At 42.4% G+C, this 144,179-nt stretch overlaps 2 protein-coding genes across 3 annotated transcripts; one reads left to right on the top strand and one right to left on the bottom strand.

Moving 5' to 3' along the window:
• Window positions 1-4,992: 4,992 nt before the first annotated feature.
• On the top strand, window positions 4,993-88,074 carry GAS2 (growth arrest specific 2). 2 transcript variants are annotated; one of them, XM_054171663.1, is made up of 8 exons: window positions 4,993-5,346; window positions 13,410-13,571; window positions 22,610-22,734; window positions 44,114-44,255; window positions 50,419-50,482; window positions 53,781-53,925; window positions 57,220-57,327; window positions 86,739-88,074. In XM_054171663.1, exons 2-8 carry the CDS (start codon window positions 13,430-13,432, stop codon window positions 86,955-86,957), a joined length of 945 nt encoding a protein of 314 aa, XP_054027638.1. In that variant the 5' UTR covers window positions 4,993-5,346; window positions 13,410-13,429; the 3' UTR covers window positions 86,958-88,074. The 2 variants fall into 2 exon arrangements, with proteins under 2 accessions (XP_054027638.1, XP_054027637.1); XM_054171662.1 differs by having other exon boundaries at window positions 4,993-5,312.
• Window positions 88,075-93,826: 5,752 nt separating this feature from the next.
• SVIP (small VCP interacting protein) lies at window positions 93,827-99,554 on the bottom strand. Its single transcript, XM_054171664.1, has 4 exons — window positions 99,426-99,554; window positions 98,342-98,392; window positions 96,022-96,135; window positions 93,827-95,248 (listed from the first exon to the last, which is right to left on the bottom strand). The coding sequence occupies exons 1-4, from the start codon at window positions 99,486-99,488 to the stop codon at window positions 95,234-95,236; spliced, it is 243 nt and encodes an 80-aa protein (XP_054027639.1). The 5' UTR covers window positions 99,489-99,554; the 3' UTR covers window positions 93,827-95,233.
• Between the last annotated feature and the right edge of the window lie 44,625 nt (window positions 99,555-144,179).

Consider the following 144,179-nt stretch of genomic DNA (forward strand, 5'->3'; position numbering starts at 1 on the left):
ACACACTTTGTGAGCGTGCATCACTTCAAATGGGGTAGAACTAATTATCTGCCATTTTTTACTTTACAGACACAGCAATGTGGGAAAAGTAGAACTAAACTTGTGAGACAGCAAAGAATCTGCTGCCTTATAGAGTTTCCATATGGAAATAAGGTCCTAAACTGGACTGCAGAACTGGTTCCAGTGACTGTGCTAGAGTAGCTCTATGAAATTGCTGTATCTGTAGTCATCTACAGCTCTCTCAGATTTGAAGTAACTACTGGTAATTTAGCTCTCATAAACTAGGTTCAAAACCAGAAGCCTCACAGAATTCTATTGACACATTTTAACCAGGATTTGTACATTATATTCCAGCTGCTTAGGAATAAAAATGTAAAATTAAGAGGTATTTGGCATGCAATGTATCCCACTGGGTTCCACAAGAATATATTTATTGATCACAGGCCTGCTACTGCCTACTCAGCCTTTTATAAAAGCCAAGGAAGATGTGGAATATTCCCCCCACCCCCGCAAAGTCAGTACTATAATGTTGGGACAATGCTAGGTCATTTGCAAAACATGTTCTGCACTCATTGTGGCTGCTCATATTCTAGCAAGCTGACTCAAGTATCAGGAGTTCTTAGTCACCTCTGACTCCACATCTTTTGAAATGTAGCTGTTGTGGCATATAGTGAAAGAAAGAACAGAGTAACTTCAGCCTCCTCTCTGCACTTCTCCACTCATGCTCCCTTTTCTTCCATTTAGCAACTCCCTCTTCAGCTCCCTGTGCATTGATAACCCTTTGGTATAGGTGATTTACTGTCACCACCTGTAAGTGACCTCCAAGGCACCTTATTAAGAAAGTCCTGATAACACCACAGAAAGGTAACACCTGGAGGTCACTGGAGATGGTGATTATAAAACAGTTTTACAATAGGGCTGTGGAATATCACAGGTTAAAATGGGCCATTGTGATCATCCTTACTGACCTCAGGCTCCAGAATTTCAGCTCTAATTATCCATACATCGAGATTTATGATGTGCAACCAAGTTAGAGGAAATCCTTCAGAATCTTTAATAGTGGTTTTTTGTGCCAAATCATGGAACATTTATGGCATCTTTTGACAGAATTTGCTGCATGTCAGCCAACTCCACACATCTTCTATCTCTTTTGAGAGCTAATATTCCCTTCCTGCTTTTAAAATTATCTTGGTGACAATGTGTAGAAGCATTTTGTCCTAGTCATGGCAATGATTTTGCTCAGGCTTCCTACATGTACATATGGCTTCCAAACAAGCTTTACCTTCATCAGTCACTGTAAATTCTCCCTCCCTCTCTCTTCTCTTTTCTGTGTCTGTCTACAAATCATTATCTATTCATATTCCCACTCATCCTCTTATCTGTTTGGAAGAAGGCTGTGTCAAAAATATTATTGGAATATGTGGATGCTGGAAATTGGAAGTGTGGGATGCTAAGATTGTTTATGTAGAGGGATAGTGAACTAATTATTGCATTTCACAAAGAAACTTTGTATCTTTCCTTTACAAAGGTTGGCAAGGATGTTACTGAAATAACCTTATGTAGAAAATGTTTTTTTTTTTTAGTTACTGTGTCAAAACTGAAAGCCAAATTCTAATGCTTAAGTGTGAAAGAGAAGAGTTACAGTCCTGCTCGATGTGTGAATCCCAGCATAGTCATAACTGCGGTGTCACTACTGAAACTTCCATAGCATCCAGCTGGAGGCCAGTCACTAGTGGAGTCCCCCAGGGATCAGTGCTGGGCCCCATCCTGTTCAATATCTTCATTGATGATCTGGATGAGGGGATCGAGTCAGTCATCAGTAAATTTGTGGATAACACCAAGTTGGGAGCAGATGTTAATCAGTTAGAAGGTAGAAGGGTTCTCCAGAGGGACCTTAACTGGCTGGACAGATGGGCAGACTCCAACATGATGACATTCAACAAATCCAAGTGCCGGGTGCTGCACTTTGGTCACAACAACCCCATGCAGTACTACAGGCTGGGGTCAGAGTGGTTGGAGAGCATCCAGGCAGAAAGGGACCTGGGGGTACTGACTGACAGCTGGCTGAACATGAGCCAGCAGTGTGCCCAGGTGGCCAAGAAGGCCAATGGCTTCCTGGCCTGCATCAAGAATAGTGTGGCCAGCAGGAGCAGGGAGGTCATTCTGCCCCTGTACTCAGCACTGGTTAGGCCACACCCTGAATACTGTGTCCAGTTCTGGGCCCCTCAATTTAAGAAGGACATTGACACTCTTGAATGTGTCCAGAGAAGGGCACTGAGGCTGGGGAGAGGCCTCGAGCACAAGCCCTACGAGGAGAGGCTGAGGGAGCTGGGATTGTTTAGCCTGGAGAAGAGGAGGCTCAGGGGAGACTTCATTGATGTCTACAACTACCTGAAGGGAGGTTGTAACCAGGTGAGGGTTGGTCTCTTCTCCCAGGCAACCAGCAGCAGAACAAGAGGACACAGTCTCAAGCTGTGCCAGGGGAAGTTTAGGCTGGAGGTGAGAAGAAAGTTCTTCCCAGAGAGATTCGTTAGGCATTGGAATGCGTTGCCCAGGGAGGTGGTGGAGTCACTGTCCCTGGAGGTGTTCAAGAGGGGATTGGATGTGGCACTTGGTGCCATGGTTTAGTAGTCATGAGGTGTAGGGTGACAGATTGGACTTGATGGTCTTTGAGGTCTCTTTCAACTTTATTGATTCTATGATAAATACTCATCTCAGATCCTACTTGGCATTGGGTTCCCCTCAGTCTTGCTTCTATAAGACTGGATCTAACCTTCAGGGGTTTTGTTTTTCTTTACTGTTGTACTGAGTGCTGCATGTTGGGTTGGATGCGATGATCTTGAAGGTCTCTTCCAACCTGGTTTATTCTATGTATTCTATGTATTCTATATTGCTTGTCTGTTTTCAGCTCTTTATAGAGCAGTAGTAAGAAACTTATGATTGATATAATAAAAGGCAGAAAAAGATCCATGGATGGTGGATCTAGCAGTGCATGCTGGTTTATTATTTCTGCTGATATTAGATTAGTTTTTGGTACAAACTGACTGTGTCAAGGAGTCTACAACCAGCACTGGCTCCAGCTGCTTTTTCAGCCCTTCCTTCTGGTTCATAAGCAAGAGCACATACAAGATTTATTGTGTGACGTTCAGAAAAGCCTCAGCTTAACTCCCTCTGCAGAACTGCTGCTAAACTTAGCAGGAATCTTGTCACTTCAAGAGCACACGTGAAGCTTGAAAAGCTTTTACTGGACAAGTAAGTGCTGCTTAGAGGAGTGTTTTCCAACTTCTCTATAAAGTGGCAGGACTTTTAAGTATAGAGCCTTAACAGAATTGGTCTTCTCATCTCAAGCGGAGGTTTATATTGAGGTGACACATAAATTGGATTTAAATTGCTGCTCATTATTATTAAAAAATCTTTCTGAAGGTCAGATAATTAAGTTCATACAGGAATCTGCTTATCAGCTCAACATCCAGTCCACCTTACCTCCCCCCCCCTCTCTTTTTTATTTCTTCTAAGCAAGAAATTGGATGAGCCAAAGAAAATTGCCATGCCCAGAGGCATCCAAATTTTGCTAACCACAACTAAACTAGGAGCGTATTTAATTCTGGACTGTTACTGACATAGTACATGGCTAGAGCTCATCATGGTTAAATACATCAGCATGCTGATGAAATGCTCTCATTTACGTAGCACTCATCACAGCGTTTAATAGCCCATCAGAGCAGCAAAATATGAGTGAGGAATACAATAAATAACAAAAGATGTGTGTATCCTCATTGGCTAGATGGGAACATCTGCTTGGAGAACAGGAATTTGCTTACAGTGCAATTATTGAGAAATAGTCCAGCATTAATTGTGCAAATCAAGTTTTCCCAGCAGATCAGAGTACAAAGAAATGAATGTAAATAAAAAACAAGGGTTGGCTTGATGTGATTTTCAGCAACCGGGTTAAACCAATTCCTTCAGCGTAATTACACGTAATGTGCTTTGGCTAGAACAATTTAACCAAGTGGGTAGACACCGTGAAAGAGAAAAAAATGTGTGCTGTTTGACTGGAGCACTCTTCTGGAAAGTGATAACATGATATCGTTAGGAAACTCAACAAGACAATCTACATCCCTGCACTGAGAGAGGCAGAAGTCTGAACATCTGTTTCCCACTATTGAATTCACGAAAGGGGCTTCTCTGGGCCGGGACTACATGAATAAACACCAGTTGGAGAAGGTTATCTTTGACATTTAAGAAAATGTTGAAATGTCACAAAAATGAGGGAAGGTGAGAATGAAATGCCTGAAACAAAGGTGTGCTAGGAATTAGCTTGGCAAACAAAGCACAAGAACAAGCAAAAATTCAGACCATTACTCTTCTAAAAGTGTCATGCAAGAATAATTGATTTAAGAGCAGCATACTTTAGTGTTCAGTCACAGCAGACTGCAAGGTGGCATGATGTTGTTTTGGAGAAATATACGATGCCATTCCCCAAAATGTTCCTTTAGCCAGGAAAAAAAAAACCAACCAACAAACCAACCAACCAAAAAAAAAAAGACAAAAGAGATGCTGTTAAGTGGTAAAAAAATCCCAGAGACAATCAGTCAAATTAGAAGAGAGTTTTATCTTGCATATGACATTTTCCTTTCTCCTTTATGTATTTTTTTGTTTGTTTTTCCACAATCAAGAGTCTTGGAAAGGGAGTAACAATAGAAAAAGAGAAATGGTCCAAAGCACCAACTGGCTGCCAAGGGCTGTAATACAATATCTCAGCATTGCAAGGGTAAATCAGTGTGAACTGCGTTTGCCGTCCCTCTGAAAAAAAGTAAGGATTTCACTTCCGTTCAGGCTGCGCGGACTGCTGAAATATAGGAAATCGGTTCAAAGGGAAAAAAAAAAAAAAAAAAAAAAAGGGTTTCCCAAAGAGAGCACCGAGCGGAGCGGGCAGAAGTATGAGGAGCGGCAGCGCGGCTGCTGCTGGTCTGTTCAGCTCAGCTCAGCTCGGGGGGACGAAGGCGGCTGCTGGAGGCGGGGGGGTTCAGCGGAGTGCGGCCACGGGAGTCCTGCTTGTCCTCCTGCCCTTCCGGAGAGGGGAACCCCGCCGAGCCCTCCTGTCTACTCCGGCGGCGGCGGCGGCAGCCGAGTCCTGCCTGCCCTCCCGCCTGCCCCGGCGGCGGGGGGGAGCCCTGTCCGCCCCAGCGGGGCTTGTTGCGGGCCCCACGGCGGAGCCTGCAGCCCGGTCTCCTTTGAGTTGAGGGCGTTTTGTGGCTCTCGCCGGCTGCCTTCGAGTTTAAAGAGAAAGGGCCCGGGAGCGAAGCGGGAAGGTGAGCTTCGCGGTGGCTCGTCGCTGCAGAGAAGGTGCTTTTGTTTTGTACATCCCGTGTCCCGGGGCGGCTGCAGGGGACCCGCCGGGGAAGCGGCAGGGCTCGGGGACAACTGCGGCTGCCTGCGCGCTGGGCAGCGGGGCACTTCGTTCTGGTTGTGGGGTTCTGTAGTTTAGTTGTGGTTTGCTGATGTTCTGGGGCGCTTTTTTTTTTTTTTTTTTTTTTTTTTTTTTTTTTTTTTCCCCTCTTAATGGTGCGTGTGTGTGTTCTTGGTTGTTTTGTTTTGCTTTCTTTTTCTTTCTTTCTTTCTTTTTTTTTTTTTTTCCTCCTTCGCTTTTTGGCTGTCCGCAGTTTGAAAGCAGCGCGGAGGCGGACCGAGAGCGTGAGTGGGTGTGCGGTGAGATGCAAGAGTCGTTCCCCGATGATGTCCGCGGCGAGCCCGGGGCTTGCTGGCGGACAGCCCCGGGCATCCCGCGGAGGTCTGGGGGCCGCGGCGAGTTTGCTTGGTCCTGCCCCCGTGGGGGCAGAGCTCGAAGCAGCGCTTCCAGCACTCATGGCAAAGCCATTAGCTTAGGCTTAGTGTGGAGGGGCCCCGAGGAGGACGAACGCCTCCCCGCGCAGCGCAGAGCCCGTCTCGGCGGCGGGTGAGAGCTAGGGGGGAGTGGGGGCTGCCGGCCGCTCGGAGAGGGTGTGTGGGAGGGGGGATTCCCCCTGTGAGGCAGCGTGCGCGGCTCCAGTCCGTCTTTCCTGTAGCCTCTACCCGCTGTGAGGTCCCTCCCCCCGCCCCAGTCTCTGCCTTATCTCGGGCCGCCCCGCGTAGCCTTGGGCTTTTGGCGGCGCAGGGAGCGAGAGGGGAGAACGGGAGGAGCGGGCGCCTGCCTCGGAGGCTGCGGCAAGTGGTGGGCGGAGGCGGCTGAGCGCTGCCGCGGTGCGGGTGGCTTCTGGCCTGTCTCTTCCGCAGCCCCGAAGGGCAGGCGGGATGAAACCATTCTCATGCCCATCCTTCCTGGTCCTTGCTTTCCTCTCTAAGCGCAGATCCAAATCTCCGGAGAGTAGAGTTTGACTTTAAGAGGGCTTTGTTTCTTCAAATGTAAGAATTGAAGGTTGCCGTCTTCCTGATCTGGGACTGCTGTCAGCATCCTGCTGCAGCGCGGGGGCAGCTGAGCCTGCTGGTTCCACTGGCTTTGCTGCTGCTTGGAGAGAAGGGCTCCTGGGCTATCAGGAGGATGCATCGCGGGCTCCCCTGTGCAGTTTCAGCACTCTTCTGATACGATTTTGAAATTAAAAATGAACAAAAAACCCCTATTCTTCCTTTTCCATGTCCATGAAATTATGAATGGTTTCTTCAGTGTGGGGTAGATGCTCTGCCAAGTGTAATGGTTTTGTGATGTGGATTGTGATTTAATAGGAAATTAGCAGACATTCCTTACTTCATTTCACATGGTACCATAGAACATCTGAACAGTATTACACTGTGGTACCCTAGTTGGAACCACCACCAAACCTAGATGGAGGTGGTGAGGTGAGGATGAGGCAGTACTGTCCTCAAGTTTCTAACTCTTATTGGCTTCAGGCTACCTACTTATTTGGTCACTTTCTTTATTTTACCCACAGTTCTATTTAAATTGGCAGACGTACTGTCCAAAGTACCTCTTCAACTTCACTTTACACCTCTCAGCTAAGCTTCACACGAATTTCAGGACAGGATTTAGGAATGGAACTTCATAATTAAAAGCCAAGTTGCTGATTTGGAGTCAGCTTGTAATGCTGTCTGCATAGTGTGCCTGCAGCAAGATACGCTTTTGCTCCTTGTAAGATGTATGTCAGTTTAAGTATGTATTTCTTTTTCTAGTTGTTGGAGGTTGAAACTTCATTTGTACTATTTTTTAATGGCTATTTTGCTTAGACAAGCAGAAAAACCATACAGTAAGTGCCAGGCAAAGACAAGTCAACAGTTTTTGGACTGTGTTAGGAACTGGGCTCAGTTTCCAAAAGTTATAATTGTATGAGCAAGTGGATATTGAACATTCCTCAAGTTTAGGTTTGGTCTGTGTGAGAAGGGCTTTTTGCTTTCCTTTTGGTAGGGGAGACATTATCAAGGCAATAAAACTCTTTCTACTAGGCATAGTCCTGAAAATGTCTAGGCTTCCAATGATTAGCTCAGATTTTTAAGTGCAGTTAACTTCGTTTTGGTCTAGAGTATCGGTGAGCTATCGTGCCAGGTTTGCTATCCTCTGCTCAAAGCACTGCACACATTTGCAACATGTATATTCATAATGTAAAGGACAAAGGCTTCTTGTGATTAAAGTTTACTTTATCAGTGTAGATCACATTTTGATGTAAGCCCTTAAAAATTCTAATTGATTAATGACTTTCAGATGGTGGTTCCCCTCCAGTGCCCCTCCCCCTGCTCCTAACGTGTACAGTATGCTCCAAGTTAATCTGGGAAAGCTCCAGAAACCTTGGGCTAAATTGGTTGTGGTATAGTTTATAAGGATAATAAAGTAACTAGAAAAATTGAATTTCCTTGCAAAAATATGCTTGCTGCATTCATGAGCTTATGTTTTATCTGCTTGTTTATAGTAGTGAGAAAATTAATCTTACAGATGTATGTGTTTAGGATGATGCAAGCAAGAATGACCTCTTCTTTCTTGCAGACGGGAAAGCTCTGCAATAGCCCTAGGAGAGCTGTAGTAGGAGAATCACTTCAAAAGTGATTGTGTTTGGTTTTTACATCTGTCTAAGGGTAACATCAGAGTGATTACTGTTCTGCAGTAAACTGGAAATAGCAGGTGGTAAAGCTTGACTGAGTAGCATCTGATAGTGACTGACAGGTCTCTTCCCCCCACCCCCCTACTGCTTTTCATCCATTTCAAGGATTTCAAGTGTGGGAGCTTTTGTGGTTTCACTTGGGGAAGTTATTCCACTGTCTAGCATATCTCATCATAGGGAACAGTTTCCTGATGGTAAAAATACCACTTGCTGAAGTTGTAAGTTACTTCTGTGGCTCTCAAAGGAAGACATTAATATGGCAAATATACATGCATGTATATGTATATTTGCCAATTTTCTGCATATATGTGTGTATACACATGTATGTATGTGGGTGAGGGGATGGAAAAGTAAGAGCAGCCTTTAGCCTGTGAACTAATGATACACTCTCCAAATTTGGAACGTATGCCAAGACTGAGGTAGGAAAACTGAAATCAGTTTTCAAGTGTGGTTGTATTTATGCTTGGACATGCTATGTGTATAAAAATGGCACTTGATTATGTGGAAGTGATGATTCCAAGTAGGGCTCCCAAATTGTGGGAAGCCTCATTTCTGCTTGCACAAATGTTACCTTGTTGCTGCATTTTAATCTGTTCTTGAACATTGGATCTTTTATTTAATTAAGCTTCTTTTTGCAACCAACTTGCAGTTACAGTGAGTGCTTCACACTTACACTCCAGTAAAGTTTCAAGAGTTCTGTTCCTTTCCATCTGCTTGGGGTGATTAGAACTAGCAGGGAGATCCAGCAGAGACCTTTGCCAGACACTCATGAGCTCTGTTCTGGCTTTTGATCCTCTGTCTCCTCTCTTTCCAGGGTGGCTGCTTTCCAATAGCATTACCTTCTCTCTAAGACAGCAGGAGATTGTCTGCAGTTATAGCCGATACCCTTCTGTCAAAGCCAATGTGCAGTCTGGTGCTCAAGTTCCAGTTCCTTCAGAGAAAACTATTGCTGCTCTTGTCTAAGTTGCTGGTTGCTTTCTACCACTGACAGTAGAGCTATTGCACAGTTCTGTGCATGATATGCTGTTTCTTGTACAACCAATAGCTAATGTATTTCCTCAGTCATATTACAAGAGACCTCATTTCACAAACTTAAAGCTTAATTCTTTGAAGATAATATGAAGCAGTCTTTGAACCCCATGTGCAAGGTGGAGTTATGCCCTCTTCTGTTCGAGTTGTTCTACCTCTATAGAGCAACTGGGCCATTGATTTGGCTTATGTGCAAATCTCCAGTCCTGGATAGTTCTGGTTTATCTGCCAGCTGAACAGAGCCAGTCAATGAGATTGTCTGCTAGGCAATAGTACTTGGAAGGACCAAGAATGGATGCACAGTGTCATGGACAGGCTGGTATGGAGCAAACAGGACCTTTACTTTAAACAGAGTTCTGCATTTGGTTCATGACTTACTTCTTTCCCCTCCATAGACACATCCTTTTATTCTTTTCTAACTCTATACAAATACAAAGAAAACTGTTTCACTGGATACTTCATTTCTATGCTAATTCTTAAGCCAAGTCATACAGAGCAAGTGACTCAGCAAGACTTCTTCATCCCTGACCTAGAAGGATTCTATCTAGGAGCAAGTTGAAAGGAGTGGTTCAAACCTCCTTTTGTTGGAGAACAGATGCACATGTTGTAATTAGGAGTAAAAGTGAAGTGACAATGAAACTTGCCTAGTAGAGAGAGCTCTGCATAGCCAGCAGCTACTCAGAACAAGCCCTTATGTGTGTATCCTGGAACTGCATGGGCAATTTGGAGTGACAACTTACTGGTTTGTATGATTAACTCACAGGTATATTTTCTCTGTATGTATATCTATGCATACACTCACACTTTCATACATACATTTTTACTACACTGAATAAATGTTTCCCTCCCAATTATACTTGATTTTAGTTGAAAAGTATTACCACAGTTTTGCAGGTAAGGAAGGTGCTTGGAATAGGAGATGGAATTGAATGCAGGGATCTGCAACGCTGAGTGCCTAATTGTGCAGGCAATTTAACTTTCTAGGTTAAAGAATCTTTGCCTCCCTTGTGTGTATCATTCCCAAATCCTTTTGTTCTACCAGTTAACCCTGACAAAAGCCAATGGACCTACAGAAGATCACTTGTTTGATTCTCATTGCTTTCACCTGATGATCACTGACAACAGTCAGCAGGTAGTGTAAATTACACTGCTGGCAAAATACAAACACTGAGCAACAATACACAGAAAAGTAAATGCACTACTGTAAAGCAAAATAAAAACTTCACTGTTTGGTAAAAGAAAGCAGAGGGAAATATAATCTTTTAGTGTGTTGAATCTGTTACTTGTCACTGGGTCTGCTGTAAACTATCCCACACTGATTTCTTCAGCTAGACAAAAAGTCTAAGAATTTGAGATGTCATCCTCTTATTGAGAGGTGGAAAAAAAAAGGTGTGCTGCATAAATATGACCTGTAACAAAACAGAGTGAGAAGTAGTTAAAGACCTTTCCTTGTCTGCATTCAGAATAGTAGAGGGAAGAGGTTGCTTTTTGAGGAAGAAAGCATTTAGAGGTAAGTTTTGAAAATGCTTCTGCCTAGCATGTCAGCCTCAACAGTTTGTAGAGAGGTGTAACATTCTAGAAAATGTTCTATGTGTTTGTGTTGGCCAGTTTTAAAGAGCTGTGTATATGACGATTTGATGTTGCTGTTAGAGAGAGGGAGATTAGGAAAACCAATATTTTTTTGGCTACTTTGTTCATACCTTATGTCTGCCAAAAGTAAAGAATGAAATAGTTGTGGGAGCCAAAGAAACTTGCCTCTGCTGCGGGGATGTATCCTAGAATGCTACTGTCTGTCTCTGTGGCAAGTTAGTCTGTTTCTCTGACCAAATTCCTCACTGCTAAATTGTCAGTAAACTTCTCCCCAGCTCACCACAAATTAAATATATTCAGACATTTCAAGGAGAGGAGTTGACAGTATCTGAGTGAAGAATCAAGAGCCTGCCCTTGACTGCAGGTAGAATCCTCAAAGGGGTCTTGAAGGAATTCAGGATCCAACTACTGTCACCTTCACCTAACTCAATTCAGCTTCTTTATACATCCCAGCTAGAGTGTGAGAAGTTTTAGTGGTTTATTTATGGACTATTACACTTGATAATGTAGATGAATATTTTAATGAAGCTTTGGGACTTCAGCACTGAAATATTGTGGAGGCTTGAGTTGAACTTAGAAGTTTGGTAGTGATCAGTCTTTCCATAAAGAATAATGAAGAGTTTGACAGTTTTTAATCATAGAATCATAGAATCAGTCAGGGTTGGAAGGGACCACAAGGATCATCTAGTTCCAACCCCCCTGCCATGGGCAGGGACACCTCACACTAGATCAGGCTGGCCAGAGCCAATCCTATTTGATGCTTGCTGTTTGATAACTATTCCACAGTCTCACTTGCAGCATTTGTGACAGGAGCTATGGATAACAAACTGTGCTCCGCTCTTTGAAGGCTGATTTTACTTTTCATTTTTATTGTATTTGATATGTATATTTATATGTATTTTATATTTATTTTAAAAATGCAAGGTAGGAGTTTTGTTGCTTTGGTCCTAACAAAGGATTTCACTGAAGTGTAGGACAGGTTTTCAGGGAAGTAGCAGGGAGGGGAAAAAAAATGTCTTTAGGAATGAAACTAAAGGAAACTTACACAGAGGTAAGGTTGGATTGTGTGGAAGTCATCTGTGCTTCCCCAGGATTCTTCTCAGTGGAGACTCTTCATCAGCATTACTTTTCTCATTCCACAATCCTCACTTTGCACATTTGCTTCATAGATTGACCTAAACATTATTATTAGTTCAGGGATGCCATTTCAAGCAGACCTATTCACAGTGTGGAGATGTCTGATTTATTTCCAACTTCTAGAGGCTTTTGTTGCCTGCCTATCTTTCTTTCCTCCTTTGCTCTGCATCTTTACAGAGATCAGCCTAAGTTGTTTCACAGACTGCTGGAGAAACCCAGACTGTCTCCATGTAGCTGCTCCAGAAGCCTTCCCTCTTTTTTCTCTAGTCTTAAAAAAAAATAGCATTTCATATATGTGGAAATACTGGTTACAGCACAGTTTTATGGAAAGGCAATTGATTTTTAACATTCTGCAAGCATTTTCTTCTTTTTTTCTTTCCCCCCCCCCCTTTTTGGCAGAGGAATTGTTTTTAGTATTCTTGTTTTTCCAGGCCACAGTGGAATAGTAAAACAAGTTGTAGGGTTGGGTTTTTTTTTTGGTGGTTTTAGAAATCAGTGTTACCTCTTACCTGACTTGAAAGGTATGTAAAGGAAATAAGCAAGCAGGGTTTGGAGAGTATCATAAGTTGAAGCCTTCTGACAAGTGTGACCACAGTTAAATGTGGATCAGCCAGTTAACAACAGGCAAAGAACTATTCAGCTCTTCACTTAAATGTCTGTCTGGTATGTAAGACCTTGTGTCTGCTAGTTGGTATTGACTGGGCTTTCAGCAGGCTACAGCCTACCAAGCAAGAAAGTATCTCAGCTCATTGCTACAGGTGTTTGGGGCCAGGTCTGTTTCTTTTCAGAGAGCAAAAGAACCTTTCCTTAGCTGCAGGTGGGGGAGTTATGCCCTCAGGAGCAAAGATATAGGTCCAGCAGGCTTGAAGTCTCTGACTGCTGCAGGACTCACACTGCTTCACTGATATTTAACAGATGACATATTGTCTTACCTGAAGCTAATGTTTTAGCAAGTTGTCACCGAAGCAGAAGAATATTTGTGTAAAAGGTGGAAGTAGGAGGTGTGGCTGACCAGCACTAGCTGTTGTGCAGCTTTCTGAAGATATAGTGCTATTCAGTGGGAGTTTTTACCTCAGGTATTCTGAAGCTGTAGAATAGACTGGTTCCATTTGGTAACAGCACTTGTTAATTGCCAGTAGTTTGCTGTAGTGGCATAACTCAGGTGTTCCCATGCTTTTCCTGGGCTTGATCCAAAAAAATCTCTGAAGCTTTCCATTATTTTGAATGGGTCAGGCATCATATTGAGTTGTTAGCTTTGAGTAAAATGTTTGTTTTGGTTTGATTTTAATCATTCCTTGCAGAATATTTGGTTATGTGTTGACAACATGTATAGTGTGGTGAGTACAAATGAAGCTGACATTTATCTCTATGATTTAGTCACTGGCAACCTGATCAGTTAGCAAAACAAACCTTCCCTCATCAATGTGTTATATCCACATCTGTTTATCTGAGAGCTGACTTATTATAATCACCGTTAGTGTTCATATCTTCTGAATCTGTGAAACTTTATTTGGTGCAACCTAGTAATTATTTTCTTTTTCTATTTTTTTTCTGTATATAACAACACAGGTACAAGAAGCAGATAAGCAATGTGCACTGCTCTGAGCCCAAAGGCACGTGGGCCTGGCCTCTCTGATATGCATCAATACAGTCAATGGCTTGCAAGCAGACATGAGGCCAACCTGTTGCCAATGAAAGAGGATTTAGCCCTGTGGCTCACGAACCTACTGGGTAAGATGCAATAAGATCAAATGCAGTTACTGGACAGGAAGTAATTTCTACTCTTAGTTGGGATTTCAGTCCTTCAGACCTTTGCATTTCAAAAATAAAGGTAATCTTGAGTAGGTAGCTACCTCCACATAGTACAGCAGAGTCAGAAGAGCTAATAAGTAATTTGCCTTCACAGTGTTGCCATGAGTAGCCTAGTTGAACTTTATTATTAATTTCATGTTTGTTTTTCCTCAGTTCTTTGTTTTTAAGTGTTCTTTTGCATGTGTTTTCTGTTTGAATGCCATTAAACTGGATGGTGCTAATTACTGCCGTCACCCACATTTTCCATTTGTATTGGTAGGCTTCCTAAAGGCTATGGCTGCGCTGACTGTCTTGAATGGAAGGAGCCATTAAAAAGTCCTGTGCTGCCCAAGTGGTAGTGATTGATAGTTGCCTCTCATAGCTAAGGCTTGTGGGAGCTTGTGCAGAGAAGGGTCAGACTTAGTGGCTTCAGCTGGGACCTGGAGGTTTACCAGTTGCAGCTGTATGTCTTGGTATGTGAAGCCAAAACATGTTGATGAAAGGATGCAAACCAAGAGCCAACTACAAAATGAGGTACACATGACTAGGAGCTAATGAGAGTATGTCCCTGGCAGCAAGGAGAGAGACAGTTCTGTGGGATATGCGACTCATTCAAGAAGGTGGAATTTAGGAGCTATGAGCCAGGAAATAGTATGTTGTTTGTTGAGAACAGTCAGGGGAAAATGGCTTTTGTGTGATCTCTGTAAGTCCAAAGGATTCTACGAAAGAAATGCATGACTTAGGCAATACCTCATCCTGAGGGAAGCGTGCCAGCAGTTCCTCTCATCAAACAAAGAGGAGGAAATATTGCAGAGGAGGTGGTGTTTACATGAAGCTTCCATGGATGTTCTCTTGGAGGATACTTTGCCTGATCATTGTAAAGTCTGGTGTGTTTTAGGGTGGGATTTTTTGGGTGATTTTTTTTGTTTGTCTATTTGGGTTTTTTCAGTTCCCCCCCCGAAAGTCTGTTTTAGAATACATAGAATACATAGAATACATAGAATACATAGAATAAACCAGGTTGGAAGAGACCTTCAAGATCATCGCGTCCAACCCATCAACCAATCCAACTCCGCCCAAGCAACTAACCCACAGCACCAAGTACCCCGTCAAGTCTTCTCCTAAAAACCTCCAGTGATGGTGACTCCACCACCTCCCCAGGCAGCCCATTCCAATGTGCAATCACTCTTTCTGTATAGAACTTTTTTCTAACATCCAGCCTGTATCTCCCCTGGCGCAGCCTGAGACTGTGTCCTCTTGTTCTGGTACTGCTTGCCTGGGAGAAGAGACCAACATCCGTCTGTCTACAACCTCCCTTCAGGTAGTTGTAGAGAGTAATAAGGTCACCCCTCAGTCTCCTCTTCTCCAGGCTAAGCAACCCCAGCTCCCTCAGCCTCTCCTCGTAGGGCTTATGTTCCAAACCCCTCACCAACTTTGTTGCTCTTCTCTGGACTCGTTCCAGCAAGTCAACATCCTTCCTAAACTGAGGGGCCCAGAACTGGACACAGTACTCGAGGTGCGGCCTAACCAGTGCAGTGTACAGGGGCAGAATGACCTCCCTGCTCCTGCTGGCCACACTGTTCCTGATGCAGGCCAGGATGCCATTGGCCCTCTTAGCTGCCTGGGCACACTGCAGGCTCATGTTCAGTCTACCGTCGACCAGCACCCCCAGGTCCCTCTCAGCCTGACTGCTTTCCAGCCACTCTGACCCCAGCCTGTAGCTCTGCATGGGGTTGCTGTGGCCAATGTGCAGAACCCGGCACTTGGATGTGTTAAATCTCATGCCATTGGACTCTGCCCATCTGCCCAGCCTGTCGAGGTCCCTCTGCAGAGCCTCTCTACCCTCCAGCAGATCAACTCCTGCCCCCAGCTTGGTGTCGTCAGCAAATTTACTGATGATGGACTCGATGCCCTCGTCCAGATCATCAATAAAGATGTTAAAGAGCAAGGGGCCCAGTACTGATCCCTGGGGCACACCACTGGTGACTGGCTGCCAGCTGGATGTGGCACCATTCACTACCACTCTCTGGGCTCGGCCCTCCAGCCAGTTCCTAACCCATCTCAGTGTGCTCCCATCCAAGCCATGGGCTGACAGCTTGGCCAGGAGTTTGCTATGGGGAACGGTGTCAAAGGCCTTGCTGAGGTCCAGGTAGACTACATCCACAGGCCTCCCCACATCCACCAGGCGGGTCACCTGATCATAGAAGGAGATCAGTGTCTTGGCAAACTGTAGCTGAACCATCTCAGTGATATCATACAGGAACAGAATATATCTAGTGCCTTTTATCTGCACATTCTACATTGCTGTATTTCCTTTTTCTTCTTCTGTTTTTGTTGTTTTTTTTCCCTAAGAGGAAGGGAAGTGTCATGATGTTATGAGTGGTGTAGTCACTAAGTAGTGTCAGCAGCATGCAACACAGTATTTTGCAGGTAAGCAATGCCCATTTTAGAGCTGGAATAGTGCTGAATCCACAACTGCAAAAGTGGCACTTGTTTTAAATTACATGTTTGTGTGGTAATTCCATTTAAACTAATGAGTTTAGAATATAAAATTGTCTAGACAATACCAGAACAAAATCCAGAAGTCCTGACTTTTCATGCCAATTACCACAAGAGAGCAGTCCAAAGGGCTGGTTTTTGAATCAGAAGCAGCACATTCCATTAAAGATTTAATATATTGTTTAAATATTTTAAACAATGAAGCCACTCTAAAACAAATAGAAGCTTGTTTGCCATTCATAACAGAGTTCTCACAGTGACAAGTTTAGGAATGAGGTCACTTTTTTTAGCAAGAAAGTAGCAAACAGCAGGAGGTTCTGAAGTGCCAAGTATAATTAAAAATCTGATTTTTCATATGGACACCAAATTCTGTGCTGCAGAACTAAATGGGCACAACTTGCTTTTAATTAAGCAGGATACACAGTTCATTTGCTTAATGTGTTCCCCCCACACCTTCTCATCCCAAGCTGATCTGTTCTCAGAGTTTGTCCTGAAAAACTGGAAATATTTGTTAAACTGCTTGGAATTCCTGTGTAGATGCAGTTATTCAAATTGATAATGAAGTTAAAATTCACATGCAAACTAAATTAGGTGTAACAGAATTGAAGTAATTAATAATAATGTAAATATCCTAACTCAGAATTAAAAATGTGGTTTAATTGCTCTGTAATTGAAGTTAACTTTAATGAGAAGAGTGACTGAGCATGCTGCTGTAAGAAAAATAAGTAGGAATTTCTAGCATGCTGTTATCTTGTAAAAAACTCTTTGTATTGTCTCACTTTCCAGCATCATAAGGATAGAAGGATATGCAAGCCTTCTTGGTTTTGTCATGAGGGATGTTTTTTTCCCTCCATAGGAGTAATAAAACCCTTTGCATTAATGGTCAGTGCATCTTCACAGACATGGATGTGCAGATAACATTCTGTGTATCCACAGTTTGCTGTGTGCGATAACTTGGGTGGCCTCATTGTAAGTGCCTTTAATGCCAGGTTTAATGCAGTAGAATGTCTCAGTTTATACAGAAAAATGAATGTGCATTTCAATTAGTTATCATGCTGGTTCATATTTTGTTTCATCTGTATTTTGGTCATTCATCTGGAGTACGATTCAACAAGGACAGAATCATTTCAAATGTAAGTTTGTTTGTGGTTGGGGGTTTTTTTGTGTGTTTTGTTTTAATACAAAGTAAGTATTTTAGGCAAGCTTTATTGGGGTGAACCTCCCTGAAGTAGTTTGAGTTTTGGTGGAAAGATAAATACGTTCTGCTTGGTGGTACTGGAAGTTGCAATGGTGACAGTTTTGGGGCAGCAAAGCCTGGTGTGGGCTTGAAATGACAAACTGGAAAACATCAGAAGGCTGTTGCACTTCCTAACATGAATGAGGGCTTTTGATATTAGATGGAAATTAGGCATAGCTAGAATTTGGCTTTACCCAAGTGATAAATTGGAAGACAGATACATGGTGCAGCTGGAAAATACCACTGAAGAATTTTCACCCTAAGCCTTTGGGAATTGTATTCTAATTTAGCATGGACATTGTTTTGGGGGTGTTTTTAGTAATCACTAGCACTCTTGCACACATTTTGCTAATTATTTTTGGAACCATGTCAGAGAAACTTGGAGCTTCTGAGAGGACAGTTTGTCATTACAGCTTCATTGCTGAATAGATTTTAGCTGCCTGTATTCTGGGGGCTGGAAAAAAGGCCATTGCAGATGAAATCGATGTGTCAGATGGGATTAACTCATAGAGCGTTGTACATTATATCCTTCTCAAAATGGGGCACATCAGCATTGCAGAGGTTTGGGGTTGCATGCTGTAGTGGAAGATTTGAGCTATGGATGTTGTCTCTTCCCTCTGCAGAGCTCTGGTGCCTAAGTTGAGAGATCCTTGCAGTAGCTAAGTTAAGGAGATGTGTTGACCCAGCTGTCTGGCAAATGATGATCATCTCTCAGCCCTGTTTTTAGAATGTATAGGGCCAATGGAGCACTCAGCAATGCTTCCACTGCTGACACACTCCAAATTTGGTAGCTTGTGCCCTGAGCTGGAGATCGCCTCTGGAATTAAAGGTGTCTTGAAGAATAAAGTTTAGGGGATGAAGAGTGAGAGGGCTTCTGCAAGAAGCTCTCTGTATTTGATGCTGAAGTAAAGCACAACCTGCTTCAGCTCAGTGTTCATCTTGTTAAGAAGATTCTGTCACAGTATCTTTATTTTGTCTTGGCAGGCGCAGTTCGAGGCACTGGGAAATACAGGTTTTAAATGTCTGAGTATCAATAAAGTCATGCTGATGATGCATCTAGTGATCCTGCTAGCACTGAGTCAGTTTCTTAGTTAGGCGAGTGGCTTTATAATTTTCTTCACTATCAGCATGCCTTTGAGATTGTTTACATGCCCCTTTTCAAGTAAGTGAAAATGTCTCAATGCTGTCAAAGCTATTTCTCTTGCTGTCAACTACTGTAGGAAACAAAAGTAGCCTTGTCAGAAAAGAGCCAGTTTTACATGGCTGTAAAATCATTGGCCTTTGTTTTCTCTATTTTGATTGTGTTTTGTTATCTTGGGTTTAAATGCCACGCAATTTGAGAAGGTCAGGAGGAGCTGTTCTGCTGGTGCATCAGGATTGTAGAAGCTCATCTGTCTACCAGTGTGTTTCAGAGATGCACCTGAGCGAAATGTTTGTAATGTAGTAGCTTTGTGTTACCACTGAGGAATACAATTACAATAGGTGATCTGCTGGGTGTGAGGCTGGAGTCAACACTGTGCATTGTAGTGAAGGACTCAGTGCAGTAATAGAGGAACCAAGTAGATTTTGGTACTTTGTTTTAGTCTTTGAGCTCCTCTGCTGCCTTCTGGAGGCTATGGTTGTCTGTATGGTCCATGTGGAATGCTTTGTCTTTGACCTCTTGGGCACACACTCTGGGCATGGGCTTCTTTTTGGTTATTCTTTCATAGACCTCCCAGTCTGGTTGCATTAGGACCTGCAGGACTGGGTGGCCTTACAGAGAGCTGCTCACAGTGGTAGGTGTTTGTGTCCAACAATTTGTCTTTTCAAGGGTCATCTGGCGATTGTGGTAAAAGAGAGGGTAAGCAATTCTTGGAAGGTTTGAGAAAGCCTTCATTTTCCTGTTTTTTGGTGTTGTGTTTTTTCCCCATATTTTTAGTGGTGGCTTTTTTTATTATTATACTTACTGTTATTACCATTCTATAAAAACATTGCAACTGCTTTCTTGTAATTATAGGGGGAGTTATACATTTTTAATGGAGTTTAATGTTTTTTCCATACAAATATACAGAGCCCTTTTTTTTTTCCTTAGGCTATGAACATTACTCTCATTTGAATCAATACATTTCAACTGTTAAATATGTCAGAGTGTCTGTTTTAGCAAAGAAATGCCACCTTTTGGAGCCATAAAATACAGTGAATTGAAAGCTGACACCTAATATATTTTTCATTGGATACAGATGTTCAATGCAAAGCTCATTCTTTCAGCTTTCATAAAAGGAACAGAACTAAAATACTCCAGCTTAGTGTACAATATGCAGTGACCATTGCTAATGCAATTCAGCATTTAAAAGAATATAAATGTATTGTTAAGCAGCAGAAGAAGATAGGAGAATTTTTTCCATGTCTGTGAAATACCTCTGGATAGGTTTTAGGTTTTTAAATGCTTAACCAGTGAAATAATAAATCTGTACATCATAGTGCAGAGTAAATGTGTAGAATGTGGTTTTTCTTGTACCTTATGCTTTCCAAAATAAAAGAAGAATCTTGAGTAGGCTAAAAATATGTGAAATGAGTTTGGTTGTTTATTTTTAAGAAGAAAGTCTCTTATAAAATGTAATACTCTCTTAAAGCAGTTCCTATAACAATGACAGTTTTTTTAATGCCTTTACACCTTCTGCCAAAACCTCTGATAGGGCAAGTGGGAAAATACATAGACTGGAGTGGTGATGAAGGCTTTTGAGGTGCTGAGATCTTCCATTCTTGTATCTGTGGGCTATTGTAGTTTCAGCTGAGCTGGAAGCACTGCTAAGACAGTTAGTCATGCACAAGCTACCACTGAATGTCTGCAGTGCTGCTACTGCTCTTTTGCCTGGAGAAGTCATTTAGGTGTACAGGAGCTATAACGTGGGGTGTATGGCAAGAGAGTTAAGGGGGGGATAAAATTCACATTAAATAGATATTTCTGGAATAGAAGTGTGTTGGAAGAAGCCAGTTTAACTTCCACTAAAAATCTTTACCATTGTATCTGAAGGTGATTTGGTGCAAGAATCTTAGTTACTGATTTTTAGCTGAACAAACTGAAAAGACTTCTGTTTGTTTGTTTTCTTTTTTTTTTCCTCCAAAGCATGCTGAAACAGCCAACAGTTTTCAGGCAAGGACCTAGAAAAGTTAGAATAGAATAGAATAAACCGGGTTGGAAGAGACCTTCAAGATCATCATGTCCAACCCATCAACCAATCCACCCCACCTAAACAACTAACCCATGGCACCAAGCACCCCATCAAGTCTTCTCCTGAAAACCTCCAATGACGACGCCTCCACCACCTAAGTCGACTTGACTTCAGCATTTTTGTTATCATATTGCTTTATAATACTGTTCTGTTCAGTGTTATAAATCACATTGACTATCAGATTACAATGTACCAGCCATATATTGCAGAAGTGCAATAAGATTTTTTTTTTTATTAGCTGCTTCTGCTGTTAGTTTTCCCCTCTGAAGAAGTGCAACAGTAATCTTTGATTATCTACTACTGCTGTTAGTTTCCCCCCTCTCTTCCAAGTGAAAAGGAATACATAAACTTTCCTTCCTTTGTTTTTTTTTTGGATGTACTTTTCCTGGGGCATTTTGACAAAGAAATATTGTGGACCTGCTCTAAACAGATGAATGTTTTCAGTTTCCAGATATCTCATGGAAAATCAGTTTTCCCAAGTTAACTAGAGAGAGGAAAGCCAAACAATAGAATAGAATAAAATAGAATAGAATAGAATAGAATAGACCAGACCAAGTTGGAAGAGACCTTCAAGATCGTGTCCAACCCATCAACCAATCCAACCCACCAAACCAAACTCAAACAAAACCAAACAGAAACCCCCAGACCCCAACAACAACCCCCCCCTAAAAACCCAAGCAAACAACACCTGGTTTACTCAGGCAGCTGCTTGCTGAACAAAAATGTGTGGAAAATACGACCTGAAGAGTGGTGGTTGGACATTTTGAATGTCAGGAGTAGGTGTGGATGGGATGAGAAACCGCTCTTACTTCTAGTTGTATTTTTAAAGTTTGTCATTATTTTGGCAAGGCAGACCATCTGGCAGGGCAGACCATTACTGCTGAGTGCTGTGTAACAGATTATGAAAAATGAGTTGATAGTGTTATTCCTGATCCCAAATGACACACGTAATTGTCACCCCCCCTGCTTCCCCTCCCCCCTCAAGTATATCCTGTCTTAATAGGAAGAGCAAGAATAAGTCCTTGATGCTGTCTTGGTGTTAGTAAAATGAAAAGCTGCACAATACAGCTGCTGGTCAAGAAATGTCCAAAAAGAAGACAATTTTCCCAGGAGAAATTTGAAAATGGAAAACCTTCCATAGGAAATGTAAGATCCTCTGAGTTTAGTCTGGGGTGGTAAATGATTCCCTTCTCATCTAGACTGCACAGGCTGGCCAGAATACACATGTCGTCATGAGACTCATGATCGCCTCCGGTAGGAGGATGTAATCACAGTGTAATGGAAGGTTATCTGTTCTGCTGTAGCCAGGGAGGATATTCTGTGGCAGCTGAAGGATAGCGTCATCTAGCTTAAGAGCTGATGTATTTTGAAATGGGAGTATTTTGGCTTTGTTCTTTGGGTGAAAATCCTAATATGTGTGGCAAGCAGATATATAACAACCTCCTCCCTACTTTTGAATGTAGCTGACTTCTGAACAAGCTCTTTCAGAGGAGCATTGCAGTCACTGTGGTATCTTATCAGCTTCATGCAGGATCAAATCTTAAGTCTTTTTTCAAAAGTACAGTTCTTCCCTCCTTGAACGTTGGTTTGTTGTTGTTGTGGGTTTTCCCCCCCCCTCTCTTCTGTTTCAAAGTAAACTGCAAGGTTGGTAACAACTCTTAGACTACAGTACCCATGCTTACTGGTATAAAGCATTTGCCTGCTGTATGCTGTCTTTTAAAACTCTATGTTGAAAGCACTGGAACCTCAAAAGTAAAATTGAGACCTATGGAGTCTGATATGCAAGAGTTACTTTCCAAATGACACATGCCTTCCCAAAGAAAGCATGCTGCTTTGGAATAATATGCTGTATGTCTACCAGTAAAGCACCAGTGAGGTTATTCACCAAATATTCCAAGCAATGGCAGTATATTAGTTTAAAGCTTATTTCCAGTTGTTGTCAAGATTTCTACTGGTTTCTCATCTTGCACAAATTGTAGTCTATACTATTGCATGCTTTCTGCCATGTTAACTTTCTGTTTGCTGTTCAGGTAGAGAAATAACAGCAGAAACCTTTATGGAGAAATTGGATAATGGTGCCTTGCTTTGTCGGTTAGCTGAGACCCTGCAGGAGAAATTTAAAGAAAACAGCTTTGATGCAAACAAGCCTGGCAAAGTAAGTGCTGGTTAATGTTCTAGCATGTATTATCAGTATCTGAGCTATCTGAACTTTTTTGCCCAGTTAAGAAATTTTATCTGTGGAGGCTCTGCAAATGAGCAGGGAGATAATTGCTTTGCATAGAAAAATTGCCATATCAAGTTAGAGGAACTAATACTTCTTGGGTAATTAAGGTAACTATAAGAGGCAGTCAAAATGTGACTTGTAATGTGCAGAATAAGACTTAGACCAAGATCTGGCAGTGTGATGTGGTAGCCAATAGAGAAAATGCAATCCTTGTATTTATTTGCCAGGGGAATATTAAGGAGCTGTGGGAGGTGCCTTTTCCTTCATAAACAGGTCTAGGGAGACCAGTAATGAAATTCTGTTGTTAGTTTTGGTGCCTTGGGTTTAAAGGTTCTGTTTGTGTACTGGAAGGGACTCAATAGAGAATTGCAGGGGTGATGTGGAAAATTGGAACCTTCAGCAGATACTGAAGAGCTTTGCAGAGATCAGGTTAAGATCTTGCTTGACTGGAGCCTCTCTTGAATTTAAATGATTTTTCCTAGGGCAACCTTATTGGGAGCAATTCAGGAGTACAGCAAGTTTCTTTCTGGGAGAAGTTGAATTAAATGAATGCATTTGGTGTGAAACTTTTTCTTGTTAAATTCGGGTACACCTTCCTTGAAAGCTAAAACAGGCAAATAGAGGGCAGCTAAAAAGGAGCAGGAATCACATAATGCATCTTCTGGTTTTGATGTTTTCATAACTAGCCTGGAGCAGAAATAAGGGCGCAGCATAAATTTTATCAGGAGTTCTGGAAACTGACAATCTCGTGTCAGCTGCAGCTGTGCAAGTTGTTTTTCTTGGTTTCAAGCTCATAATTGTTGTTGCAGAAGAAATCATCTGGACTAAGGCAGGACTTATTTAATCATTTTTATGCTGCTGTGGGTTGTGGAGGTGCAGGAGGACAGTGTTTGCTTGTTTTGGTTTTCTTCTTTTATTTTTCTTAAAGAAGAAGGAAGAGAGAGCTGGGAAGAAAGATGAAGTATAGGAGGAAGGAAGCTTGCTTCCATGAAGAGGAGAAGACAGCTGGAACTCATACTTTGTATTTCAAATTAAAATCAGAATTTGGTTAATAGAAGCACTGAATGATTTCTGAGTTAGTCTTTGTATTATAGTACAGCTTGTCTTCACTTAAGTGGCAGCCTGTCATGGTAGCTGCCATGCTGAGAAAACACTTAAGGCAGTCTCTTTGATGGAGCCTAGAAACCAGCTAGCAGAAAGTAGGAATACTTGTTGGTTTTTGGGGTTTTTGTTTGTTGTTCCCCTCCCACCCTCCCCACCCTTAACAAACAAAATGTACCATCCTTGATTAAAAACTACTAGCAGCTTCAGGGAATACCCAAAAGGTGAACTTGGCTACATAGTTCTGAAACATTCCTTTTTCCTATCTTGCCCAGCAAGCTGCTAGAAAAATCAATTAAATCACAAAGTGTAAAGCATTTGTGTACAGACTGACATTGCAGAAAGCTGTGTCTGTTGAAAAATAATAGTAATAAATGCCACTACAAGCTTCTAGTGACTATTCAGTAGCTCTAACTGTTGGATATCTAACTGCTGCTATTTGCTGGGTTTGTTGGGGCTTTTTTTTTGTGTTGTTCCATGGTGGCTTATTTGGAGAGAACTACTATTTGGAAAGATAACCTGGAAATGTAACCATGTTTGGTACTTCTGTGTTTTGCTACTGAAAAGAGGTAGATGTCCTCCTAATTAACTTCCTCAGCAGAAACTGTGCCCTTCCTTCCTTCAATTAGCTGATCCTCTTTTTTTTGCTTTGTTTAAACCTAAGTTACATTAGAAGCCAATCAGACATTTTTAATCCTGTGTGTTGTAATTACTTGATTTGTTGGCCTTGTATTTATCAAACTGGTGGAACAGGCAATGCAATTAAAGGGGAAAAAAAATCTGCTCCACCGCCTGTTTTCTCAATGTATATTGTTTCATACTTAATACGGTAAGAATTCAAAGAAATGGCAGAGTAATTGATTTGTGTTATTGTAGACTATTAGGGAGCTATTAATCCTTTCAGATTTTAATTCCCTGTGTAGCAGTCCTAGGCAAGAGGACTGGTCTACAGATTGGAAAGTCTGACTTGTCATGCCAAGGAAATTTATAAGAAGATTATGCTGTAGAAATTTAGCATAGTAAGAATTCCACAGTCCTTCCCTGAATCACTATTGAGCACTCTGTTAATAACACATAGGGAATTTTGAAGCCCTATGGCCATTTCTCTGTGCACAGGAAAATGGAAACATGGTGGACTTTCACCCAGGTGCCCTGGTGACTTCATTGGCAGCTGGAAGAAGCTGCTGGTTGCTGTAGAGTCCAGCCTCTATCAAAATAGACAATGTGCTCTTCTAGTCAGATATGCAGCTTTCTTTTTTCATTAGATAGAAGCAGACTGATGAAAAATGAGTGGCTCCCAGAAGGATCAGCTTGCAGGCAGCACTAGGTTGCAGCTGAGTAAGGGAGACAGGATAAGGCTGTAGATAATGAGGCATCCCTCCACAAGCTCAAAGATTTGATCCGTTTTCCTAAGTAAAGCTTTTCCTTCTATGTGAGCTACTTCCGAGATGGCAAAGCTCCTTAACAGGCAACCAGTGACAGAACAAGAGGACACAGTCTCAAGCTGTGCCAGGGGAGGTTTAGGCTGGATGTTAGAAATTCTTCACAGAAAGAGTGATTTGCCATTGGAATTGGCTGTCCAAGGAGGTGGTGGAGTCACCATCACTGGAAGTGTTTAAAAAGAGACTGGATGAGGTGCTTGAGGTGCCATGGTTTAGTTGATTGGATGGTGTTGGGTGATAGGTTGGACTCGATGATCTTGGAGATCTTTTCCAACCTGGTGTATTCTGTAACATATTTTGGGTTGGTATATCCTGTTGTGTTTGATATGTACTACTGATCTTGTATTCGTGTGTGTAGCTCCTTGGGGTTGGCTGGCCAATTTAGCAGTGATGGCAACACACGTAAGAACACATTAAAAACTTACATTGACTGCAGTGGCCCATCAGTTTCTTCCCATAATTCCTTATGTTCATGTGCAATGGTGTACAGAGTGGCAGAGGTTAAACCTTACTCTGACCCTGTCAGTTTGCAGTTTGTTTCTTAACAGAACTATATCATTCCCTTGCTGGACTTTCTTCGGCTTTCAGGGACCCCTTAGATCAGCATCAGCCTTTTTGAGTGTGGAGTACACCAGGAAAACTAAAACAGTTGTGCCTCCCAAGTTATAGTGCTTTCCAAATCTGGAAGGAAGGTGATGGTGTTGATATGAACACTTCCTTTCTATGTCCTGTGGAGACACTTGTGGGTGCTGAGGACATTTTCACAAAAGTTAGGAAACCATTTGTGATATGACTTAGGAATACAGCTTTAAGAAACTGAAAAGGAGTTTAAAAGGTGCATGGTGCACAAGTAAAGCTTACTTTATTTTAAGAATCAGAACAAGGCAATGCAGTAGTAACTTTTTATGAGTGAAGGGGATCAGTGGAGTAGTTTTTTGGAGTGACAGAGTGGGTTAGGATGCTTCCTTGTGGAAAGAGGTAGCATGGGGGCACATGATTAGTCTTTTCAGTACAAAACTGTAGGACATTGAAGCTGGTAAGAGGCAAACACAAAAAAAAAGGGGAGTCCTTATTTACAAACTGGTTGACAATTTCTTTCCAATGTGTGTTAAAAGTTTTATCTGGGTTCAAGAAATCACTGAATAAGGTAATAGAAGGGAAAGGTCTTGGAAGGCTGAATACACAGGAACCCCATCTAGATAAGGAAGTCCCCATAGCTGGAAATGATTAGAGGTTCAGAAAGTATTGAGAGATGTAGCCTATTTGCTATGGTCTTAGCCTTCCCTGGACAGTTATGGCCGGTCTGCGTCTGGGCGAGGTAAACCTTTAGCTGTCCCAGTAGGGTCTCTTAATGTTCTGTGCCTTATTGCTTCTTGGAGCTGAATACCTTGCTGTTTGTGCAGGTGCACATGAGCAAATCTATCCTTTCACAAGGGTCAAACTTCAAAGAAATTATTTGAAGTTAAATGTGCTTTTCTGTATAGAGATGCTTCTTTAGGACCGAATCCCTGCAGCTAAAAATAGCACCTGAGTCACACTCTGCTTTGGCATTTGCTATTCAGGGGAGTAATGTGCTGTTGAAAGCACGGGAGTTTGGCAGCCTCTAGTGCCATTTATGCAGGCCCTGCTCATTGCCCTTCTGCTTGATGCCCTAACAGACACTTTTGGATGTCATAATGGGTACTCTGAATGTGTCCTCCATGAATCTAGCTCCCTAATCTTGTGGGGTTTGGTTTATTATCATTCAGTAATTAGTTATTACAAACATTGCCATTTGTAAAGATGAAGCATTTAACAGTTGTTAATTTCAAAGGATGTTCCTTTTCAAATCCCACAAGACAATCATAGAATTGTTAGGGTTGGAAGGAACCTCAAGGATCATCTAGTTCCAACCCCCATGCCATGGACAGAGACCCCTCACACTAGATCAGGTTGCCTGGCCTTAAAAACCTCCAGGGATGAGGCTTCTACCACCTCCCTGGTCGACCTGTTCCAGTACCTTGCCACCCTCATGGTGAAGAACTATCTAACATCCAATCTGAATCTACCCATTTCTATTTTTGTTCCATTCCCCCCAGTTCTATCACTCCCTGACACCCTAAAAAGTCCCTCCCCAGCTTTCTTGTAGGCCCCCTTAAGATACTGGAAGGCCACAATTAGGTCTCATTTTTAAGCAGCAAAACAATGCCTCAGAAACTTGGTTCTGAAAACACTGACATTGATAAGCATTGATGATGTGTTACTGATGTTGTACCAGACAAAGCTTTGTCTGGCTCTGCTTCAGGCAGACCTTTTTGAGTTTTAAGGTAAAATGGAGATTTTAAAAGAGGTCATTATTAAACTGGTGTGCCTGTATGATATATTTTTTTTTTTTTAAGAAGTCATTTCCCCCCCCTTTTTGTTGATTTTTACAGTCATAAATGAATCTCACCATCGACAAATAAAGTGGCAAGTGGGTGGCTGATATCAGTCTTAATAAATCCTCAGGATTTCTATGCTGCTAAGTTGTTGAAAGTACCTGCGCTGCTGCTGCTAATGATCTACTGTCCAGAAACTACAGATTTATAGCAGGAGTCATTCTGTAAAAGTGATTCATATCACAGGATGCCATTTTGTCATTTTCTCCCATTGGCTTGGATTTCATCTCCATGCTCTCCTGGCAATATTTTACTTCTCCTGACAGATAGTTAATTTGAGCATTTCCCAGCTGTGCAAACAAATTCAGAGCATCAAGAGATGTTCAGTGTGCACGGAGCCCACGTTTGCTTGCGCTTGGTTTAGTAAGCCTGTTACTTAAGATTTTAAACATAAATAACTTGTGTTAATAGTTATCACCTTTTTAATAGTCAGGGCATACTAGTTTGCCCACCATCCTTGAAGCTGCCTAGATACTTATGAACAGTCTACTGAAAATGATGTTTCCATTGCAAATGAATGAAAATACGTTGCGGTAGTATCATTGTTTTTCTCCAGCTTCTCAGAGGTGAATCAGATAAATCTCAACTCAAAGCTCTCTTAGAAATACTTTGGAATAAAGAACTGGAATCTAAAATTGAACTTCATTTTCAGGAAGCTGGGATCTATATTTGATTTAGCCAATAAAAGAAATGGAATTAAGCACGAAACAAATCCTGATACTAATATTTCTTAAGTCCTACAGTATGTAATTCACATAAGCACTTAATTTTATTCTTCCAATGGGAGTTAATTTAATAAGATGAAATTGAATGTGCACTGAAATAAAACTGTTGTGTAGAAAACAGTGAGGAAAGTTTGTCCTTGGATGTGCAGGTGCATTTCTATTGCAGCTGTTCATGAAAATAGGAAAATACATACGTTCCTGTGCTTCCTAACATGAAGAGATTCTGTGCACATCTTACCAACAGTCCTAGTATCTGAAGTGTATTTTGCAGTTGTACTATATCAAAAGCTTTCATAGATGCATAGATTCCTAGAAGGGTTTAGTTTGGAAGGGACCTTAAACATCATCTAGTTTTAACCCCCCTGCCATGGGCAGGGACACCTTCCACTGGACCAGTTTGCTGAAGGCCTCATCCATCCAAAACCTCCAGGGAGGGGGCATCTATGGCCTTGCTCCTGGGAAATATACTTAGTGAATCCATGCATGCAATAGAGAGAATTGTTCCAATATGGTTTTTGTTTTTTATTTTTAATTTGGAAGTTTTTCTCTGCTATTTTTTATCTGCTTTGAAGTATCTTCCTTTGAAGTATGTGGACCATGCTTTTTTTGGACCATGGATGGCCAACTGGAAAGTCTGATCTAATCAACAGGGTGGTTTTACTTTTAGAATAGAGTTAACCAGGTTGGAAAAGACCTTCAAGGTCATCAAGTCCAACCCATCACCTAACACCATCTAATCAACTAAACCATGGCACCAAGTGCCTCAGCCAGTCTCTTCCTAAACACTTCCAGTGATGGTGACTCCACCACCTCCCTGGGCAGCACATTCCAATGGCCAATCTCTCTATGATGAACTTCTTCCTAACACCCAGCCTGTACCTCCCCTGGAGCAGCTTGAGACTGTGTCCTCTTGTTCTGGTGCTGGTTTCCTGGGAGAAGAGACCAACCTGCAACTGGCTACATCCTCCCTTCAGGTAGTTGTAGACAGCAATAAGGTCTCCTCTGAGCCTTCTCTTCTCCAGGCTAAGCAACCCCAGCTCCCTCAACCTCTCCTCATAGGGCTTGTGCTCCAAACTCCTTCCCAGCTTTGTTGCCCTTCTCTGGACACATTCCAGCAACTCAGCATCTTTCCTAAGATGTTTTGCTGCAGGCTTCAGTTTCTCAAGGTTATCTGTGTCCTGTAGCTGGGGTGAAGTCCCAGAAAATACAGCATTCTGAATGTCTGGGGCCTTGAGCCAGTGTGCCCCTGCTATAGCAGAGCCATGTTCAGGTGCTCTCCATAATTTATAAGTCTGACTCTCCAGCTGAGAATTGCATGCATGTGGTTAGGCTGTGAACAGATTCTTTGTGGTCTGGGGCAGCAATTTGCTTGTCTGCACACTAGTACTTACTGGAGACTTTTGTTTTGCAGTAAAAGTTTGCAGAGCCAATTTCTAATCATGCACAATACAGATATGGCCCTGTACAGGATTGTCTTTTTTTGTGTATTAATCTTTATAGTGGCAGACATCTGAATATGAGAGGAAAAGAATAATCTTACAAAATGACTCACAAGTGCTAATCCATCTGGAAGGAATCATTTCCATAAGACTGTAAAGCTGTTTGTTAGAGAATTCCTTGTACCATTCTCAGACATGTCAATAGCTTGCTGAGCTCATGCTCAACTGGAGTGCTACCAGGAGTCTTCCAGATTTGCCTGCAACAGGCCATGTGGATAAACTCTATATGCCTAGCACATAACTTACAGCTAAAGCTTTTCTGCTTCCATGGAAGGATGGAGTTCTGTTTCCCATCAGACCTTAAAAGGAGATTTCTAAACAAATTTAGGAAATTTAGTGGCTGGCTGTTTGGCATCTTCCAGGTGAATACATTGAAAAACTTCTTACAAGCTTTTAGGCATAAAGCCATACACTGTATCACAGTATCACGGTATAACTAAGGTTGGAAGAGACCCCAAGGATCATCGAGTCCAACCTGTCTCCACAGAAATCATGACTAGACCATGGCACCAAGTGCCACATCCAATCTCCTCTTGAACACCTCTAGGGACCGTGACTCCACCACCTCCCTGGGCAGCACATTCCAATGGCGAACGACTCGCTCAGTGAAGAACTTTCTCCTCACTTTGAGTCTAAACCTCCCCTGGCGCAGCTTGAGACTGTGTCCCCTTGTTCTGGTGCTGGTTGCCTGGGAGAAGAGACCAACCCCTTCCTGGCTACAGCCACCTTTCAGGTAGTTGTAGAGGGCAATGAGGTCACCCGTGAGCCTCCTCTTCTCCAGGCTAAACAATCCCAGCTCCCTCAGCCTCTCCTCACAGGGCTGTGCTCAAGGCCTCTCCCTCTTGTTGCCCTTCTCTGGACACGTTCAAGAGTCTTAATGTCGTTCTTAAACTGAGGGGCCCAGAACTGGACACAGGACTCAAGGTGTGACCTAACCAGTGCAGAGTACAGGGGCACAATGACTTCCCTGGCTCCTGCTAGCCACACTATTCCTAATGCAGGCCAGGATACCACCTGGCCACACTGCTGGCTCATGTTTAGGCGGCTGTCAATCAGTTCCCCCAGGTCCCTCTCTGTTTGGGAGCTCTCCAGCCACTCTGACCCCAGCCTGTGGCTCTGCATGGGGTTGCCGTGGCCAAAGTGCAGCACCTGGCACTTGGATTTGTTGAATGCCATCCCATTGAACTCTGCCCATCTGTCCAGTCGGTCGAGGTCCCTCTGCAGAGCCCTTCTACCCTCTAACTGACCAACATCTGCTGCTAACTTGCTGTCATCTGCAAACTTGCTGATGACTGACTCAACCCCCTCATCCAGATCATCAATGAAGATGTTAAAGTGGACGGGGCCCAGCACTAGTGATGGGCCTCCAGCTGAATGTGGCACCATTCACCACCACTCTCTGGGCACAGCCTTCCAGCCAGTTCCTATCCCAGCTCAGAGTGCTGCTGTCCAAGCCAGGGGCTGACAGCTTGGCCAGGAGTTTGCTGTTTGGGACAGTGTCAAAGGCCTCGCTGAGGTCCAGGTAGACTACATCCACCAGGCAGTCACCTGATCATAGAAGTAATGATCACCTGGTCATTTACCAGTAGTGAACTTAGAATAATGAGCCAAAATTTCTGAAATAGTGAGCATGGTGAATATACAGCCAGAAGTGATGACTGCCATGTAGAAAGAGAAAACAGAAGTCAGTTGGAAGCATAGACGCCAATTTATAGATCTTTTAATTATGTCTAATTTGTTTGTTTAAATCAATGCGTCTTTCTGTTTGGACTTGTATCTGTAAATTGACCTCAAATGCTTCAAGTAGAGAGTAAAGTTCTGTTCACAACTTGAGAGGCTGATTTGAGGCTGGTTTGGAAATTTGGCTGCGTAGATTAACATTCCAACATGTTTTTTGAATCATGGACATTTTTTAAGCCTACGCCAGCCCAGAATTCCCAGGGCTCCAGCAGCTTCCTCGTGGTTTCTAATTGGAAAACTCACAGAAAATCAGATTCTTTATCAGAAAGGCAAAGATGCAGTTTTTCATTAAAAGAAATGAACACAAAGGTCTGGAGAATCAGACTTACCTGGGGCAAGCTACATGTGAAATTCTTTCTCAGTGTTTTCAGCATCTGCCTAAAAATTGTCCTTGTTAAACATCTGGAAATCCTAAAAGTGAACAGATAAAGCATCTGAAAAAATGATCTCTTCCTTTAGACCTCGTAGATCTTTATCACAGTCTTCATTGACACTTGGCTCATGTGAGGTAAAGCACCATTTGGAACTAATCTTACCGGAAAGGCTGGGAACCCCACACCCTGCCTTGCCCTTTAAAAGCTTGCAAAGTGTGAAATTAGCCCTTGAGAGAAAACCAGGAGGAAAAGGCAGAAGAGGCATGACTGCAGTACAGCAGTATACCCATGTTACAGTGACATGGAAGGATTTGAGTGGCTTCTGACATTTGTTACTCAGACTGCCAGTGGAAAGTTATCCATGATCACTCTATAGAGTGATAGATCCATAGAATGGTTTAGGTTGGAATGGACCTTAAAGATCATCTAATTCCATCCCACCTGCTATGGAAAGGGACACCTTCCATTACACCAGGATGCTCAAGGCCTCTTCCAACTTGGCCTTGAACACCTCCAGGGATAGGGTGTTCATGACCTCCCCGGGCAGCCTCTTCCAGTGCCTCACCACCCTCACTGAAAAGAATTTGTTCCTGATATCCCGTCTAAACCTCTGCTCCTCAAGCTCAAAGCTGTTTCATCTTGTCCTTTCTAAGCCCTTCTAAGAAGTCCCTTCCTGGCTTTCTTGTACTTTTTTTTAGGTACTGGAAGGCTGTTATAAAGTTTATCATCTCCAGACTGAAAGCCCCAACTCTCACAGCTTGTCCCCATAGTGGAAGTGCTCCAGCCCTCTGGTCATCTTCATGGCCATCCTCTGGAAGTGCTCCATCAACTCCATGTCACTGCTGTGCTGGGGGCACCAGAACTGGTTGCAGTGCTTTAGATGGGGTCTCAGCAGGGCAGAGGGGCAGAATCCCGTCCCTGTGCTGCTGCTCTCACTGCTTTGGATGCAGTCCAGCACACAGCTGCCTTCTGGGCTGCAAGCAACTGTTGCTGGCTCACGTTGAGTTTTTCATCAGCTGACACCCCCAAGTCCTTGTCCTCCAGACTGCTCTTGAGCCACTCCTGGCCCAGCCTGTATTTGTGCCTGGGATTGCCCTGACCCAGGTGTAAGAAATATGTTGGTTATTTGAACTGTACTGCACCACGCTGTAAGGGAAAGTGTGGAAACATCTTTCCATATGAAATTTTAGAACCTATAATGTGTTTTGATGGGCTTCAGCAACTCCAACTGAAATGTTCTAAGCATTGTTCTTAGCTTGGGATTTTTCTGGAATGGGTAAGGGGAAAAAGTGATTTTTAAATTTCTGAGACGAAAATGAGTTGTTTTTGCCAAAATTTAATATTTTTCATATTCAGCTTTATTTTGAGAGAACCCTATCCCCTTAAAGAATGCAACGTTTGATAAGGCATGATTGTGGCTTTGTGAGATGCTTTCCGAAATGTGCCCTATGAAAATCCACTCAGATGTGACCAGTTTATATCTCATGGGAAAATGGCTACTTCTGCATGTAGTTGCTGTGCTCATTCTCATGTGGTGCAGTGTGACAGTGAAATAGAGTCTCAGGATCCTTTTGGTTGGAAGAGACCTTTAAGTTCATCAAGTCCAGCCGTCAACCCAGCACTGCCAAGTGGCCACGATCTTACTCAAATGCAATCCTCCTGTTTTTCTCATTAAACAACAACATAAAAGAGGGAAATTTAGAAAGTAGGATTCTTCAGCTAGCTCTGCATTAATTCAGCTCTGGCTTCTGTAGATGGAATGGGGAAAAGCTCATGGTCACATATCAAAGATAAGGTTTCATTTTTCTGTGAAAGAGTAACTGTGAGAACTGTCCTTGTACTCTGCACTGGTTAGGCCACACCTTGAGTACTGTGTTCAGTTCTGGGCCCCTCAGTTTAAGAAGGACATTGAGAGACTTGAACGTGTCCAGAGAAGGGCAATGAGGCTGGGGAGAGGCCTTGAGCACAAGCCCTATGAGGAGAGGCTGAGGGAGCTGGGGTTGCTCAGCCTGGAGAAGAGGAGGCTCAGGGAAGACCTTATTGCTGTCTACAACTACCTGAAGGGAGGTTGTAGCCAGGAAGGGGTTGGTCTCTTCTCCCAGGCAACCAGCACCAGAACAAGAGGACACAGTCTCAAACTGTGCCAGGGGAAGTTTAGGCTGGAGGTGAGGAGAAAGTTCTTCACAGAGAGAGCTGTTAGTTGTTGGAATGTGCTGCCCATGGAGGTGGTAGAGTCACCATCCCTGAAGGTGTTCCTGGGGGCATTAGATGTGGCACTTGTTGCCATGGTTTAGTAGTCATGAGGTGCTAGGTGACAGGTTGGAGCTGATGATCTTTGAGGTCACTTCCAGCTTTGGTGATTCTGTGATTCTGTTCTCAGCAGATGTTATATAAGAAATCTGTTGTGAAATGCCAGCTTTACAAATCCCTTTCTACATGTAAAGTTCTGAAAAGAAGAGATCTGAGGGCAAAGTGCAGAGTATTTGCTGAGTGAGAATGAAGTACTGAATCCCAATCTTTACCCATGGTGCTTGTTTTTAGGGACACTGCAAGGAGCACTTTGTCATGACTTACCTCAGTGTCTCTGTTAATCATAGAATCAGAGAATGGTTTGGTTTGGAAGGGACTTAAAAAGGTCATTTAGTCAAACCTCCCTCCAGTGAGCAGGGACATTCTCCACTAGATCAGTTTCTTCACAGCCTTCTCATGCCTGACCTTGAATATCTCCAGGGATGGGGCCTCAACTACCTCCCTGGGCAACCTGTTCCCATGTCCCAGCACCCTGATTGTGCAGAACTTCTTCCTAACATCTAATCTAATCTGATTTCAAACCATTACCCCTCATTCAATCACTGCAGGTCTTTGGAAATGTTCCCTCTGCAGCCTTCTTCTAGGCTCCCTTCAGGTACTGAAGGCTGTTATTAGGTCTCACCAGAGCCACCTTTTCTCCAGGCTGAACAACCCCAGCTCCCTCAAGCTGTCCTTGTAGCAGAGGTGTTAATGGACTTGTTAATCAACTTTTGATTGCAGTCTCTTTCTTGAATAATGTTTTGTAGTAATCACTCTGTTAAATGCTATTGTAACATAAGGAAAAAAAAGGCAAACAACATTTTTTTGGTGTGTGTGTTAGGCCTACTAGCATTTTCAGATTGTAGATAAATAGAAGTAATGGCTTTTAATTTGTGGTGCTGGAGTTTCTAAATTGCTGCTACAAGATCTTTGAAAGACTATTAATAGAATTTACAGAGTTAGATGTTGGACTAGACAGGGGTTGGAATATATAGAATAGAATAAACCAGGTTGGAAAAGAGCTTTGAGATAATCATGTCCAACCCAATCATCCAACACTATCTAATCAACTAAACCATGGCACCAAGCACCCCATCCAATCTCTTCCTAAACACCCCCAGTGATGGTGACTCCACCACCTCCCCAGGCAGGCTATTCCAATGGCAAATCACTCTCCCTATGAAGAATTTCTTCCTAACATCCAGCCTAAACCTCCCCTGGAGCAGCTTGAGACTGTGTCCTCTTGTTCTGGTACTGGTTGCCTGGGAGAAGAGACCAACCCCCTCCTGGCTACAACCTCCCTTCAGGTAATTGTAGAGAGCAATAAGGTCTCCCCTGAGCCTCCTCTTCTCCAGGCTGAGCAACCCCAGCTCCCTCAGTCTCTCCTCATAGGGCTTGTGCTCCAAACCCCTCCCCAGCTTTGTTGCCCTTCTCTGGACACATTCCAGTAAGTCAACATCTTTCCTAAACTGAGGGGCCCGGAACTGGACACAGGACTCAAGGTATGGCCTAACCAGTGCTCTGTACAGGGGCAGAATGACTTCCCTGCTCCTGCTGCCCACACTGTTCCTGATACAGACCAGGATGCCACCTGGGCACGCTGCTGGCTCATGTTCAGCCTACTGTCAACCAGTACTCCAGGTCCCTTTCTGCCTGGCCGCTCTTCAGCCACTCTGACCACAGCCTGTAGCGCTGCATGGGGTTGTAGTGGCCAGTGTGTAGAACCCAGAACTTAGATGTGTTACATCTCATATGGCCTCAAGGGGTCCTTTCCAACCCAGTGTGTTCTATGATTTGATGATTGTATGTTGTGAAAGTCAGTTTATAGAATTCCCCAAGTCTTTGGACTATAATAACTTAGTCCTGTCCTCCCTTACGCAAGCTGAGTTGGCAGAAACAGGGTCTGACATCTGTTTAAGTGGGTTCTTTGTTGTCAGCTTCCATTAGTTGAGCTTCACCTGATCTCCAATGGAAGGTTCTTGGTTGTTGGTCTCTGTGTATTATCCAACTGCCCAGCAGCCAGTGTCTCATAGGTGGCCTTCTGATTCTGGCAGATGTTGTGATATTGCCTCCATATGCTGAAATAGGCATGTGACTTGAGTACATTTAAATCAGTTACTAATCAAATAATCAGATGTGCATAAGCTGGTGAATGAGGCTTCTGCCTTGCCAATTTTTGACATTTTTTACTTCTGAGTATCCCAGTTGTCTGGTGCTTTGTATGTGAATTGAATCATCTCTTGTATTCCTTGGCTTTCTAACACATTGCTAGGCGTGGGAGTTGCAGTGTTTCTGCTTAATTAGATTTTCATAACTACTTATTAATGCCATCCCTTCTTTTTTGTTTTGGATGATAACCAGGGTTTTCATCTTTTGTTGGGTGACCAGTAAGTTGTGTCATGGACAGAGCACTTAGAACAACAAAGGCATGAACACAATTTAAACTTTTTTAAGCCGACATTGCTCTTATTTAAGCTTATTCTCCATCTGTGCTTACTCTTAAGAAGTTAAAACTAATGCTGTGTGGAAGAAGTGGGAGAATGTATTCCACTTTGACATTAATAGCATGACTAAACCATTCACTTTGTTCTGTGTTTATTTTAACATGGTATTCTGTGTGTTGATATAAAGCCCTGATGATGTTAATTATTTTCATTGGCATATCAGAAATTCCAAAGCGATCACAAGTCCTTGCCTAGAATCTAGCAAGTTGATAATGAGTGATTTTTGGCTTTGGAGATCTCTTCAGTGATTCTGTAGGGTACAAATCTGGCCAACACATGATCTTTAAACTTGAAATCCAACCTGCTATTCCACTAAAATGGCATCTCTCTGCAGTCCTTATGTGACAGTGCAGATGTATTTCACTGAAGGACGATGTCTTGCCAGTTGTGAAGTTGTGAATTCCCATTGTGACTTTGGGAGGGCTGAGGGAGGATTATAGGTCTATATTTAATATTTTATGAAATTTTATTATTTTCTTTATTTATTTTTAGTGAGAAATGCTTCATTTGAAATTCTGTGTGTGTGTTTTCATATTCAGACATCCTTCTGTACATTTTTGCATATGCATTTAGCACATTCTTCTGCTTGTTGGTCCAGTTACTCTTATTTGGAAAGTGTTCTCCTCCATACTAAATGAGGTAGGGGGAAAGCAAAAAAAGCAGGGCCACCTTGCCAAGGAGTCATTATTTTACCTTGTAGGTATTACAGCTTCATTTATTTAATGGCTACTTCATACTTGTCCATGCTTTATGGCCCTTTGATAAGCCTGAATTTTGGCACTGCAAAGTTAAACTTAATTTGCCTTTGCTGAAATGAGTGTCTGGGACACCACCTCTGTGCTTTGTAAATGAGAGCTGAAACATTTTAGGTTTGAGTTCCTGAAGCATTAATAGCAACTGAATAAATGATGAGGGGCTAGGGGTATTGTCACTCTGTGCTGAGGGGAATTGTAACAGTCAGTAGAAGCAAGTTCTTGTAGCAGTGAACTTCAGTTTGCTTAGGTTTAACAAAGTAATAAAAGATAAGGAGCCAAATGATGTTCCTTGAGAAGATTGTGGCAGAAATTATTTTACAGTCTCTATCCTAATAATTAATATAATATAATATAATATAATATAATATAATATAATATAATATAATACAGTACACAATATAATACATATTATATTTAATATAAATATATGCATTTTAATATACATTATATATACAGTCATAAAATATGTAATGATATTTAAAATTAAATATATATTAAACACCTATATTAAATATATAAAATATAATAGTGATAATTAGCTATTATACAACATGTATTGTTTATATTAGATATTATAATGACTACTTAATAATCTATATTATAATAATTTCTTTGTAAGAGTGAGCAGGGCGTTTTTAAGAGTCCCTGAGCAAAATGAGGGTAGAATTTAGGAAGGAACAGAATAGCTCTGTGGTCAGTAACAAGGTTAAAGACAAAATTGTGAGATGGATGCAGGTTCTGTTTGGCTGATATAATATATATATGAATGTATAGAATAGAATAGAATAGAATAAACCAGGTTGGAAGAGACCTTCGAGATCATCATGTCCAACCTATCATCCAACACCACCCAATCAACTAAACCCTGCAACCAAGCATCTTGTCAAGCCCCGCCAGTAGGCCCCACGACAGGCAGATGCTGAGGTCTGCATAGTGTAATTTCCACTGCTATTTTGATGTAGGTCATCAAGTGCCTACCTAACTGTAACCCTCCTCCATAACAAAATGGCAAATCTTTTTTCCTTTCATCCTCTTGCAAGTGACAATCATCAGTTCAAAGAGGAAAGTCTGATTGGGAATCTGGAAACTGTCTCAAGACTGCTAGCCAAAGGTGGGACTTCTAACATGCATTGGTGGACCCTCATTTTTTTTGAAGAACCAGTACAAAAAGTACATTTTTCCCTGTGATTTCAGAGCATTGGTGACTGAGAGGCTCTTTTGGGTTTCCAAGTGAACCTGACAGCATTTTTCCAGGGTTGCATCATATGTTTCACTCACACTTTCACATCCTGCATTAAACCACATGCATGCACATCAACAAGACAAGACTGTAAAAGGAGTGTGACTGGGGAATTGTTTTCATGATATTTGATAGGAGTAATTGCAGCCACTGCTGTTTCAAAGCAACTGTGGTTATACTACACTATGTCAACAAAAGTCACTTTTGCCATATGGAAACCTAATTACTTCAGAACGATCTGCTAGAAAGCACTTTTGAGATAGTCAGGCCATTTATACAAATCAGTAAAAATTATTTGTGCATTAAACCTTTCCTAAATAAGAGCTTTCGTGTGTTACAGGTTGAACATTACAGTGACGGCTTTGGAAGCATGCAAAAAGTGGCCTTTATTTAAAAGGTGGTAGAGAAATTTATTAGGTGATTAACCCCCCCAAAAAATAGAAGCATTTCTCTATGATTTCTGTGATAAAGCTGTTGGTGCTGTCCTTGAATGGTGATGAGGTATTTTGCTGTTCAGCAAGACTCTAATATTGGGGGAAATGGGCTGAAATATGAAATGCTACATTTTCGTGAGATCATGTGGAGCCAAGGATATTTATTTCTGTCGGACTTGTTCCATAAAATGACTCAAAGGTTTGTGGGGTTTGTGGGGTTTTTTTGCTTCAATAATGTAGGGTTTTTTTTCCCTTCTATAGGCCAGGGTATGCCTTGTTCTTACATTTGGATGTTTGGGCTGCCCAGGGAGGTGGTGGAGTCACCATCACTGGAGGTGTTTAGGAAGAGACTGGATGAGGCTCTTGGTGCCATGGTTTAGTTGATTAGATGGTGTTGGGTGATAGGTTGGACTTGATGTTCTCAAAGGTCTTTTCCAACCTGGTCTATTCTTCTCTTCTCTTCTCTTCTCTTCTCTTCTCTTCTCTTCTCTTCTCTTCTCTTCTCTTCTCTTCTCTTCTCTTCTCTTCTCTTCTCTTCTCTTCTCTTCTCTTCTCTTCTCTTCTCTTCTCTTCTCTCTTCTCTTCTCTCTTCTCTTCTCTCTTCTCTTCTCTCTTCTCTTCTCTTCTCTTCTCTTCTCTTCTCTTCTCTTCTCTTCTCTTCTCTTCTCTTCTCTTCTCTTCTCTTCTCTTCTCTTCTCTTCTCTTCTCTTCTCTTCTCTTCTCTTCTCTTCTCTTCTCTTCTCTTCTCTTCTCTTCTCTTCTCTTCTCTTCTCTTCTCTTCTCTTCTCTCTTCTCTTCTCTTCTCTTCTCTTCTCTTCTCTTCTTCTCTTCTCTTCTCTTCTCTTCTCTTCTCTTCTCTTCTCTTCTCTTCTCTTCTCTTCTCTTCTCTTCTCTTCTCTTCTCTTCTCTTCTCTTCTCTTCTCTTCTCTTCTCTTCTCTTCTCTTCTCTTCTCTTCTCTTCTCTTCTCTTCTCTTCTCTTCTCTTCTCTTCTCTTCTCTTCTCTTCTCTTCTCTTCTCTTCTCTTCTCTTCTCTTCTCTTCTCTTCTCTTCTCTTCTCTTCTCTTCTCTTCTCTTCTCTTCTCTTCTCTTCTCTTCTCTTCTCTTCTCTTCCAAATTGTTTAGGCCACCTGTTTAATCAAACATTTTTTCTTCCACTCTCTTAGATGCTAGTGAATATACCAAGTTTTGATTCATTAAGTGTAATAGTTCTGTACTCCTACTGATTGCTGTCAGTAACTGCTACTACCAAAGTGTGCTTTTAAAAGACATCGATGTTTATAATTGTAAAAGAAATGTTGCAAGCTCTGTGAATGTCTAAGCCTCACAGTGAAGCTAGTTTGATATGTTTAAAGTTTGTTTTAGTTGTCCAGGTGTAGCAACGTAACTTATGCATAGTCCATTACATACATGAATTTTTAGATGGTTAATTTGCTGACTCTGTTGCATGAATTTCTGACACCTAAAGCATCTGTTCTGAATGGCTTTCATTGAAATAATATCTATATTCAGTCCTTATAATCCCGTAAATCAGAAGACATATATTTAGAACCAGATTTATCTGTATGTTTTTTGTACTGGGGAGCAGCAGTGACCCAGTGGAAGACTGGAGTTTTCTGTGTTCCTGCCAGGAATTGCAATGCCTTCCCAGTATCCCCTTTAGAAAAAAGGTGGTGCAGGTTCTCCTGGCTATCTCCTTGCTTCTAGCTGCTTTTGTACTGCCAAGGGCATCTGTGACAAGGGGTGGCTCCTGTTCTTCAGGGCCAGTGCTGCAGCATTGCTCATGCCCTGTGGGCTCAGGGCCGAGTATAGCAGATTGGTTGTGCCTGCACTGAGCCCAGATCTCCTCTGAGTGCCAGATGGCAGCCACCAGCCATATAGCACAATATCTCTTTATTATTTTGGCTGGGGTTGTTTCCGGGATTATAAATAGTTTTCTTCTTGGAGAAGCCTTGCTAGTTTTCAGCAGAGGAGAACTTGAGAGCAGAGTGACATATAGGCCCTGTGGAAAATTCAGAGAGGAGAACTGATGAGTAAAACTGGGAGCTGACACAATTTGCCACTGCAGGTCTGCTTCCATATAAAAAGTAACTGTAGTTTGTCTCCTTTCCTGAAGAGCCTTGTGCACCAGCTTGCAAGTGTCAGGAGTACTGGAGCTGGCTTCTTGTCATCTTATTCCTGCCACAGTGCTGCTAATCCATTATTAGGTCATCCAGAATTTGTGCTCTAATTTAGACATAATCATTTTGAAAATTCCAGAGAGTACAGTTTTGTCAGGTGTAATTTGTTTGGCCTCCTTGCACTGACTGGTTCAACATCCATTTATCACTCCAGATGCTCTAGTCCAAGCAGAGGTATTCTGGGCAAAGAACTTCATTCTGGTTTGATTTGAACTGTGTTAAACCAATTTGTAGCTGGTTCTGTGAGAACATGACTAAGTAGCTGCTATGTACAGCTGATGTTTTATGCAATTAGATTAAGATACAATGCAATGAAATGGAACCTCTTGGATCTGCTCAAAGGCTAGAATTGACTATAAACTAGCTATTTGATTCTGAAAAGATTGATTGCATTGAGACACTAGAAGACCCAGCATAGTTGATATCAGGACCTGAGGGAACCAACAATACCATAACAGTTGTAACCAGCCCCACCTGGGACCTCAGCCTATGCTCCCTGCCCATACCTGAGGAGCACTCTTTGGAAGCACCACATTTTCTTGGGCCATGCTGTGGATTCATCTTCATCCTTGCCTCTTGCTGGCTGGGCTTTATGGCTGAAGTCTGTGTCCAGTTCTGGGCCCCTCAGTTTAAGAAGGACATTGACACTCTGGAATGTGTCCAGAGAAGGGCAGCAAGGCTGGGGAGAGGCCTTTAGCACAAACCCTATGAGGAGAGGCTGAGGGAGCTGGGATTGTTTAGCCTGGAAAAGAGGAGGCTCAGGGGAGACCTTATTGCTATCTACAACTACCTGAAGGGAGGTTATAGCCAGGAGGGTGTTGGTCTCTTCTCCCAGGCAACCAGCACCAGAACAAGAGGACATAGTCTCAAACTGTGCCAGGGGAGGTTTAGGTTGGAGGTGAGGAGAAAGTTCTTCCCAGAGAGAGTTGTTAGCCATTGGAATGGGCTGCCCAGGGAGGTGGTGGAGTCACTGTCTCTGGAGGTGTTCAAGAGGGGACTGGATGTGGCACTTGGTGCCATGGTTTAGTAATCATGAGGTGTTGGGTGATGGGTTGGACTTGATGATCTCTGAGGTGTTTTCCAACCTTATTGATTCTATGATTCTAAGTCCAGCTTCTGCTGTACCACTGCATTTAGCCTTGTCTTCTGCTGTTTCTGACTTGTCTTCCTGGGTAGACGCTAGACCTGACTTGTTGCCTCATTTTGTCGCAGGAGAGTTGGCCCAAGCTGGTATGTCTCCAGCACTGCCCTGCTCGGGTGCTGTGGGAGTGCGCCGTTGCCCATGAGGGCTACCACCACCTCTGCTGGAGTCACCCCTGGCTCCTGGCTTATCTTCCCTCATGGAGCAGCCCGATGCTGGCTGCTCCTTGGCTTTTTCCTGTCTCACTTCATGCTGCTATCAGGCAGTCAAGCATCCCTGCCCACACTTCTTGTTCCTCATCTGCCCCAGAGGAAGTAAGGTCAGGTTAGACTTTTGCTGTGGAAATTATTTTGAGGAAGGAACTTCTTGGAGGTTTTTTTGCAATGTTTTGTGTAAGGTTGCAGTAGACAATCATGAAACAAAAGGCTTGTTTTTACAGCTTTTCTCCACTTGCAGACTGGACTGGCTGACCTTCCTCCAGCTGGCTGCCAGAGAGTTTTTTGTGACTCCTTTTTTTTTAGCAGAAGCCAGTGCTCTTTTAAGACTATTAGACTTGTCCAATTAAAATCTCCAGAAAAAGAATGTAGGAAAGGGGGGGAGGTGGGGGTAGAGGTGGCCTAATGCTATGTTATTTCTTCCTGAAGGCTGTAAGCCACAGGGGGAAGCAGTCTGTAGAGGATAATGAGAATTTGCCTCAGGTTCAGATAGTCATTCTTTCTTTGAAAAAGTTAGTGTGATGTGGGAATTGTGCTAGTCTAGAAATCTGCCTAGTGCTAATAGCATTCTTGGTTGGTTGCTTGCTTTGCTTGGTTTTGGTTGGTCTGTGAGGAATATAGCTTTCCTCTTTCACAGGTTCACAGAATACATTGGGTTGGAAGGGACCCTCAAAAATCATCTTGTCCAACTGCCTTGCAATGATCAGGGACACCTCCAACTGGATCAGGCTGCCCAGTGCCACATCAAGTCTGGTCTTTAATATCTCCACCCACATCTCTGGGCAACCTGCTCCAGTATTTTACCACTCAAGTTGTGAAGAACTTTTTCCTAATGTCCAACATAATGTACCCTGCTCCAGTTTAACACTATTGCTTCATGTCCTATCACTACAAGCCCTCCTAAACACTTCTAGCCTTGCTGTAGGTCCCCTCCTCCCTCTTTCTCCAGGTTCAGATATTGATATAATTTACCAGTAGCATCTCCTTTGACCAAACACTAAAGCTCAAAATTGCAGTGCTAATATTCCTAGGCTGATGATAATACTGATTCAGCTCTGTGATCGTCACATCCTGTAGCCCATCACAACGCTTTCGAAAAGACTTTGTGGTTGACAACTTCATGCTTAATTCTTCTTTGGTTGGAATCCTTGAATGGACAAGGAAATGTGTTGGTGGCAGGTATTTTAATGTCATGAACACTTCAGCATTATGTTAGCATGTATCCATTACCTAAAGAGAGAACTTCTGTTTTTCAGACCTTACCGGTACGGAAGATTCCATGCAAAGCCAATGCTCCGTCAGGGTCTTTTTTTGCACGGGACAACACAGCAAACTTCTTATCATGGTGCAGAGATGTAGGGGTGGATGATACCTGCCTGTTTGAGTCTGAAGGTTTGGGTATGTACTTGTTTACATAATAGCTGGCAATTTTAATGACTTTGGTGTTTTGCCTTGAAAGACAGAATAGCTCTCTTTAAGAGATCCTGACTCCAAATCTGACCTGTGTCTGCCATGTTAATTCTGTCGCTTACCTGAAGCATGAACAAGGACACATCACTTAAAATTCATTTAAGTTGAATTTGAGAGGAACTTAAATGAGACAAACATCTTGCTGTGATTTCATGCATGCAGAGGATTTTGTGATTGTGGAATGCTGTTCCTTAGTTGGATGTTTAAGAAGGTGCTTTTCTCTTTCAGGAGAGTAGGATACAAGTGCATGCTCAGTTTGGCTGCAGACATTCATCTGCAGACATTCTTCATGCAGACTCAATGGGTGGCTCAGGAGGCAAGAAAATGTGTCTTCTTAATATTTTTTTTTTCTATCCTATACTGACCTCTTCTCCCTCCAGCTTATTCCTCTGTGCAGCTCTGAACAAAAATTACCTAACACTAGTGCTTCAGGATGTCCTATCAAAAGATTAAGAAATTATTGTTGTAATAGAACATACTCTTCATTATTTTTAGTCTTCTCTTTTCAAAGAGAAACTCTCACCTTGAGAGTTTGTTTGTTGTTTGTTTGCTATCTGAATTCAAATAGAAGTGTAAAGCAGTTGTGGTGATGGACAGCTTGGTTTCCATAGAAGACAAGTGAACACACTGTACTGAATCAAGAGGCTTTTTTGTTCTGTTGCTCAAGAGGTCTTGTCTGCATTGCAACTGATCTATTGTTTTACAGCCTTATTCTTCTAGCACAACTTCCCCCTCACCCCCCCCCTTTTTTTTTTTTAATTTGCTTGATCTTTTATCCTGTGGAGTCTTTTAAATTGAATTACATTGTTTTAGAACTCCAGAGGAAAATGCTTGGCAGTGAAGAAATTAGTATCACAAAGGTGACATAGTATGGTGGGTATATGTATTGTCTCCATTATGTTAATTAAATCTTCCAAATGAAACTCTTACTGGACATGGTAAATCACATGGGAGATGACCAATAAGATTTGAAGTGAAGAAGTTGGACATTGCTTAGTACAATGAAACTTGCAAACATAAGAAAGAACTGTACTAGCTCTTTGCATTTTAAAAGATATAATGCTCTCCAATTCCTCTGTTCCTGTGATGCCTTTATTTTGTAAGTTCTCCATTGTAGGTTTTAGGGCAGCAGATCCACACAGCTGTGGTAATTCAATTTATGGAAGCAGTCTAGATGGAGACTTTTATAATTATGGTGCTCAAACATGAATTGTGTAATCCTTGAAGGAAATATTTCTTGGCCAAATAGTAAGAATGATAACAGTTTGTATGATTGCTTTAGTGAAGTGAAGTTCTGAACTCTCTCGGTAACGTGGTGTTGTTGGATGATTATAGGATTTGGAACCAATGAATATTCTGCATCTCTTCTATGATAGAGTCTACTCAGCAAGAAAAGGGTTTGCCACTGAGTGTGCCAGCATGCTAATGTGTGTGTTTGTTTTGGGAGGTGTTGGATGATGTGGCTGTGTTCATGTTTTGTGCTTGTGTATTCCATACACACAAACTGTGACACGGTCTTCTTTTGATGCAACTTATTGATTGAGTTTAGTGGGCAGCTTCCCTAAAGAAAAGCACCCAGTGTTTTAATGGAAACGGTGGACTTAACCACGAGCACCTCTGATCTCTAGTCTAATATCATTTGGATTAAGACTTTTGTTAAAACAACACCACTTCAATGTTGATTGCTTAACATTTTTTGTTATGCACACAGGGCCTTTATACTCTTTATCCAATTTCATTTTATGAAATGGAAGGGCTTTCACCATTCTCTCTCAGTGACACATTTACAGCTCGGAACAGCACATTAAATTTTTCATGCAGTTGCATCAGAATAAGGCTTTGTCCTGTCTCTCACAACATTTTACTAAACAACTCATAATACTATTGAATACATCTCGGTTTGAGGACTATAGAAGCATTCTGGACACTGTTATTACTGCCTTTGGATCAGCATCTTAAATTCACGGATTCCAGTAAATTCCTAGTGTTAAGATGATCTCTATATTAATACTAGACTAATTCTTTACTATCCATAGAGTTAATGTGCTTGAAACCTTAATTGTTTTGAGGCTTCCATAAATGTTAGTGCTGAATGGGGGATGGGGGACCACAACTCCTTGATTTAAGTATGTGGTCGTGTAACTCTTTCACTCAGGAGTAAGGAAATGTTTGGGACAAGTTAAGAGTAGAAGTTGTCAGAGCAATGATTAAAAAACCCAACACACCACCAAACAAACCAAACCAACCAAATAAAATGAAAAAACTACTATAGAATCAGAAGGAAAAGTAGGAGAAAGTGAAAGATGACAGGAAGAAGGCTCAAAGGATCAACCTTTTGAAGACCTCTCTAATCAAGTATGAAGGTTTGGTGGCAATTGGGATAGTATTTTGATGTTGCTACTGAATATTTTTGGAAGAAATATCTATAGCTCCATCACATAGCTCCCATCAGGAGGATCTGTATCAGACCTTGTAATGGGATCACTAGTTGTGTTTTGTTTGATTTCATTCATACAAAGGTAGCATTTGGAAACTCAGCAGTACCCTAGAGATCAGACAGTAAGTATTTAAGACTAGCACCTAGTTAAGGGTACTTTTGTGTGTCTTATATACACACATGCCTTAATTCCATGTATAAGGTGGGGATAATAATGGACTTACTGCACAGACACGTTAGGGAAAGCTTCAGTTTTACTCATCCTTGGAATTCTTCACATCATACAGTACTCCATTCATGTGGAGTGCTAATAGCAGCCTTCAAGAACTTGAAGGGGGCCTACAAGAAGCCTGCAGAGGGACTGTTTGCAAAGGCCTGCAGTGATAGGATGAGGGGCAATGGTTTGAAAGTAGAGAAGAGGAGATTTAGGTTGGAAGTGAGGAACAAGTTCTGCAACGCGGGGGTGGTGGAACACTGGAACAGGCTGCCCAGGGAGGTGGTTGAGGCGCTATCCCTGGAGACATACAAGGTCAGGCTTGACAAGGCTCTGAGCATCCTGATCTAGTGGAGCAAGTCCCTGCTCACTGCAAGGAGGTTGTAATAGATAACCTTCATTGGTCCCTTCCAACACAACCATTCTATGATTCTGTGTTTAGAAGTGCTTCAGAAATACCAATTAACTCAAGTTCTATGAGTAAAACTAAGAAAGAAAGTGTGTGTAATGTTTCTTCTGTTTTCTGGGTGCAAAGAAAGTGTACAAGTAGGTTTTTTTTTCAAGAAGATTATTAGGCAGACTTTTGAGAGTTACTAAATACTGAGTTCTTCCACTTATTGTGGAATAGCACCAGACAAAATATTCAAACTAAGTACTTGGAAATCAGAGCACTTGAAAGTGTTAGTTGTTTGCTCAAGGTTATACTGAATGCTTGGGACCAAGATAGTTGTGGAGATGCAATCTCGTGGCCTTCACTCTGTATCCTTACCAGTCTCTCGCTGGGTGATGAAGGCCATTAAATGTCTGTATTTGGGGAAAAGAATTGAAAATCCAAATTATTTCCAGTGGGTATTGCAGTGTACAAAAGCACACTTGTTTGTCTCTGAAGTCCCTGAATACATATGCTGGTATAGTCCTCAGGAATGCTAACATTTTCTTGTTGGAAGTGCTGTGTCACCGTCTCCTTATCAGATGACCAGATGTTTGGTTTTGTGCCTGGTTATTGCCTGCACAGCTCTTCATCTTCTAACAATGATTCCACTGTGTCACGCTGTTCCATGTGAAATGCATGAAATGTGCCTAGATTATGTTGAGTCAGATTTGCTAAGGGACGTTAAACCTTGTCAGAAAAATATTTCTCCTTTCTTCATTAAATCTTCTGCCAGTTCTATTTATGGATCTTTTTGGCATAAATAAATAAAAATTAGTTGAGCTTCTATTTTTCTCCTCCCCTCCAAAGTCATTCAGATGTGAGTGTGTGTGAATTGCAGTTCAGAAATATTGGACTCCCTTTGACTATTCTAAAACTGATTTACTCCATTTAGATTTTGGGGGTGCCTTATGTCTTAAAATGAAGTTTTATTTTTAGGCATTAAGACAAAACCATCAGAATAGAGTTCTAGGCCCATGAGTATAACACTTTTTTAAAAGAGACAGATTACTAGCAAAGGTAGTTTTTGTAATTCATTAAACTATGGCCATGGTTTAGTTGATTAGATAGTGTTGGATGATGGGTTGGACTCGATGATCTCAAAGGTCTTTTCCAACCTGGTTTATTCTATCCTATCCTATCCTATCATATCCTATCCTATCCTATCCTATCCTATCCTAGAAGGCAGAGTGTCGAAGTCTGTATCTTTTATATTCCTAATAAGAGGTGGCTGAAGGATAAAAATACTTTTCCTAGTGCAGTGGCATTTAAGTCTTCATGCTCTGCAGTTTAACGTCTGGAAATATATTTGGATGAGCTTAGAGAGGAAGAATGCATACATCTCTAAGTGCTGCATGTGCACTAATAAAAGTTACTGAGATGAGCTTCCAACTCACACAACTTACTGGACATTTATTCAAGTCAGAGGAACTGGAACTTAATTTTGCAGAAGCTGAAGACCTGCTCCAGGGTGTTAATTTATTTAGAGATGTTTAAGTCTGTGGATTCCCTTTCTGTGTCTCAGACACACAGTGTAGGCCAGTGACTTTCAGAGCTTTAACTGGACATTGAAATGTCTTTTTCAGGTATGCTATTTTTTTCTTCATGCATTTGAGTTAGGTGAGTTTGTAGATAAAAAAAATGTTTATACAGTGGATGTCTTGACCTTGTTAAAACCAAATCAATTTTGTTACTGTTCTTTTCCTTTTCTTTTCCTTTTCTTTTCCTTTTCTTTTCTTTTCCTTTTCTTTTCCTTTTCTTTTCCTTTTCTTTTCCTTTTCTTTTCCTTTTCTTTTCCTTTTCTTTTCCTTTTCTTTTCCTTTTCTTTTCCTTTTCTTTTCCTTTTCTTTTCCTTTTCTTTTCCTTTTCTTTTCCTTTTCTTTTCTTTTTTTCCTTTTCCTTTCCTTTTCCTTTTCTTCTTTTTTTTTTTTTCTTTTCTATACAAATGCTCATGGAATTGTTTTTTGGTGTCAATTCAGTCTGAACAAATAATATAATTTGTTCAGATTGAATAAGTTGCAAATCTTCTGATAGTTGTGGAAATTTCTAAAGCCTGAACTTGATCCACAACATAAAGGTTTTACTGCAGTAAGAGAACACAACAATGTACTGATAATGAATTTTTTAATTTACTTTCTTATTTCTATTTCTTTTTCTCAATTTCCTTTCTTCTTTTTGGAGAGTTGATTATGCAACAGCCCCAAACCTTTCTTTATTTATTGATTTTTGGATTTTTGCTTACATATTTTGCTGGACTTCTCCAGACCATTACCTCTCTGAATGGGAGGGGAGAGGGAGGAATTATCTTGGATTATTGGCATAATTCTTAATGAGAAATTCATGCTGTGTTACAGCTGTTTCCTAAATCTTAAAACCTGTAGGTCTTGTGTGTAATCCAGGCATGGAAGTTTGCACATATGTGTGTATATACAGAAAAAAAGTGTTTTACCTGGATTCTTTTCTGTGACAAGCTGTCTTTATGTATTCTAGTTTCATGTTTGCTTTAAGAGTAGATGCATAACAAATTCAGGACCAAATTTACTGAAGCTCTTTTGTTATTTGTGTAATTTAAATGGGCTGAGAAAAATACTGATCTAGAGAATAGGAGTTCTCATACCTTATAGAGAGAAAAGAATCACTTTGGTGTTCTTTATTTTTGACATTCTACTGCTTTTAGTGTTCTGCAGAGCTTTCAGGTATTTTTCTAATAGCTACAAATTGGTTGCAGGTTACCAAATAGCCCAGGCTATTTCACAGTGGTGTAGATTTAGAATGATATTTTCCAAGGAACTAAAGGATTAACTAAATGGTAACTTCCTAAATCATCTGCAATGAGAACTGCTCAATCCCATCATTTTTATTCCAGTAAAACTCCAATGCAAGCCAAAGAAAACCAAGTCTTATCTGATTCAAGATTAACAGATGTTGATGATTAGGTTCCATTCATCACTAAGATCTTTAAAATACCTTCTCTTTATAAATGTTTTCCATCTTAATTTTGCTTTACCAGTTCTGCACAAGCAGCCAAGAGAAGTGTGCCTTTGCTTGCTGGAACTTGGAAGGATTGCAGCAAGGTAGGTGAAAATATTTGAAGAATGAAGGAATATTTACATTCTTGACAGCAGTGGCTATTGAGAGACTTACTAAATCAGCACATCTCAAGCTAACTTTAGTACTCATTAAGTTGAAGGATAACGCTTATCTTCATGGCACTCAAGATTCTCCTGTGGGTAGTTGTTAATCAGTATAATGAAATCTTTGTACCATCACCTCAGTGAAGGTATTCACTGGCTATCCCCCTATTAGGAGGAGAAAGGGTTGAGAATTTTGTTCTAAATACAGCTTTGATCTGCTTCTCCTCCTAATAGTCAGAGTTCTCTATAAAATACTGAGTTGTTATCATCTGTATTGATAACAACTTGATCCTCCTGTGACCTAAATCTAACCTAAGCAATTTCAATGAACTTCTCTTGGATTTTCACCAATAGAAGCAATAGGAGAATTGAGGTACCGGTCTGTACCAGTCAGATGGTTCTAGCTAGGCTGGGCTTCCAGCACCTTGTAGCATTATCTTGGTTGCCAAGACAACAGTGACTTCTGCTCAACATTCAAAATGACAGCAATGAATGTGATTTTTCTCTTTACACAGATTTAACCAGCATAGCACATAAGATTTGCTAAAAAAAACGAGGACAGTGGTTCTGCTGCCCAGTTTTGCATATAATATGGAGTTGTGTTCATCCATATATAGATCAAATTGGAGTGCCTTGCTACTCTGGGGGTTTCGTTAATTTCTGATTTCCAATCAGATTTCCAATCAATGTGAAGGAGACCCCTGCTTATTCCTGCTTTGAGAACTAGTGTTTTCATGTTATATTTATGTTACAGATATTCATGTTTTGCGAGTGTAACAACTAGAAGTTTGTCTCTTGATCATGTTTCAGAAAAGCCCTTGCTGTCACTGGAAGCTTGCATAGGAATAGAGTTGACCAGAAGATGTAACTCCCAGAACCCTTAATGAAAATAGCAGTGGGATTGAGCTAGCATATTCTAGTGGCCTTTATTCAAATTAGAGAGAGATGGACTGGATGAATGGACCCTGGTGTCAGTGGAAAAGTGGTGTGACCACTCAGCTCAAAAAGTGGCAGTTCAAAGCCCAGGTACTGATAAAACTAGCTTTGCCTGGGTAAACTATCCTAGATATTAGTTGTTTATGAAGACAACATTCAGAGGTCATCTGTGATATTTCAATGTCTAACCTGGGCAATTGTGTGCACCAGCAGACATCATGCAGGTAGAATGAGAACATTTATGATAAAGGGAAGTATCCTACAGGATGAAAATGAACATTGGCAGTGCACAGGGCTATTGCAGTGGATTGCACAGGTTCAACATTCTCCCCAGGTATTTTGAAGTGAGAGATTATATAATGGAAAACAGCTGAATTACTGTTGATGTTTTTTTTTTTTTGCCCTGCAGAAAGAATGAAGTTCTTAGGTAACTATTAAACTCTGGGGGGTTAAACAGCTCCCATAGGTCTTTGGAAATTCCTCTTGGGCAATTTCAAGATCTTTTTGCTATTGTAGTCAGTTTTTCCTTGGTAAAAATGGGAAGTGGTGCAAAGTCTATTGGAGATCATATTACAGTCTGGTGCTTCTTCATCTGTAGTTACAAGAAGGCAGGCCAGAAAGGAGCAGGAAAGGAAATTCTCAGCATACCTTCCAGAACAGAATTTGCACCTCTACCCCTCCCTGAAAAGATGTGGCTTGTGCCATTCCAGCTTTCCAGCAACTTTGCTTCACGCTGATATAATATGTGGGAAAAAAAACTCTTGTGTGTGTGTTTGTTGGATTTATTTTTCAACTCATCACCAGAGCAATTCAGAATGCTTGGAAGTACAGGGAACTTGAAAAGTCTGTCACAATGACAAAAATTGGAGATTATGAAAATCAGAAAAAGCAAAGCAGCAGCATTGCTTAGCATGGAAGAGTTTTATTTGATGAGTAAGGCTGCGTGCAGGTGTACGCTTAGAGCCCAGTGGGAATGTAATGATTTACAGCCTGTCGGCATCTGCAGACAGACAGGAAGTAAATGGATTGTATGTAAGTGCTTGCTTCAGTGTTGGCTGACTTTTCATTAGGCAAACTGCACCAGTTAGAAGCCAATACAAGCACGGATTTTGTTCTTGGTTTTCATGATTTTAGTTTACTAGGCAGTAGTGTGACGAAATTAAAAGCTATCAGAAACCCACAAATGATAGTCTGTGTGTTCATGCCCTTTCCTGCACCCTTTTAACATTATTAGGATATTCAGCTACATTTTTAGAATATATTTGTTGCTGCTCAATATTTTAGTGTCCAGATCTTTACCTAGATAAGTCAGCATAGTTCTGCATCTGGGCTGTGGACTTTTCTATTACAGAAGAAAATATGGTTTCATTTATGCAAGTAGTTTGCTGTAAAGAGCCTACCTGGTCTGATGACTTTTCCAAGCTGAAGTCCTTCTCTGGAACAGGAAACCTTTCTGTTTTTCTGGATTTTGTTCAGTGTTGGCTAAGAAAAAAACAAAACAGACAAAAAAAGAACAACAAAAACCAGAGGGGAATTACTAATGATTAGGAAAAATAGGATGGGCTTCTAGACTTCTGACATCTGTCCAAGCTCTGCTGCTTGCTGTGAGATTCTGACTTAATCACTTGCCATAAAGCTTTCAAAAGCAGGCATTGTTTTAGCTATGCTCTCCAAGTGCTGTGTTTGAGATGCTTCATGCCAAAGCTGCATGCATTTTGTTTTAGTTGGAGCTACAAGTGTTTTGCCACTGTTAACTGAGATAGAAAGATTGGCGGTCGAAAATTGGTTAGAGAAAGCATTAGCCACTTCTGAACAATACTGGCCATGTTTCCATTTATTTGTAGATTCAGTGCAGTAGTTGAGACCAGGACAACATTTAATCACTTTTCATCTGGATTTCTTTAGAAAATAGTTGCACTAAATACAAGTTGTCAAGCAGTGTGAAGGGATGCTGGTGGGCGGTGGAGCCAAAGTACCAAACTTAAATCTTCCCTACATGGTACAGCAATTTTTGAAGCCTTGAGTTGTTCATAGATTCACCAACATACATGTTATCAGACAGAGAAATTACCAAACCTCTTTGTTTGCTGTGAATTGGGCCAACTCAAGATTGCATCTGAAAATCAATTTTTGATGTAAATTTGGAATGGTGGCAGTAATGATTGATACATCCTATACATGTTCACTAATGTATGTGGCATTCCCTTATTTCATGACTCTGCAATGCAGAAAGCATAAATTCCTTCCACCTGTTTGTTTTAAAATATGTAATCCTTGTAATTTGTTTGCATGTTTCCAAAAGGTTTGGGGTGGAGCCTCCAGGACTAATAAAGCTGGAAAAAGAGATTGAACAAGAGGAAACACTTTCAGCCCCACTTCCATCTCCTTCACCATCACCCACAAAGTCTCCTGGGAAAAAGAGCACGGGAAAACTGTTGGATGATGCTGTAAGTTGTGGGAGGAAGCTTCTTCCTATCTCACCTATGCATTTACTTGCAGAGCTCACAGAAGCCTGAGTTCAAGAGCCCACTGTATTTTGAAGATTTGCAGACTGACAGAGTTAATATATTTTTGACCACAATTGTTTATGCCTGATGTTTGGAAAAAATGTTGCACTGTGTAGGAGATCTGCAGTTTAGCCCAGCTTTGTGTTTAGGGCCAAGTTCCCTTCTCATTACTCCGTTTTCTTTTTCTGCTCACTTCTTATTCATCAACTCCCACTTGGTGTTTTGTCTGAGAAAGGATTGAGTCAGGCCTAGGAGATTTAGCCCATACTGACTTGTTCAGAACGTTAACAAACACTTCTAAGTTATCTCAGCCTAATTTTTATGCTGCTGTTCTGCATGTTTCTGGTGTGGTAAGGGAAAAAAAAAACCATTCTTTCCCCCTCATTGTTAGAAGGAAAGCATCTTGCTTTTAATTTCATGAAACTCATTGCACTGTGGTGGAGTGTTCATTTCTCTGTGGCAAACCCTGGAAAAGTTCCTTTGAAACAGCTGGAATCAGATGAAAAGGCTACATTTTGAGACTGTGAAAGGGTTAAACTTGCAAAGTACAAATTTATTCTATAAAAAGCAGCAGTTACTATAGTAACTGCTATATTACAAGGTAGATGTGCCACCTGGGAGTTACAAAGCACTCCTTGAAAAACCCATGTGCCACTCTTTTGTTACAAAAAGCAGATGGAATATAATGTTCGTTCATTTTATTGAAATACTTTGGAGTATTTGAGGCAAATAATTGCATTTCACTTTTTCTTCTTTTCTTTTTTTTTCCTCAACATTTTGTATTTCTTCCTTAACTTTGCAAAAGCACTCACTTGTTTCCACAGACTTGGGAAAGAATAGTTATGTGTAGAAGGAGGGTGGTGACTGCGTATCTTGTAGGAACAGAACAGAGGATGAAGGTTGTCTCCAACCACCTCCTTTAATTTAGAAAGCAGTAGGGATAGAAACAGAGTGGAATTCATCCAGCTCGATTCCTGACCCACGCTGCCCCAGACACTCACGCCATAAAATAGCAGCAGAACTCATACAGTCCAGACACAAAATAAAATAGGATATAATTCTTCCCTCTGCTTCCTTATTTGATTTCCAAATTCCACTCAATAGTACTTCTGTGTCCTTTGGGATAGCAAGGTAATGGAAGTCTTAATAGCAGCATCAGCAGAGAAGGTCTCATTATCCTCTGTTTTACACCAGTATAAATCCGTTGGCTTTCCTTCTCCACAGGCCTGAGATGGCTCTATTTTGCTTACAGTTTAAAACAACCTTGAACCTGTTTGGTCTGGCTGCTCTGGGTTTTTGTTTGCTTAGATGAACCCCGGTAGACACAGCTATTAAGGCATAGTTCACAGTGTCCATTTTCAGCTTTGAATGTTAAGGCTGTCTCCAGAAGGGATTAAATGCCTTAGGATATTATGTCAGAAACCACTGATTATTGAGCAGCATACAGGGGGCCATTGCTAAACAGTCCTCTAAGAACAGTCCCAGTCTTGGTACCACATTCCAAGAGGTATAAGAATGTACCTTTTGTATCCTCAGTAACCTGCACTTAGATTGTAGTCATCTGCCACTGACTTCATATAAGTTATTCTTATTGTAAACTATCAGAATAGTTTGATTCTGCAGAAATGGAGGCTAACCTTCACCCATGTTGATTAAAAATCACTGGCATAATTAATCTTAACATAATCCAGTGACTGTTCACTCATGCTGAGGACAATTCATCTGGGGTGTAAAATAGATACAGAGTTCCTCATCTCTTTTTAAACCAAATCATCACCAAAAATAGCATACCTTGATTATTCTTTTTAAGCTAAGAATAAATAATTAGTAAACCCAAATAATCCACAAAGTAATAGTTATTCAGACAACAAAGTCAAACAGTTTAAGAAATAATTGGAAAGCCTTTAAATTGGTCAACAGGGCTAACTTCAAAAGCATTTTGGCTCCCTGTTCTAATACAGAAACAATAATTGGCTAACATGTAATTGTTCTGTCTTATTCAACATACTATAACTTTGTTCTAAAAGCAGATCTGAAAGGCATTTGTTTAGCTTCAGAAGGTTTTCATGTTAGCTTATTCAAGATAACTAAGACACCTATCAGAGTGCCATAGCTTTGCCCTGATAGTGTTGGTTTTTTATGAAACAATTTAAGACTTTAATTTGTTAACTGTTTTGGAAGTCTTCTTTCCCAGACCTCAGACCTTTTTTTTACAGGCCTTGGTTCACTAACTGGATTTGGAAAGGTCTTTGGAACATTATCTGGAGTGGACAAAACTTCTAGGAAATGCCTCTGGCATTTTGTAGGTTGACACTGCTGTACTAGGTCAGCTTTCCTCCAGGAAAACTGCAGTATATGAAAATGCTGCATGTGTAACTACTGCTCCTATTCAGTAGTGCAGCTTGAATGCCAAGTAAGAGCTTCTCAACCAGGTCTGCTCTTTTGGCACTGATGGCTCTCTTACTTTCAGATCACTGAAAAGTACAAAATATACTTTTATGAAGCATTAATGCCTTTGGTAGTGCATGCAAGGGCCAAGTTTTCACAGGAGGCTGAAGTAAAGCTGAAGCAGCTGATAAAAAGCAGGAAAGTAGTTTTCATCTGTATTTTTTCAGCCCCTATTGCTGGCAATGATAGAGTACTATGGAGGCCCCTTTAAATTACCTTTGACTGTGCTAATGCCCTCAGGTGACGGTCACCAAAGGGTGGTTAACACTGGGGAGTGTCTTGGCATGGATTTGTGATTATGCCATAGTATTCTCTGTAAATGCACTACTTTGAAGAGCTAAGTGAAGGTGCTGGGCAGGGCCTTTTATTGACAATCAAGATGTTCTGTATTTATTATGTTCATTTAGAAGGGAAAATGCCTTGTTAAGGCATCTTCATTTTGCCTGTCAGCTATATTAGCACTTTGACAGTTGAGCTGATTCACCATAAAATACTGAGAGCACATCTACAGAAGTTTGATGCGGCAAAAAAGCTGTTAGACTTCAGTTAAACAGTGCAAATATTATGTTGACCTCTGTGACACTTGCCTCTATTTTTGCTTCATTACAGCTGTAAAATTGATCTTGATATTGGAAGTGCTGTAGTCTGGGAGTAAAGAAATATAAAGAACATATCATCAGTGGAGACCTTGATTAGTTGCTATCATGTTATGGCATTTTTTTCTTACATGTTTTGCTGTACATGCTATTTTAAACAGTTTTTATTAACAACTTCCCTGTTTTCCAGGTTAAACACATTTCTGAAGACCCACCTTGTAAATGCCCTAATAAGTTCTGTGTGGAGCGTCTTTCACAAGGAAGGTACAGAGTTGGAGAGAAGATCCTCTTTATTAGGGTAAGGATTTTGGGTTTTATTTTGTAGTGAATTGCAGGTACCTGCTACCTTTCACTTTGCAAACAATATCACTGATTAAGAGGAAAAAATGCTTTCTTATTAACCAGCACTGACTCATTTTTATGATGCTGTCAGGGAATCAATAAACTACAGTGTGTTAACTGACCCAAGGAGTTATTAGCATGTGGTATATCCTTCTGAATTTAGGTCATGGAATTTGCTCTTTGATCAGTGGCAAGTGAAAGTCTTTCTCCAATGGAGATGATGACTTTCTCTCAGTTTGGTTTGAAAGAATATCTACTAGATTAAAACAGCCTTTCTCCACCTCTGTTTTAAGTGATACTATTTGACAGGTCAGGAAACAGATCAAAGACTTCATGGTCATTGAATTGCCAAGTTGTGACTAAGTCACATTGATAAATTAGGATGAGCAAAACCTTAATGTCCATAGTACTTAATTTGATTAAGAAATATTTCCAGACCCTGTGTTGTATTTCAGACTTTGTGTGTAATGTATTAACTCTCATGGCATGAAGTTAATCGTTAATATAGATATTTGCAGGCAGTAGTATCTGACTGAATTTAGCACAAATATACTATACAAACTTAATTTTGATCCTCTTAATCTTCTCTATGTATGCTTAAGGTAATAATATTGAATATATGCTAATCATATTCTTCCATAGCATCTTTATGCTATGCTTCTTTCCATTTTGCTCTCCCTATGTTCTGTCCCTGATAAAATGATAGCTCTTGCTCTCAAATAACTGTTATCCCTATATTGCTAGAGGCACACAGCTGTGACCTGATAACTGAAGTTTTAGCACTTGTGAGAACAAAAGAGACTTCCTTCCATCTGTAGAAGTCAAGTTCCCAGTTTAACAAAACACCAGAGTGCTTGTTCTGACATTAACTTATGATTAACTTACAATGAAGTCAAATTTAGATAAGGATTTAGGTTTTCTCATGTGTATAGGGTTGAGAATATATTTAAGTCCTGTGCTGAATAGGGACTGAGAACTCCCAATTAATTCAGTAATAGCTCAGAAGGAAGAAGAAATACAGGATTTGTCACAGATAGTTTGAGGTTTCACATGCTAGTATAAAGGATTTATACTTTCTGTTTCCTAGACAGTGAGATTTCTTTCATTCTGCACTATTTTCAGGTGCTAGTTTTCATACTAACTGCAAAAGACTTTGAAGAAGGTAATGGTCATTAACCAAGGATGCCAGCAGTCTGGCACAGTTGGACACTTAATGTTTTCTTCCTTTTGATTTTAATTTATAAGTATTTTTATTCTTCTAGTTTTGAGAAACTTCAGTTTTTCTGCCAGAATGGTGAGTGTCAAATTCCCTTTTGCTGGCTTCTTTATTGTGCAATCTAGTCCAAGTCAGATTTGATTCCAAGTTTCCAAACAAAACACCCTTTTCGTATCACGCTACCACATTCCAAGTTGAATCGTGCCAAAAAAGAGCAGTAATATAGATTAGACAGTAAACTCCAGTATTAGAGATCATCCCTGCAAAACTGAGATCAATGGAAACATGCCATGAACTTCAGGGGGAGCAAATCCATAGTCCTAGGTTTGAAGAGTCATTTGTCTCTCGGTTTTGGTTGGTTTGAACCTCGTTTTGGAATGCTTCATGTGATCACAGTAAGTTCTTGCTTTTTATTCTACATTTTCTTATTGTGTACATAAGTAGATTTATCAGCCTTTGGAATCCTTTGGACTCTTGTGAGAAAACATGTTTGAGATTTCTAATTTTGGGGATTCTTGGCACCCTGTCTGATGTTCCTGAGGTAGTTCCTCTTATGTTGCATGCTCTTTACACAGCGTGACACAGCTCACAGATGCCATATAACCCGAAGCCTTTCAGTTGAATTGAGATCAAAAGTTTCATCATTTTCAGTTAGCTTAGTTATACCCATTACTGCCTCTGTTAGCTTTCACCAGTAACCTATATGGGACTTAAATCTAGATAGTTTCAGTGATGTTACAAGTATACCAAGTGATAAAACATTACAAGAGCCAAGTTTAAAGTGGAGTTAACACCTGTTCATAGAATCATTAAGGTTGGAAAAGACCTTTTAAGATCAAGTCCAACCATAACCTAACTACCCCAACCACTAAAGTATATCTTGTACCACACCTACAGCTTCTTGAAAACCTCCAGGTATGGCTACTCAACCACCTCCCTGGGCAGCCTGTTCCAATGCCTCACCACTCTCTCAGTAAAGAAGTTTTTCCTAATGTCCAATCTAAATCTCCCTTGGCACAATTTAAACCCATTTTCTCTGGTCCTATCACTATTTACTTGAAGAGACCAATGCCATCCTCACTACAATCTCTTGTTTAGGGAGCTATAGAGAGCAGTAAGATCTCCCCTCAACCTTCTCTTCTCCAGACTAAACAACCTCAGCTCCCTCAGCTGCTCCTTTTATGTCATGCCCTCCAAACCCCTCATCAGCCTCTTTGCACTTCTCTGGATAAGCTCCAGCACCTCATTGTCTTTCCACTCCTGAGGCACCAGAACTGAACACAGTACTCAAGCTGTGGCCTCACCAGTGCCAAGAACAGGGGCACAATCACTTCCCTACTCCTGCTAGACACACTGATTTTCCAGACCAGGATGCTGTTGGCCTTCTTGGCTACCTGGGCACACTGCTGGCTCACATTCATCTGGCCATCCACCAGCATTCCAGATCCTTTTCCACTGGGCTGCTTTCCAGCCACTCTTCCCCAGGCCTATAGCATTGCTCGGCGTTGTTGTGACCATAGTGCAGACCTAGCACTTGGTCTTGTTAAACCTCATTCTGTTGATCTCAGCCCATGGATATAACCTGTTCAGATCTCTCTGCAGTGTCTTCCTACCCTCAAGCAGACTGAAAAAGTATCCAAGTCCATTTTTTTGTTTGTTAATTTTTATCTGTGTATGAAAGAAGTGAAAAAGGAGCAACAAACACAAAAAAGCTTCCTTGTTGCCAGACTTTCCTCCCTGGCAGGAATGTGCCAAGGTAAAATTTCCCCTCACACCACTATCAGCAGTATTTTCTGTGTGGTATCTAATTATACAAAAAAATATCTCAATACTTCAAAGGTAAATAAAGATAAGTGAAAATCTACAGATCTCATTATGTCAGTTTTATTTCTTCACCTAGAATGCTAAGAATACAAAAATAGACCAAATTACTGAATCCCACCTCCTGTTCTCCCCACCTCCTTTTTTATAATGCTCTTCTGACTGCTGGAATACACAAGGTATGGATCAGTATCTGCATGTCTAAAAGCACAGATAGAATCATAGAATCAATAAGGTTGGAAAAAACCTCAAAGATCATCAAGTCCAACCCGTCAGCCAACACCTCCTGACTAACTAAACCATGGCTTCAAGTGCCACATCCAATCCCCTCTTGAACACCTCCAGGGATGGGGACTCCACCACCTCCCTGGGAAGCACATTCCCATGGGCAATCTCTCTTTCTGGGAAGAACTTTCTCTTCACCTCCAGCCTAAACCTCCCCTGGCACAGCTTGAGACTGTGTCCTCTTGTTCTGGTGCTGGTTGCCTGGGAGAAGAGACCAACCCCCTCCTGGCTACAACCACCCTTCAGGTAGTTGTAGAGAGCAATAAGGTCTCCCCTGAGCCTCCTCTTCTCCAGGCTAATCAATCCCAGCTTCCTCAGCCTCTCCTCATAGGGCTTGCGCTCGAGGCCTCTCCCCAGCCTCGTTGCCCTTCTCTGGACATGTCTAAGAGTCTCAATGTCCTTCTTAAATTGAGATAAACTGCTAATCCTCTCCACCATCAGTCTACAGACAATAATTTGCAAAATGAACAAGCCTCTACCCTTTATTGCAGAGAACCACAGATTGGGTCCACCTAAAATGTTAATAAAGATCCTTTTAGTTCAGTTATTTTCTTGTCATGGTTCTGTTTAATAGACTAATCACTTATTAAGAATCCAGTTAACACTTAGTAGACATTAATAGCCTTTTACATTAAGGATGAGATAGCAGTTAATGCTCACAGTGTGGAACTAGGAAGCCTGAAGCATTAGAACTGGAGATGCAGCTATTTATGGCATTGCTCTTCAAGGATAGCACTGAGCTTCACATTTTCTTATTTAAACTTCCCCTATAAAGTGAAAAGGTCTTGTGTGAGAGTAACATGAGGAAAAGGATTTGGGAGTTCTGGTGGATGAGAAGCTGGACATGAGCCAACAGTGTGCCAATGGCATCCAGAAGGCCAATGGCATCCTGAGCTGCATCAAAAGAAGTGTGGCCAGCAGATGGAGAGAAGTGGTTCTGCCACTTTACTCTGGTGGGACCTCGCCTGGGGTACTGCATCCAGCTGTGGAGTTCTCAACACAGGAGGGACATGAACCTGAGGGAGTGGGTCCACAGGAGGGCTGCAAAAATCATCAGGGTCTGGAGCATGTCACCTAGAAGGACAGGCTGCAGGAGCTGGGGTTCAGCCTGGCGAAGAGAAGGCTCCCGGAAGACCATGGGCTGCCCAGGGAGGTGGTGGAGTCACCATCCCTGGGGGTGTTCAAGAGGCACTTGGTGGCACTTGGTGCCATGATTTAGTCATGAGGTCTGTGGTGATGGGTTGGACTTGATCTTTGAGGTCTCTTCCAACCTTGGTGATTCTGTGATTCTGTGACCTAATGGTGGCCTACCAGTATCTGAAGGGAGCCTACAAGAAGGTTGATGAGGAGCTGTTTCCAAAAGTGATAGCATGAGGGGCAATGCTTTGAAATGAGAGAAGAGATTTAGATTAGATGTTAGGAACAAATTCTGCACCATGAGGCTAATGGAATGCTGAAACAGGTTGCCCAGGGACTTAGTTGAGGTTCCATACCTGGAGATATTAAAGGTCAGGCTGGACAAGGCTCTGATCAACCTGCTCTAGTGGAGGGTAACCCTGCACTGCAAGGGGTTGGACTGGATGACCTTTGGTGGTCCCTTCCAACCCAAACCGTTCTATGATTTTATCTAACATAGCCAAGGTAAGTGCATCTGTCTTTTATAGGATGATGCTGCAATATTTTATGGAGTGAATTAAAGTTAATATCCTCCACTTTAGCTTTAGATAAATAGTATACTAAGCCAATTAAAAAGAAGAAGAACCCAGCTGAATTTTTGTTGTGATATACTTTGTGTACAGTATACTTTCCTACTATATGTATGGCTCATGCTGCCATCTAGAGAAATGACACTAAATGAAGTTTATGTGGTAGCATCAGGAAACTGCACTGTTCATCGGAGATCCTCATTAAAGATTTAGGATTCAGGCATGAAAGCACATTGCTTAGCTGTTGCAGTATTCTTTAGCTTTGGGGTAATGTTCTTAAAGACCTCTTAGCTTACACAGGAATTTCCAGCTGGACTATATACCTTGACTTGGGATTGATGGCTGTACATAGAACTGAATGATAGCCATGATTTAACAAAAATGGTATGTGGGCTTATAAAATACTTAGTACAATGTGGTTTGGCCTTTCCATTCCTGAAATAACAGTGAAAAGTTAAAAGTGCTTTAAAAAAAAACCCCTGTTTCATTTCTTTGTCATTCTCTTATCAGAGTGAAAGCAGTGGCTTTTCCTCCTGCTGCACCCTTACACTTTGCATGCGTTTGTGTTGGTCACTAAATACTATTTCTGCCTCCTGGATTTTATTTTGAAGCTCCATCACATTTCTGTGGCAATGTGCAAGCTGCATGGAAAGTACTTTTTCAGCATAAAGAAAGGCAGCAGGACTTTACCCCACAGATATATCTCAAGCTGTGCCAGGAGAAGTTTAGGCTCGAGGTGAGGAGAAATTTCTTCACTGAGAGAGTTGTTAGCCATTGGAATGTGCTGCCCAGGGAGGTGGTGGAGTCACCATCCCTGGAGGTGTTCAAGAGAGGATTGGACAGGGCACTTGGTGCCATGGTTTAGTCATGAGGTCTGTGGTGACAGGTTGGACTTGAGGATGGGGCTGGGAACTGCTCCTTGGGGGACACCACTAGTGCCTGGCCTTCAGCTGGATGTGGCACCATTTCCTAATAGTCTGTCTTGAGATGTTGTGTTCCACCTTAAAAAATACCAACAATAAAAAAACCAACAAACAAATCCCAAACAAAACCAGAACAAAACTTCAGCTGCATCTGTGTGAGGAAATAGAAATTGATTTATCTTTCAAAAACAACCAAAAAAAAAAAGGTTTTTGAGCATACACTCTCCTGGTAGAATGGATAAAACAATGAGACATTTATTCCTAACAGTTGTGTCCTTGGATTATTTATTCATCTGTCTAGGAGCCAAAGACTATGAAATAGTCATGATAAATTGAATGTATCTGCCTTATATACACAACAGCATAGAAATGGTACTTTTAGGACATATTGAACAAAGTACAGATGTTTAGACTTCATGTAACTACAATGTAATAAAATTGCCCTTTGAAATGTAATCTGCTGTTAAAAATTTAGCACAGTCTTAATAGTTAGTTTTAAACTTCATATTTTAGATTTCATTTGTTGATTTAAATTAATCATTCCAAAAAGTGGCTGGCAAATGTTCTTGCTTACTGAAAGAGAATATTAAAGGAAAGAGGTTTTAAGGTTATGTGCACTGACATTTGATGGTGTTTTGTTCTCATCTAATGACAACTTGCCCATTTAAGCCATTTGTGCCAAACATATATGAAATTTAGTTTAGGATCAAAATATATGAGCAGGTGAAAATGTAGATTTTACTAGTTCTCCATGGCTAACTGTCAGACTTTAGCCTAGACTAGAATAGAATAGAGTAGAACAGAACAGAACAGAATAGAATACAATTAACCAGGTTGGAAAAGACCTTTGAGATCATCAAGTCCAACCTATCATCCAACACTATCTAAGCAACTAAACCATGACACCAAGTGCCCCTTCCAGTCTCTTCCTAAACACCTCCAGTGGTGGTGACTCCACCACCTCCTTGGGCAGCCCATTCCAATGGCCAATCACTCTTTCTGTGAAGAACTTCTTCCTAACATCCAGGACTTTGTCCTCTTGTTCTGGTGCTGGTTGCCCTCTTTTGTCACAAGTGGCAGTAGGTGCATCAAATGACTGCCCAAGTTCACATGAGACCAAAGTTATGCTATCATGGCTTCTTCAGCAACAGAAGCTGCCAGTGTTTAGCTAAGGTCAACATTTGAGCCTGACTTTACATTCTGTGACTTTGTTTAATTTCTTCTTGTCAATTAGAGGAGTCCAACTCCTCTTACATGTTTTGTGCATCAAATAGTGAATTTTCACAGAAACCATTGCTATGTAGTTTTACTCCTTTAGCAACAGAATATTTTAAAGGCTATAATTAATTCCTGCTTTTTTTGGCCTTGATGAAAAGTTTATTATTTATCAGAGTGCCAACTTAGAGACAGATATAAGGTGGGAGACAAACTCTGAAGTCAGTGGTAGCCCACAGATGCCAAGGGATTAAACTTCTACCTTCTGCAAATGTGAAATTTGGAGTTAAAGCTGAGTATGAAGTTTACTTAAATATATACCCATTGCCCTTAACTATCCTTTTCTGAAAAAAAACCCCACTGTTTTCTCTATGTAATTCCAGTCTTGTGATTGTCTTGTAGCAGTGAACTTGTTCACAGCCATGGATGACAACAATTTGTCCTATATTTGGTGATTTTAAAAATGGCAAATGCACAAACTAAACTGTTTTTAATTATTATTATTTTTTAAACCCAGTGCTTTTATCATCATCTTGTTTTGCCTATCTCATTGAGACCTGATAAGTGTAAACTCAGTCTTAACTTTTTAGAATTAGAATTAACCAGGTTGGAAAAGACCTTTGAGATCGAGTCCAACCTATCACCCAACACCATCTAATCAACTAAACCATGGCGCCAAGCACTCCATCCAGTCTCTTCCTAAACACCTCCAGTGATGGTGACTCTACAGAATAGAATAGAATAGAATAGAATAGACCAGACTAGGTTGGTAGTTTTAAGTAGATTAGTGCAGGCTTTAATGGAAGGTTAGGAGTATCTCTTCTGCTCTTCTTTTGTCATTAATTTTCAAAGCTCAGAGCAAAACAAGAGGAATCTGTTGCTGTAAGGAAGTATTAAATACAGCAAACATTTTCCTTGGCAAAGATTAGTAAACTCTGGAGATCCCAGACTCAACTATTTATCTGAAAGGTATTTTCCAAAAACCCCAGCAACTATTAAGCTGAAGACCAGATAGAGATTGTTCCTCAAGTCATAAATCAGCATCAGTTGATTCAGACTGGTTTGTGGTGTGCTGTCATGCCTTGTTTTCAACTTGCCAGAAACTAATTTACCTCAAGATTTTAAAAAAGTGACCTCCAAATAAGCCTAAAAACCCTCACCATACCTGATCTGTATTATTTTATCAGGTTAGCTTTTCAATCATGGCAACAGATGCTGAAATGCTTTAGTTGGTATAAACACTCTGTGTAGATAAATCCATGCCGAAATCAGAACTGATTAAATCATTTTGTGGTTTGCAGTTAAAAGCATGCCTTTGGTCTACCCTATTGGTACCTTTAAAAAGTCAGAAGACAGCCAGAGCCATTCCCTTAACTGTTATTAGGCTGCAATTGCTTCTGTAAACAATAATGAATCTTTTAGTTAGAATTAATATCTTTTAAATTCTGCCACAACACAGCATTGGAACAAGGAACAGTTTCCTCTGGTGTATTTACTACCTAAAGCCTTTGACAGTCTGGCTTTTCTCACATCATCTTAAATATGTGGCATGTCTTAACTTCCCATGAACATTATTACATTTAAGAGTAATTATTTATGAATAAGATATGTGCTTATAACTCTTTGACAAATGCAATTGAAACAGGAATTTATTATGGCTATGGAGGATCATTTAACAATCTCAAAATAGCTTCTAAATATAAATGAAGTGGTATTGTGCCTCAGTCTCAGTTCTACATGTGTTACACTACCTGTGCTTCATGTGTGGAACTGCTTTCTAACTCAGCTGTGTTCTGCCTCAACAGGCAGAACCTTTCCTTTTAAAAAAGGATTGGACATGGCACTTGAAGCCATGGTTTAGTAGTCATGAGGTCTTGGGTGACAGGTTGGACTTGATGATATTTGAGGTCCTTTCCAACCTTATTGATTCTACAATTCTTTTCCTGATTTTTTTTTTCTTTTGAGTGAGATATAGGTATAGTGCTTGATCTCTACACATATGACCTTCAGCCTTCAGTCTAATTCTGCATGACAAAGCAGAGCAAAAATTAGGAAGTGCAACGTCCTGACTTTGGGCTGTGTGAGTGCTCCTGGCTGGTACAAGCAGGCTGGTAAATGCCAACAGGTTATAATTTCCACTTGTAAAGAAGGTCAGTTTCTTTCCTGTGGCCTTATTAAAAGTGTGCAGTGTCTATGTTTCAGCAAATATATTTCCTGTCTGTTCCCTGTTCAAATGCACCTAAAAACATTGTGAAAGCAAATGGGATCTACAAGTGGGAAGTAAAATTAAAACTCCCTGCCCGTTTGTAGCTTGAGCTAAAAAACCCAAACAGTCCCACCCCGACACCTCCTGACATCAAGGCATAGTTACAATTATGAGTCTTCTCTGTATATGTGTAAACCACAGACATCTATTACAAAGAACATAAACCTAATGCTGATTGGCCTAAAAAGCTTTCTTTGCAAAAAGAATGCATTTTAAATACCACTGTTCTGTTGTGTCTAAGGTGTAGGACCACGCTGGCACTCTGAATTGTGTAAAACCTTCTGGCCAGAGTCACATAAATCAGGTAAATGACAGGCTGGTGATTTAGCCAAACCAGGTTTTCAGAATGACTCTGCTGTTTGTGCTGATTTCTTGGTTCATGTTACTTAACTATTTCCCCAGGATCTACTGAGGGGCAAGAGGAAGAAGGAGTCAGTTGGTGTTTCATAAGGGTACAAAGAGCCCTATTTCTGTTTCCTTCCCTCCTCCCTGCCCCAGTCTCTCAAAGTATACATATTAGCAAGCCAAAGAATGATATCATAGCTCTTTCATACTGAAAGTGTACATTGTTCTCAAGCCTCCCTCCTTCTCTTTAGTCTGCTTTGGTAGAGTGGTGGGGTTTATTTTTCGTGTTGTTATATTTAAATTGTATATATCTAATGTTTGCAAAAGATGCTATAGAAAGTCCTACATAAGACAACTCTGAGCATAAACCCTGATTTTGAAGGAGTCAATAAAAGCCTCCTCTGCATATGCTGATAATTATGGTTCATTATCTTAGAGGTTCATTATCTTATAGGTTCATGCATGATACAGCTAATTTGCTTAGAGTTGCTGTCTTACTGTCTTAATTTTAGAACACATTTTCCAGATGAGGAAAACTAATGGCAAAAACTGTGTGTGTGTATATGTTTGGTTTGAATTATTTTATTTTTTTAATAGGATATTATAATGTAGGTATTCAGTCTTGACCTAATGCCTGATTCCTTTGCAAGCAGTGCAAAAAGCAAAACATTCTCTGTGGACTTAAATCGGTTCTCAGTGCTTCAGCAAATCCCATCTGTACACAAAAGCTAGTAAGGATAAATAACCTGCCAGTGGGTTAGGACTACTGGAGCATGTATAGGACAGTAGGGGAAAGACCTTTTGTTAAGGGTGTTAAGCATCCAGATCCTTTCTTTCAGCTGCTGAAATGCATTGCAAGATTAACGGATTGCATTGGCTTGGAAGGGACCCTCAGAGGTCATCTTGTCCAGGTCCCCACTGCAGTGAGCAGGGACACCTCCAACTAGATCAGGCTGCACAGGGCCAGTCTGGAGATACTTAACATGTCCTTTACATACTGACTAGGCTTGTGAAGAAGAAGGCTGGCCTGGGTGCTTTCAAGCTGAAGGCTTTGCAGAGTGTAGTATGATGTCTGTGGTATGAAATCTTTGCTGTAGGAAATGTGGAGATGAAGCGTTTGAGCCAGGTCTGGCAGTGTATCTATTTCTCTATAAAAGATTGGTCAACGAGTTCTTCTGTGAAGCCAAGAGTCTGGCTGTAGTTGGCTTAGAGCCACCAAGTAATTTTTTGCAGGTTCTAGTGAATATTAATGTATTGACATTTAATACTTTAGGAATTGTTGCAGAATATCCCCATTTTGCTAATAGTGAAGTAGAGAGTCCAACACAAAAATGAAGATTCTATTGCTGATAGAAGATGATGTTGACATGAAAATGGAAATCATTATATACCTGATCTGGATATGAAGATGGGAAACAATGATTCAATGTTATGGGCATTCTATAACCATTACTGTGAGGGTACAGTAAGTTCATAATGAGCCTTAATTGACATTCCCGTTACATTTAAGGGAATCTTTACCAGAGGAATTAATTTGTATTACTTAACTGGTAAAAATTCATAATAGCTTTAATACATTACAGCTGTGGCATTTCAGTATGTGATTTGAAGAAGTCAAGAATTGCCATGCTTTGTGTTTAGATGATATATATATTTTTAATAATATTTTACTCCCTAAGGGATCATAGTAAGGCCTTAGACATTTAACAGACCTGTAGGTTCAACTAAGCTTTTGGGGAGCTGCAAGAGCAGTCTTTTTTGAGTCAGCTCTATGTTTACATTATGAAGTAAATGTAATTTTGGACACATGGGATTTCTTAAATGTCCAGACTGAATATGCAGCTAGAACTGTTGTGGCTTCTCTTCTGTCTAAACCTGAAAGTAAGAGGAGAGAGAAGGTTTTAAAAAAAACACCCCACAAACCAACCCCTCCCCCACCAAAGGAAAAAACCAAACCAATATACCAATAAAACCAACCCAAAACCCAAAAAGGTCTTGCTTTCTTGTGCATTAGGATGTGGCCAGGGCACATGATAACAGGTGTGGAACACAGGAACTCTTTTGAGCTCACGGTTCAGATGTAGCAGCAATGGATGGGAAAGAATATTTGAGAAGGCATTTCAGCCAAGGATATTTCCATAGCATTTTCAGGCTTTACTGGAGCATCACCTTAATGGAAAAACCAAAAAAAACAGAGCAAAAACCTCCAAACCCACCCCAAAGAGTCCCCTCCACAGTCATAGAAATAAGTCATAATTGTGCAAGGTCATCTTGTAAACAGTCATTGAATTCTGTATTGGAGCATTGTCAAAGGAGACTCTATTATGCTGACAGTACTGAATTATCCAGGTGTCCTTGCATACTGCATTTGGCTAAAGGTAGTTCTTCCTTTTGTTAGAGTTTTCCATGGTTCCTGCTATTGAAGGCACGATTAAAAAGCATACAAGCTCTTTCTGTTCCTGTCTTGTGTGTACACACTCAGTCTCCTGCAATGCAGGACCAAATGGTATAAATTTTATTTGTGCTCAGAGTAAGTGAAAATGAGTTTGTGCATTCTAAACCAAGAGAGTCACAAAGAGTCTAGCTATACATAAACTAGCACTGAGGAAAACACCTTTGCCAGGAGAGTCAGCTCTAAATCAGAAACAAGTTTACATATTAAAAGGAAAAGGATAGAAACTCCAGGCTACTCTGTTACAGTAATCAGTGCCTTTTTGGCAACTAGCACACTTTCCCATTCCAAGATCTTTGCCAGAACCTAAAAAGATCTTTCTTCTGGTATTTGTGGAAAGATATAAAACTGATGAGTGCAAAGAGATCCAACATCCTCGAATATATACAGCAGGGGATTTCCATGTGACTAAATCGACGTGCCGTCAGGTTACAGCTGGCAGCTATCAAAACTAGACTAAATTACTAATACTAACTTTAAATAATTCATTCCTGTGTCAAGAGAGTGGTCAGAGTTCTAAAATTATTAAATATCCCAAAGAAAAGGAGCAGTAGGTGCAAAAGCTGTGCACTCTAAGTCTGATTCTTCTCCTCTTGATTCCACCAATTCTTTATCTTGATTTCCACACCAAGGAACTGGTTTGGGGGTTTTTTTGGTAGCACTCACAGCACTTTAACAGCTTTCAGAGCTTGGCACCTGGTCAGCCACTCATGAGTGTCATGATAATACAGTACAGTAAACCGTCCTAGAACACGTTCCAAAGATAAACTTGGAATTCTGCTGAGCACAAGTGATAGGATTACCATGATTTTTTCCTGGATCTGTCCTGTGGAAAAGGGAGGATTAGGCACAAAGTTAACATCAGATATGCTGTAAAGTAGAGCTGAGGAGAACAAATCCAGCATTTTCTTTTATCATCCAAATTTACCAGACTGGGAAATCTTGGCAGTTTCATGTCCGTCATGTGTCAGAACAAAAAAAAGACGAGAATAGAACAGAATTAACCAGGCTGGAAGAGACCTTTGAGATCACCAAGTCCAATCTATCATCCAACACTAATCAACAAAACCATGGCACCAAGCACCCTAATAAGTCTCTTCATAAACACCTCCAGTGGTGGTGACTCCACCATCTCCCTGGGCAGCACATTCCAATGGCCAATCTCTCTTTCTGGGAAGAACTTCTTCCTAACATCCAGCCTAAACCTCCCCTGGTGCAGCTTGAGACTGTGTCCTCTTCTTCTGATGCTGGTTGCCTGGGAGAAGAGACCAACCCCCACGTGGCTACAACCTCCCTTCAGGGAGTTGTAGAGAGCAATAAGGTCTCCGCTGAGCCTCCTCTTCTCCAGGTTAAGCAATCCCAGCTCCCTCAGCCTCTCCTCACAGGGCTTGTTCTCCAAAGCCCTCCCCAGCTTTGTTGCCCTTCTCTGGACATATTCCAGCAAGTTAACATCTTTCCTAAACTGAGGGGCCCCAAACTGGACACAGTACTCAAGGTGTGGCCTTACTAGTGCTGAGTACAGGGCATTACACATCAGACTAGATGAGACTGATTTCAGCTGAATTTCACTTTGGGCTAAATTGATTTAAAATAAATGCCTGATTGAAAAAAAACAAAACTCTCAGCTGATTCACATGTGTATAGCTTAGAACACTAAAAAGATCTGTTGATGTTCCTGAGAACTGAAATCACTGCAATTTGTGTGTTCAGTTATGTTCTGTATGGATGGAGTAATAGTGAAAGACTGGGTTGCTGGTAAGAAGGTCCAAAAATGGGTGTAATGACTGTGACAAAGTAGCTCTGTGTGTGTGTGAAATGAGGTACACGACTTCAAGATGTAAAACCCATACATTTTGTAAGCTGAAACGCAGATCCCTCATTTATGGCACTGTAATTTCAAGAGCAAGGCCGGTTTAGGTTCAAATGCACTGGAAATTTGAAACAGGACGACTGCAAATGCTAATCTGATCCCAGAAAGAAAGGAAAAAGGTGGAACGAGAAATGTTGGCAACAGTGAAAATATCCTGCAGCCATGTTGATATATGTTAACTTGTGCTTATGCTACCCTCATCAAGGCAAATCAAGGATTTGCATTTGGATGGCTGTTTTTAGAAGCTGGGAGAGTGACCAGATGTGGATTTCCTGCTTTCATATTGCATCAGAAGTAAATGCTGTCCACTTGCTGAGCTAGATTAAATCCTCCAGCCTCTTCTCCAGTTGTTGCAGCTGGTATGTAATTTCCACTGTTGTTTATACTCTGACCAAATTTGGCTCACAAACTTCCATGCAAACGGCAGTCAGTTGAACCCCATGGTAAGCCTTGGGGATGTATGGTTGGAAAGCTGCAACTTGGAGAGGAACCTGGGGGTACTGGTTGATAGTTGGCTGAATGTGAGTCAGCAGTGTGCCCAGGTTGCCAAGAAAGCAAATGGCATCCTGGCTTGTATTAGAAACACTGTGGCCAGCAGGAAGAGGGCAGTGATCATCCCCCTGTACTCGGCACTGGTGAGGCAATACTGTGTTCAGTTCTGGGCCCCTCACTATAGGAAGGCACTGCGGTGCTGGAGCTTGTCCAGAGAAGGGCAACAAGGCTGGTGAAGGGCCTGGAGCACCTGGCATACAAGGAGGGGCTGAAGGGGCTGGGGGTGGTTCAGTCTAGAGAAGAGGATGCTGATGGGAGACTCTCACTCTCTACAGCTGCCTGAAAGGAGTTTGGAGTGAGGAGAGGGCAGCCTCTTCTTGGTGGCAAGCGACAGGACCGGAGGAAATGGTTTCAAGCTGCTCAAGGGGAGGTTTAGGCTGGATATTAGGAAATATTTCTTCCCAGAGAGGGTTCTCAAACATTGGAATGATCAGCCCAGGGAAGTGCTGGAGTCACCATCCCTGGAGGTGTTTGAGTGGTGTGTGGACCTGGCACTTAGGGACATGGTTTAATGTTCACCCTTCAGTGCTGGGCTGAAGGTTGGACTGGGTGAGCTTGAAGATCTCTTCCAACCAAATATATTCTGTGGTGCTGTGACTTATGGTGGATTAGGGTTTAAGTAATACACTGTAGGTTGCCAAATATATATCCACTTGAGTCTGTTGTCAAGACTGATGATCTGTAATGTCTTAACTCGATTCAAAGTTGTTCATTCCACACAGACTTTTTTCACCATTTTTTAACACATTAGTGTAGCTTTGGTTCATTACTTACAATGTTGCTTTCATAGATCTGCAGTGACATCATTTCATTCCAACCTCGTAACATCACACCCCACAGACTCACACTCACATCATTTTGCAAACTTTGAGGGGATGCTTTGTACTGTTTAAAGGAAATTAAGCCTAAGTATAAATATTATTGAAATTATGCTCCCCTCATTACCCCAGTGTAAATTAGAAGACGTTTTTGAAGCCCATGGTGCTAAAACAGTTTATTTCAGACCCTTTCATTTAAAAGAGTTATCTCTAGTCTTAATTCAAGCAAGACCTAATTAAATAATCTGTCTCCAGATAGGTTCCAAATGTAATTTTCTTGGTTGAGCATGTAGTTCTGCTGATTGGAAAAACAGGGGCTGGAGGTTGGAGGCACAGTTTCCAAACCTCTGCATCTGTGACTGTTTTCACAATTTTGGTGTTGCCCTGAACTGTGGAAAACAAATCTTTTGAGACTTTTGTGTTGTCTATTAGATCTCACCTATCCACATGGGCTTAGGTTTACAGCATAACTAAGAGGCACAAAACAAGGAATCTGAAGCACTCTGTAGGTGGTCAAGCCAGTATCTTGGGCTACTTGTGTTTTGCACAGCTCTTCTGAAGTATCTTAGAGAATCCTGGCATTAAATACACATGATGTATTTTTCAAGATGACTGCTGTACAGCATAAACCTCAACTGAAATTAATCCAAAATAGCTGTCAGAATGAGTGTATAGTATACTGATAGTCAGTATAATTACTATGAAGTATCAGTTGTTAACTACCATGTTTACTACATACATGACAAATAATAGAGGAGATTATAGACATATTCATCTTACATGGTCAGCTTGTGGGTTTTTTGCCTTGCTGTGGTCTGCCTACAAGGCTTAAGAATCTAGGAGAGTGTTTTTCAGAAGGAAAAAAAGATATCTAGTTGGAGTTGTAGTGGTGGAACTGTATATGTTCAAGGGCTGGGGGGAAGTGTAGGGTGTTTTTCACTTTTTAATTATCCTGTCCATTATTTGCTCTTTTGTCCAGGATCTTTGGCATACCTGGATGGGGCAGGAATGGCATTGGTCTGGAGCCCACAGTCCCTTACTGCATACTATAAGGAGTGGGGGTGTAAGGTGCTTAATGCAATGTGTGGCTGTCCTGCAACTCATCAGGAGAGGGAGATGGAGTGTGGAGTGGTGGAAACGTTCCTACTAGAGAAAGCAGGAGTAGGAGGATATGGGATTGCAGCTCCTGCTACATTACACTGTGGGGGAAAGCAACTGCAGGCCAAGACTTCATTCCATGACTCAGAACTTTTTGGAAGAGATTCAGACTAGAAGATCTGTTTCAGTATATTGGGAATTAATTTGCCTCTCCATAGAGCTAGATTTTGCTACCTAGATTTTTGGGCAAATTAACCACATTACTTTTACAGTGTGTGTTAGTAACATGTCAACTACTCCACAATTAAGTGTTTGCCTGCGTTCTTTCACCTTAAGGTAAATGTTAAGCAATAGTCCCTACTGGGCTGGTACTAAAATTATATTGTACCTATTTGAGGAATATTCTGGCTGCAGAATACCAGATAAGTAGGAGACAGGTGAGAACAGTTCCCTGTTTTCTCCTCCTTTCCAGTGCTGGATTGCCATGGGGCACTTGCAGACAGAGTGTTCGTGCCCTTCTCTGTTTCTGTACTTGTGCCTTTGTGTTTCCATTCTTAGGTGGTTTAATTTTTTTCTCACCTATACTGCAGAGAGCAGATTTCTCTAAAGCTTGTGGGTTGTGGAAAGTGAAGGAAAAAACAACAAACATCCTGTAGAGGAAGACAGAAGAAAAATTAGTCAATTGCATTATTGAAATGTAACACATCCTTAAACACCATAAGTGTACCTCAGAAGTGTTTACTAACTCCTGTTGCTAGTAGAAGAGATTTTGTAAGCAATATCCTCCATGAAGCCATAATTTAATGAGTCTTTTTTTTTTCAGAGAGGATAATATAAGGAATAATTTCCTTCTAAGAGACCATATTGTTAAATATATTTAAGGATAACACTATACCATAGCGTGCAACCTTTTGAATTAGTCAGAATAAAGGCCAAATGAATTTCTTTACATCTCTATTCTAGGATCACTAAGCAACCAAGGGCAAATGGCTTTGTGTCTGGCTGGTATATTGTGTTGCTTTAAAAAGCTTTTTTAAAAGACCATTAGTTCTTTGGCACAGGAGGAAATGGATTGTAAGCATATTGCAGCTCCTCTTGAATCATGGCTGGGGTTTGGCACATGATCTCCCCAGGCCAGCCGGTGTAGTCACAAGGCTGGGGCTTCCCCGGTTTTAAATCTTTAAACCTTGCTATGCATCATTTTGATGGTGTTCTTTTGTGTTTCTGTGTTGATTAATTAATTTAATAAGCTGCAGTCACAGTGAGATAGAGGCCCTAGTGTGCCTTGAAACTGTGCCCTGTACAGTTGTTGCATCTTCAGGCACATGTAGGTGGCTTGACGTACGTCCAGACCAATTACATTCACAGTTTACTGTCGATGTGGTGCTTAGGGACATGATTTAGCAGCAGATTTGGTAGAGTTAGCTTAATGGTTGGATTTGATCTTGGAGGTCTTTTCCAGCCTACACCATTCTATGATTCGATAATAAAATACAGGGCTTCCAGTTCCTTGTAATCTGCTAAAGTGTCTGGAAATTTTTAGTTTCCAGTAGTTTTCGTGACAGAAGCAAGTGAAAAAGTTCTAACTATCCTTCCTGAGGTCTTCACTTGTCCAGAACGTACTGTTTCCTTTTTCTTATACATGTAATTGATTGTGGTGTCTGTCTGCCTCCTTGTGATTTCCTTTGTAATTGCAATCCTGATGTGTTTGGTGGGTTTAATCCTTTGATTATTGCTTGGTTTTTTTCCCCCCATAGACTGTGCTAAGCAATTGAATTGTATTGTGATGGCTCTAGGCATACCATTCTCATTTATTTCTCAGAAACAAAGAAGAGTGATGCCCTTGAGAGACTCTTCAATGAGCAGATGAGTGTGCTCCCATTCTTTGTCATCATTTTTCCTTTGTGATAAGTGGTAGCTGATGCTATCATGCCCCCTCCTTGCTGACTAGGTTTTTAATCTTGCGATATGGATGCACAATGTAAGAAACACATTTCACATTTGAACTCCAGCTTCTCCATTAATCTTGCATACACTTCAGAGTAGCTTTTTGAAGCAATTTGGAATGTTAAAAAAAAAAATTAATAAAATCCAGGCACAGTAAGGGAGTTCTGCAGGTTGCTGGAGTTGGATGCATGTGGTGAAGTCCCCGTCCCTAGAGGTGTTAAAAAAGGATTGGATGTGGCCCTTGAAGCCATGGTTTAGTTGTCAGGAGGTGTTAGGTATTAGGTAATAGGTTGGACTTGATGATCTCTGAGGTCTTTTCCAACCTGGTTGATTCTATGTGATAAGTCACGTCAGCCTGTGCTAGACTTACAACATGTCTTTGTCACCTATCACACGCACATCATTTCCACAGGCAAGAAGTGGAAGAATTCTGTAGGTGAAGGTGTTTGGTTTTTATTTGCTCGTGGGAAATTCTTTTATTTGGAAATTAGGAAAGGCAGAATGAGTCTTGAGAAAATAGCTAGAAAACAGATGGCACTTTAGGGTTCAAAAGAACACTTTGCTGTACTTCTGCAGTGCTGTAACATGAGCGTGCTTGCATGCAGCCCACGCACATGTGCCTGGTGAAATCCCAGGTTGGCTGAATTCAGGGGCAAAATCTAAACGGATGATCACCGTGCACCAAGACACTCTGCAAATGACTTAATATCCTTAAAGGAATGTAAATAGTGAGAATCTTGATAGTCTGGGTACAATTGTGCTTAGAGAGGTTTCTGTTTTGACTTTCTGCACTGTTTACAAGGAGAACTCATGTTTTTATCTCACGTTAGATTTTGCCTCTCTCTTATTCTGCACGGCATTTCACTGTTCCAAGATATGATGTCAGTGGTATTCCTTGAGGGGTAAAAACCTACCTTAGAAAGTGAGACACAACTGTCCCCTTAGCTATTTGAAGAGCGTTTTTCCAAGGCTCAAAATGCGAATAGAAACATTAACCATCTGCAATTAAGAAAAACAGTTAATTACATGTCTTTATTTATTCAAAGGTAAGAATGAAGATTGCTTCTTTTTAAGCAATCACTCATAGATTTATTTTGGCAGCCTCATGGTTGGTTTTGGAAAAAAAATAAATGTTCTGAAAGGCAGTCTTCCCTCTTCCCACTTCTTGATCTTAATACATCTGGTTTTCCATGCCTCCATCCAGAGACAGCATTTGCCAGTTTATGCTTTCTCTTTCACTTAACCTCATACACTCCACCTGATTTCTTTGCCTGTATTTAATCTGTTTGCCATGTCATCTCTTCCACTGAGCATTGCATAAAATACTTCTTATTACTTATATTCTTCATACTTCTTCAGTGCTGTAGCTGGAAGCAACTAGGTTTCTGTTAACTGCCCTACATTTCAGTTGGCAGGGAATAGCTCTGTTTTGTGGCTAGCTCCCACAGAAATGGATGGAGGGGAAGCAATAAGAAAGTGTCACCCTCACTGCTGTCATAGTCGACTAGGTGCAGGGTCTCACCCAATGTGATTGGCAGTGCACAACTCCTGTGCTTGCAAATGCTGTTCCGAACATGACTTCCACATCTAATTGTCCTTGACAATATTCCTCCTTGTCCAAGAAATAAAAGCCTCCACTTGTCAGATATTAGCTTGTCTCTTAATGAATAATCAAGTATGCTTACTTCTGTCTGCAACTGAGTCATTTCTCGCACACAAAGTGCTTGCCTACGCAGGATGCTTGTTTCAAACAGCAACAGAGGTCTAGCATTAATTAGACACCAAATGTGTACTACTCCCAAATTCTATCAATTGTGTCAGGCAGAAACTAAAAGTAAGGTCTGAAGGAAAGTGTGAGATTCTCAAGAGTGAGAATCCAAAATGTCCAAACCCTCCTGTTGCTTATATCAGTACACATCCAAAGCTGTGTCTTGATTTCAGTTAGTTAGACAGGAATACATTGGGTAATCATTTCAATGAGTCTGCTATATTCTGAAAACAGAAATAAAGACTTCAGCTTCATTAAGTGCATTATTGGTGCCACAGACAGGACTTCAATTTGACCTTCCCCAGTGCTTCCCCTCTGTAAAAATGTTTTATGCACCTTTGTAACTTTCTTCACCTCTGGAGGTCAACAGGATGTTGACCCTAAAATGTCTATGCTGTACAGCATTTACGTGGCTGTGGTTTCACCCTCTAAGCCAATTTATGGCTTTTTCAGGTATGTGAAAAGTGGCTAAATCCTGTTCCATCACAATCTAGAGGTCTGCAAATGAGGCTGTGTTCAATCCAGAGCTGAACCAGTGGAGGAAATTCCTGTATGAAATCATGTATGAATTATATGTCACTTTAGGCAGTGTTAGAGCATTTTAACTTTCTTCACCAGGTGTCCAGGTAATACAGGTGATACCACCAAGATATGTTAATATATGAAGCCTTTCTGAGCTGCAGCAGTCTGATTCAGTGAAATAACTAGACATGTATTTTTGTGCCTCTGTCTTCAGCAAGATACAGATGTCTTCAGTTCCCAGTTGCATCATCAGCCCTGCGCTGAAAATGTGGCATCTTATAATAGTGTTTCATAAGCACTGTAATGAAAGAGTTTTGACTGATAAGGTATTAAAACAACTTGAGGAAGTATTGGAAAAATAAGTTGAAAAGTTGTGAGGTGGAAGTCTCAAATGAGGCCCAAAGATCCTCTAGCAGGAACTTGCAAATGGAATAAAGGAGACTTGAAAAGAAACTGAGTCCCAAGAGGCAAAGTTGTTCTCATTTGATGTCAGCTCTATGTGCCCTCTCTTTGCTTAAATTTTTCATGGAAAGGAGTGTTGCTGAAAGTGAAGGGATAGCCAAATAGTGGAAAGGAGAACAACAGATATTTACAGCTGCCATTTTCTGTTTCACACACCTCATGTTTAAATTGCCTTGGAGGTATTTACACATGCAAATGATTATATTTGGATTTCTTTTGTATTTGCATACACAAAGCCTGCTGCTCTTTTGATCTGAAACAACCTTGGAAAAAATGACTCAGGAGTCTTCTGGAGGAGGCTTCTAATGGATATTTAATGTAAGGCCTGGTCTATATATGCTTTGAAAGTGAAACTCTATGGCTGCCTCACCTGGCAAATCTATCAGGCTTTCTGTGTATCAGCAGCCACTGAAAATCATTTCAGCTGGGGCTATACTAATACCCTTTTTTGTATCACTTGTTTAAGTCTTTAACTTCTTTTAGTCCACCCCAGCCTGTATGTCAGTCAGTAGAGGTGGAGAATGTAAGTGTGGTGCTGTTGCTGAAGTGGTTGAGAACTTTATTAGGTTCTACTTGAAAACTGAGCTCCCTGTTCAGTGACAAATATCACTTGGCACAAAGCAATAAAAGTTACTTTGGCCAAAAATAGAGATTTAAGGATTCTGATGAATGCCTCCATTCTGGTTTATTTTCCACCTTTAATATTTACTGTAAAACCAGGAATGTTTGAATTTGATTTGTTTCAGGAATATTGACTTGAACCAATGAAGCCTATAAAACATTTCCAAAGTATCATTCCATCCCATTCTTTCTTTATACAACTTAGTGTAAGAAATCATTTCAGTAAACTGACTGGATACCTGTTGATGTGTTTGATACAGCTCAAGACAATAAAGTAAACTTCTTTGTCATTCAGAAAGTGTCTTAATTACAAAATCCAACTGCAGCACTGCTGGAAATATTGTGGCAAGCACTTAGCCTGCATTTTTAATCAAAGCATGGCTTAGTTTGGAAGGGACCTCAGAGATCATCTACTCCAGACCCCCTGCCATGGGCAAGGATGCCTCTCAACCAGACTTGGCTGCTCAAAGTCTTGTCCACCCTGGCTGTGAACACCTCCAGGGAGGAGGCATCCACAACCTCCCTGAGTAACCTGTTCCAGAATCTCACCACCCTCATACTGAAAAACTTCTTCTCAGATCCAGTCTAAACCTCCTCTTCCTCAACTTAAAGCCATTCCTCTTTATCCTCTTGCTAGACACCCTTATGAAAAGTTCCTCTGCAGCCTTCCTGTAGGATCCCTTCAGGTATTGGAAGGCAGCTCTAAGGCCTCCCTGGTGTCTTCTTTTCTCTAACATCTTTTTTTCTTTTTTCTCCCCCTCTAACATATTTTCTTCGCAAGCAGAGCTTTCTTATAACGCTTTTTTTCATCTAAGAGAGATTAATTTCCTGTGATTTACTATGCATAAATCCTTAAAAGCGAGAGGGACATGTTAATCCAGCGAGCTGTCCATTTTTCATGTCATTATCACATGGTGTCTGCAGAGAGGGGAAATGTAGGCTGCTTTATTGGGGTTTCAGAATGACACTGCATTTAGAAACTCAGTGGGGGTCCCTAAATGAATCCATACAGAATGACTGAGTGATACAAAACTAGCAGACATAATCCAAAACAGTTTTGTATAATCCTGTAGCAGGAGGGGGGGCCAGGTAACATGTGACTTAATGAGGGATGACAAAGTGGGGAGAGATTTCTTTAAAGTCTCTTCCCCCCTTACTACAGCTGGGATAATGCAGGTTGGAAGGGACTAATACACTGTTTCCTGCCAAAACACACATTAATATAGTGCAAGTAGATTACTTCAGTTTGGATGAATAATTAATATCTGAATTGGCTACATAATTTGCACTTTTCCAGTTTTGTAGAGTTGAGGTTTAATTTGAATTCCTTAGATGTCCATTTAGGCACACAAGTGAGGTCTTTAAAGTCTGAAACAAGCTTTATGTTTGATCTGACTCAATCTTTTCTCCAAAAAGACAACACACAAGTTCAATGGCAAAAGGAGAATGAAAGCCAAGAAAAAGAAGACTTGGAGAGAAGCTTTCTGACTTTCCAGCTAGAAATTGGTTTCCTTCCATATCCTCTTGAGAATGATCCCCAGAGGTCCCTTTCAACCACTACCATTTTGTGATTCTGTTAATGGCTCCCACCAGCCCTTGTGTCCGTGAGGGTGAACTCTATGTACAGAGCAGCAGCCATGACTCTTACAAATTGTATGATGCAGTGGCTGTAAACTTTTTAAAGTAGGAATGTTATCTGTATCTTACCTGACTGGTATTGAAATCTGATGGTTCTCCACGATTCTGCTTTCAATTTTACAATGAAATCCAGAGGTGAAGCTGCATAATGTCTGCTAACAAGGCAATTACCTGTCTTGCAGCAATTCATCAGGAGACTATTACACATTCCTGGTGGTGTTTTCAGGTCATTCACTTCTCAGGAAAGTAGAAAATCTGCACATTAGCAAGTTACCTGCAGATTTCTGAAAATGCACTGCCCCCTTTGAATGCATTTGGAAGACTCGGTGCAAACAGCTGCTACCACCTACTGCTGCATTTACTGCATGGGCATGTACTGGAAACAAACTGTCAACATAGTGACAAAGACAGTTATGGAAATAGGAGGTTGCTAAACATCATGGTGAATTACCGCTAATCCATGATCCACAGGGCAGCACTGCAGCTCTTTCCCTCTTCTGCAAGGCACATGCTCATGTCAGTTCTCCTCAAAACCTCCCTGGAACAAACAGAAACCCTACCTTCAGTCTCCTGCTGTGTTGCCCCATCAGAAGCCAGCCACTTGCAGCACATAGAACAGGATAGAATTACCAGGTTGGAAAAGACCTTCAAGATCATCAAGTCCAACCCAACACCATCTAATCAACTAAACCATGGCACCAAATGCCTCCAATCCAGTCTCTTCTTAAACACCTCCAGTAATGGGGACTCCACCACCTCCCTGGGCAGCACATTCCAATGGCCAATCTCTCTTTCTGGGAAGAACTTCTTCCTAACATCCAGCCTAAACCTCCCCGGTGCAGCTTGAGACTGTGTCCTCTTGTTCTGTTGGTGGGAGAAGAAGACCAGCCTCCACCTGGCTACAACCTCCCTTTAGGGAGTTGTAGACAGCAATAAAGTCTCCTCTGAGCCTCCTTTTCTCCAGGCTAAGCAACCCCAGCTCCCTCAGCCTCTCCTCACAGGGCTGTGCTCCAAATCCCTCACCAGCTTTGTTGCCCTTCTCTGGACATGTTCAAGCAAGTCAACATCTTTCCTAAACTGAGGGGCCCAGAGCTGGACACAGGACTCAAAGTGTGGCCTGACCAGTGCTGAGTACAGGGAAGAATGACCACCCTGCTCCAGCTGGCCACACTGTTCCTGATCCAGGCCAGGATGCCATTGGCCTTCTTGGCCACCTGGGCACACTGCTGGCTCCTGTTCAGCCTACTATCAACCAGTACCCCATGTTGTGTATCTGTCTTGTTTCTTGCATATTTTTGTTTTATCAAACTCCTTTTCAGACCAATTATCAGGCCTTTGTCAGACCAATGAGAGGCCCCTTCATGTGTCTCCAGTGTCCTGTTCTTGGCCAGCCCCAAGTCATCACCTGTTTTGAGTGGACTGTTAGCACTACCTGTTAACATGAACTTTTATGTGTTCTGGTGACTGTTAGGGATGTTGAACAACTATCATCAGAGCTACTGTGAAGGCATGCAGCTAGACAGGCTTCTCTGCACGTTGCCAGTCTTTCACAGAGCCTTTCTCAGGGCTTCAGACTAGGTCCCCTGTATGCTAAGACAGGAGAAACAAGGGTTCTATCTGCTGATGACAGTGAGTCCAAATCACTCATATGCAGTGAAAATTCACTGAAATGTGTTGAATTCTTCTCCTTCCCAATCTCATTAACATCTCACCTGTGGAGTGCAAAACTGCCTTTGCACAGCCACAGGTGTGATGCACAGTGTTATTTTGCCAAACACCTTTGGATACTGTGGTCCATATTCTCTGAGTAGGTATCTTGCATTGTTTCTGAAATTAGCCTAAATTCACACCAACTGACCCCAGGCTGTGGTTTGCTTTAGGTTTGGCTTCCAGAGACAAGCCCAAGTTCTTTTCAAGGCAGTAGAATTCTGTCTGTTGGCTTTTGTCATATCCATAGTGTGCAATTCCTTCTCCTCTCCCTGAAATACTCTTTAAGAAAGTTAGAATGTAATCTGAAGAATAACAACAGTGGGCCAGATTTTCAGTTCCTGGGAAACAGAACAGGGTTTTTTGTTCATGAGCTTTTTTGTACATGAGCTTCTTATCTTTACATACAGCCTCATACCTCTTTAATCAACCATAAAGCTCTCTGAACTTACTTCAGTGAAACCCAGAGCTGTTTAGGCTATATTTCAGTTCGGTGCCAAAGTCCCACACAGCGACACCTTAGCTCACATAATTTTTGTTGCCTGTTTTTCATGTTATCCCTTGACACAGGCTCAGCGCATACCAAAACAATCTGTAACTCTCCCCCCTCTGGTGCTATTGTCTAGTCATCTGTTTCCTCATATGCTTGCTTCACCCTAGATTCAACTACAGCACAGATTCTAGAGGGAACAGCTTTAGTGACAGCCCTGCTTCAGACACAACTGAAATAATGAAGATTTATGGCAATCATAAACATATGTTGGATTTTATTTTGCAGCAAGGGTTTGCTCTGCTTCAACTGGGCAGAGAAGGGTGTGAAAATACATGTACACCATAAATTTATTTACCTTGGTAACTGACAATGAACTTCTATTATGGCAGAATCCAACTTTTTCTTTCTCAGAGATCTCATGCAATGCAAAAGCATAAAAATCTCAAAAGTCTCATTTTGAGCTGAAGAATGTTGGGGAGGAAATGACTTTTTCAGTTAGAAAGGAGAGCAAATTATTACTTTCCCCTCCCCCCTCCCTCTTCTTGGAGATAAATCCTTTATACTTCTGTGAACCTGGGGCAATTGTGAAACTGGCAGAATTATGCTGGATGTATGCTGGTGTTAGCAGCATCAAAATGTGGCCATAGGAGTAAAATGATGCATTTGTGACACAGCACAGCATGGACAATGACTCTGTTTAGGCTGCAGGAAGACTCAGTCTCTACAGAAAGCACATATTCAATTAATTTTATCATAGCATAATAAAGAGAAAGAGAAAAGAGAGGAAAGACAGAAGATGTACATTGAACCTGAGCAACAGGAAATAACATACCAGCAGTAGGTTTTATTTGTCTGCACAGTAGTCCCTATGGGAAATGGAACCAAATATACTTTTTGCTAACTTTCCATTCCTAACTCTTAATCAAAAGTCCAGATACTAACTGCTCTTGGAACGTGAAACCCCCTGTGACAATGTGTGGAAGCTGAAATTCAGCAAGTTAACTCCTTCCCACACGGTGTAGTGGACCAAAGCTCTGCTTAAAATGGTTTCATGTGAAAAGCTTTGGGGACATTTTTTAAAAGCTTTTGTTTTTTAGCATTTAAAGAGGAGAAAGCTGGGCTAATGGAAGGTGTCCCTGCCCAAAACAGGGGGGTTGGAACTAGGCAATCTTTAAGGTCCCTTTCAGCCCAAACCATTCTATGATTGAACAGGAGGCTCAGGGGAGACCTTATTGCTCTCTACAACGCCCTGAAGAGAGGATGTAGCCAGGTGGGGGTTGGGCTCTTCTCCCAGGCAACGAGCACCAGAACAAGAGGACACAGTCTCAAGCTGTGCCAGGGGAGGTTTAGGCTGGAAGTGAAGAGAAAGTTCTTCCCAGAAAGAGAAATTTGCCATTGGAATGTGCTGCTTAGGGAGGTGGTGGAGTCCTCATCCGTGGAGGTGTTCAAGAGGGGATTGGATGTGGCACTTGAAGCCATGGTTTAGTTAGTCATGAGGTGTTGGGTGACAGGTTGGACTTGATGATCTTTGAGGTCTCTTCCAACCTTATTGATTCTATGATTCTAGAGTCTGTAGTCTCAAGGCTGTGTCACCATCTGACCTGCAGCTTTCAAACTTGATGCAAAAGCCATTTCTTTCGTAATACATTGTCCAGACTAAAGAGAGAATTAAAATCCCGTACAGCTGAAGGCTGATCAAACCTTTGCCAGTTCAAAATGAAGTCCTGAAACTAAAGCACAAAGCCTGAGACGAAAAGGTGTGATTGCCAAAGGTGTGAGTCTGATTCTGCTTTCATACCCTTGTAAATCTAGCGAAAAACCTCACCTGCTATTGCAGAGGCTAATGCTCCTCTAACCCAGAGCAAGAGTATCAGGACTCTTAATTAATACAACTAAGAGCACTGGAGTGTGCTCTCGTTGGGATGGATCAGAAGGGACTTTTCTCCTTCAGTACCTGTAAAGCTGAATTGACTCCCCACAGTTTCATGTAACACCCAAAAAATGCAGAAACATGAATTCCCTTGCACTGAAACATTTTAAATGAAAACTTTCAAGCCAGATTTCATCTGCAGCTGCTTGTTCAAATGGAGAGTTTGATTCCTCATGAACTTACCCTGATTTTCAGACTTCAAAAAGCTGTACAGCTTGCCATGCTTCACTCCAGGTGAATCTATCTCCTCGTGTAACAGGAGTCAAACAATGTATGTTCAGGCTGGGGTGGGCAGTTTGTTGGCTGGGTTGTTTTTGGTGCTTTTTTTAGGAGTTACATCTTTGCCTTTTATCATCTGTGATTGTGTTTAACAATTTCTATTTTGTTGTCTATGCTATGTCTACTAAGTTGTCTATGCTATGTGTACTAACCTGAATTGTGCTGTCACAAAAGCCTTGTGTGCCGTGTAAGGCTCAGCTGCAAATCCTGTCAGGTCTCGAAGGAGTTTTGGTCATGGAGAAGAGCCCATACACACATTTCAGCCATAAATCCAAATGTCATTACCCAGCCTACATTAAACATCTTCTAGCAGGCTTTTTACAGGGCCAGTTTGTAATTTCTGGCACTCAGTGATGTTTTGCATTTCATGAGATGTACCAATCAAAGCATTCTTCAGTGTGTGATTTAAGATGTGGATTCTGTAGTATATGCTGCTTTACGATACCTCACTGGTATTTATTTGACTGTTCTCTGTGGAGAACTGGAGGAGAGAAACTGGTGAAACTGCCAACTGGAGTCACAGGTGCAGGCATGGGAGAAGTTCCATTGGTGCTTGGCAAAAACATTTACTTGAGTTTAGGTGGAAAATGCGTGGATCTGGAGGATATACATCAGAGACAGGTACCTAATTTGGCACTTAGGTATCCCTCAACCTGAAACTCCTTTGTAGGCCAAGCTCTAATGTTTCTGGAATAAAGGCAGCAAGCAAAAGCAGTAAGAGCTTGGGGACTCTAATTGTATTTTCTTTCACAACTCAGTGTAAATTCAGATATCTCCAGACAGTTCCAGATGCATTATTTCTGATGTCCCTCACAAGGCTAATTTAATGGCAGCATTAGGCTGTTTCAGGTAGAATGTATGTCAGCAATGCTAAATTGTGAAACTAAATGGCCCTTTGTTTTCTTAAATAACGTGGATATTTTAGGAGATAGAGGAGATTGGTTTGGTTGGTTGCCCTTCACTACTGCTTTTATATAGATCCCTACCCTATAAAGAAAAGGCAGTTGCCAAGATGTATTAAATGATGTCTTTAGTAATGTATTTTCACAAAATGAATCTGAAAAACATTCTTGTGCCCTAACATCTTTATCTGAAATGCATGAAGAGCAGGAACAATCCGTGCTACAGGGCTGGAAAGAATTGTGGCATTGTTTACATCAAACATGAAACTCTTGAGTTTTGAATAGAGTCTCATTGTACTGCAAGTTTTTCAGCTTCCTTATTAAATTCAGACAGAAGCCACTCTACCATTTCTTTTCCTTCCCTTTTATTATTATAAAGCAGGCTACTGACCTATGTCTGTGACTTTTAATTAAACATAGCTGCCTTTTCTTTTTTCCCCCCAATAGGGAAAAAAAAAACCCCAGTGAATTCCCAGGGAATGGTTCCCTCTCAAGAGCTTTTGGGTTTTCTTCCTGTCTCTGTCATTGCAGATGCTGCACAACAAACACGTGATGGTTCGCGTCGGAGGAGGATGGGAGACTTTTGCAGGCTACTTACTGAAGCACGACCCCTGCCGAATGCTGCAGATCTCCCGAGTGGACGGGAAAACTTCTCCAATCCAGAGCAAGTCTCCAACCCTCAGGGACATGAATCCAGACAATTATCTGGTGGTTTCTGCCCATTACAAAACCAAGAAGGAGATTAAGTGAAATAAGCTTCTCATGTGCTCGGGACTCTATATGTACGTAGGTCCAAATTCTTTTTCTCAAGTGTAGTAAATTTAGTTTCTGCTTTAAAATGGATTTTTGGAAGACTTAAGACAGACTGGAAATGGCAACCCATTCTGAAGATCTTTTTGAACTGTAGAACTATTTATTTCTAGTACTGTATCTTTCATAGCAAATTACCCTTGCTAGGCTAATTACTGCAATCAGATAAGAAATAGACATATATATTTTTAGCCAAATTATTACTCTTTAATACCTGAATGTATTCTTAGAGTTACATAAAGGAGCAGATCCTGTTAATGGAAGAAAATACACACTACAATATATTTGTATGAAAATCTTACTGCATTGAAGCCTTGACTGTTAGACTAGGTAAGAAATATATATGCAGGTGGCAAATGAGCCTTTGTGGAAATTATTTGGTAATGCCTCTTGAAATGAAATGAAAATGGAGTATTTTTATGGGTTGCAAGATTTTCTTAGCCAGTAGAATATAAAGGCTTACTGCATGCCAAGCAACTTCCCAAAGGGATTGCTTTAAAAAACATAAAAAGCCCAAGAAAAAGACCCCCCACCCCTTCTACTCTTTCAAGCTGAAGACAATGCTCAGTGCTAGATCCATATGTAGAGCCTTCCTGTTTTTTTACCAACTGCCCAATATAGAAGCAGGGGGAAGTTGAGAGGTTGCCCCTTCCTCTGCCAGACAATAGCAGTAGACTAGTGGGGTGATACACTGCAACCCACAGGGGCAACCATAAAAGATGCTCAGCCCTTTGACCCGAGGAGGAGCTTCAAAAGATGCTAATGCTAGTCCCTCCTGAGTCACAAAACACTGTTCCTGAATCTGAGCTTTTCCTTCCCCTTATTTTCAGCTTTGCTGATCATGCCAAATGTGAAATATTCATTACCCTGTCAGTGAAGTGATTCACCTTCTTGTAAATCATTCACACACCTCTAAAATAGCTAAAGGCGTATGGGGGCTTAGTTCATTATTTTGGCTACTTTTCTATGTTTATATTTGATAATTTATGTGCCTTGTAATGTCCTAGAAAAATCATTTTATAGGAACATTTCACTGACTGTATAAATTTGAGCAGAACTCAGTCCTTTCATTAAAAAGGAAATAAAATTTTTTAGAATACTTAGACACTTGGAAAGTCTTCTTTGCTCTTTGTAATCTGTGTTCCCACACTTCACTGCTACCAACTGGCTGCCTGCAACATACCATACTGCTCACTAACCTAGAAATGAGCTCCAGTGTGATCAGGACAAGCATTCACTTACTACAGACAGAAGATTCACAGAATCACCAAGGTTGGAAGAGACCTCAGAGATCATCAAGTCCAACCTGTCACCCAAGACCTCATGACTAAACCATGGCACCAAGTGCCACGTCCAATCCCCTTTTGAACACCTCCAGAGACGGTGACTCCACCACCTCCCTGGGCAGCCCATTCCAATGGCTAACAACTCTGTGAAGAACTTTCTCCTCACCTTGAGCCTAAACTTCTCCTGGTGCAGCTTGAGACTGTGTCCTCTTGTTCTGGTGGTGGTTGCCTGGGAGAAGAGACCAACCTCCACCTGGCTACAACCTCCCTTCAGGTAGTTGTAGACAGCAAGAAGGTCTCCCCTGAGCCTCCTTTTCTCCAGGCTAAACAATCCCAGCTTCCTCAGCCTCTCCTTGTAGGGCTGTGCTTGAGGCCTCCTGGGTTTTATTAAAAAATAATTTTAGTTTGGAGAGAAAAGAAAAAGAAATAAATCCAAAGCATTCCTGAATTATTTTTTTTTAAGTCCCAGCTGGTATTTTTTAGTATTTTTTGCAAGTTGGGTTTTACATCATGTCATAGAATGATAGAATGGCTTAAGGTTGGAAGGGACCTCAGAGATCATCTACCCCAATCCCCCCGGCCATGGGCAGGGTCACCTCTCAACTAGACTCAGCTGCTCAAGGCCTCAACCAATATGGCATTGAACACCCCCAGGGAGCAGGCATGCACAACCTCCCTGGGCAGCCTATTCCAGACTCTCACCACCCTCATACTGAAGAACTTCTTCCTAAGATCCAGTCTAACCCTGCTCTCCCTCAGCTTCAAATCATTCCCCCTTGTCTTGTCTCTAGACACCCTCATGAAAAGTCCCTCTGCAGCCTTCATATAGGATCCCTTCAGGTATTGGAAGGCAGCTCTAAGGTCACCCCGTGGTCTTCTCCAGGCTGAACATCCCCAGTTCCCTTAGCCTATTCTCACAGCAGAGGTGCTCCAGCCCTTGGAGCATCTTTGTGGCCCTCCTCTGGACTCGCTCTGTGTCCTTCTTACGATGGGGACACCAGAACTTACATCCTTATGATCCATTCCTGTGGCTTTTAAAATTAACATCAAAGTATCCACTGGCTAGGCAAGGCCAGATTTTCTGTCATGTTTCCACACCTGGTTGAAATGAGCACATTGCATCTGAACTGTCCTACCTCACCATCTAGAAATCCCCACTACGTACACTCAGCTCATAGTTCCTGGGTGCAGTGCAAGATTCCAAATGTGGTTTTAGAGAGAGAAAGTGCTGCCTTTTATTTGTATTTTGAGACAGTTTCTAGGAAGATTAAACACTTACTGAAGCAGCAAATCCTTTGAAAAGCCATAGGAAGACCTAGTTCTCACTGAAGCAGCATCTGTAGCCCTTATGGGAGCGGAGAACAGACCACAAGCAACATCACTTCTTAAAAAGCAACATAGCTATAAATAAATAAATAAAGTAAACAATGATCTCAATAGATGCACTGAGAGATCTGTTTCCAAATAAACAAAGAAGGAAAACAACAAATCAAAACACTTGTGAAGGTGTCAGATGCCCATGTTGACATAATAATTACTTTTAAAACCACAAATAGCTGTATCTCCCTCACCCAAGAATCAGTTTACATTGCTAGGAAGGCTGTTGTTTAAGATATTTGCATGTTAAGAAATCAATGGCATGTTAAGAAACAAAAAGCATATAAAGATGAAAAAAATGGTATTCTTAGGCTTACTTTAATATTGAACTACAAAAAATAATCCCAGTAAAACATATGTCCAGAGAAGGGCAACAAAGCTCGGGAGGAGTTTGGAGAACAGCCCTATGAGGAGAGGCTGAGGGAGCTGGGGTTGCTTAGCCTGAAGGAGGCTCAGAGGAGACCTTCTTGCTCTCTACAGCTACCTGAAGGGAGGTTGTAGCCAGGTGGGGGTTGGTCTCTTCTCCTAGGCAACCAGCATCAGAACAAGAGGACACAGTCTCAAGCTGCACCAGGGGAGGTTTAGGCTGGACGTGAGGAAGAGGTTCTTCACAGAAAGAGAGACTGGCCATGGGAATGTGCTGCCCAGGGAGGTGGTGGAGTCACCATCACTGGGGGTGTTTAAGAAGAGACTGGATGAGGCACCTGGTGCCATGGTTTAGTTGATTAGATGGTGTTGGATGATAGGTTGGACTTGATGATCTCAAAGGTCTTTTCCAAGCTATTCTAAATCCAAAATTCAGCATGAACTGCTTTATGTGCTTGGACTGCAGCAACCCAAACAGTCTTTTTTGATTTAATATACTCAGACATCTTCTAAGCCCCCATTTCCTGACTTAAAACTTCAGCTTGGCCAGTTTGAGAATGCAGGACCTGTAAAGGACTTTTTAAAGCGTTGCCACTACCACCTAATCTCTGTAAAAGGCTTGCAGCTGGGATTAGCTGAATTTGAAGCACCTGGTGTGGGTGTGGGCAGCAGAGGAGGAAATTGAAGTAGAAGCATCAATTAAGCATTAAAGAAAGGGGCATAGCAAGCTAAGAGGCCCTAGAGGAAGGAGCTGGGAGAATGTTGCTCAGAAGGTAAGCATTGCTGGTTTGATCTGTGCTATTTGCTCCATGTACTGTGCCCTGTTGTTATGCGGGAGTGGGGAGAGGTCTGTTGGGAGCTGAAGGTTTCATTTGTAAAGCTAAAGCTGATCTGCAGGCTCTTGTTGGAAGAGGTGTGGCTGTTGTTGCAGTGAGGAGGGCAAAACAAGCTTCATGGAAGAAGTATCTGGAGAGGAAAAACTGTTGTTTCTGATGATACTTAAAGTTCCTGTGCCAGAATTGATGGTGTTAAGGTATCTGGTGTAGGTTTCCAGAAGTCTTAACTGAATGGTGAAGTACCGACAGGGAGGATGTGCAGCTCTTCTCTGGTCCCAAGTGAGGAGGGGTCTGCTGAGAGTGTGGAGGGAGGGGGTGATATACTGAGATGTTGAAATAACCTTGATGGATGATTGTGAGGGAGAGTGCCATGGAATGGTTTTAGCTGGCTCTGCTGCTGTGTAACTCAGCTGAATGTGAGTGTTGAGGAGGCTGAAGGTCATAAAAATTGAACTGTTGCACAGCATCCCAGAATGTTAGGGCCTGGGAAGGACCTCGAAAGAGCATCGAGTCCAACCCCTCTGCCAGAGCAGGCTCACTTAGAGTAGGTCACACAGGAACGCGTCCAGGTGGGTTTCAAAGTCTCTTCTTGAAGTCATTATTGGGTGATAGGAGAAACCCCATGAGACCTCCTGCTGGCTCTGGGTATGTGTCTGTGCTAAAACTGAAGATGGCTAAATGACTCAAGAATACTTTAAAAACTCTTAATATTGTATAATGTCAAATAAACGTCACCAGCCTGGAAGCAATTCAGAAACAGTTTGGAAAGGGAACTGTAACATCTGGTACTGCTCATTACAGGAGGTACCTTCTGGCATCTTGCTCTTCACACCTGGAGTCTTTTTCTTCCAAGCAGGTTTATTTGCATAACTGATTGAGGATAGGGAGGGGTTTCCATATTTCTATTGCAGTGATAATTGCTCTTTCCTTTGTGTTGCCACCTTTTTTTCTAACAGCATCATAGTGATGGATGCATAAAGGCTATGGAAACTAGTTCAGGGGCTGCTGATGGGGATGAGGGAAATAGGGATGCATCAAGATATGCGTGGGAAGGTACAGCAAGTTTCTTATCACTTGGAATGAATTCAGTGTTGAGTCTTAAGTGTGCATTTTAGATCAGGGAGATGAGCTGTTTGCCACCCCACAGTGTTACAGAAGCATCTCCTTGAGGTGCTTCCAAGGGTTTGGTTCTTTTGGGGCTTAATGTTTTGTTCTGCTTTGCTGGCTGCTGATAGGCAGCACCTGACAGGGCAGGAGGTAGAGTGCTTTTTCTTGGCTTTGAGTCTCCTGCTGTCTTGGCCTGTGGTATGTCAGGAATCTAAAATAAGGTGAAACAGACACAGGCTATCACGTGAACATTTATGGGGCTGGAGAGGTTTTTCCATCCTCGTCTGGCTGTTGGCACCACTTGTGCCTGATGAGCTGTGGCCCAACAATTTAGTCTGTCACTGTGCCAAATCCACAGGCTGAAGTCATGTGTTTTCCTAAGGGCTCTTGGTGGTGCTCCCCACACTTGTGGAGATGCAGCTTCTGCATCCTCCCAAACCTCAGGGAGCTCTGTCCCAAACACACTCTCCCTGTCATGATTTGTGTATTTTAACAAGGTGCAGTAGCAGATGGCTTCATTTGCTGTTTCTGCAAGAGAGACCATGCTGGTGCAGTCACTGCAAGTCAACCCTTGCATTTCATGTTTTGAGCACTGGGCTCTGTCTGCTGGGTTTTTCAAGTGGTCTGCAAGGGGATGCTTTCAGAAGGTGAAGAAGAGGTACAGTTGTTCTGCTGTAAAGCAAACAAGATGTCAGCTGTTGAGATATTCTACATGAAGGAGTATGTTTTAACAGCCTCTGGGGGGAGGCAACTATCTAGAACTGGGGAAACAAGGGCAAAGTTCCTACTGGATTTCATGTTTCCTTGGTGTAGCTCTAAGTGGTAAGAGGGGAGGTGTTGATTTCTACAGAGAGCAGCTTGAATCTACATAGCTCTGAGCATTAGTGTTTCCACTTCAGGTAGTTCTCAGTTGTGTACTACCCAACTGCAGCATTTTCTGCTTCCATTCTCAACAGAAATCCGTGTTCTCAAAAAACTTAAAGCCACTTCTGGTTGGTTTTATTGACCCAGATTGAGCCCAGGCTGGCCATCTGGGCAGTTGGATGGCTATGGTATTGAAACCTCTTTTTAAAAGTAGCTTTATCCATCAGAGGTTTGTAGCATTGACCTACACAGTCCCAAATGCTCTGACGTGTTTTCTAGCTGTAGGAATAAATTTGACTTTCAAAACAAGGACTAGTGGGAAGCACAGATGTATCTGGCTTTCCCTTAAAGAATGTAGAGAGGAGTTTTCTTCCATGGTACTGCTGCACTGCAGCAATTATGCCTTAAATACAAGGTCCACTTATCTGAGGAGTTCCAGACCTTTACTCCCACTTTCCTGAAATGCTGCCAGCCAGAAGCAAGCCAGCTGTTTTAGCAGGGCAGGTGCTCAGCCAGGGTGGCAATCTTACTGGCATGCACAGCACCTCTACTGGTCACAGCACCTAGAGCAGAACTAATCTTAGGCTGCCTAGCAAGGATAAGCAGCACAGTTGCTTCCCACTGGAAACTCCTCTGATCTTGACAGTGCTGGACCATCAGTGGGTGATACAGGAACTCTGATTTGCTTCATTAGGGTATTTCAGTGGCTTTTAATGGAAGCCTTCATGAGATTAATCCAGGCACACACTTCTGGTGGGTCCAGGTAGTCATAACAGCAGGGCTTTGGATGAAAGGAGACTGATGTTTGTTTCTTCCCCTAATGGTTTTGGGGGAGCAGTAAGACACAAAGAATGTATCAAGTTTGAAACATCCCAAGTGACCCACCAAATGTTAAGTGCTGCCTAAGCAGCTTTGTAGGACACCCACCCTGACTGATGCTAGATTGACATTCACATTTCAAATTAATGTTTAGTATATTTTATTATAATTTAATGCATTAGACTTAAAAAAATCACTATGCCCAGTTAATACAGTGAAGAGAGCAACCAGCAATCAAAGGAAGCAGAAGGTATTCATCTGCCAAGGACACAGCTTCCTAGACCAAAGGCCGTTACATTAACATTGAAAAGTCTTCCTTCTCAAGTCAGTTCTGAAGGCTAAGCCAGGAAACTCATTGTGTCAGGTCTGCAATCCTAAATCAGCATGAGACATTACTGGGAGAGGTAAAAGAAGAAGTATTTAGTTCAAGGCAGGGGGAAAAAGCCTCTGTAGCCTAAACTAGGTCAGAAATGGGGCCAGTAAGATACCAAGGCCAAGCGAAATGGTCTCTGGGGAAAAATAGAGCTGGGATCTTAGTGTTGATCATGCTGTAACAAGCTTCCCTCTACCAAAGCAGAGGCTTGAGGTAACTAGTTTGCCACTAGTTAACACCACAGTTTAGGTAGCCCTAAATAATCAATGGCAGCTTCACATTTGGGAAAGGGATTACAGACATTGCTGAACAGAGAACAAAAGCGACAGAGCTTTGGCCATTTAGCAAACCTTGCTGTGCTGCAACACACCCACCTCCCTCCACAGCACGGAATCTTCAGGCAGTAAAACCATCCAAGAGATGATGTAAGAAGTCTTTTGCAGCCCGTTTCCTAGAATCCTGAGAAGTGCAGCACTGCCCTCTTGTGGTAACAAAGGCCAACAACTAACAGCATTCATTCCACGTTGAACTTCCAGTACATAAATACAGACGCCAAAGAAATCCGGATCAGAAAACGAGACCAAGTCTCAGACTCCTAATAAAACAGCTTTCTTGCTAGAAGGATGACAGGGTTTACAAAGGTTTCTAGTTTTTAACTAGTGTCACAAAATGCTTCCATTTGTAAGGACCTGCTATGACTCTGATGTCTTGTTTGTAAAAGGCACTAAGTCCCTAAGCAGTTCAAAGGTCACTAGGGAGCTGAAGAGAGATGCTGTCACCCACATAGGCAAATATATATATACATTTGTGAACAACTTTCCACATGAGGGCTTAGAGAAACTTTTAGACCAGTCATACCCAAACAGACATCAACTGACCAGACAGCACACACATCCTGACTGACTACAGCTAAGGAGGTCATTTCCAAGGGAGAAAACCACCTCGCTCCCTTGACAGGGAAGTAGTAAAACATGCACATAAACAAACAAATTGGCCAAAACTGAATTGTTCAGAGTTAGATCTTAAGTTTCTTGGTGTATACGTCCACATCTCCCACAATGGCAAAGTACTGCTGTGTGTTCAGATGCAAACAGCAAAAGCCACATAATGAGTAAGTGCCACTTGGCTGCAGACACTGGCAAGTCACTGGCAGTAAACATCAATCTTCTCTTCTGAATTCTTCCTTCTTTATCCAACCTGCCACTGAAGACAAGAACAACAAAACACATCACAGGGTTATATAAAGAGATGGGAGAAAGGGAAAAAAAGTCCAAACAAAAAAAACCCTCCCTCCTTGAACACCACAAGGTTGTCTAAAGACAATAAATTCCCCATTCTAATACCTTTTATAGCCAAGAAGTGAGGGACAAGCAGCCCACCAGGGGTTAAGTTATACCAGCTCCTGCCCCCTGAGTCATCTTCAGCAATTAAAGGTAAGAGATAAAGGCTGTGCAAAGGTGCACCTATTGCCTTGGAGAAAGTCTAACTCTTAAGTCTCTGCCTGACCTTCTTGGACAAAGTTTACATTAGGAAAGTAGTAGTAGCAGCAGTAAAGTTCATCAGTATCTATGACAGCACTGTATGGCTCTTTTGTAGAGCCAGAGATGAAACCCAAAGCCATTAGCCTGCTTAGCTTGAGTATTTTCTATGAAGTCTGAGGGAAGAGAGGCAATCTCAACCTGTTCTGAAAAAGGACACCAAGTGCAGGTCAACCCAGGGAAGTCTCTAATGTTCAGAGTGCTATAAAACTGATGCATCATAGGTGAAGGCCAAAAAAAAAGGTCCCAGTTCTGTGCCATTCTTGCTGTCTTTGCATCCCAGAAATGAGAACACTGTGTAATAAGGCCAGTGCTTCCATTTCTGTTTTCCTTCCCCTTGGTTTTTCCCTGAGTTACTCAGTCTTGCAGATGACAACAAAACAGGGTTTTCTCAGTGAACAGGTGGACAGTTGCATGATGTTTCCTCTTTAAACTTACTCTCAGTCCTCCTTCTCCTCCAGGACCTGCAGCTGCCATTCTTTTCTCTATTTCTTCCTGTTTCTTTTTCTTTTGCTCTACAGAGTAGGCGTTCTTAATGCCTCGAGAGGAAGCCTGGGAGAAAACATATTTGTGTAAGACAAGCTAGGGTTTCTTGGGGTGGAAACCAAACTGCCAGTCCTGGCAGCACTGTTTTGTGAACTCTAGTTTGTGTGAAAAGACTAAAACATGAAGTAACGCCACTGTAACATCAATGCAGAGCTGTCAGAGTAACTCTTCACTGTGAGGGTGGTGAGACTCTGGCACAGGTGGTGCAGGGAAGCTGAAGATGCCTCTTCCCTGGAAGTGTTCAAGGACAGGGTGGAAGGGGTTTTGAGTAACCTGGCCTAGTGGAAGGTGCCAGGAGGTTGGAACTAGGTGATCTTTAAGGTCCCTTCCAAACCACACCATTCTATGATTCTTCCCTGGTCCCCCAGCTATGTGACAGTGCTTTTGTTTCACATAATTTACATACAGGTGGATATTTAATGTAATTATGTGTACCTGCTTTGCATCCTAAGATGCAGAACCAGAACCTCCCTTCCCAGAATTCCCATGATTTTTTAGCTTGCGTTTTTTCCCCCTAGTGTCAGGTCCTACCCTTGCCTTTGCAAACAGAATTAACTGGGAAGAGATGATTCAGGCAGACAGACCATCCAAGAACTTTAGGTGATTCATCTTCTGTTCACTTCTTCCACCACTTTTTATTAGGCAGCTACCCAGATAGGATCCAGATGATGAAAATTATAATGACAGCTTCTATTCTAACACTCAATAAACAGATAAGGTCACAAGCTCTGTACAGCTACTACAGAAATCGATGGGAACTTTCCATGCAGGCGAGAAAGCAAAGGTTGTGTTAGTGCTAGCCCGGGCTGTGAACCACTCAGCTTCTAAACCGTGATCTGTGAGAAATGATCTCTGTGATGGTCTGCCTTCAGGCTTCTAAGTGCTAATCTTACCAATAAGGACTAACTTACTTCAACTCTGTGCTGTCTAGTATTAGGTAACTGGCCTTCCAAGGGAGTTAGGTACCCCAGACTCTCTGTGGAGCGCCCCAAAACAACCCTTCACATGTCACAAACAGCAGGCAGAAGCAAACACTAAGCAGAGCAGGACGTCTGATCTACTCCCTTGTCCTCTGAGGGGAAACTGAATCGGACTGTTTGCAAGACATCTCCCATTACTCAACATTCAGAAGTTAAAATGCCCTCAAAGACAGTCTTGAAAAGCCCTTGTAGATGTTTTATCCCCACCAAACCAAACAAAAGATAAGACAGTGATAGTTCCAGTCTTCTTTGGCAAATTAATGGCTACCACAAAACTTCAAAACCCCATCCCTAACCCAATTTACTTCATTTCTCCTTTCTCCCAGGAAAGATCTTAGCCATTTAAAATCTCAATGGAGGTGTTCCCCTCCACACACTTCTCAAAAGCATACTTCCTACAGTTACACCTCAATGCTTTTCAACTTCATACTACATGTGGATTGCTTTTAGGATGGAGCCTGACATAAAATCAAGAGGTTTTAAGGACTCTGAAGCATCACTCAACTGTTGCTCCAATTATTCCCCAAACTCTTACACCCAGGTCAACATGGTCCTCGTCAATACTAGCCAATTTTTAATTCAAGCCTTCTTGAGAGGTATGGAAAGGAAGAAATAGATTTGCTAGCTCTGCACTCTGCTAGAGTGTTTCTATCCTACCCTTCTACATTTAAGGATACTGAAGCAGTTAAGCTTAGCAAGCTTAAAGGTAGAATAAACTAAGACTTCTGTTGGAATTGGAGCTGAGAAACATTCTCAGGTGTTGCTGTGTTGATAAACTGAACTTGCAAGTGCCCATTAACTTGCATTTGTAAGAGCAGGAAGAGCGCAGTACCACTTGGACTTGCCGCCATGACCATTGTGTGCCAACTCTGTTTTGAAATATTCCTCCCTCGGTTGTTTGCAAGTCTTATAACGAAAACAAAACAATGCTGAACTTGTTCTTCCAGTTCTTAAGTTGCCTCTTTTTTTTTTAAGCTGCTGCAAAACTTCTCCCATCCAAACAATCTCAGTGATCTTGCAATGGTCTTTGAGTACCTACTGAGCTGGAATGTTCTAACTGTAAATATACATAAACAATGGTATAAAAGAACAATACATGGAAACATGTCACTGTAATTCCTACAATCCAGGCAGGCACTACATCCAGTGTTCCCAGAGAAACCCTTGCTGTCTTCCCCATAAACCATTTACTTAACTATACTTTGAATAAATAGAACATTATCAGACATTACCTCCATCTGCCTCTTTTCAGCAGCTTCTGCTAGCTGTCTTCTTTTTATTTCCTAAATAAAAAGTGAAAGACAAGCAAATTTTATTCCAATACAGGCTGCACATACTTTTAGGAGTCTTAATTTTTCAGTATGACTCAAATCTGTAATGCAAACTGCCACAAAAATGCCAAGCTAATTAGCATCCTTTTCCCCTGCTCTGCCAGTCTGCAAGAACAAAGTTGGTTTAGTGACTAATATGCTAGAAGAGTAGCTGCTGAGATCTCCACTCAAACCCCACCACAAATGTGTATTCAGCCATTTCCATCACACCTTCATCCCAAAAAAACTCACACTGGAATTGGAAGACTTCCAGTGTGTGAAATGTCCTTTGGGATTTTGACCGGGGGGGGGGGGGGGGGGGGGGGGGTAAGCCCACTCTTCCAGGCTCAAAGGGCTCCTTCTTCCCAACAAAACTCTGAGGTGATGGATACACAGGCATGGAGAAGGGTTCCTATCCCTTCAGGAGAAACGCTATCCTAGGGAGGTTACTCAGAAGTGAGCATCTCTGTGCAGTGGAGAGAAAAGAGGCAGGTTTTCCCGTTTCGGGTCAAAATGAAAGTCCTCTTGCCCTTGACAGCGCGAAGCTCCTCGCCGTGAGATCCCCGGTCTCCACACGCGTACCCACGAGTGAGAGGTGGGGCGGCTGCGGGGTGCCAGGCCCCGGGGTGTGGAGCGCCTGGGGCAGTCTCGTCCCGGGCGCTCTCCGCTCCAGAGCCCAGGCTGCCAGGGGCCGGGTCTCCTCCGCACTGCCACTGTTGTCTCGGGCACCCGTTCTAGGGCACTGCGGCAGCCGTGAGGCCTCTCGCCGCGGGCTGCCGCGGGGCCTCGGCAGCCGCGCAGGCAGGCCCCGGCCCCGCGGCTCGGCCGCCGTTTTCCGGAAGGCGGCCCCGTTCCCCACCCTACCCCGCCCCGGCGGGGAGGGCTCCCTGCGCTCGTCCCCCCGTCCCGAGGCTGCTGCGCGTCACTGCCCGCTGCTTACAAACAACCGAGCGGAAGGAAGGAGGAAGGGAAACCGGCCCGGGGACTGTCGCGGCTCCGCACTCACCGGGTCGGGCGTCTCCACCACATCCTTGACGGCGCCCCCCATGCAGGGCAGGCACAGCCCCATGGTGGGACCCACCGCCGGCGACGGCCCCCGACCGGCGGCGAGGAGGCGGCGGCGGTCCCGGCCCCGGCCCCGCCCGCGGCCTCCGCCCGGCGGCGCGCTCCGGCAGGGCCCGCCCCGTCATGGGGCTGGCGGCAGCGGCCCGACGCGCGGCCGGGGGCGGGCATGGCCGGCCCGGGCCCGCCGCGGCGCTGGAGGCCCGCGGGGGAGCAGGCTGTGGCGGCTCCGCGATGGCTCTGCCCTCCACCCCCGGGAGTTAAACTAAGTGACATTCACCACGCGAGGGACAACAGTTAATTAATTTCCCGCTCGGCCGGCGGAGCTGCCGCGGGCAGGCAGAGCCTGCTGGAAGCGCTTCCTCGGCCGCCAGCATTGCCCTTCCCGGGCTGCCGCTGCCGCCCGCTGGTGCTCAGCTGCCGGCGGGCCCAGGGCGGGCTCGGCTGCAGATGGCAGGGGAGCATCGTTCGGCCCTTTTATTCGCTTGGAAATGGTTGGTTGTGGCTTACTGCCAAGAACTGCTGTGCAGCGATTGCTGGCCTTCACTGCAAAACAGTACACAGAGGAACCCAAAAGCCTTTTCCTCTTTTCTGGCTCTCCCACCAGTTCTCTTAAAACGTTGCTGCCTTCTCTTCTAGTTATTTATAGCACACTCCATCATTACCCTGCTCCAAAGCATTTCTTGGATTTTGAGTGTTGGTGAATACATCCATTCCCAAGGGTTATATCAAGAGTATAGTATAGAATGGACTCAAGAGTCATTAGGGCTGGAAAGACCTCTAAGACACTGAGTACAACCACCAAGCCGCCACCACCATGCTCACCGAACCATGTCCTGAAGTGCCATTTCTACCCACTGCTTGAACCCCTCCAGGGATGCTGACTCCACCACTTGCCCAGGCAGCCTATTCCAGTGCCTAACTATTTATGTATTCTCCATAGACAAAGTAACACACACATACACACCCCCCACCCCCATCTCTCCTGCCAATGATTTTGAACAAGTTGTATCTTTTTGCAACAATGATCTTGTCCTCCAATTTACTCCATGATCTTGTGATGTCATATGTTACTGCAAAATGCTACTTTAAGCTGTAACAAGCTACTGGTGAGGGTTGTCATGTGGCTAAACTAAGCGCTTTACGCAAGTCAGGGCATCACAGAATCACATAGTAGCTGGGTTTGGAAGGGACCTCCGGACACCATGTTGTAGTTTGAGCTGGGTGCCCCCCTGGTGCATTCACTTCCTGTGTCCAGAAGTCCAGCCCAGAGGGATGGACACAGGAAATTGTGTATTTCCTACCATAATTCTTTGCACCACTATAAGATCCAGTGCGGAGTCTGGCACTTCCTCTTTCCTTCCCTCTCCGAGACTTGGTAACTGGGGGAGAGATCTCCCGGCCATGGGCCTGATTAGGCCCAAGGCCACAGGGGGATGGGCAGTCTCAGGCCTGGCCAGCTGAGACTAGCCCAGCAGAGGGAGGGGGAAGAAGGAGCCCTGGGGGTTTTGCATGCACCCTCAGGTGGGGATGGGATCTTTTTTTGTCACTGCGCTTTGGATTTTCTGTAACATTCACTGCTTTCTATTTAAACTTTCATCACCTTTGCAATCCGTTTGCCTGAGTCGTTATTTCTGCCTGTGGTGGGGAGGGGACCTGCCCCAACCCATTACACACCATCTAGTCCAACCACCCTGGTGTACCAGGTTTGGCTAGGGTAGGTTATGCAGGACTGTGACCAGGCAGGTTTATGAAAGATCTCTAGTGAAGGAGGCTCTACAACCTTTCTGAGCAGCCTTTTCTAGTGCTCTGTCTCTCCCAAAGAAATTTTTCCTTCTGTTCAAATGGAGCTTCCTGTGTTCCTGCCTGTGCCTGTTGCTCCTTGCCCTATTGCTGGGCACCACTGAAAAGAGTCTGGCCTCATTCTCTTGTCCCCCGCCCTTTCAATATCGATAAGCATTGAGAAGATCCCCAAGGGGAACATGGTCCTGGGATTTCTGAACTGGACTTCAAAAGTCTCCCTGTCCTGTGGGAGACTGCTGAAGTTTGTGTAAGTGGGGGGCACAAGTCTCACCTGCCCCTTGTCCCTGGTTAGAGGGGCTGAGGTGGTCTGCAGAACCGCACAAAGGCCCTAGCAGAGCAGCTGAGCTCTCTTGGGTTGTCCTAGGCACAGCAACAGAGGTGCTGCAACTTCCTCGCTATAAAGTGTGGTGTGTTGTAATTAAATTTTCTGCTTTTTGTTGAAAGCTTTGTTGTTGCTTTTGAAGTGTCAAGATGAGATTGTTTTATGGTGATGTGGATTAAATGATTGGTATTTTTCAAGCTTCAGGTTAGAATTGTTCTTGGCTGGATCAAGGGGTTTTCAGCTGGTTGCAGTCCTGCAGTGTGGCTAAAAAACACTTTGTTGCATCTGAAAGATTTAGAAGAAGATTGAAGCACACTTGGCCAGAACTGTGCATAGAGACAGAGTACAGTTCTCTGGTAGTATGAGCTGGTAGGAGAGCCAACTGAAAAGGTGAGAGGGTCAAGCAGGACTTCAGATCTCTCCAAATGCCTGCATAAATATGGTAACAACTTCTCCTATAATAAAAGCTTATTGATTTAACACTGAGGGTTTTCAAGGCTGATGTTTTTGCTGCTCAAATTTTAGGGATAATCTTGCAATGAAGTTACTTAAATTCCTTTAATAAATGGTTCTCCTTGAGGCTTCCCAGAGTGAGCTTAAGGAAATTGTGAGGCTGTGTAGTTTGAGATGAATTCAACAGGCTCTTCATGTCTTCAGGCACGCTGATAACCAGTGCTAGCTTGAAAACTAGATGCAAATTTGGATTGTTGGGGTAATTTGAGCTCTGCATGAGTGAAGAGCTAGGCTTGCTGTACTCTGAAATAGCAAATTTCAAGTAATCAACTTAAAAATCACCACAACAAAAAGATCCAAACCATGAAACAGAAACAAAGCCCTTAATGCTGGCATTAATAGTAGCAGCACATTGCTTTTAAATGGGGCTGATGGGCTGCCTGGGTTGAATTTGTATTTATTTATATATATATTTTTAAAGCCATGTGATGAATTCAGTGTAGTGAGTTTTGAATATCTGATTTGACAAGAAATGCATCTAGAAAAATGTCAGTGACTTTTCTGCAGGCTTTTGGCAGCTCATTAGAAGATTTGGCAATTTGTTGCTGGTTCATCTGTAACAGTTTAGTCATGGTGACATTTGTGCAAGAATGGTATTGAATTGCATCTTGGTCTGACTTTTGCCAGTGTCTCTGCTTGAAATCCAGCAGGTGGTACTATTGACACACAAATTGCTTCTCTTTCCCTAATCTATAACCACACCTTCGTTTATTGCTTTGTTTTGATATTACAGTCTGTGTGGCTTTGAATAGGAATGAAGATGCTGCTATCTCCTAGATTTCTGGAAGTGTCAGAAAGCTTTTCACAACAACTGGGATGCATCAAGAGAAGTGTGTCCAGCAGGTCTGGGGAGGTTCTCTTCCCCCTCTGCTCTGCCTTGCTGAGACCACACCTGGAATGTGGTGTCCCATTTTGGGCTCCCCAGTTCAAGAGAGTATTTACTGGAGAGTTCAATAGGGAGCTGCAAGGATGACTGTGGAACTTGAGAACCTCTCCCATGAAGAAAGACCTGGGGCTGTTTAGTCTTGACAGGAGAAGGCTGAGAGGGAATCTTACCAACATCTATAAATAGCTGAGGGGTGGGTGTCAGGATGAAGGTGCCAGGCTCTCTTTGGTGGTGCCCAGTGATAGGAGAAGGAACAGTAGGTACAAACTAGAACACAGGAGGTTCCACCTCAACAGGAGGAGAAACTTCTTTACTGTGAGATGCTGGAGTACTGGAACAGGCTGACCCAGAGGAGTTGTGGAGTCTCCTCTGGAGACTTTCAGAACCCATCTGAATGCATTCCTGTGTAGCCTACCCTAGGTGATCCTCCTTCAGCAGTGGATGAAAATTAGCCTTTATGAGTACTCAATCTGCCCCATGAATTACTCTTTTAATATCTCCATCTTGTGAAACACTTCATGTCATTATGCCACTGCAGAAGAGAATGTTTCAAGTATAAGGTCTAAAGGGGCATAGTAACTGTGGTGTTGACCTTTGTGGGAACTTGTTGATAATGGAGGGTTTGTGTTATTGAATATAAACCTAGAGAGACGATCCATTTCTGAGTGACAGTTTAGAAAGTTACCATGCTCATTTAATTATGTACTAACAAAAAGTAAAACTCACTCATGACTGAATTATAGTTGGGATTTAACTTGGGAATGTTCAGTTACTTCTCATAGCTCGCTTCCAGCTAATAAAAACACTCATTCAAATTGTAAACTTGGGAAATTTTTCTTCAGGACAGGTGACTGTAAGAGTGACTGTGTGCAATTGTAACTGTGGTTTGGGAATCAGCAGTACTTACTTTCACTACAGGCAGCTTCAAAGGTAACAAAGACCTGTAGCCTTCCCAGGAGAGGCATGTAGTATTCCCAGGAGAGGCATGGGACAGCTTAGTGCCAGTCTTTCTGCTGGAAAAGTAATTGCAGTGTCTATGGACATTTGTATAAGTCTTCGTGGTCCTGATATGTTACTCTGCAGTCATCAGCTATCAGCTGAAATATCAATAGGAAAGGACTGGAGCTGATCAATACAAAGGCTGTCATTGATTTCCGTGGGAGCAGCCACAGTCCTGATGGGCAGTGATGTGCCTCGGGTGTCTGTCGGGCTTGGTTAGCAAGCTCCAGCTCTGATCCTCTCCTCAGCAGTTCTACTAAGTCAGTGCCACTTAAGTTGTTTCTTCTCTGGCTGTGTTGTTGCATGCCACCATCCACCTGGAGTAGTGAATTAAAAGGGGAAAAATCAATTTCTGGTTGTAGAGGAGTTATTGTCTCTGTGTAAATGCCACCTGTAATACAAGGGAATGTGCTTATGGAGTGCTGTCAGTTACAGAACAGCCGGTCGGGCTGGAAGGGAGTATTTCCACCTCTGTCCTGTCTCTTCAGGGACATTCAAGTGCTCTATAAAATATGTGTAATCCATCCAGTAAGTGTTTAGCCTCAAGGAACAGGTGGGATCTTCTATGCCTCAGGCACACTGAATATATTGAGGTTAACAGTGGTGCTGGTTTTAGATCCTCATCTGCTTTGTTCCGGCTCCTTCCTTCTCTGGAGGTTCAAGAACAGCCACGTGTGTAAAGCCTTCTATCCAAAGGGCAGTTACTAGAGACACAGGCTCTGAGTACTGATGAAAGGAAATAACAAACAGTGTGACTCTGATGGGGCTTTATTCATAATATTTTATTGATGTATGGGGAGGCTGATTCCCACCACAGAGATCATGAAACCTTAGATATGAATTCATTCTCACCTTGGTAACTTCACAGTGGCTCCATCAGAGGCAGCAGTGGAAAAAAAGACCAAGATCTGTTCTTACTGTTGCCAGATTAGGATCTTACTGATGGTAACTGATTTTGAGCCCAGTTGCATGGGATGAGCACAATTTAGTGACTCAGTATTTTGGGTTCTGTTTTTTATTGGTCTGTATCTCAAGAGTTGCATCTCACAAGAACCTCAGAGATTTGTACCTGTCTGAAAAGATATGAAAATTGGACAAACTAGAAAACCAGCTCTTAAACCACTAACTTCAGGCAAAAGATATTTTAGATATGTGCATAATAAACATAATGAGCAGTGAAAAAATAAGGACCTTTCCCTCTACTTAGATATATATCATTTTGCACAAAATACAGGGATGGAGATGGGCTCTGTAAGGAGCACTTAGATGAAACTACACAATTAGTACTTCAGGACAGATTAAATGTACTTGTTCTGAACATCACTTGAAGTTTGAGAGGATTTTTTAAAGGCTGTGGGAAGGCTGATTTGTAGATTTATTCCTTATTCCAACTCATTCTAACCAGAGGTGAGTGAATACAGTGTAGTGCTTAAATACAGATTATAGACACAGATACTCAGTGTTTGCTTCATGAGTGTCCCCATTTCTTTTTATATTTTTATCTTGGGGATTACTCTGAATGTCAGACTGCAATCCAAGTGCTATATGATCTCTGAGAGTATAGCATTTGTTGAGGTCCATGAAAGCTGAGCCTTTTCTAAGCTACAGCTTAACTTGCTTCATGAGCTTTCAGCCAATCTTGGTAGTTTTTCTTCGTTAGCAATTAATCCTTTTCCATTTGCTTCCCACCTTTTCTTGTGGCTTGTCAGGACTTGCTCCACAGAATCAAGACAGCTGTTCAGGGTTAAAGATGTTTTTTCTAGCTGGTGTCTTTAAACTTACAGGCTGCACACAAGCATTTTGTCTGTACATTTACCTTCTGTGCAAAACCCCAGGCATAGGTAGCACTGGAATTGCTGGGGAAATTCAATGTAGAATTCAGTAGCATTATCCTTGGATAAAATCTCTAAAAGCACATGGAAGTACTGCTTGATTGACTATGCAGCATCGAATGACACACTCAATCCTGGTGAAGCTCCTGATTTCTAGCTAGAACAATGAATGCTTTTAGGTACTGACCTGGGCATGTTCATATGATACATTTATCAGTCCACAATACCTCAGTTAGTAATTGAGAATGCCAAAAGAGCATCTGTTTACACTCACCACTTCTAAGGCTAAATTTGAGTCATGAAATGGCTTGTGTTTGAGTACAAGGCCAATTAAAACCCAGAAGGAAGATTTCACTGTTCTTTAAGGTCAATTTGCACTCTGTACCACTAGGCAGTTTGAGAAATCACTGTGCAGTAGACTGCTGCAGAAGACACGCAGCAATACCTATGCTTTCTCCCGCTAGCATGTTAGCAGAGAAGGGCTTGGAGTTGTTTGGCATAAAATAACTTCTAAAGCAAGTAAAATACAGGCTGTTTTTCCATGATTGGATAAGGATGGGAGCAGATGATGCTTGCCCTTTGTACATTCAGCACGGTTTCTGCAGGCTGCTGATATTTTAGCCCTGCCTAGGGCACCAATTTCATGTCTTGGGTACTGAAGGGAATTATGCTGTTCCACATCTGGCTTCTGTGTGTTGAATAACCCACACCAGAGGGTTCACAATCTGTTCCCTGCCAGAATGTCTGGCTTCCTGGAGACTGGCACAGCTTGAACCTACCCCACTGAAAGATGGTCTTCTTTTAATGCCATTGAAATTTTATCCTGCCCCAAACTGGCCTGAGGCAGCTGCTCTAACTCTTGCCTGTTTGGGTCTTCTACTGGGTTGGCCAGTTGCTAATGTGAGTCATGTTGTAGAGCTGCCTCTTCAGACCTCAGAAATGCTTAGGGACTTGCAAGGAGTGCATCCTGTAACGAGTAAGGCTTTGAGAGCAAGGACATCTTAAAGAGTGTTCTGCAAGGCTGTGGCGTTTTCATACAGAAGTGCACTTGTACTGTTTTTGTGCGTGGGCTTGAGTTTGGCTTTCTCTTTTTTTAACCTCTTGTGTCTGCTCAGTAGGGAACATGAGGATTCACTTACACATCTTAAGTCAGTACTGCAGGGGGGAAGCCAAAAGGTGAAGGACAGACATGCTTTTTTCTTTTTCTCCCTTTTTCTCATCCTGGAAATATGACATAAAAATTAAGCCTATACCTTTAGAAAAAAAAAGAGAGACATGCTTCCTGTACCAAAACAAAGCATCAAAAATTGATGTTTGCAGTCATCAGATCCTGGAGTGTCTGACAACACACTTGGCTGAAGTCTACCTTTTTTGGTTGTTTTTTCTGTGTATGTAGATCTTAAGGGGAAAACTTTTAGCAACATGTAAATAATTCTCTCACCAAAGCCCATGAGTGCACACTCTGACAGATATTTGCAGTGCTGATGTGTCATGGTCTCTTCAGTCATATGTAAACCTGTCTCTGTGATTCCATCAATGTAGCAATATTTATCTGCTTTAATTACCTCTCTGAAACAGGAGAACCTACCTAAACTACTTAGACACATGGACTATATTTAACAATAAATTAATGAGTAATGATTTTAGGGCTTCATTACACTGCAGTGCCACATCATCGTCCAATAAATAGAGATCAGAAAACTAAAGCTAAAAATCAATTGTATGACATTGTAATGGAGTTCAAGGAAGTTCTGATAATTAAGCTTGTCACAGCTGTATTGAAGAGCAAGACCATTTATCAGACTTAGAATTAACCAGGTTGGAAGAGACCTTTGAGATCATAGAGTCCAACCTATCATCCAACACTATCTAATCAACTAAACCATGGCACCCCATCGAGTCTCTTCTTAAACACCTCCAGTGATGGTGACTCCACCACCTCCTGGGGCAGCCTATTCCAATGGCCAATCACTCTTTCTATGAAGAACTTCTTCCTAACCTCCAGCCTAAACTTCCCCTGGCACAGCTTGAGACTGTGTCCTCTTGTTCTGTTGGTGGTTGCCTGGGAGAAGAGACCAACCCCCACTTGGCTACAATCTCCCTTGAGCTAGTTTTAGACAGCAATAAGGTCTCCTCTGAGCCTTCTCTTCTCCAGGCTCAGCAATCCCAGCTCGTTTAGCCTCTCCTCCTAGAGCTTGTGCTCCAAGCCCCTTTGTTGCCCTTCCCTGGACACGTTCCAGTAAGTCAACTTCTTTCCTAAACTGGGAGGCCTAGAACTGGACACAGGACTCAAGGTGTGGCCTAACCAGTGCTGAGTCATTCTGGTATGTCACTTAACAATAAATGAACTATGTAATTTCTACATTATTCCATCTGAAATCATGTGTATTGCAGCATGTAATGTATATAAACCTTAAAACCTTGTATGAACTTCCTGCTGTGCCTGACTGCATTTAATGAAGTCTGGAGGAATAATTAAACAGCAGTCATTGTGCAGTTCATATTGGTTGCATCCTGAGAACCACAGTGAAATTCAGGCAACAGTAAAGGTGTGGTAAACTCCCAGAGCTTTGCCTGTGCATCCCTTTACCAACAAATCTTGTTGCAATAAGTTGCCTTTGTTTATGAGTGTTTCCAGAAATGGTTGCCATAGCTTTGAAGACACATTGGTCTCTGAGGTTATGAATGCTTTCATCCCATGCTGGAAGAGAATAACAATGGGAAGAGGATTGCATGTTCCCAGCTCTTTGCTGTCTTCAAATATATATTAGTGGTGAATCAAGCATGTTCTTATTAATTATCAGATAGAGACCAACCAGGCCTTTCCAGGAAACACTTTTTCAACCACAGCAGAAGTCTCTGTGAGTGTGTGTGTGCACAGGTTTATTTCTAATCACATAAATGCTTAATGGGCACAGAAGTTTGCTTGGAGGATAATGAAAGGATTTTGCATTGCTATAGAAACACTCTGAGAGTTTGCTTTGCCTCTCAGGTGGAAAGTTTCCTAGTTCGAAACTGGCTGGCTGGAGCACTGTTAATTTGCTCGGAAAAGGAGGCCTTGTAGCTCTCCATGGTCTGAACAAGCAGTCAGTCCACTGCTTGAAGTGCTGACCGCAGCAGAGGTGTGGGTAAGCCTTGTCAGAGGAAGCTAAGACAGGGGTGGCTAATAACCTCATTCCTTTGTCCTGTGACACTTTTTAACAATCCTACTCCCACGGTTTGTGCCTCTTCAGCATTTCAGCTTGTGCCTTATTTTCTCTCAGCAGCTTCTTACAATTTTCCAGCTACTTTTGTCAGAGGTGGTTTTGTGAAACCCCCTCTGTCCATGTTCTTGCCCTGCAGAAGAATACTGTCTCTGTTCTGCAGTTGTACCTGTGCTTGTTATAGGCAGAAGCGTTTGTGTCACTCCATTAACTTTTGCTGGCACTTAACCATGACAAGGTTTGGGGTTCAGCTTTTCCTAGTGCTGCCAAACTTGAGCTGCTTGGACTGAAATTCTTCACGTGGGAGTTTGCCTCAGGCTGCCTTTCTTTGAGGAGATTCAGCAAAAAAGTTTAGCTACTATAGGTTGCATTTGAGAAGCGCCAAGTCAAATCCTTGGTGCAGAAATACTGCCCTGAGACTCGCGTGCCAAAAGCCTTTAGCAGAGGTTTTGCCCTGATGGCAGGGATGTGACTTGTGCTGCTGCAGGGATAAGATGCCAGCTCTTGGCACACCTAGGTGTTGGGAACACATGGGAGATCTGATGACTGGTTGTGGAGAAAAAGCTGTGCAGGTGGAAAACGTGGAAGAATAAGTGGGAAATGTAATTGCTTCATGCTGGCTCTCCCTTAAATATTCTTGACTGTATCTTCAGAAGCAGTGCTTACTAACTGGCTGAAGCAATTAAAAAGAAATGCTGTCTTTTCTGTGAACTGCAGATCAAGTCTGCATCTCATTAGTATCATGTTTCCATGGCGACCTTGTGCCTGTTTATTCTGTACAGCTGAACACAGGCTTTGGACTCGGACAAACTTCATGTTCGGCTCAAGTAAGTGATCATTTTTGAAACTGAATGGAAACAATTATGCACAGCTACTGTGCTTTGAGATGTACTTTTCAGTGGGGTATCAGTCCTAACACTGAATGAGAGTCATTGCCAACCAGTAGCTGACCGTTAAGTAAACGGAAGTAACAAATTTCTTGTTAAGCCTGCCCAGTTATCAGCCAGACTTTCTGTATGACTACACAAGGAAGTTCCTCCAAGCACTACAGAGTGTGCATATTTTGCCACCAGTGATGGCTGCAGCATCTCTACAACAATATGCCTTGTAGAACTATCAGGATTCTCCTTAAGGACTTGAAAGATCTCGGTGAAATCCCAGCTGCAAACTGACTGGGGATCAATGCTTTGCATGATTGCAGGCTTGCAGTTTATCCCAGTGTGCCTTTGTGGCAGTTCAGGCTGGGTGCCTTCTGTAACTGCCACGTAAGTTACACCTCCAGTGCCCTGAGTGTCCAACCCAGTAAGGTGGACACAGGAAACAGCACATTTCTACCTATAAATCCCTCTGCAAAGTCATTCTCTTCCTCTTTCTTCTCTCTGATCTCGTGGGAGATGCTCACTATTGGGTAATGGTGGGGGAGTATCTCAAGGCCTCTGGGTTTGTCTAGGCCTAATGCCAGGAGGAAAAGGGAGGGGGGTGGTTTCAGACCTGGCCAGCCTGAGACTAGCCTAGCAGTGGGAAGGAAGAAAGAGCCCTGGGGGTTTTGGGTACACCCTCAGGTGGGGAGAAGGGAAAGGTTGGGAAGCCTTTGGGTGTGCTGTAAGGGACTCTGTATGCTTTGGGATATCTTTGCCATTATGCTTTGTAGGCTTCTGTAAAACACTAATTGCTTTTCCATTTAAGCTTTCCACCACTTTCCAACCCATTTGTGTGAGTGTCATTCTTCTGTCCCTTTCAGGGATAATAGAGGCTCTCTCTGGTCTTAAACCAGGACAGCCTTCAAGCCATGTATAAAATAAAGCTGTAAAAAGTGTGTGTCTGAGGTGCCACTGAAATAGTTGGCTGTGTTATCAAAATCTCCTGTCGTACATTAGGGGAGCCACTGGAGTGCAGCAGGACTGGATACCAGAACAATCAGCAGCAATGTGGCACTGTGGAAGTTGTTCACATGACAGCTCTTCCTCTTATTGCACTGGCTGGCTGAAAACAGGCTAACAAAGGACAGTAACAGCACATCACTGTAGGATGATTCTGCACATCTTTTAACTGACTATTGCAGAACGTTGGTACTAATGGTTTACTGGGCTATATTCCCAATACTGCTATTGGGACAGGCTCAGGGAGCTGGGGTTGTTCAGCCAGAAGAAGAGAAGGTGCCAGGGAGACCTAATAGCAGCCTTCCAGTACCTGAAGAGGACCTCCAAGAAGGCTGCAGAGGGGCTGTTTCCAAAGGCCTGCAGTGTTAGGATGAGGGACAATGGTTTGAAATGAGAGGAGATTCAGGCAAGATGTTAGGAACAAGTTCTGCACCAGGAGCACTGCAACAGGTTGCCTGGGGATATAGTTGAGGCCCCATCCCTGAACACATTCAAGGTCAGGCTTGACAAGGCCCTGGGCAGTGGAGTGTGTCCCTTTTGACTGCAAGAGGGTTGGACTAGGTGACCTTTGGAGGTCCCTTCCAGCCCAAACTGTTCTATGATTCTGTGTTTATGCTTCCTACCTATTTCCATTTTTAGTTATTAACTTGTGGGTTACTAAGCTCATCTGATATTTAATATATATATTAGCAGGGGGGAAAAAAAAGGCAACTGGATTGCCAGGGTGGGAGGTATAACTAATATCTGTGTTTCAGGAATCTATGAAACCAGAGACTGATCTCATTAGGTATGAACTGCACCCACAAGGTGGTAGTTGTGTGTCAGATCAGTGAGAAATATGCTCCTGCATCTTCCAAGGCAGTGTTACTGATTTCCTAAAGACACTGAAAATGTTCCTTCACAGCTTCTTCAACCTGCTGCCTGTTAAAATAGTATTCCAAATTAAGTTTGGGATGTGTTTATATTTGGTTCTTGGAATGTGCTGATCTTCTAAGGGAATCTATACACCCTACCATCTCTTTTTGTCTGGATATATGCACGTGCCCACACACAGACACCATTGTCAAGTGTGATGTTATGACAAGTGCTGTCATAGCAGCTTCTCTTCTGTTGGGTGCTGATAACAGTGCAAATTAAAGCAAGCCAATAGGAATGCTGGTGAACGCAGTCCAAAAAGCCAAGACATGACTTGGAAAAATACCAGTGGAAATTGTTTCAGCTATGAACACATGAACTGGTGTTTAAGAAACAGAAGAGGGACACTACAGTACCATTAGATATCTGCTTCTCTGTGAGAGAATATAATGGCAAGCAAATAACTGGTGTGTCATTGGGGCACAGGTGATCTCAGTGTCTCAGGAATTACATCTAGGTGCTTGAAGAACAGCTTGTGTCTCTCTTCTTAACATGTAATTCTGAAAGCAAGCAGTAGATTGTTTAGGCAAAAGAACCATAGAATGGCTAAGGCTAGAAAAGACCTTTAAGATCACGGAGTCCAACCATAACCAAACTACCATGACCACTAAACTGTATCCTGAAGTGCCATGTCCACATCTTCTTGAACATCTCCAGGGATGGTGACTCCACCACCTCCTTGGGCAGCCTGCTCCAATGCTTCACCACTCTCTCAGTAAAGAATTTTTTTCCTAATGTCCAATCTAAATCTCCCCTGGCACAACTTAAACCCATTTTCTTTCATTCTGTCTCTACTTGGAAGAAGAGACCAATGCCAGCCTCACTTTGACCTCCTTTCAGGTAGCTGTAGAGAGCAATAAGCTCTCCCCTTAAGTTCCTCATCTCCAGACTAAACAACCCCAGTTTCCTCAGCCACTCCTTGTACAACACCCTCCAAACCTCTCACCAGCCTCATTGCTCTACTCTGGACACACTCCAGGACTTCACTGTCTTTCCTATACATGAGTTAAAGCCCAAACTTCCAGTCAGTCATATCATTTGCTCTTCCTTGCTGTCGTTAAATGTACTGGCTTTTGGTGAAGAAATTCTATGTAATGGAGGGGTTTGAGTCTCCACATACTCCTTAGTTTAACCTGAGCTTTCTTTTCTAATGAAAGAAAAGTAGGGTCACAAATTAAAGAAACTTTGACTGCCATTGTCCTAATGAGATACTGCAGCATGTGATCTTCAGCATGGTCTTTTGTATCATAACTAAAGGCTTGTATGTAAAAATATCTCTTCACTGTAGCAAGCTTTATAAGCCCATACCTGCCTGATTAATTTGGTGTCTTCAGCCATCTAAGATCTTCAAATACAGAGGTCCATGCTTTCAAGATAAGACAATTAAGGGGTTGAAAATGTGAGCTGGAATAGAATAGAATAGAATTAACCAGGTTGGAAGAGACCTTCGAGATCATAATAGAGGCAGGTGACAGCATTCTGCAGAAATGTTATTTATTGCTTTTGAGACTTTTCCAGAATGAAATATAACTGCTGTGCATCCTGCAGTTTTACATGATAATCCCTCTAAGATATTTGGGGCTTTACCTTTCTTTTTCAGAGCTCTTGTCCTTTTCCTTCTCACTTAAGGTGTGAACGCAAAGCAAACCTCATGTATCGAATGTGTTCATCTCTGGATTAACAGTTGTTGTTAACTGATTTGCAGAGCTTGTTCTGAGAGCTATTAAGTTTCACTTCTTTCCCTATATTTGACTGAAAAGTCATTTTTTTTAGGATTACTGCACAGCTTAAATTCTCTTTGATGTAGAAACCATCATTGGAAGACTTTCTGTGGATTGTAGTAGAAGCTGTGCTGCATTTCTAATGTGATGCAAATGTATACAATTTATGAGATACTTTTTTTACTCACTATTCCAGAGGAAGAAATTCAACTTAGAGCCCTGTCAAGGTAATGAATGCTGTAGTGTTTGTGTGAATGAAAAGATGTGTATCTAAGATGGCCTTCATGTCTAATAATTGAACTAGTTGTATAACTTACAAATGAGTGGGGGGGGGGTGTGGGGGTGTGGTGGAATCTGAGGTGCTGTGTTTTGATTTTAGCCTAACCCTGTCCTTTTTAATGTAGGTCAGAAAATGGGTTTATTAATTGATGGGATTAAATAAATCTAACTGGGTTGTTGGGTTTTTTTTTTCCTTCTGAAATTAATTCCATTATGGAGAGTCATATGGCATTTAACAGGAATGAAACCACTAAGGTTTTCTACATAAATTACATTAGAAATGTGCATATTTTAAAGGAATTACCTTTTTAGTTTTTGTGTTGGTTTTTTTTTTTTTTTTTTTAAGAGCCTTTTTAAACCTTCCTCTAGATTTGTATTGCAGGAGCAGAATCTGCTCTCCAGTGCCAGGAGATACTTTGGGATGGCTATTCCTTTTGTGATATTCTAACAAAACCTTCCACGAGGGTTTCCATCATAAGGTGTTCTGCTGTAATACAATTTGTGATGCTTTCCTTCAGGTGAGTCAGATGCCCTGCAGATTTGAATTTAAACATAAAGTGACAGATGTTGGTTTTATTTAGTAGAACCATTGCAGGGAAGGGAAGAAATGACTTTTACCTTTCAGTTGTTTAAGATGTGCATGAGTCATATCTTAGCTGACCGTGACCCGCTTTGAACCACAGCGGGCTGTGCAGAAAGTTACTGGCTGCAGGCATTGTCATTCAAGCACTGAAACATAATAAGATGAGGGAAATGTAGCCTGGCACCCTCTCAGCTGGTGAAAGCCATACAAATACAGAGCAAAAATATCTTTTGGAGTTTCTATTAGGATACAAGAGATGCATGTAGATATAGAAATCACAATAAATTAATGCTTTTATTCATAAGAGAGGAGGAAGTATTACTCTTTTTCTGCTCATGGTTATATTTCACTTTACCATGCCCAGTCAGCTTGTGAAAATATCTTCCCTCACTTCTCTGGTGGTATCACAGCTGTTGTGGTCTGGCTGAGACAGCAGCCTTAAAATGTGTTTTGATCAATACATACATACTTAGAGGTTTAAGGTTGGCTAACAGCTCATACTACTCAGGAGGAAAAGGGCATAAAGTAAAGTTGGAACTCCTGCGAATATATGAGCTATTCTGGGCTTGGGTCAGTGAGGATGTCACTTGTGGGGATGAGGAAAAAATGCATGCACCAGGTAGCACTTCACAGGAAAAGGAGTAACTTTGGCTCTGCTTTTACAGTAACTGGGTGGAATTGTGGACAGAAATGAATTATCTTGTGTGACAGCTCTGGGTCACAGGAGAAATGTTGCTTCTGAGAGCAGATCCTGAATATCAGTGCTTCCTCTCTCACTTCTGTATCAGAGAAGTAGCAGAAAATATTCTTGGGAGGTTTGAAGTGGTGTTTTTAATCTTGGGAAGAGGAAATGGAATCGTGCCTCCATGCTGTACCACCTGACCCATGCTTCATCATGGCCCACACACAGTGAGAGGGAGCACGGTGCTTGCTATTTACAAATCCATCCTTTCTTTACCCTTTTCTCCCTTGCTCCATTTAGCAGAAAAGACTTCATTCAGAACCTCAGGGAAAGGGTTCCAGATCTTTGGTCCAAGCAAAAGTTGAGGGCAAGGTATTGAAGCAGAGTTCAGCATAGGCTTAATCCTCACTTTGTTAGCTAAGTCTCTTGCCAGATAAGAGATGCTGTCTCCTTGCTGTGGCCTGCTTTGATGCCCAACTTGCCACCCCTCAGCTTAACACTGGGCCTGGCACTCTCTTTTCAGGGCAAGTGTTTTCATGTGAGGTACTGCAATGCCACTTCTGACATAGAAATCACTATATAGCTGTAGTTCCTGTGCTACATAAAGACTGATTACAGTCAATACAGCCCTCACAGATATCTTTGTGTATGTAATGACTCCAACACACATAACAGGCTGCAGCTGTGGCCCTGCACTGAGTGATTTCTATTCTAGCAAGTCTTTTCAAAACAACTTCCTCCCAGTCCTTTCTTGTCACCAAGTTTGAGGTGATAAACTGGAGATAACAATGATTTTCTGAATCTATTATTACAAAGCCAGCAGCAGTAGTAAGGGCTGAGTATTCAGCTTGTGGGGAATCGCAGTGTCTGCAGCATAATTGTGTCAGAATAGCACAATGTGCATAGGTGCCCTGGATGTTGCTGTGCTGCTCTTTCCTTCTGCCCTAGTTTCAGCTATCACAGAGTTCATTTTCTTCGTAGTAGCTGGTACAGTGCTGTGTTCTGGATTTAATCTGAGGATAGTGTTGATGATACGCTGATGTCTTAGTTGCTGCTAAGTAGAGCTTTTCTGAAGTCAAGGACTTTTCCATTTCCCATGCTCTGCCAGTAAGAAAATGCACAAGAAACAGGGAGGGAGCATGGCCAGGACAGCTGACCCAGCTAACCACAGGGGCACTCCACCATGCTCAGTATATAAACTGGGGGGAAGGAGCCAGAGGGGGTGATTGCTGCTTGGATACTGGTCAGTACATCACTTGTCCTTGGATTTTATTTCTCTCTCCTGTTGTTATCTTCCTTCTTATTCACATTGCAACCAGCACCAGAACAAGGGGACACAGTCTCAAGCTGTGCCAGGGGAGGTTTAGGCTGGATATTAGGAAGAAGTTCTTCACAGAAGGAGAGATTGGCCATTGGAATGTGCTGCCCAGGGAGGTGGTTGAGTCACCATCACTGGAGGTGTTTAAGAAAGGACTGGATGGGGCTCTTGGTGCCATGGTTTAGTTGATTAGTGTTGGGTGATAGGTTGGACTCGATGATCTCAAAGGTCTCTTCTGACCTGACCTGACCTGGTCTGGTCTATTCTATTTATTTTGTTTCAATTATTAAACTGTTCTTGAGTTACAAGGCTGAATTTTTATTCTGATTCTCCTCCCCATCCCACTGGAGGCAGGGGAAGTGAGCAAGTGGCTGTGTGGTGCTTAGTGGCTGATTGGAGTTAAACTGGGATACCTTGTTAGAGAGTGAAGAATCAAGATGTAAAAATAGTCCCTGAGTAATAACTCTCTTTGAAAACTCTCTGGAAAGGTTCCAGGATAAAGCAACTACTAAGTTTTGAGCCTTGGAATGAGGAAGGAAGGTTTTGTAGTGTTAGTTGTTACTGGCTTTTTGAAGGAGGCTCATGCCTATAGCACAGAGCAAAATTGAAGCTAGGGCTTCTGCCAGGCACTGATTGATACCCATAGCATTTGTTCAATATCTAATATTACTTCTTATTAATTCATTGCATAATAAAGTTACAGGACTCAAAGGAGTGCCCTGGCCCATATTAAGAAGCCAAAGTTCATACTGATGAAAATGGGAAGACTAGGAGCCAAATTGAGCAGTTTGTGGTAGGACACAAGCTTGAAGATAAGAGGTTCCATCTAAATATGAGGAGGAACCTCTCATATGTTGAGGGTGACAGAGCACTTGAACAGACTACCCAGAGAGGAGGTGGAGTCTCCTTCTCTGGAGCCATCCAAAACCCTGGACTAGATGATGTTCAGAACTCACTTCCAAACCCTATCATTCTGTGATTCTGTGAAAGCTGCATGGAGACTTCCCATCCACAGCAACATTTGTTTAGGAGTCCTAGCCCTTCTTGACTATGTAATGTAGCCTTTCTGACTCAGAACTAGGTATTTTATTTCCCATGTCAGTTACTCTTTAAAATGCATCATCCATCATAGTGTTTTAGCATGTGAATAGCCCTTGTGATTGCAGATTGAATCAGATCAGGCTTTATAATAAGACATCTGTTGAGAAAATAGACTTATCAACAATGTAAATATTGTATTCAGACACAAATCTGAATCCTCTTGAAATTATGCATTGATTTAGAACAAATGATATTTATCTCTTTGCTCTCTCAGCACTGTATCCCACAATACAGGAATGCGTCCTACCTCCATTGTGTGTCTCTCCTCAGTGCCTGCATCCTTTCAGCCAAGCAGGATGCTCAGCTTTGTAACAGAATTAATCCTCTTTGTTTTAACAGAAATCGCCTGTGGCTGCAGGAGGCAAGACCTTTGTTTGGCTGCCTAATGTTTAACATATTCAAATAGAATATTTTGGCCTCCCAAATGTTTTCTCTCCTCCAGTAAAAGGCAGGAATAGATAAAAAGACTTCTCTGCCTCGGAGGTCTGTGAGAATTCACTGCATGGTGTATGGAAGCCCTCTTCTCAGGCAGTGCTGTGTGCTTGCATCAAGAATAGTGTGGCCAGCAGGAACAGGGAAGTCATTGTGCCCCTGTTAGTTAGGCCTCACCCTGAGTCCTGTGTCCAGTTCTGGGCCCCTCAATTTAAGAAGGACATTGAGAATCTTGAACATGTCCAGAGAAAGGCAACGAGGCTGGAGAGAGGCCTTGAGCACAAGCCCTATGAGGAGAGGCTGAGGGAGCTGGGATTGTTTAGCCTGGAGAAGAGGAGGCTCAGGGGAGACCTTCTTGCTGTCTACAACTACCTGAAGGGAGGTTGTAGCCAGGTGGGGGTTGGTCTCTTCTCCCAGGCAACCAGCACCAGAACAAGAGGACACAGTCTCAAGCTGCACCAGGGGAAGTTTGGGCTGGAGGTGAGGAGAAAGTTCTTCCCAGAAAGAGTAATTGACTATTGGAATGTGCTGCCCAGGTAGGTGGTGGAGTAACCACCCCTGGAGGTGTTCAAGAGGGGATTGGATGTGGCACTTGGTGCCATGGTTTAGTAGTCGTGAGGTGTTGGGTGACAGGTTGGACTTGATCTTTGAGGTCTTTTCCAACCTTGATGATTCTATGATATGCAAGTGATATCCCCCTCCAGTGGATTTTGCCCCATGCAGATTTTCTCAATGCACAGCCACAGCAGCAGACCTGTCTCCTGATTCACCTGTTTTTTTCTCTAGATGTGTCTGCTGCCATTCAACCCTCTGCCATTATAACCTTTAGTTTTATTTGCATAGGAAAAAAAAATGTTCGCTCTTCCTATGTCCAGCAGACCCTTGTAGTAGACTTTCCTGTGAAATTCTGTGCTGAGCTCCTGTCCTTCTGGGCTAGTGCATAGTTAGTTTCTTTACAAGGGTAGTGCTGATGTGGTTTTATTAGAGTGGAGGTGCTGTGTGTTAGCGGATGATATTTTTGGAAGGCTATAGTAAGCCTTGGGGTGTCTTTCAGTAGATCATTTCTTGGTTATCTTTAGATTTATTTGGGTTTTTTTTCTACTTCAAGAATATATTTTCCTCAAGCCAATTTCTTGACAAGAAAGGTGACCCTTATGATGAATAGGGAGGCTCACTTCTCAAAATATTATGCTGAAACACCTGCTGAAATTATTTCTCTACACCTATGTATGGCTCCTTCTCCCACCTCTTTCTCTGAAACCAATGTAACATTTCAGCTGGTTCTGTCAAAAAAACTCAAACAGCTATGTCAGGTTTCTGCCTTATGCTGATAAACTTCACCTTGACAAAGTCATAGGTAACAGAAATAGGTTTTGCTTTCAAAAGTCAGAGAAACTATATCCAGTATTATCTGAGTTGTGTTTTTCAGACGTAAAAAACCCCAAGACAACAAACCAAATTAAACCAAGTGCCCCCCACCTCCCAAAGAAAAACCTTCTGCCAGAGCAGAACTGGTCCTGCTTAGGCTTTTTCTTTTGTTTAGACTAGCACAAGCTGTGCTCACAACTCCTTCAGTTTGTGGAAGAAAGGCTCTTTCAAGCAAGAATCCCTTTCTGGAATCCCTCTCTGCCTTGAAAGATGAGGATTGAAGGCACCAATTCTCAGTGATAAGGTTGTGGGCAGTATCAGTGAGCTCTGCTCTGCCTAAATCCAAGGCTTGGGAAAACTTTCTGTGGGGTGGGGATCATTGTGGAGTTGAGGGCAATTCCATGCCAGAGCACGGAAATCTTTAGAAACCTGGGGAGCAAAAGGAGGATTCATTTGACTGACTGTTTGAAGCAATAGCTGCTCTTCATTTACAGCATTTTCTGGATTGGCTGTTCCAAATGTAGATTTTTGGCTCTGTGATGTTTTGCAGCATTGCAAGTTGTTTTTCTTTTAATGATGCTGCTGTTGCATTAAACACTGAGCTTGCAGAGGCTCCAGCTCTGTTTTAACAGTTGGGTGCCTGCAGAATTAACTTTCAGGTGTTGAAACTGCTCTGAATGTCATGTGGCCATACAAATTCTCAGTCTTTTAGGCAGGTAAGCCCTGAAAAATAGTCTTAGACTTAAAGATCAAGCCCTAGAATTGTCTTCTAGCTAAAATCAGTAAGGCACATCCTGTAGCCCTTATTCAGTGAAAGCTTTGCTTATCTGAGGCTGGATCCAGCACTGGATTAGTTATTTTCATTCACTGGATGTACGTCCCCTCCTTTCTTTCTCCCAAAGGAAATCTGGCAGCTTGTCTGTTCCAGGGGCTGTGAAATATTGGCACCTTTCAAAACTAAACGTGTGGGCCTCTCTGACAGTCAGTCAGTCAAAGGGCAAATGCATTCCTATCGCTTTCTCTGAAACCAGCCAGCTCTGTGCTAGAGAGAAACTGGCACCAGGAAAGCAGAGCTGCAACCAGGCATTTCCCAAAGTGCTGCCTGTGAATGTGCAATCATGTTGGCGACTGCACAGGCTGCACCTCCAGCATGCCTTGCCACCACCAGAAAAGGAGGAGGAATATCAGACCTGTGAGGGTGCAAGCCTTTATGCCACAAAGCCCCATGCCAGTGGTCATTCAGCTGGCTTGAATTAGACAAGGAACTATGGTGGGAAGGCCCTTGATGCAGCTTCCTTTGCTTTTGTTCTGGAGAAGCAGATGTGTGCACTTTCAAGCACCTGAGTTTGTTGATGTTTTGATGGAGGATTTGGACTTGGGGAGCAAAAAGGCAAAAGTTTTCTTTTGAGGGGAAATAATGAAGAGTGATCTGTACATGTGTAATGTCACACAAAGACACCTGTATCTAACATTCATGGAATGGGTTGGGTTGGAAGGGACCTTGAAAGATAATCCAGTTCCAACTCCCCTGCTGTGGGCAGGAGCATCTTTCACTGGACCAGGTTGCTCAGTGATAATGCTGATCAAGTGTGAGCTGCCAGTCCCATGTGCTTGCAAGAGTGAGACATAAGAATGATCCTTAGGATTTCAGTCCAGGTCTACAGTGATGTGGGGAGAATGCAATGGAGAGTTTAACCTATGCTTCTTGGCCTTTACTGTGGGACCTGGCCTGCCCAGGCCATTAGGTGTGTCCTAAATCAATTGCAATTTGAAGGTTTGCAAATGATGATCTTTTAACCTTTAGCTTTGGCCAGCTGTTGGGTCTTCATTGTTAAATTAGCTCTTACAAATTATGGTGGGTTTTTTTTGTTTGGTTGGTTGGTTTTTTAAATTCTAACTAGGAGGCCCTAAACCCAGGGGTGTTCAGTGATCTAGTAGTTACAATTCTGGCATGCCATCTTTTACTCATGCTGCCCTGGCTCGTCTCTTGCATTTTCAAAGCTGCCAGGGGTGTATCACTTTGGAGACTCCCAACCTTAGACGTGATGGTACTTAGTTCACGTGCCCTGTCCTTGCTACCTTTAAAAGACGAGTTCCAGTGTTTCCATTAGCTGAGGGATCTCTGCCAGAAATTATTTTGAGCTCTGCAATGGAATGAACAGTTCATTTAACTGGGAAATGATATTTTTTTTAAAGCATCCAATAGCCTGGGGCTGTCACGACAACAAAGGTTGCAAATGATCCTTGGGTCTAAGGAGTATTTCTTATTATTTGGAAGGATCAGGGATTTGAGTGCTGCTTGCAGCTTTGCCAGCTCAGTGGTTTGGTTTTAGAATAGTATAGAATAGAACTAACCAGGTTGGAAAAGGCCTTTGAGATCATTGAGTCCAACTTATCACCCAACGCCATCAAATCAACTAAACCGTGGCACCAAGTGCCTCATCTCATGCTATTCCTAAACACCTCCAGTGATGGTGACTCCACCTCCCTGGGCAGCACATTCCAATGGCCAATCTGTCTTTGTGTGAAGAACTTCTTCCTAACATCCAGCCTAAACCTCCCCTGGCGCAGCTTGAGACTATGTCCTCTTGTTCCGGTGCTTTTCATCCATTGGTGGTGACTTCATCCATGAAACCAACTTCTATTTTTATTCAGCTGTACTTTTTGAGGATGGGCAGAAGTTGTGCCCTTCTCTAAACTGGTTGTAAGATGCATTAATATATTAATGTACTTGAATGCAGCAGAGACTGGAAATACTAAAATACCACAGAGCAGATTGTGTGTATTTCTGTTCTTCTTGGAAGCAGGAAGGGGAAATCTTGCAACAGATTGTATTTGAGAGACTGATAGCCAAATGCTACAGATTTTCAGAGCTCTGCTTCAAATATGAAGTGTTCTAGTTGAGGGCATGCTCTTTTTGGTGTGTGTGTGTATGGCTGGTTATTTTTTGTTGTTGTTGTTGGGTTTTGGGTTTTTGTTTTAAAGCAGCGGAGAAAAAAAGGCAGCAGCTGATTTTTAGAGTTCCATCTGTAAGAGTTTGGATTCACAACCACTTGAATTGTGAAGGATACACACAGCATGTTGGGAGGGGTATAAAGTTAAAGATTGTGTAGAAGAAGCTAACAATAGGTACAAAGATTTGGGGTCCTGGAAGTAGCTGAGCTGGTGAAGGGCCTAGAGGATGAATCTTAAGAAGAGTGGCTGAGGGAACTGGGACTGTTTTATTTGAGGAAGAGGAGGTTGAGGGGAGACCTTATTGCCCTCTACAGCAATATGGAGAGGTAGGTGCCGGCCAGTTCTCACAGGTAATTAGTGACAGAACAAGAGGGAACAGCCTCAAACTGCATCAGGTGAGGTTTAGACTAGATATTAGAAAATGTTTTTTCACTGAAAGAGTGGTCAAGCACAAGGCTGCCCAGGGAGGTGGCTGAGTCACTGGCCCTGGATGTGTTTAAAGGTCATTTAGACATGGTGCTTATTGACATGGTTTAGTAGTGAACTTGCTAGAGTCAGGCTAATGGTTGGGCCTGATGACCTCAGAGGTGTTTTCCAACCTGAATGATTCCATGATTCTAATAGAGCTGAGTTCTTGTGGTATACCCCCCTGAAGTAATTAGCTTGTGTTGGGAACAAATTGAGTGAGTCATGCATATCTGTAGCTAGGCTGATGCTGTATGTCATGCTGATATCTAACATACTGTGTTCTTTGCTGCTTTTTCAACATGGAAAACATTCTTTGAATATCTCTGAAGAATCCTGAGAGATACCTGGCTGATGTAAATGGGCTGTAACCCTGAAACAAGATCGAGGAGGACAGCAGGGACGCCATGAATGAGTCTTGCCAACGTTAACCTTGCAACTCTGATTGTGAAGTACCGAGACTGATTTTCAGAGAATTCCATTACATAGAAGAGGTGTTTAAAATGATTGTCAGAGAACAGTATTTTTCACTAAAGACAAATGTAATATGCATTTTAATAGTTACTGTGCTGGGAAGGAGATTTTTCTTCCTCTGTTAATATCAGGAAAAGAAAAGGGTTTCCTAATGAATTTTGAAAGGGGGCAAACTTGACACCCTGGTTCATGATCTGATTTTTAAACTAGGAGAACCTCACTGGTGAATAAGTGTGTGTTGTAGTTTTCATCTTTGGCTTCAGGGGAATGCCAGGGTTTTGTGCATGGAGGCAAAATTCACCACAGATTCATATTCAGCAGATGATGAAAGGGTGCTGAAATGAACTAATTTCTTCCCTTATTCTAACTGATACAGGAGGTTAGCTCTGCTCTTGAAGCAATACTTTTCTTGAATACTTTGTATTTACATCTGAGCTACTTAAATCACAGAGAACAGTTTGTGTGTGTCAGGAAACCAAAGACTCCTTCATCTACAATTTTTTAATTACTATCATCAACCCAGAGTTTTTCTTTTACTGCAGTTTTGATAACTTGCTTATTTGAGCTTCTGAGTGTAAGGTATAAATAAACCCCTCCCTGTTTACCTTCAGCCTGTGTCGAGATAATCAGTCTCTGTGGTGGCTGCAGAAGCTTTTAATCTCTACATTCATAATGGCATTTCACTTTCCCTGCTTGCAGTGAGAAAAATGTTCACACTTGGGAAGCAGTGATTGTTTTATTCCTTGCCTGCTTAGAAATTATCACTGTCCATATTTTCTGTTTCCACATGCTGCTTTTTTTTATGTGTGTGTGTACATTCTTTTGCATTTGAAAACCTTGGCTATCTTCTGGGGTTCAGGGTAGATGATGTCATGCAGCTGGCCCAGAAAAATGCAGGGCATTTAAAGACAGATAGCATTCAACAAGTCCAAGTGCTGGGTGCTGCACTGTGGCCAGAACAACCCCATGCAGTGCTACAGGCTGGGGTCAGAGTGGCTGGAGAGTGGCCAGGCAGAAAGGGACCGGGAGGTACTGGTTGATAGTAGACTGAACATGAGCCAGCAGTGTGCCCAGATGGCCAAGAAGGCCAATGGCATCCTGGCCTGCATCAGAAATAGTGTGGCCAGCAGGAGCAGGGAGGTCATTCTGCCCTGTACTCAGCACTGGTTAGGCCACACTTTGAATCATGTGTCCAGTTCTGAGCTCCTCAACTTAAGAAGGACATTGAGACCCTTCCAGAGAAGGGCAACAAGGCTGGTGAGAGGCCTTGAGCACAAGCCCTATGAGGAGAGGCTGAGGGAGGTGGAGTTGCTTAGCCTGGGGAAGAGGAGACTTGGGGGAGACCTTCTTGCTGTCTACAGCTACCTGAAGGGAGGTTGTAGCCAGGAGGAGGTTGGTCTCTTCTCCCAGGCAACCAGCACCAGAACAAGAGGACACAGTCTCAAGCTGCACCAGGGGAGGTTTAGGCTCAAGGTGAAGAGGAAGTTCTTCCCAGAGAGAGTTGTTGGCCATTGGAATGTGCTGCCCAGGGAGGTGGTGGAGTCACCATCCCTGGAGGTGTTCAAGAGGGGATTGGATGTGGCACTTGGTGCCATGGTTTAGTAGTCATGAGGTGTTGGGTGACAGGTTGGACTTGATGATCTTTGAGGTCTTTTCCAACCTTATTGATTCTATGATTCTATCATAGGGCTCTGTGTTTAGACATCCTCCTTAATCGATTATTTGCACTAAGAGCACAGTACAAATGAGCAAAAGCAGTTCAGCAGACTTATGCTCAAGTGCAGTGTAGGTCCTTAATCTTGCACAGAATCTGATAAGCAGAGAAGGTGATCTATTTTCCTGGTATTTTCTGTAGCCTAATGCAAATCTAAGGTGTCTATGTGACTATGAATTGTGAACTGAAATATATTTATTGTGAAGCAATACTCTTAGTCTCTATCAAAGTGGCATGGCAAATATAAATCATGGAAACTGTCTGCCAACTTCTTGTTTACTTGCTGCAGGGGAAACTTTCATGTTCATCATTATCCTATATTTATCATGTTTTTCTGATGCTTTGTGTGCTTCTGGCTCCAAACTGTGATCATTATGGTGATAATATTTTGCAGTCCTGTCTGAAAATAATGGTAGTGTGGAGTAGTTGGACAAATGCAAATGGGAACTTCTGAAAAGTTACCTTCCTTTCTTTTTCCCTCTCATCATTTCATGTGATACAGATGTGAAGAAGGGAAATGTGAGTTTAATTATTTTGTCATAGATGATATTTTAGCAAAAGTTGAATATGGAGGGGGTTGGTCTCTTCTCCCTGACAGCCAACACCAGAACAAGAGGACACAGTCTCAAGCTGCACCAGGGGAAGTTTAGGCTGGAGGTGAGGAGAAAGTTCTTCCCAGAGAGAGTTGTTAGCCATTGGAATGTGCTGCCCAGGGAGGTGGTGGAGTCACCATCCCTGGAGGTGTTCAAGAGGGGATTGGATGTGGCATTTGGTGCCATGGTTTAGTAGTATCACAGTATAACCAAGGTTGGAAGAGACCCCAAGGGTCATCAAGTCCAACCTGTCCCAACAGACCTCACAACTAGACCATGGCACCAAGTGCCACGTCCAGTCTCCCCTTGAACACCTCCAGGGACGGTGACTCCACCACCTCCGTGGGCAGCACATTCCAATGACAAATGTCTCGCTCAGTGAAGAACTTTTTCCTCACCTCGAGTCTAAACCTCCCCTGGCAAGCTTGAGACTGTGTCCCCTAGTCATGAGGTCTGTGGTGACAGGTTGGACTTGATGATCTTTGAGGTCTCTTCCAACCTTGGTGATTCTGTGATTTCCTCTCTGGAGATATTCAGGACCTTTCTGGATGCCTTCCAGTGTGATTTGGTATAGGTGATCCTGCTCTGGCAGGGAGGTTGGACTGGATGACCTTTGAGGTCCCCTTCAGCCCCTGACATTCTAAGATTCTGTGAATAACATCAAGTTTTAAAGAAACCAACTGCTTTCTCATGCCAGACAGCACGTGAACGAACATTGTGAATAGCAATAAATAAGCTGATACATTATTGATGGACGGTCATCAAAATGTCTTTCAGGGCAAATATATTGTTTGAAATTCGGATACAAACCCACACTGAAGTCCCCATAAAGATAAACAATATTTGAAAGTAACCTGTAGAAGTTGTCTTGGGCAGCAGAAATTGCTTACAGTGGTCATGACCTTTTGAAAATGGAACTATTTGAAATGGTGTTGCCTCTACTCCCTGTCCCTAGATGTAATTGTAAAGACCTTTAAGGAGGTGTGTGTGTGGGGGGGAATCCACTGTATTAGGTTGCATGAAATCCTATTGCTGTTTTGATACACAGATAAAAACCCTTAGCACTTCCTGACAGCCCAAGGGAAATCTGATATTCATTGGCATACAGAGTAATGAAGTCTCTTTTTGTGCTGGACTTCTTAGTTCAGGAGACACGCGCAGTTCGCAGTAATAACGTGGGAAAGGAAGCCATCCCCAGTGGAGGTGCAGGGCTCCAAGCAGGCACAGACCCACTCTGCCTGGGAATGTTTTGGGATTGTTAGAGTTGTTAGGAATGATTTTAAAGTTCCCCAGGAAAAAGAAATGTTGTAAAGAACAGTTTGAGATTACCAGAGTATTAAGGCACTGCATTAATTCTGCTGTTTGTTCTAATGCAAGCAACTGTTTCATAAAGCAAAACAGATTAAGTCAATTCAAATAGAATGAAGTCTATACAGGCAACTTCCTGCACTGTTTAATTTCCTTAAACAGTTGATTAGCAAGGATTAATATTATCTCTTGTCAGTTCAAAGCACTTAAATCCTTTATTGTTTTCTTTGTTTCCAAATGGTTTGAGGAGAGGCGGGAGCAGTGTTTAAGTGCCAAGGGCTGAGCTGAGCTGTTGTTTGCAGCTCTACCCGTGGGTTTGCTCTATAAAATGCATTTGCTGAGCTTCTCTTTCTGCCTTTCCCAACTGCAAGATGGATCTAGTCATCTGCACTGCCGGAGACTTGGTTTGCTTCTGTTTACACAACACTGATAGTCTTGAGTAGGCAGTTCTGTGGCAGTGCCAATGTATCCCTAAAATGCTACAGTGATAATTATAGATTGCTTTGATCAGGCTATCTCAGAAGGCTAGAGAGAAAACTGCATCCTCAGCGCTGTGCTAGCACCAGTTCTTGTCAGAATTGGACTGCTGTGGCCACAAATACAGTGGTCAAAGACTGGCAGGGAGAAGGTGGCCTTCTGTGAGATGAGTGACCTAATTGTCTTAGGCTACAGAGCAGGCTTAGCAGGCAAGGTGATGAATTTCTCTTTGTTGAGGATGCTGCTACTCTGTTTGTCTTTAGGAGAATTCCTGAGATGCTGCTCCTTGCTGACATCTCTAGGACATGACACACTGCATCTGACTGTCCCAAACCAGGGCTTGGCTTGCCTGGTGGGTGACTGTGTTTTATATCTGGTAGCCACTGGGATGGGATGTCAGTCATTCCTTCTCCTGTGAGGTGAATTGTGGGCTGGTGTAAAACTGATCTTCCTCACTTTCCCCTGACCCATTTCATAGCTTCCTTTGGTGACAGTGAGCCCATCTGGCCTGAAATCTTCTGGAACTGTTGGAAGAAAGTTAATTCAAACACTTCTTGTTATCCATTGTGTAAGACTAGCAGCAGCTAGTCTTACATAATGGATGACCTGTTTGACAATGCTGAAGGGTAGCCTAACCTCTCATGCTTTGTGAGCTCTCCTCCTTTTCCCTCTACCTCTGTGGACTGTATAGTAGCAAAATCTCTTGCTATTAGTTTATTTTGCAGCAAAGATCAAATGCTTCCTTACCTGAGAAAGTTGATTGCTGCTTTCTTATTGTTTTCCTCTCCAGACTTCCACCCAAGAACATTTCTGAACATGCCAGAATGGATTTCCTTTTTCTATCAGTGCTGTAGTCTGATGGAAGTTAGCAGACCCCAGGATGGATTGTGTGGATTACATGGTCAATGGAGTTAAATCCAGCTGGTGGCCAGTCACAAGTGGTGTTCCTCAGCGTTCAGTGTTGGGAGCACTTCTGTTTAACATCTTTATTGATGAAGATGTAGAGTGTGTCCTTAGTAAGTTCACAGATGACACCAAGTTTGGTGGCAGTGTTGATCTTCATAAGGGTAGGGAGGCTCTACAGAGGGACTTGGATAGATTGGATCAATGGGCCAATGATAATGGCATGAGCTTCAACAAGGCCAAATGCCAGGTCCTGCACTTGGGTTACAACAGCCCCAAGCAATGCTACAGGCTAGGGAAAGTGTGGTTGGAAAGCTGCTTGGCTGAAAGGGACCTGGGGGTTCTAATGGACAAGCAACTGAATGTGAGACAACAGTGTGCCCAGGTGGCCAAGAAAGCCAGTGGCATCCTGGCTGGGATTAGAAATGTTGTGTCCAGTAGGAGTAGGGAGGTGATTGTCCACTTGTATTCAGCTCTGGTGAGGCCACACCTCAAGTATTGTGTCCAGTTTTGGGCACCTCAATACAAGAGAGGTGTGGAGGTGCTGGAGCCAGTGCAGAGGAGGGCAGGGATGGGCTGAAGGGCCTGGAGAATAAATCTTGTGAAGAGTGACTGAAGGAGCTGGGGCTGGTTAGTTTGAAACAGAGGAGGCTGAGGGGAGACCTCATTGCTGTTTACAGCTATATGAAAGGACCTTGTGGAGAGGTAATTAGTGATAGAATGAGAGGGAACAGCCTCAAGCTATGATAGGCTAGGTTTAGGCTGGGCATCAGGAAATTTGTTTTCACAGTAAGAGTGATCAGGCATTGGAATGTGCTGCCCAGGGAGGTGGTGGAGTCACCAACCCTAGATGTGTTTAAAGGTCATTTGGATGGGGTGCTTGGGGATATGGTTTAGGGGTGAAACTTGCAGAGTAGGGCTAGTGGTTGGACTTGGTGATCCTGAGGGTCTTTTCCAACCTGAGCATTTCTGTGAATCATCCTATGAAGTTTAGCACAGCTCAGCTCTACTGCTTTTGTGACTGTAACTATAAAATCAATATGGAGAAAACGTTCAGATAAATCAGCACTTGAAAGAATGATAAATAGAGGTTGTTTGAAACAGAAATAAGGTTTAAATACACCAAATGTAAAGCAATTCTCGTAGAAATAGGGAGGGAGAGCTTACTTCAAATGAAAAATTACCCTGGAAGGCAGCAGCTAAAAGGACCTGGGGGTAACAGTGTACAAGCAACAGAACATATGCTCTCTGTGTGATGCTGTAACCAAACAAGGTGAGATGCTCTGCAGGGGCAATGAGTAAGGGAGTAGTAAATAGGAGCGAGGAAATTCATCTCTTCACAGCACTAGAGAGAATGTTGGCACTGCTATGTGCCTCTGAGTTTCCAGTAATGTCTTTTAACGTCGTGGCATGCAACTGATGATCTAAAAGGAGAAGAAAGGCCTGATGCACATGAAGGCAGATGAAAATTCATTGTAATGAGAGAAAGATCAGGCTATGTAGTATATGAAAATAAGGAAGAAAGAGAAATGAGAGGATATATAAAAATGTAACAGGAGGAGACCGAATGAAAACCAAACCACCCCTCCACTGATCACCAAAGTCCTTCACTCTGGTGGCACTGCAAGCTGAGAAGTTTGTCTTGGAATTAGATTTAATTCTGTTTTGTTTGGGTTTGGTCTGTTGTTGTTAGGGTTTGTTTTTAACCCCTCTCCATTGCAATGTGATGTTTTGTTGGTGGTTTTTTTTTTCCCCCACCCTGTAAATCTCACATACAGTGTGCAGTCCAGCTAAGTGGATATTGTGTGTGATAAAGTCAGTCTTGATACCAAATCACCTCCTTTTTCACCCTGTTGGAATGAAACCAAACAGAAGGATAATTTGTTGCATAATATCTTTCTGTGGTGGAGTCACCATCCATGGAGGTGTTCAAGAGGGGATTGGACGTGGCACTTGGTGCCATGGTCTAGTAGTCATGAGGTGTTGGGTGCCAGGTTGGACTTGCTGATCTTTGAGGTCTTTTCCAACCTTGTTGATTCTATGATTCTATGACTTACTACAAACTGTTGCAAAACTGTACTGGTTCACATAAAGGCTAGACTGACTTGTTCTGTTGCATGTGTCAGGACTGCTGACATAAACATGACCACCATGTAAAGCTCCTCAAATGCCTGGCTAACTCTAATGGATTTCTGTCTTAATTAATGGGTTTAGAAATGCCTTTCCTGGAAGAAGAGGTCCAAATCTTCCACCTCAGCATGAGGAGGAACTTCTTCACTGTGAGGGTCACAGAGCACAGGAACAGGCTCCCCAGAGGGGTTGTGGAGTCTCCTCCACTGGAGACTTTCAAGACCCATCTGGGTGCATTCCTGTGGTAAATTCTATGGTCCTGCCCTGGCAGGGAGGTTGGACTCGATCTCCAGAGGTTCCCTCCAGCCCCTAACATCCTGTGAGCTTGTGATAATGGAAGCTGTAATTCCTTCTGTGTTCTCCCTGTTGTTATAAATCTTTCACAGATCAGTCAGTCTTGATGTGGTTTAGCAAATGCACATTACTGGATCCAGTGCAGGAGCAACTGTGTGAAAGAACTAAAGGCTTTAGAGAGAAAAAAGCTCAGGGTGATGAACTAATATCCCTTCCCAATTTCTCTGTGCATTCAGGGCCTCACAACCTTTTCAGCCAAGTCCACTTTGTGCTCTACCCTACACCATTTGTGGTTCAGGTGGTTTTTAGCGGAAGGGCTGATTAAAGGAATCTATCACCTCTCTAAATGTTTGTTTAGTTTGGGGTTGTGTTCTTTTTGCTGCCTTTTTGCTTGTAGCAAGTGATTGGAATGATAAAATGATCTATATACATTTTCCACTTCCCTATTTATTTGATTAAGCAACAGATATTGTCATGATTAAACAGGACTGCCCTGCTTGCTGTGGTGCATAGTAACTTCGTGTGCTGGATGCTGCTGGAGCTTTTGCACAGCCTGCATGAGTGTGTCTGTGCATAAAAATATGTGTGAAAAGACAGGAAGAGGTTTTTAACGAAACAGAATGAATTCTGGTGGACTGTAGGGGGAAGGGTAATTATTAAACATTTTACCTGACTTTTAAGCTTGACTACAAAGTTGGGATCCAAGCTATATTAACAATCTAACATCTAAAGCATTGCTATGGATGCCTCTCTTCTCAATGACCAAGTACAGTTGCTGAGGTCTTGCTGTTCTGTCCTCTGTTCTTGGAGGCCTTATGTTCCTCTGGACACAAGACATTTGCTATTTGATCTTTTAAACCAGGCTTTGAGTCAGGCATGTGGGGCAGGTCATACAAATCATGGGCTTAGTTCTTTTATTTCAGCTGATTTTATGCACCAGAGATCCCCATCACTGTTATCCTTTCAATTTTGGGTTAATATATTAATCTCACAGCAAAATTCCTATTAAACCAACAAGTTTCAAGGACAGCAGTGAATTTCTGTTTTGCAGCTGGGCAATGCTTTATGAGTTCACTCAAAGCTTTGTGAACTCTGGTGGCCGTCAGCCAGGCATTGTAGACTAGATCCTTGGCTGGTGTAAATGACTTTCACCCTTAGTGCATCACTGTTCTGATTGAAACTGTGATACTTTGTGACAGCTGAGGATCCAACCTCCCTCTGTAAATCCCAGAGCCTGCAGCTCTGGGATTTACAGTTCTCAGTCTGAAAAAGAAATCCCCTAAATTATATCAAACCTGCTTCCTGTAGCTCTTTTGAAGTGCTGTCATGAACTGCTTGCTAATGACCATATGCTTAAAGTGAGTGGCCTGTGCCATAGAATCAATAAGGTTGGAAAAGACCTCAAAGATCAAGTCCAACCTATCACCCAACACCTCATGACTAACTAAACCATGGCCTCGAGTGCCACGTCCAATCCCTTTCTGAACACCTCCAGGGACGGTGACTCCACCACCTCCCCGGGCAGCACATTCCAATGGCAAATTACTCTTTCTGGGAAGAACTTTCTCCTCACCTCGAGCCTAAACTTTCCCTGGTGCAGCTTGAGATGTGTCCTCTTGCTCTGGTGTTGGCTGCCTGGGAGAAGAGACCAACCCTCTCCTGGCTACAACCTCCCTTCAGGTAGTTGTAGAGAGCAATAAGGTTTCCCCTGAGCCTCCTCTTCTCCTGGCTAAGCAATCCCAGCTCCCTCAGCCTCTCCTCACAGGGCTGTGCTTGAGGCCTCTCCCCATCCTCGTTGCCCTTCTCTGGACACATTCAAGAGTCTCAATGTCCTTCTTAAATTGAGGGGCCCAGAACTGGACACATCATCAAGGTTCTTCTTTAATAAGAGGAGTTCTCTGAGTGTGTCCTTCCAAAGTGCTTTCCTTGCTGAACTGAGTCACATAACAACAGAGACATAAACAACTCTAATGAGTTCGAGTCCTTAGTCACCGCGACTGTATTTCTGGTACTCTGGAGATACGCTGCGTGAAAAGAAAAGGCCATCATTTCTAGTTTATTAGTTCTCTTTTGCTGGTACTATATTGCTTGTTTGTTCTTGGTTTGCTTAAGTATGCAAAAAGGGGGCATGAAAATGACATTTATTGGAAAGTTGTTGACTGGCTTGGTCAAATTTGAATTCCAGCACACTGAAGCATTTTCTGGTCCATGCACAAAGTTGATAGTTTGGCATGAGTGCTGCTATTTTTGACTCCCCCCAAAAAAGCTTTTACTACTGAAAATTACAGAGCAGACAGTTACTATGTATTTGGATAGCAAACTATGATTCTATTATATTCTTTTTATTTTTTTTTGTAGTGAACACAAAGTGAATATTTATGGATAATCTCCTGTTGTTCAGCTAGAAATCTGTGAACAGCTTGCAAATGCAGATAGCAGGAACTCATGAAACTCCAGCTTTTTATTCAGCAATCTGCCCAGTGGCAAAACTTTTATTATTATTATTTTAGAACTTAATTTTCATTGTGTGCATCACTAGACATCATCCCCAAATTACTATTTTCCAAGCGAGTCTTTGGGGAACAAACCTACCAAGTTCCAGCACCAAAGCAGAAACAGCTTTGACCATCTGACAAAGCTTAGGGTACAGCCAGCAGAGCAGACTTCCTTTGCATTCAGCTAGCCCTAGGAAAGTAATTGCAATGGCTTCTGGTTAAAGCATGAACAAAAGCCTTTCCCTTTTTTCCCTTCTCATTAACCTGGAGGTGGTGGAGTCACCATTCCTGGAGGTGTTCAAGAGGGGATTGGACGTGGCATTTGGTGCCATGGTTTAGTAGCTATGAGGTCTTGGGTGACAGGTTGGACTTGATGATCTTTAAGGTCTATTCCAACCTTATTGATTCTATGATAATACTCATCTCAGATCCTACTTGGCACTGGGTTCCCCTCAGTCTTGCTCTATAAGACTGGATCTAACCTTCAGGGGTTTTGTTTTTCTTAACTGCTGTACTGAGTGCTGCATATTGCTTGTCTGTTTTCAGCTCTTTATGAAGCAGTGGTAAGAAACTTATGATTGATATAATAAAAGGCAGAAAAAGATCCATGGATGGTGGATCTAGCAGTGCATGCTGGTTTATTATTTCTGCTGATCTTTGATTATTTTTTGGTACAAACTGACTGTGTCAAGGAGTCTACAACCAGCACTGGCTCCAGCTGCTTTTTCAGCCCTTCCTTCTGGTTCATAAGCAAGAGCACATACAAGATTTATTATGTGACACTTGGAAGAAGAGAGAGTCTCAAGCTGTGTCAGGGGAGGTTTAGGCTTGAGGTGAGAAGAAAGTTCTTCACAAAGAGAGCTGTTAGCTGTGCTGCCCAGGGAGGTGGTGGAGTCACCATCCCTGGAGGTGTTCAAGAGGGGATTGGACGTAGCACTTGGTGCCATGGTTTAGTGGTCATGAGGTGTTGGGTGACAGGTTGGACTTGATGATCTCTGAGGTCTTTTCCAACCTTACTGATTCTGTGATTCTAACAGGGCTACTGCTGCTGTCGCTGTATGGCTAGTTGCTCACTACTGCAAGAGGGGTTTTCTACCAGATCACCTTATCTATATTGCAGCTAACTTGGGTTTGTAGGGACAATTTTCTGGGATTTGTAGGATTTCTGTATGCTGCTTTCCCCCCCAAAAATATTTCAGAGTCTGCAGCACCCATTGCTTGTAAATATTTTATTATGGTAATAGCCAATTACTTGACATAGTTGCAGATCACATTGGTTCTTCATTTGGGGCAGTAAAATTAACTAGCTAATTCCTTGTTAATTTACACTTGACCAGATGTGTCAGCTTTTCATAAATAGGCCCATTCAGAGGGTGTTTCTGCTTGCCTTTGTTTGTTTTTGAATGGCTTTGGCTTTGTTGGACGTAGGGATATTATTTTTCCCAAGCATTGATAAACCCTCATAGATAGATAGAGCTTCAGTCTCCTTAACCTGACTCCTTTTGTGCAGAAAGGTTAAATATTTGCTGGAGTAGCAATGAGCTGGCGTGACTCTAAAGCCCAGTGGCTCTGTTGGTTAGCTGAGAGATAAGAAGACATCCATCCCAGTGCCTGTGATGTCCAACGCTTTCTTTGTATTAGGCATTCAGTGGAGCAGCACAGAAAGCTGTGTTTCCCTGGCGAATAATCAGATACCCAAACCAGTGGGCTATAAATCCTTTTTCTCCTTTTCTTGGCTCAATGAATATTTAATTCATCCCTGTGAAGCAGTTTAGCTTTGGTAGAAAAGATTGATACCATTGCATTTCCTACCTCAGCCTGTCTTGTGTCTGGAGGTTTAAGCATCTCCTGTGCCAAGCTGAAATAAGACAAAGGATGGAGCTGAGCTCGTCCACCACATGTTCTGTCACTGGTTTAATGTTTAACAGTGAGAGGGATGGGAAGAGAAGACAGAACAGCATCAACAGTAAGAGGGATGGGAAGAGAAGACAGAACAGCATCCTCACCATCTCTTTTTTTGGCACCTTGTCCACTAGCTGCACTTGCAGATCAGGTTCTACATAAGCCGTGGATGCCAGAGAGCCCAGTAGTTTTGCCAAAGCTGAATTTAGAAGCCTGAGTACTTACTGATGGGCAGGACTTGTGGAGCTCTTGGAAAGGCTTTAGGCAGTGTTTTAAATGCACAAAGAATCTTACCATGGACAATTTGGGTCTTGTGGATTTGGAACTGTGTCTGCAGTTGAGTAGCTAAGATAGGGAGGAACCTCTTCATGGATTCGGTTCGTGGTGTTTGGACCTTGTTTCTCTGCCAAGGCAGCTCCCATCTCTGCCTGCATAAAGGGATAGGAATGTTGAGGCTGGCTTTGATTTTACAATGCACAACAAACCTGACTCTAGTTTGGGGTGGCTGTGTACTGTAAAATAACAATGTAATACTTTAATAGCTGTAGTTAAAAGTGTTTTAAAGACACTTGCAAATTGCATTGCTTTTTTTTTAGCTTTGGGCAAAGAGGTTTTTGTTTGAAACCTGAGTCAGGATAGAACTTGACCTGAACATAGTTGTTACTTGATGAGGAAAGGATGTAATAAGTTTATCTGGGCTAGAGATGCTTTGGAGGGAAAACTGAATGCAGATGTTGTGTGTGGGCAATGAGGACTTCAGAAAGGCTGTTTGATTGCAACAGAGAGATGAGTTCAATGTACTCCAACACTGAAGAAATGTTCTTGCTTCTTCTGTACAATTCAAGGGCAAAACCTTCACCAAGTCAGAGGTGCAGTTTGAAAGAGGAAGATCCAGAAAGGACAAACTGGTACTTTGCCCATCAGGAATTCCCATTAGATTTTGCTTTGCTTCCCCAGTGCTAGTGCCTTGCATGACTCTGCAATCTGCCATATCTTGACAAACCCCATTTATCTCAGTGGGGAGAGTGTTCAATGTACTGTCCTTCAGCATTTGTTGTGTAGCTGTTCCAGTATGGCTTTCAGAGCTGAGAAGCATTAATACAGTTTGAAGTTATCTGTAGTGTGCAAGGACGATCATTCAAATTCTGGTTTTGAAGCTGTAAAGCTACAGGATGTAACCCACCTGGAAAAAAATCTCATACTAAACATTGGCCTTGTGATTATTTCATGAAAGCTTGTGCACATTTCAGGATAGGAGCACTGTGCTGAAGTGTCTGTTGTATGGTAAGAGCTGTCAAGCAGGTGCTGTTTGTGCATATGAAAACACAACAATAACATTGGAAGTAAGGAAAAAGTGGAATCCCTCACTACCTTTTAAATGTTTTTATTTATTTCTAGTTAGGTTTAGAACCCAGCTGGCTGGGATATGATGAGTTGGTTTTTTTGCCTCATGAAAAATTAATCTGAATCACTGCTTTACATATAGTACACGCGAGGAAGGAGTCTTGCATCTAAATTCTTCTCTGCCTGATCCCAGGTTCAAAAGCTTCCCTCCAGAAAATAATACAATGTACTCCATTCCACATCCCACTCCCCCAAAAGCCACTGTAAGACAGCAGCAGCAGAGCGGGGGAGGTTTTGAGTAGTGTTGCTCTCCCTCTTCCCTAGATGAGAGACTGCACAGCAGTGATTTCACTGAGCCAGAAGGCCAACAAAGTTGGTGAGGGGTTTGGAACACAAGCCCTGTGAAGAGAGGCTGAGGCAGCTGGGGTTGCTTAGCCTGAAGAAGAGGAGGCAACAGGGAGAATAGAATAGAATTAACCAGGTTGGAAAAGACCTTTGAGATCATCAAGTCCAACCCATCACCATCTAATCAATTAAACCATGGTACCAAGTGCCTCATCCAATCCCCTCTGAAACACCTCCAGTGATGGTGACTCCATCACATCCCTGGGCCAGGCAACCAGCACCAGAACAAGAAGACAGAGTCTCAAGCTGTGCCAGGGGAGGTTCAGACTGGATGTTAGGAAGAAATTCTTCACAGAGAAAGTGATTGCCCATTGGAATGTGCTGCCCAGGGGGTGGGTGATGGAGTCTCCATCATTGGAGGTGTTTAGGAGGAGACTGGATAGGGTGCTTGGTTGCATGGTTTAGTTGATTAGGTGGTGTTGGATGATGGGTTGGGTGTGATGATCTTGAAGGTCTCTTCCAGCCTGGTCTGGTCTATTCTGGTCTATTCTATTCTATTCCTTTGCTCTAGCAATTAAAGAGCTGTTTTAAGGCTATGTCAGTGTCAGCATGGGGCTTCGTGTTCAATGATGCAAGTGGACAATACAGCAGTAGAGAACATGCAATATGTAACTTGGATTCTGAAAAATAAAGTTGGAAGCTTTATCTCAAATACTGCCATAAGCAGTTTAAGTAGTTCCCATTCTCATATATTCCTGTGTAAACCTTTTCTAGAAAGTGGCAGCTTTGTATCTCTTGATGAATGTTTCCACTTATTCACACTTCTGCAGGCTGGTTTGCAGAGAGCTTTGATTCAGAAGTGAATCAGACCAGAGATAAACATCCATTCCTAGTGTTTGCAGTGCTCTAATTTCCCTGCTCAAGGCAAGAAAATAAATGATGCTGGAGCCTTGGAGCTTAACTGTGAGACATTAGCAAAAATATCTCACTGGAAGGTCTTTAAAAGTTGTGATATCCTTATGCTTTGTATGTTGGTTTCTGGTACCAGCTCATTAGGCTTTCTGGGTTACCTTTCTGTCTCTGGCATGATCTCATATTGACAGCCGGCTGAACATTATTGACAGCCAGCAGTGTGGCCAAGTGGCCAAGAAGGCCAATGGCATCCTGGCCTGCATCAAGAATAGTGTGGCCAGCAGGAGCAGGGAAGTCATTGTGCCCCTGTACTCAGCACTGGTTAGGTCACACCTTAAGTACTGTGTCCAGTTCTGGGTCCCTCAATATAAGGAGGACATTGAGACACTTGAATGTGTCCAGAGAAGGGCAAGGAGGCTGGGGAGAGGTCTTGAGCACAAGCCTTATGAGGAGAGGCTGAGGGAGCTGGGGTTGTTTAGCCTGGAGAAGAGGAGGCTCAGGGGAGACCTTATTGCTGTCTACAACTACCTGAAGGGAGGTTGTAGCCAGGTGGGGGTTGATCTCTTCTCCCAGGCAACCAGCACCAGAACAAGAGGACACAGTCTCAAGCTGTGCCTGGGAAGGTTTAGGCTCAAGGTGAGGAGAAAGTTCTTCCCAGCGTGAGTTGTTAACCATTGGAATGTGCTGCCCATGGAGGTGGTGGAGCCACCATCCCTGGAGGTGTTCAAGAGGGGGTTGGATGTGGCACTTGGTGCCATGATTTAATCATGAGGTCTGTGGTGACAAGTTGGACTTGATGATCTTTGAGGTCTCTTCCAACCTTGCTGATTCTGTGAAAAGCCTGAGATGTGATATTTTTACCATATACCCTTCTGTAAATGCTTGTGTAAGAAGATGTAGTACATAAATGTGCAGACCTTTCCACGAAGGTGGGTTGTTGGCATCCACATGTCCTTTCCTACAGGAGAATATTACTCTTCACATGTGTTTACCTACCCAGGAGAGCTTCACAAGATATCTCTGGAAGACATTACATACCTGTTCTGAAAAATATTGGAAATGTGCATAGAATCATAGAATCATTCAGCTTGGAAAAGACCCTTCAGATCATCAGGTTCAACTACTAACCCCACTCTACCAAGTTCACCACCAAAACACATCTCTAAGCACCACATTTAAACGACCTTTAAACACATCTGGGGATGGTGACTCGGTCACCTCCCTGGGCAGCCTGTTCCAATGCTTGACCACTCTTTCAGTGAATTTTTTTTGTTTTCTGATGTCCAGCTTAAACCTCCTCTGGTGCAGCTTGAGGCTGTTCCCTCTTGTTCTATAGCTAATGACCTGTGAGAAGACACCAGCATCAACCTTTCTCTATTGTCCTTTCAGGTAGTTGTAGAGGGTGATAAGGTTTCCCCCTCAACCTCCTCTTCCTCAAGCTAAACAGTTCCCTCAGCCACTCTTCATCAGACTCATTCTCCAGGCCCTTCCCCAGTTTAGTTGCTCTTCTTTTCACAGGCTCCAGCCCTCAATCAGCTGCACTAAATTCCTCTTGAGCACATATTGCTCTCTACTTGGGGGTGAGCAGGGACTTTTAATTAGTCTTTGGAATAATAGAAACAGATCAATATTTTCTTGAAACCTACCTGGAATAAAAACTCTAGTTTGTTTGCTTGTTCCCTAGTCATGCAAATTCATGTATATTAAATGCCACAGCACTTTCTTGGAAGTCAAGAGAGTTTGAAAGTGAATAATAGCATAGGCTAGAGCCCACTGGTGAAACATCACAGCAAGTCACTTCTCTGTTTTTCTGCAGCCTTGTGGAAATATTCATGACCAGGGCCCCAGTCTTCCTCACATTAATGGGCTTTATTCTTGCAGACTACAAAATCCTTTCTTTTTGTCACTGTGTTTTTCAGACACATCTTTCTGCCCTTCTGAGTTCTGCAAACGACTCCTACATGTAAATGAAATGGTAATCACCAACTTGTTTATTGCCTAACAACTGAGAAATTCAGTTATATCTAGTAGGGGGTCAAGTCGTGCTTGGTGTTTAAAGCTTCCCTTTGTGTCTTTGTTGTAAACCAGTGAAGGATGCTTCAAGGTTACTTTGAGAATGGTTTTGCCTTGTTTGTGTTCTTTAGTTCTGGGTTTTCCATTTGTGTAATGAGTCACCCCTACAGTTTTCAGTGAACTTGGAGAAAATGGCATCCTATTTTGTCTTGTTCACCAGGTTGATACATTACTCTATTACAGCCACAAAGAGATACAGTTCTGTCAAAATCTGCTTTGCTCTACAAAAACAGACCCTGACCCAGAGGTATCACAGTCATAAAAAGTTCTTGAAATGGGCTGCAGCACATTTATCTCTCTGGCATGGCTCAGAAGGAGCACACAATTTCCCAGCATCTTCTCCTTTCTTTTCATATGGATCATGTCTGAAAGAGCTGGGAATTTTGGTGCACTCTGTTACAATGACAGGTTGTTGTGTTTGGTTTTTTTTTCTGAAGACCAAGAATAGAAGGCAACTGACAGGAGGAGGGCAGGAAATATACTGTACAGAGAAATAATATCTGCCAAATCAGTTCTTATTTGGCTTATCAGAAATGTTTATCAAATGAAAATGCAGACATCTGCCTGCTAAGAAATGGGGCTTGTGTTCTGTGTGGTCTCCCAGGTTTGCTGAGCCCTGTATTAGCACCACAACTGGTTTCCATCTTGTATTCCAAGACAGCTAAGGAAACACTGATGGATTTAATACAAATGACAGCTTACATAGAGACTGCTAGAATCCTGGCCTCTCCAGTTCTCATAATTTCTAATCAAGATCTGAGGCACATGAATGATGAAATGCAATCATTTGATCAGGAATGATGGCATGCTGCAAAAAGGAGTGGGTGAAGTTCTAGGATTCATGTGTTTTGCTGGGATTCAGAATATCTAATGCCCTTTATTTCTGAGACAGCCTATGCTTGAGAGACATAAATTAAGAACATTGTCTGAAGGCAACTTGAGAAAATAGTTATTTCTGGGAATCACAGAATGTTAGGGGTTAGAAGGGGCTTTGAAAGACCATCTAGGTCCAGCTGTTCTGCCAGAGCAGGATCACCTAGGGCAGGTCACACAGGAATGCATTCAAGATGGGTTTTGAATGTCTCCAGAAAAAGAGACTCCATAACCTCTCTGGGTAGCCTGCCCCAGTGCTCTGTCACCCTCACAGAGAAAAGGTTTCCAGATATTTCTTTTCTATCCTTTGGAGCATTTATAACTTGTTTGAAGGCTCTCTTTATAATCTTTCTTTCTCTCTCTTTCTCTGTCTGCTCATTGATATGAGCCTCATCTGAAGCTCCCTTGAATTCTCACATACATGCCATCTTAACTCTTGTATCTCCAGCCTTTAAACAGTCAAATCCCTCCTGCCAGCTCTGCTAGATACCTGTAAGGCTGCAAAAATTCAGAAAGTATCTAGAGACACAGTATTTGGTTTGTTGCTTTTTTTATTGCTTAAATTTGCCTTATTAGGACTACTTCCCCTCCTCCCCACCCTTCCCTCACCCAACTTCTTGTTCTCCTTTGTCTCTTTCTTTGTGTTTGTGACTTCTACGTTTCCAAGTTTGTTTGGCTTTATTTAGCTCCTGGCCTCTGCTGATCTTTCCAATCCTTTCATTTGGAAGCAGCAACCGCTTCCAATCAAATTAAACTGAGAATAAAACCAACTCCTGTGACTTTTTGAAAAGCTAAAGGTTTGGCAACTGACAGGCCATCTTCCTTCAAGGGTGAATGAATATATTAGCCTGGAGAAGAGGAGACTGAGGGGTGACCTTATTGCTCTCTACAACTACCTGAAGGGAGGTTGTAGACAGGCGGAGGTTGGTCTCTTCTCCCAGACAGCCAGCACCAGAATAAGAGGACACAGTCTCAGGCTGTGCTAGGGGAGGTTTAGACTGGATGCTAGGAAGAAGTTCTATACAGAGAGAGTGATTGCCCATTGGAATGTGCTGCCTGGGGAGGTGGTGGAGTCACCATCATTGGAGGTGTTCAGGAGGAGACTGGATGGGGTGCTTGGTGCCGTGGGTTAGTTGAATAGGTGGGTTGGATTGGTTGATAAGTTGGACATGATGATCTTGAAGGTCTCTTCCAACCTGGTTTATTCTATTCTAAATACCATAAGTACATTTGAACTTCATTTTTACCTCACAGAAGAGATGTGCTATAACTCAGGCTGAGGTTAAACACATGAAGTGCCTGGAGGAAATATTTCTAAATATCCCTCATTTCCAGTCAGCTTCGAAACGGAGTCATTCAGGGCACATCGAGCCCCAGACTGACTGTCACTCATCTTGTAGTCTTTGTCTCCAAATAGCTTGCACTTTCCTAGGCTGGTTTCCTTTAAGCTGCAGCTCTTAATGCTGCCCCTGAATGATATGTATCATATTTTCCTTCTCTGCTTGAGGTGCTCTCTAGGTGAAGCCTTCCACTCGAGGTTTCTGTGTTGCGTGGCTGCTTCTTTCCCTCCCTGCCATCTGTTATACCCTTAAAAAGACCAAATGTTTCTGTAATAATTTATTCTTTTAAATTATTAATTATTCTAAAAGATTAATGTAAAGGCAGTATGTGATTGTCTCTGCATCTGTTTCTGTATTTCTTTCTCTCTCTCTGTCTATATATTTGTGTGTATACGTCTTTTAAAAGAGGTGGCTGGGGGGTACCAGCAACACCATGCACAGAAGGAAAGGAAGTCAGCCTCATCATTTGCTTTCTGTCCCCACTCTGCTGTTCCTGAACAAATGCTCACCTGGTTATGTGGCACCAAGGCATCTCATGGCACTCTAGGTGGTGCTTCTTTGGTAACTAATGGGCACTACTGCAGCTGGCTCTTTGAAATCATAGAATTGTAGAATCACAGAATCATAGAACAGTTTGGGGTAGAAGGGACCTCCAAAAGTTACCTAGTCCAACACCCCTGCAGTGAGCAGGGACATCCTCCATTAGACCAGGCTGCCCAGAGCCCCGTCGAGCCTGACCTAACCAAGGATGAGGCCTCAACTACCTCCCTGGGCAACCTGTCCAGTGTTCCAGCACCCTCATGGTGCAGAACTTATTCCTAACATCCAATCTAAGTCTCCTCTTTAATTTCAAACCATTGCCCCTCATTCTGTCACTGCAGGCCTTCTAGTAGCTGCCTTCAGGTACTGGAAGGCTGCTATTAGGTCTCCCCAGAGTCTTCTCTTCTTCAGGCTGAACAACTCCAGCTCCCTTAGCCTGTCCTTGTAGCAGAAGTGTGGCTGTGTGCCTTTGAGGTTAACAACCAAGGACCAAATTCACTAGTAACTTATACAGAGAGGATTTATCAGAGGACTCTAAGCTTGGTCAAAACCAGCTCAGTTCTCTTCAATTTCTGGGCCAGGTGGGTTGTTTGTTTTGCTATATCCAACAGAATAATTTCTGTGGAGCAGTACTCATAAAGATAAGCAATTAACATGAGGCTTCAACCATGAAGCTCACTTGACATAATCAAGCCCTTAGCAGCCTGTGGTCCCTAATAAACTTGATGAACTGAAATTCTTAGAGGTATTGAAGTGTTACGTTGCCTGTGGAGACAAACATCTGAGAAGGGCTGAGCTGAAGAACGCAGAAGATCTAATTTTGCTGCCCCGTCAGGCATACCATTTTACCTGATTTACCCTGTGCTTTATAAAAATAAACCACATCTTGGCATAACTGGTGAGCACTAAGAAGGTGCTGCCCAGCTTCTTTATATTCAACAGTTTTTTTAGAAATCTGAAATTGATTGCAGATTGGAAGAATCTGAAGTTGTTAGAAATTGCATGCAGTGCCCTGAGAATGTCTCAGTGATGAGATGTCATAGCAATAACAGGTTATTTTTGTTTGACATTCTGCTGGAGCTCCTTGAAGGATCGCATTTTGCTTCGTCCTAGCCTTTTATTCGTGCTTGGCTATTCTTGCTCTCATGGTTTGTGAATCCTGAAGCTTACCTGTGATACATATTGTTGGTTCCTCACACCAGTTTGCATTGAACTGCATTCCACATCATTTTTTTTTTTTAACCAAAGCTGAACATACTGTGCAATGTGAGATGTCTTGGGAAATAAGTGCCTGGTTGCTTCTGCATCACCTCCAAAGCTTACAGCAACTGCGTTTCTACCCTTCTCTGTAGCATGTGTGCAGACAATGCAAGTACTGTTTCCAGAAGAGATTTCTGAGGGACTTCCTTTACAATAGCTTTGACTCAGTTATGCTTTAACAATTTTCCACTTGCCTTTTTTTTTTGTGTTAAGCTGTCCATTAACTGTTTATTAATGCATGTAATAATAACCATTTCAGACAGCATTTATTACACTGCAAAAACAACTGTTGTACAGGGAGAGATTTATGAACACATTGAGGTGCATATCTCCACGATAAACACTAATTCTGACTGAGAACAGCTTTGAAATTAAGGCTGAGCAGGTATTCTTTATTGATTAAAACAACCCTTGGAAGCTAAGTGACTTTCTTCAAAGCTTATTTCTTCCAGGATAAGAACAAT

This window comes from Dryobates pubescens, chromosome 22 (genome assembly GCF_014839835.1).
Source record: "Dryobates pubescens isolate bDryPub1 chromosome 22, bDryPub1.pri, whole genome shotgun sequence".
NCBI classification, from domain to species: domain Eukaryota; kingdom Metazoa; phylum Chordata; class Aves; order Piciformes; family Picidae; genus Dryobates; species Dryobates pubescens.

What these genes read in the sequence shown, in the direction of transcription:
- GAS2 (XM_054171663.1), top strand. Translation starts at nt 13,430, where the DNA reads ATGTGCACTGCTCTGAGCCCAAAGGCACGTGGGCCTGGCCTCTCTGAT. An exon ending in ATGCAAACAAGCCTGGCAAA is followed by an intron (nt 22,735 to 44,113) that starts GTAAGTGCTGGT and finishes TCTGTTTTTCAG; the next exon opens with ACCTTACCGGTACGGAAGAT. An exon ending in AGAAGATCCTCTTTATTAGG is followed by an intron (nt 57,328 to 86,738) that starts GTAAGGATTTTG and finishes CTGTCATTGCAG; the next exon opens with ATGCTGCACAACAAACACGT.
- SVIP (XM_054171664.1), bottom strand. Translation starts at nt 99,488, where the DNA reads ATGGGGCTGTGCCTGCCCTGCATGGGGGGCGCCGTCAAGGATGTGGTG. An exon ending in TGGTGGAGACGCCCGACCCG is followed by an intron (nt 98,393 to 99,425) that starts GTGAGTGCGGAG and finishes CTTTTTATTTAG; the next exon opens with GAAATAAAAAGAAGACAGCT. An exon ending in CTGAAAAGAGGCAGATGGAG is followed by an intron (nt 96,136 to 98,341) that starts GTAATGTCTGAT and finishes GTTTTCTCCCAG; the next exon opens with GCTTCCTCTCGAGGCATTAA.